Source organism: Pristis pectinata, chromosome 31, assembly GCF_009764475.1.
Source record: "Pristis pectinata isolate sPriPec2 chromosome 31, sPriPec2.1.pri, whole genome shotgun sequence".
In the NCBI taxonomy this organism is placed as follows: domain Eukaryota; kingdom Metazoa; phylum Chordata; class Chondrichthyes; order Rhinopristiformes; family Pristidae; genus Pristis; species Pristis pectinata.
Window position 1 is genome coordinate 18,674,811 of NC_067435.1, and position 107,323 is coordinate 18,782,133.

At 52.4% G+C, this 107,323-nt stretch overlaps 1 protein-coding gene and 1 long non-coding RNA gene across 2 annotated transcripts; one reads left to right on the forward strand and one right to left on the reverse strand.

Moving 5' to 3' along the window:
- Positions 1-2,495: 2,495 nt before the first annotated feature.
- Positions 2,496-9,275, reverse strand: LOC127585007 (uncharacterized). The gene is made up of 3 exons (XR_007958456.1): positions 9,211-9,275; positions 8,838-8,916; positions 2,496-2,610 (listed from the first exon to the last, which is right to left on the reverse strand). It is a non-coding gene; the product is annotated as an uncharacterized LOC127585007 (long non-coding RNA).
- Positions 9,276-13,237: 3,962 nt separating this feature from the next.
- Positions 13,238-79,034, forward strand: LOC127584882 (rho GTPase-activating protein SYDE1-like). The gene is made up of 9 exons (XM_052041850.1): positions 13,238-13,305; positions 17,660-18,264; positions 43,568-44,140; positions 49,849-50,658; positions 57,449-57,678; positions 58,776-58,902; positions 65,075-65,253; positions 69,325-69,556; positions 76,927-79,034. Exons 1-9 carry the CDS (start codon positions 13,238-13,240, stop codon positions 77,523-77,525), a joined length of 3,423 nt encoding a protein of 1,140 aa, XP_051897810.1. The 3' UTR covers positions 77,526-79,034.
- Positions 79,035-107,323: the final 28,289 nt, after the last annotated feature.

The following is a 107,323-nucleotide window of genomic DNA, read 5'->3' on the forward strand; positions in this document are numbered from 1 at the left end:
TTGTAGGGATTAACCACAGAGGTGTTCATGTAAACTTAGCATGAGGGAAAGTTTAGGGTAAATAATCAGGGACAGAATGAGCATCACTTGGACGTGTGGGTTGATCAGAGAAAGCCAGCGTGGTCTTGTCAGGGGCAAATAGTGTCTGACTGGACAGATATTTTTAATGAAGTAATGGAGGTCTATGAGGGAAATGCAATTGACATCAACACAGATGTCCAGAAGATACTTCATAATGGCCTTGTACTGAAGCCCATGAAATGAAAGGGCTGTAGGAACACTGGCTGCCTAACAGGAAAACTAGAGCAGTAGCGGAGGTTATTTATTGGGCTGGAGGGCAGCATGCAGCGGAATTACTCGGGCACTGGTACCAGGACCGCTTGAATATTTATTAATGACCTCGGCTTGGGTTCACAGGGCACATTTTCCAAACCAGGGACACCAGAGGCTGCAGATACTGGAGCCTGGAGCAACACACAATCTGCTGGAGGAACTCAGCGGGTCGAGCATCAGCTGTGGTGGGGGGAGAGGAATTGTCAACACTTTGAGTCAAAACCCTGCATCAGGACTGAGAGTGGAGGGGAGGGGTGTGTGGGGGGGGGGGCGGGGTAGGATGGCCGGTATAACGATGGAAGGGGCAGGGAAGAGACAGGAGCCTGAGGTGATTGGTGGACCAAGGATGACGGGCAGGTTGAGCTCGGTAGGGGAGGGGAGGGGAGGGGAGGAAGGGGAGGGGAGGGGAGGGGTGGAGTCGGGAGGCAGAGGCAGGTGGGTGATGGATGGAAGCGGAGAAAGAAAGGGAGAGGCAGATGGGACAAGGTGGGAGGAGAGGTGTCTCCACCTTCACCCTCCCCTCGCCACTGACCATCTCTCCGCCATCCTCGGTCCCGATGCAGGGTTTTGACCTGAAACGTCGACAATTCCTCTCCCCCCCCACAGCTGCTGCTCGACCCACTGAGTCCCTCCAGCAGATTGCGTGTTGCTACAGTTCCAAATTGGCAGGTGACGCAAAAGGTGGGGGTGTAGTGAACCATGCAGAGGAGAGTTACAAAGGGAGGAGTTACACACAGACTCGTGGGATGGGCAGATGAAGTCGAGCACTGAGAACTGGGAGATGTTACGTTCTAGCAGGAAGAATGAGAAGAGGTGATAAAACCTCAAGGCACAGTTCCAAAGCAGTGTCAGATCAGAGATCTGAGTGCAGTACTTGTAGGAAGTGCCAAGAATCTGAGGGTACAGGATCCTGGGCTCCATGTCATAGACCATAAGGGCAAGAAGGTCATGATGAGCTTTTACAGGCTGATCCACAACTGTGTCCGGGTCTGAACACCACCGTTCAGGAAACATGAAGGATCTGGAGAGAGTGCGGAAGAGATGTGCCAAGTGATTCCAGGAATGAGAGACTTTAGGTTCTCGGGATAGGGTGGAGAAGTTGGAGTTTGTGCCGGCAGAGATCGTGGGGGCAGATACGTTAGGGACATTTAAGAGACTCTTAGATAGGCACATGAATGATAGAGAAATGGAGGGCTATGTGGGATGGAAGGGTTAGATAGATATTAGAGCAGGATAAAATGTCGGCACAATATTTTCTTCTTAAATTTTTTAAAGATTTTATTTACAGCGTGGTAACAGGCCCTTCCGGCCCAACGAGTCTGCGCCGCCCATTTTAAACCCAAATTAACCCACCCGTACATCTTTGCAATATGGGAGGAAACCGGAGCACCCGGAGGAAACCTACACAGACACGGGAGAACGTACAAACTCCTTACGGACAGTGACGGGAATTGAACCCCGATCGCTGGCGATGTAATAGCGTCGCGCTAACCACTACACTACCGTGCCACTATTGTGGGCCGAAGGGTCTGTACTGTGCTGTACTGTTTTATGTTCTATGTTCTTTCCTTTCAAGCAGAGGTGGTTGCAAGGGGGACTGATATTGGTATTTAAACTGATAACGGGCATGGACTGGGAAGATAGAGAGGAGGGGTGGCCGTTGTGGGAGGGGTCAGGGACCCCGGGGCAAAGAATGAAGGTGGCTGGCAAAAGAAGCAAGCGTGACATGAGGAAAAATGATGTTTCCCAGCGAGTGTCCGGGGTCTGGAAATGGACTGCCGGGGGGAGTGAAGGAGGCAGCTTCCACTGTAGTGTTTGAAAGGGTGCTTGGATAAGTAACTGAAAGGAAGTGTTTGCAGGTTTATGGGAGAGGGTGGGCAAGTGGGACTGGCTGAGCTGTTTTCATGTAGAGTCAGTACTGATGAGCAAAGCGATCTCCTTCCGCACTGTGACCATTCTGTGATTATACAGCCAACCATTACACATCTGTTGACCGGAACAAATTCACACACCCAACCATTACACATCTGCTGACTGTAACCAATTATTACAGATTCCCTGGTCATAATACATTTACACACCCAATGATTATACAATCCCTTGCTCTATTACACCTTTCATAACCTTGGGGCTTCCCAAAACACTCTACAGCCAGTGAATTAATTTTAGATTGCAGTCACTATTGCCACTTTGGTAAGAGAAACAAAGGACCGCAGATGCTGGAATCTGGATGAAAAACACGATGATGCTGGAGGAACTCAGCAGGCCAGGCAGCATCTGTGGAGAAAAGCAGGCGGTCAACATTTCAGGTCAGGACCCTTCTTCAGGACCCAGTTTTTCATTTATCACTTTGGTAATGTGTGCGTCAAAGTCCCACAACAGAATCTTCCTCCTTGTTGAACTGTGATCATTGTTTTCGCAAAGGGCAGATGGGGTGGGTCAGTTAGAGGAGGCATTCCCGACATTACAGCACTCCCTCAGTACTGCCCAAAATGACCAGCAATGGTCAGGTGCTCAACCACTGCGACAGGACCCTGAGCCCAGAGCTAGAAGTGGGAGACACCAGAGACTGCAGACATTGGAATCTGGAGGAAAAAACAATCTGCTGGAGAAACTCAGTGGGTTGAGCAGCATCTGGGGGGGAAAAGAAATGTTGATGTTTCAGATTGAGACCCTGCATCAGGAGAGGGGAGATGGCCAGTATAAAGAGAGGGGGAGGAGGTGAGACAGAGGCCAGTAGGTCAATGGATGGACTGAGGAGGGGTGAAGGATGACGGACGAGTGGAGCCAGGTAGGGGAGGGGTGGTTGGGAGACAGAGGCAGATGGATGACAGGTAGGAGGGGTGAAGGCTGCTGGAGGGAGATAAGCAGGAACACAAGGGTCACCAGTGCTGGACTCTGATGAGTGAGGAAGGTGAGAATGGGGACCGTTAGGGGAGAGGGGAAGGGCAGACAGAACCAGAGGTAGATTGGGGAGGAGAGCAGCTGATGGATGAAGTGCATGAATAGTGGGTGGACGGAGCCAGGAGGGGGAAAGGGATGGGGGGGGGGTGCAGGAGAGGGGTTTGGGAAAGGGGGAAAAATTGGGAGAACCGGAGGAGGATCAGAGGAGAAGAGGGAAGGGTTACCTGAAATAGGTACTTTCAGTGTCCATACCATTGGGTTGTGGACTACCCAGGCAGAACATGGGAGTACAGTGGTGTCTAACAGAACCAATCCAGGTATCAGAGTGTGCGATGCAGGGGGGTGAATTTAAATCCCATCACACTCTTCAAAAATAAAATGTAATTTTAAGAAGTCTTGAAATCCTGAGGAATGTTGTGATCAGGACAAGTAACTTGATGTTGAAATAAAACAAAAACTGCAGATGCTGGAAATCTAAAGCAAACAGGGAAAATGCTGGAAATTCTCAGCAGGTCAGTCCACGTCCGTGGGGGGAGACACAGCGTTGATGTCTCAGGTCAGAGATCCTTCTCACCCGGCAGACATGCCTGACCTGCTGAGCGCTTCCAGCATTTTCTGCTTTTGTTTTAAATAACTTGAAGTTGTCGGATCATTATAAAACCTCAGCAGGTTTCCTGATGGAGTGATCATTGTTCAGATCGGATTGTCTGCGTTTTGTGGACAGAGTATCCCTGAGACAGGGTTTCCCTGAGATGGGTTATCTCTGAGAAACATCCCACGTCACTGCTTGGCTGAAGATACGACTCCTCCTCGACGGCAGGTTGGCTGGTGACAGACCCACTGCCACACAGCGGCAGAGACCCGGGCTCAGTTCTGACCTTGGGTGCTGTCAGTGTAGGGTTTGCACGTTCTCCCTGTGACCCCCAGGTGCTCTAGTTTCGTCCCGCATCCCAAAGGCATGCGGGCTGGGGGTTAATGGGCCGCTGTAAATTGACCCCCAGTGTGTGGGTGAGTGCTGGAATCTGGGGGGGGGGGGGGTTGATGAGAATGTGGGAAGAATAAAGTGGGGTTAGCGTTGAAATCACGTAAATGGGTGCTTGATGGTTGGTATGGACTCGATGAGCCGAAGGGTCTGTTTCCATGCTGTACTGCTCCATGACGTAGCCTTTTCCGTATCAGCCTTTCCTTTATTTCTGTTACACTGTGAGCCTTGGGAGGAGGCTGGGATGCCCTCAGCACTACCAGCTGAAGCTGATGGACTTGCCTCTGCTCCTCACTGTTGAAGCACAGCACCAATGAGAACGGGAATGTTCTCAGGGCGTCTTGCACCCTCTCACTGTTCAATTGTGTCCCAACATTCCTGACTGGGTGTGGTAGGACCATTGCACTGGACCATGTGTGTTTGTTGCTGGTCTGTTGCTTCACTGGCTGGGCACCTCATCTTTAGAGAGACAGGGGGCTGCTCCCAGCACGTCCTCCTGCACGGTCATTGAACCAGGGTTGTCCCCTTGGTTGAGGATGATGGTGGCCGGGCCACAAGGTTACAGATCCACTGCTGCCACACCACCTTCAGGAGGCTGCCACCTACAAACTGCATCATCGGGGGGTGTCGTTTTGAGAACCAGCTTGAGTTTATGCAGAAGAATTGAAGGAACCTCTGTTCAATGATTCCAAGCTGAAATAATAGCTCACCAGAATTGGTAGTACAGACCGGATCTCTTGGAAGCTCCTCCAAACAGCTCACTGTGGGTGCTGGCACTGAAGGTTAAATGACATGAAATTCCTGTGCTTTTAACCAAACACGAAATGTAACATCTCCTGTTTCCAAGAGGTTTAATTTATTTGTTGTAAAGCCCATCATGGGGATTTCTGCCTGGATTGAAAGGTTGTAAGTGTGAACCTCTCCTACAGCAATGTGTGTGGATAAGGAGGGGTGCAGAGTTAAAACCTGGAGGTCTCCATTGACAATGCAAATAACTCGAGAAAGCTGGTTGTAGCAATGGCAGCAATGAAAGAACGGGTGTACAGGGAACCCACTGCCCCTCCCCAGTCCGGCCAGGTGACAGCCCAGGTTGCCGGACCTTCACTGCCCACTGTGTGCCCAGCAATGCCCCAGCACACCACTGTGTTACTTCAAGACCACCACATTTGAAACTCAACTGGGGAGGGCTGTTGTACAGACCATCCTGACTTGGTCACGCTCACAGGACCTTACAGCCAACCTGCAAACTCCTCCATAACCATCTCTGGGTGTGTCCTGTTGCACCGACGGTACAGGCTCCCTGGGAGCTCACAACATTGACTCCAGACCCCAGGAGATCTCAGGGCATCAGGTACCGTCCTCCCTCAGCTGATGGGTTCGCGTTCCTCCCCATGGAAACACACTCAGAGACACAGCTCTGGTGGGGGATCTCCAAATTGACTGAACCCTGAGGGTAAGAGCTGTCAGACTGGGCCTGTGGTGGGTGGTGAGGGGTAAATCTACTCCATCATCACCATCCATCAGGTACCATCACTACCACCAGGTCCGGTAGTGTAGCAGTTAGCGTAACACTATTACAGCACCAGCGACCCGGGTTCAATTCCGGCCGCTGTCTGTAAAGAGTTTGTCCGTTCTCCCCGTCTCTGTGTGGGTTTCCTCCGGGTGCTCTGGTTTCCTCCCACATTCCAAAGACATACGGGTTAGGAAGTTGTAGGCATGCTATGTTGGTGACACTTGCGGGCTGCCCCCAGAACATTCTACACAAAAGATGCATTTCACTGTGTGTTTCGATGTACATGTGACTAATAAAGAAATCTCTCTCTCACTCTCTCCCATTGGCAGCACTGGAGGTAGTGAGCACCCACAGCCCTCGTGAAGGCAGAGATCAGCTTCATACCAAGGATTTCCTGTTTTTCAGAAGGAATTGTGACATCACTAGCAACATCAACATTTAACGTTCATTTCTAGCGGAGCCACGTTGATGAGTCTGGAGTCAAATAAAGGCAAAGTTAATGAGAACAGGCTACATCCCTTCTGTAAGACTGAGGGCCTGCACTCCAGAACTAGCTGTCGCTCTATCAGGCTGTTCCAGTGCAGTTACAACATTGGCATCTGACAGTGTAGAAAATTACCTGTGCAGCCTTGGTCCAAACAGGGCCAGAGCTGGAGTTGAGAGGTACGGTGAGAGAGAAACATTCGACTGAGTGTGGCGTCAAGGAATCCTGGTAAAACTGAAGTCAATGGTCACCCAAGGTCCAGTGGTGGAGCATAAAGAAAGGTGGCGGTGAGTGTCGGACGTCGATCATCCCAGCCCCAGGAGATCTGCTGTCAGAAATGGGTAGGGCCACTAATGGTTGCGCAATAGAGACACAAGAAATTCTGCAGATGCTGGAACCTGGAGCAATACACAAAGTGCTGGAGGAGCTCAGCAGGTCAGGCAGCATCCACGGAGGGAAATAAACAGTCGACATTTCGGGCCGAGACCCTTCGTCAGGACTGGAAAGGAAGAGGGCAGAAGACAGAATAAGGTGGTGGGGGGAGGGGAAGGAGCACACGCAGGCAGGGGAGAGGTGAGTCCAGGCGAGAGGGGGAAGGTAAGAAGAAAGGGGCGGGGAGGGGGAGAAGATGTAATAAGCTGCGAGGTGATAGGTAGAAGAGGCCGAGGGCTGAAGAAGGAGGAATCCAGTAGGATAGGGCAGTGGACCATGGAATAAAGGATGGGGGGTTTGGGGGGGGGGGGGGGGAGGAGACGAGATGGGCAGGTCATCAATGCGGGGGAAGGGAGCCACAGGAATAAGGGAAGACAGACGGCACAACGTTCAATTCCATTAGCAACTCCTCAGCACATGAAGCAGCCCATGTCTGCAGGCAGCAAGAACCGGACAGCATTCAGGATAGGCTGACAAATGCTGAGTAACATACCAGCTACTAAAGTGTCAGCCCGGGTCCACTGCAGCAACTCGATGGTACCAGCCACACAGACACTATGGCTACGCAGGAAGGCCAGAGGCTGAGAATCCTGCAGCAACTGACTCACCTCCTGACACCTCACGGCCTTTTCCGCGTGTCAGGAATAACGGAATACTCTCCACTCACCCAGACGAGGGCAAGGCCAACAAATATTAAGAAGCAGGGAGGGCCACTGTCTCACAGCGCCAGAGACCCAGGTTCAATCCCGACCTTAGGTCCTGTCTGTGTGGAGTATCCACACTCTCCCTGTGTCTGTGTGGGTTCCCCCCACTACAAAAAGACATTCGTGTTGGTAGGTTAACTGGCCACTGTAAATCTCCCCTAGTGCAGGTGAGGGGTAGAATCTGGGGGGCATGGATGAGAATGTGGGAGAAGAACAAATGGCATTAATGAAGGATTAGTGTAAACAGGTGGTTGGACTCGATGGGCTGAAGGGCCTGTATCTCTCTCTGACTCTGGGACAACACAGGCCACTTGAGGAGTGCCCCGTCCAGCACCGTAAGCACTCCCTCCCTCCACCACTGGGACACAGTGGCTGCAGTGTCCACCAACTACAAATGCACTGCAGTTACTCACCCAGTCTGCTCCAATGGCACCTCCCAAACCCACCACCACCAGCACCAGTGAGCACATGGGAACAGACCGGGTTTAAATCTGGGGACTCCCTCTCCAACAGCACTGTGGGAGTACCTTCACCAGGATTACTGCAGTGGGTCAAGAAGGCAGCTCACCACCACCCCCCTGCTCGAGGGGAATTGGGGATGGACAAATTAAGTGTGGAGTTGGGGAGCAGTGAGAACAGAGAATCAGCTACACCGGGAGCAACCGCACCACCTTCTGCTATTGTTTACGTGGGAAATAAGCTGCAGGAACACACGGCTTCACCAGTTATATTGATGCAAAAGTGTAACTGAACAAACACAGCATTAGGGAGTTACAGTTTCTGAGGCAGGAAATGTGAGACAGACGCACAACGTTCAATAATCTCCCTCAGTGAGGATCTGGAGAACGTGGCTCTGTCAAATCTCTGCCTCCTCACGTCACCGAAACTCTCCATAACATCGCCTATCCCATAAACCCCTTTATGGCCACCCCATAAACACTCTCCCTGTCACTCCTCGCCCCCGTCACTCCTCGCCCATGGGTAACTTTAGACTAGTCTCCCATGTGGTCAAAGGTTTTACTGAAGACCATGTAAACCACACCTACTGCACCACCTTTATTGACGCACTTAGTTACCTCTTCAAAAAGTTCATCAAATTAGTCAGACAGGATTTCCCTTATCACCACCATGCTGACCACCCTTGCTTCGTCCCTGACTCTCCAAGTCTAGATTAACCCCAACCCTCAGAAATTTTTTCCCAATAACTTCCCTACCACTGAGGTTAGACTCACTGGCCTGTAATTACCTGGGTGGAATGAACATAGAACATTACAGCACAGTACAGGCCCTTCAGCCCACGATGTTGTGCCAACATTTTATCCTGCTCTAATATCTATCCAACCCTTCCTTCCCACATAGCCCTCCATTTTTCTATCATTCATGTGGCTATCTAAGAGTCTCTTAAATGTCCCTAATGTATCTGCCCCCACAACCTCTGCCAGCAGTGCGCTCCACGCACCCACCACTCTGTGTAAAAAAATTTACCTTTGACATGCTACACTCTTACACATCCTTCACTCCTGAAGGAGCCACGTTTGCCGTCTTCCAGTCATCTGCACCTCACCTGTATCCAGTGAAGATTGAAAGATCTCTGTCAGGATTCCAGCTGTCTTCTCCCTTGCCTCCCATAGCAGCCGGGCGATTTATCCACCTTTAAGCCCACTGACACATTTAATACCTCCCCTTTCGAATGATAACATGTTTTAGAATTTCCCCGTCCTCCTCCCTGATTGTTTCGGCCTCAGCATCCTCCATACAGAATACAGATGAAAAGTATTGAAGACCTCACCCATGTCCTCCTGCTCCCCACAGATTGCCACTTTGGCCCCTATTGGGCCACACGCTCTCTCAGCCTTACCAGTTTCTCCTCCCCTTCTTCCTTTCAGATGTGGGGTTCTGGCTGCGTCCTTAAGTCTTCCAGTAAAAGCTGTTGGGAAACGGTAGCTCTTTAAATTACACTTCTGTCCTCTCCCCTCTTGTACTTGCCCCTTTTCTGTAATCACATGCTTGCTCCCATTGCCTCTTCCCTTTTGAACTCTTTTCAGCCCCCTGCTGCTCTTTCTCTGCTGTCAGTTAGTCCTTGCTCCCTGCAACTTCATCCCCTCAAGGGCAGGTCACCAGAGTTCTTTCATCTCCTCCTGTTCCCAATCTCATCTCCCTGAAACATTTTCAAAATCCATCCTTAATGTTTTTTTTACTAAAGGAGGAAAGACGTTTTACTTTGCTCTCTCTATCTGCTTGGGCCTCTCTTTAGTTCCTATTTCACTATTGCTTTGGAACTGGTGTCTCGAGGACAATGCTAATGTTCAGGTGAATCTAATATGTTTCACAGGCTCCCAACAACTACTTGGTGCAGCAGAGTGGTACAGTGCTCTCTGTGTGGAGTTTGCATGCTCTCCCCGTGAGTGCCCCAGTTACGTCTCAGGAGAGTTAATTGGCTACTGTGAATTAGCCCGGGTGTAGGTAACTGGCAAAAGGATCAAAGGAGAGTTGATGGGCATGTGAGAGAAAATGACCTCCAAGATTATGGAGAAATAAGAAGGGCAATGCGATTGATGGGACCCCTCCTGAGAACCAGCAGAGACCTAGTGGGCTGAATGGTCTTCTTCTGTGTCCTAATTAGTAAATTGGGTTATAAACAGCTGTTTCACTTTTGCAGCACAGTTTCTGGTGGGCTTCACAAAACTTACTTCAAGCACCCTTCAACCTCTGGCAACATCTCACTGCCTGCTCTCAGGGTCTGTGGAAGACTTGGCCCAGATTTCCTGAATGGAAGCTTTGCCCAGGCTGTGCTTTGCCCAGCTTTCCGCTGCCCTGGAGGTCCAGGTCAGGGCGAGGAGGGAAACACTTCTTGCAGGACCACCTGACAGCCCCGGACAGAGGTTGTTGAAAGGGTCAGTGGCTGAATTATTGCCCTCAAGACCCTACAATAGTGAACATAAGAAATAGGAGCAGGTGGAGACCATCTGGCCCGTCAAGCCTGCTCCGCCATTCAATAAGATCATGGCTGATCTGGCCGTGGACTCAGCTCCACCTACCTGCCTTTTCCCCATAACCCTTAATTCCCCTAATATGCAAATATCTATCTAACTGTGTCTTAAATATATTTATTGAGGTAGCCTCTACTGCTTCCCTGGGCAGAAAATTCCAGAGATTCACTAATCTCTGGAAAAAGCAGTTTCTCCTCATCTCTGTCCTACATCTACTTCCCCCGAATCTTGAGGCAATGTCCCCTAGTTCTAGTCTCACCTACCAGTGGAAACAACTTTCCTGCCTCTAACTTATCTATCCCTTTCATAATGTTACACATTCCAAAAAAATCCCCTCTCATTCTTCTGAATCCCAGCGAGTATCGTCCCAGGCGACTCAATCTCTCCTCATAGGAGAACCCCCTCATCTCCGGAACCCGATTTAGGAGGAGATTTAGTGACCTCACAAAGGAAGCAGACATCTTCATCTCCGTCAACAATTCACAGCATTCACTTCACTCCCTCCCAGAAGTCTTCCTCTCCCTGGCCATGTTGATCCTTCAACATATTGCAACAACTCCCTTCTCCAGGTGATTCACCTCTTTCCCTCCTCAGATCCCAGTGTTTGACAACTCCTCCAGCATTCATTACTCACTTTACATTCCAGGTCATAGAGTCACAGAGAGGCACAGCACGGAAACAGGCCCTTCGGCCCATCGAGTCCGCATTGACCATCAAACACCCATTTACACCAATCCATTTGTTATTCTCCCCACATTCCATCAACTCCCCCTCAGCTTCTACTCGTCACCCACACACTGAGGGCAATTTACAGTGGGCAATTAGCCCACTAAGCCGCATGTCTTTGGGATTTGGGGGACATTGGAACATCTAGAGAAAACCCATGCAGTCACAGGGAGAACGTGCAAACTCCACACAGACAGCACTTGAGGTCAGGATTGAACCTGGGTCTTTGGCGCTGCAAGGCAGTGGCTCTACGCTCAAGATTCTTCTCCATGTGTGGTCATCGTGGAGGGGGATATCCTGTTGCTAGAAGCTCCATCTCACTTCCAACCTTCCCCATGGGTTAGCTGGTGTGCCGGAGAAGTCCAGAACACACAGCACAAGTGGGCCCACAGAGTCAGACAGCATGGAAACAGGCCATTCAGCCCAACTCGGCCATCCAACCAGTGGGCACCCTCCATATTAATCCCATCATCCAGCACTTGGTCCATAGCCCTCTGTGCCTAAGCACTTCGAAGACTCATCAGGACATTTCCTTAATGCTGTCAGTGACCCAGCTTCCACCACACTCTCTGGCAGTGCATTCCAGGTACTTGCCCCTCTCTGGGTGAAAAAGGCCCCATCTGATCCCCTCTGAATCTCTTCCCCCTTACCCTAAATCTCTGTCATCTCGGATAAGGGGAAAGATTCCTGCAGTCGACCCTATCCATACCCCTCATTATTTTATATACCTCGATCGTGTCCCCTCTTAACCACCTGTGCACCAGGGAGAACAGACCCAGCTTCTCCAGTCTCTCCTCAGAACTGAACTGCTCCATCCCAGGCAACGTCCTGCTGAACCTCATCTCCCTCTCCAGTGCTATCACATCCTTCCTATACCTTGGTGACCAGAACTGCACACAGTGCTCCAGCTGAGGTCTGATCCATGTATAATAAAGTTGGAGCATAACCTCCCTCCTTCTATATTCAGTGCCCCCCAACTAATGAAGGCCAGTACCCCATGTGGCTTCCTGACCACGTCATCTGTGTCGCCATAGAACCATACAGCACAAAACAGGCCCTTCGGCCCACCATGTTGTGCCGTCCATCAAACCACCCTCACATTACCTAACCCCTTCCTCCCGCATATCCCCCCATCCCACACTCCTCCATATGCCTATCCAACAAGCTCTTGAACCTGCCCAATGTATCTGCCTCCACCACCACCCCAGGCAGTGCATTCCATGCACCAACCACTCTCTGGGTGAAAAACCTCCCCCTGACATCTCCCCTGAACCTCCCACCTGTAACCTTAAAGCCATGCCCTCTCGTCTTGAGCATTGGTGCCCTGGGAAGGAGGCGCTGTCTACTCTATCTATTCCTCTCAATATTTTATATACCTCTATCATGTCTCCTCTCATCCTCCTCCTTTCCAGTGAATAAAGCCCTAGCACCTTAAGCCTCTCCTCATATTCAATACTCTCTAATCCAGGCAGCATCCTGGTAAATCTCCTCTGCACCCTCTCCAATGCCTCCACATCCTTCCTATAATGAGGCGACCAGAACCAGAACAGGCCACCTTCAAGGATTTATGGGCTTGTGCCATACCCCTTTGGTCCATGCTTGAACCAAGGATGTGATGAGGTCTGGAGCCGAGAGATTCTGGTGAAGCCCAAACCGGGCATCGATGAGCAAGTTATTGGTGCTGCTTGATTGTAGTATTGACAACAGCTTCCGTCACTTGGTCACTAACTGAGATGTACACTCCAAGTAATCGAAGACCAGCCAAGGAGTTTGCAGATCATCGTTGACGGTGTAGCAGAATTCCTTTTTCTCTTGTGTGGTACCTCTTGCACGATTACTGTGCTCCACAGCCTACCCAAATGTATCGACATTTGAAAGCTGCAGCAGGTCTCAGTCAACGCTCACAGTCTCTGCAGGAGGCAATTACTTGCCGTCAGTCTTGGGCACGATTCTGGTTATTCATTCAGGGGATGTGGGCTTCGCAAGCCGAGCCAGCATTTACTTGCCAATGTCTAGCTGCCCTTCAGAAGGGAGCTGCCTTCTTGAACCACTACAGTCCTTGAGGTGTGGGTGGGGGGGGGGGGGGGTACCCACAATGCTGTTAGGGAGGGAGTTCCAGGATTTTGACCCAGTGGCAGTGAAGGAACAATGATATATTTCCAAGTCGGGATGGTGTGCGGCTTGGAGGTGATCTTGGAAGGGCAGCTGTCCCCCACGATGAGTCCCCCGATGTGTAGGTGCAGCACACAGCTCTAATGTGGGAACATTGTTGGTAGCCTGAGGTCTGTGCAGATCACAGGACAGCAAGAGCAACAACTTAGGAACAGAGCCAAGGTGCCCCAGAGCAGTGCAATGAGAACAATGAGTCACAAAGTCAAGGGGATCTTAGGACAAGCTTACTCAGACTGGTGTGAGAGAAATGAGGAAGGGTAAAGGGAGGGTGAGGTTTTCAGAGGGATGTCAGAGTTTGAGGCCGCCACTCACCGTCCCCAACAGGCCCAGCTGTTGAAGGGATTGCTCCTGCCCCTCACCTCAGCCCAAAATTAGTAAGATCCTTATGGGCCTTTCAGGTAGCACACACCACATCCTGACTCCCAAACACCGCCACCTCTCTGGCCTCAACTGCTCCCTGATCCTGTCAAATCCTGACTCCCATTCCCAAATTCCACACTTCCAAGTCTAACCTTGGCACTCACAGTCAATGTTCAGCCTTGTTCTCAGACCCCGACACTCCCCCTCGCCTACTCTCAGTCCACTCCCTAACGCTGCCCCGCCCCTTCAGACTGGCTCTCAGTCCCAGTGACTCCACCCAGGCTCTCAACTCTCCCATTCCGGGTTATGACCCTTCCCTCCATGACATCCATTGCCTAATGCTCTTTCCCACAATATTACCCCAATGTCCATTGACATTTCTAGATCCTGATCCCAATTTCCAGTCCCCATCCTGGTCCTCTTTCCCAGACACTCATCCACTCCCAGGTGTTGAAGGCCCATGTAGACCACAACAGCTGCCCTGCCATCATCCATACACTTTTTACCTCTTTGAAAAATTCAGTCGGATTGGTCAGACTAGATCACTCCTTAGTGCTGACTATTCCCAATTAATCCCTGCCTTTCAAAGCATAGATCAATCCCATTTACAGCATGGATACAGGCCCTTCAGCCCAACGTGTCCATGCCGACCACGGCGCCCACCCAGCTAGTCCCAATTTCCTGCGTTCAGCCCATATCCCTCTAAGCCACACCCCTCCATGTACCTATCCAAGTGCTTCTTAAATGATACTGTTGTACCTGCCTCACCCACTTCCTCTGGCAGCTCGTTCCATACGCTCACCACCCTCTGTGTGAAAAAGTTGCCCATCTCACCCTTAACCTATGCCCCCTAGTTTTGGACTCCCTTACCCTGGGGAAAGGACTGTTACCGTCCACCTTATCTATACCTCTCGTAATTTTAAACTTATAAAATCGCCCCTCATTCTCCTATGCTCCAAGGAATAAAGACCCAGCCTGGCCAACCTCTCCCTATAACTCAGGCCCTCTAGTCCTTGCAATATTCTTGTAAATCTTCTCTGCGCTCTTCCCAGTTTAACCACATCTTTCCCATAACTGTGTGACCAAACTGTCCGCGGTACTCCAAGTGCGGCCTCAACAACAACTTATACGACTGCAATATAACGTCCCAACTCCTATACTCAGTGCCCTGACTGATGAAGGCCAGTGTGCTAAATGCCTTTTTCACCACCCTGTCTACCTGTGACGCCGCTTTCAACAAACTATGCACTTGTACTCCTAGGTCCTTCTGTTCCATTACACTCCCTAGTGCCCCACCATTCATAGTACAAGTCCTACACTGGTTTGACTTTCCAAAATGCATCACCTCACAATTATCTGTATTGAAATCCATTTGCCACTCCTTGGCCTACTTCCCTCACTGATCAAGATCCCCCTGTAATCTACAATAACCTTCTTCACCATCAACAACACCTCCTAATTTTATGTCATCCACAAACTTACTGATCAAACCTTGTGCATTCACATCCAAATCATTTACATAAATAACAAACAACAAGGGTCCCAACACCAAATCCTGCAGCGCACCACTAGTCACCAGCCTCCATTCCGAGAAACCACCACACTCTGCTTCCCACCTCTGAGCCAATTTTGAATCCACCAAACTAGCTCTCCCTGGATTCCATGGGATCTAACCTTCCAGACCAGCCTATCATGTGGAACCTTGTTGAAGGCCTTGCTAAAGTCTAAATCGACAACATCCACTACCCTCCCTCATCTGAAAACATTTCTCAGAACGTTTCCCTCCCACTGATGTTAGAATGACTGGCCTGTAATTACTTGGCGGAACCCTGCTGCCCTCGTTGAATTAGGGCACCACGTTTACCGTTCTTCATTCACCTGACACGTGAACCATCGACAGCGGAGATTTAAAATTCTGTCAGTGCCCCACTACTCTCCTCCCTGCCTCCTGGGATACATCTCACCAGGCCCTGGGGACCTCTCCACTGTCAAGCCCACTCAGACGTCAAATACCTCCTTTTCACCGGTCCCTCTCCCCGAATTCTCCAGGTGCAGTGTCCTTCTCTGCACTGAGAAGCGGTAATTTCTGCCCTCCCCTGACTCCACGCACAGATCCCCCCTCTGGGTCCCCAGTGGGCCCCACTCCTTCCCTGGACCCCATCACTTTGTCTCTCTGTGAATCTTGCACTAGTGTTGTTAGGTTTATGTTGTTATTTATTTTGTAAGTTATACACAATTTAGATTAATTTAAAATTTACTTATGTTTGCCCTCGTCTTGTAATGTACTGTGCTGCTGCTGCTGCAAAAAGGTAGTTTTCATGGCATTTATACCGTGTGTGTGTGTGTGTGTGTGTGTGTGTGTTGTGTGTGTGTGTGTTGTGTGCGCGTGCCCATGACAATAATACACTTGAACTTGGACCTCTCCCTGGGTTTCCATACTACAGGCATCGCCTCTGTTCTCCCCACCTCACTCCCTACCTCCACTCCACCCTCCCCCCGCCACCACTCCACCCTCCCTCTACACTCCATCCTTCCTCCCTCCCTCCCCCTCCACTCCATCCTCCCTCCCTCCCCCTCCACTCCATCCTCCCTCCCCACTCCACTCCATCCTCCCCCCACTCCATCCTCCCTCCCCCCTCCACTCCATCCCTCCCCCCTCCACTCCATCCCTCCCTCCTCCACTCCATCCCTCCCCTTCCCTCCCCCCTCCACTCCATCCTCCCCCTCCCTCCCCCTCCACTCCATCCTCCCCCTCCCTCCCTCCCCCTCCAGTCCATCCTCCCTCCCTCCCCTCCAGTCCATCCTCCCCCCTCCCTCCCCCCTCCACTCCCTCCTCCCTCCCTCCCCCCTCCACTTCCCTCCCCCTCCCTCCCCCTCCCTCCCCCCTCCACTCCCCTCCCCCTCCCTCCCCCCTCCACTCCATCCTCCCCCCCCCCCTCCACTCCATCCTCCCTCCCTCCTCCCTCCACTCCATCCTCCCTCCCTCCTCCCTCCCCCTCCACTCCATCCTCCCCTCCCTCCTCCCTCCCCCCTCCACTCCATCCTCCCCCTCCCTCCCCCCTCCACTCCATCCTCCCCCTCCCTCCACTCCATCCTCCCCCTCCCTCCCCCTCCACTCCATCCTCCTCCCTCCCCCCTCCACTCCATCCTCCCCCTCCCCCCTCCACTCCATCCTCCCCCTCCCCCCTCCACTCCATCCTCCCTCCCTCCCCTCCCCTCCATCCTGCCTCCCTCCCCTCCATCCTCCCTCCCCTCCCTCCCCTCCATCCTCCCTCCCTCCCTCCCCTCCCTCCTCCCTCACCCCTCCCCTCCCTCCCTCCTCCCCTCCCTCCTCCCTCCCTCCTCCCTCCCCTCCCTCCTCCCTCCCCTCCCTCCCCCCATCCTCCCTCCCCTCCCTCCCCCCATCCTCCCTCCCCCCCTCCCCCCCATCCTCCCTCCCTCCCTCCCCCCCATCCTCCCTCCCCCCCATCCTCCCTCCCTCCCCCCCATCCTCCCTCCCTCCCTCCCCCCCCATCCTCCCTCCCTCCCTCCCCCCATCCTCCCTCCCTCCCTCCCTCCCCCCTCCCTCCCCCCTTCCTCCCTCCCTCCCCCCCCCTCCCCCCCTCCCCTCCATCCTCCCTCCCTCCCCTCCCTCCTCCCTCCCTCCCCTCCATCCTCCCTCCCTCCCTCCCTCCCCCCTCCCTCCCTCCATCCTCCCTCCCTCCCCTCCATCCTCCCTCCCCTCCCTCCCTCCCCTCCATCCTCCCTCCCTCCCCTCCATCCTCCCTCCCTCCCTCCCTCCCTCCCCTCCCTCCCTCCCTCCCCTCCATCCCTCCCTCCCCTCCATCCTCCCTCCCTCCCTCCCCTCCATCCTCCCTCCCTCCCCTCCATCCTCCCTCCCTCCCTCCCTCCCCTCCATCCTCCCTCCCTCCCTCCACTCCAGAACGGTTTTTCCACCTGCCTGACCAAGGGTCTCCGAGCCGATGACGTGGCCTCTGCTCCTCTCCCCACAGATGCTGCCCGACCCGTTGAATGTTTCCAGCACTTCTCCCAGATTCCGTCCCTCCTTCCCACACCCAGCTCCCAGCTCCTGACCCCACTTCCTTTCTCACACTGTCGCTGGCATTCTCGCCGGCTCTTCAATTCCCAGCCCTCCCCACGTTCCCATTCCCAGCGCCCGGAGATCCCATCCCAGAAAACTACACTTCCCAGCGGCGGGGGAGGCGGGCAGGAACCGTCCCTGAATCGCCGGCACCGCAGGAGAGGAAGGCTTCCCCCCTCCCGCCGCCGGATTGCGAGGCAGCCCGCGGAGACCGGGGAGGAGGTGCGGGACAGATGGTCCCGGGACAGTGCGGAGCGCGGAGCCCGCGGGGAGGCGCGGCGGGGAGCGGCTGGCCGGCGGCACCGGGGCTGGGAGTTTGGAGACGCTCCCTGGGGAGGCCAGGAATGTGCTGGCGCTGAAGGAGCGAGTGGATCGCTGCGGAGCTCCGGGACAGGGGGCCCGAGAGGCGGCCAGCCCACCGGGACCGCGACCGCGGAGCCCGGCAGCGAGAGCGCAGCGGAGAGACAGCCCGCCACCCGCAGGCGGTGTCCCACAGCCGACATGGCAGAACCGTTACTCCGCAAAACTTTCGCCAAACTTCGAGCCCGCAGAAGGAAAAGTCTGAAGGGTGGACGGAGTGAAGGTAGGGGAGGGAGAAGAGGGGAGGGGGATGAGGGAGGGGAGGGGAGGGGGATGAGGGAGGGGAGGGGAGAGGGAGTTAGGAGGGGATGAGGGAGGGGAGGGGAGAGGGAGTTAGGAGGGGGATGAGGGAGGGGAGGGGAGAGGGAGTTAGGAGGGGGATGAGGGAGGGGAGGGGAGAGGGAGTTAGGAGGGGGATGAGGGAGGGGAGGGGGAGAGGGAGTTAGGAGGGGGATGAGGGAGGGGGAGGGGAGGGGAGAGGGAGTTAGGAGGGGGATGAGGGAGGGGAGGGGAGAGGGAGTTAGGAGGGGGAGAGGAGGGAGGGGAGGGGAGGAGGGAGGGGAGGGGAGGAGGGGAGGGAGTTAGGAGGAGGAGGGAGGGGAGGAGGGATGGGGGATGAGGGAGGGGAGGGGAGGAGGGGATGGAGGAGGGGAGAGGGAGTTAGGAGGAGCAGGAGGAGAGGAGGGATGGGATGAGGGAGGGGGAGGAGAGGGGATGGGGAGGGGGGAGGGGGAGGGATGAGGGGAGGAGGGGGAGGGATGAGGGGGAGGAGGGGGGAGGGATGGAGGAGGGGGATGGGGAGGGTGGGAGGAGGGAGGGGGGATGGGGAGGGTGGGAGGAGGGAGGGGGGAGGAGGGATGGTGAGGGGGAGGATGAGGGAGGAGGGATGGGTGAGGGGGAGGGAGGAGGGGGATGAGGGGGAGGAGAGGAATGGATGGGGAGGGAGGGGGGAGGGGAGGGAGGGGAGGGGGGAGTGGAGAGGAGAGGAGGAGGGGGGAGGGAGGAGAGGGGGAGGGAGGAGAGGAGGAGGGGGGAGGGAGGGGAGGAGGAGGGGGGAGGGAGGGGAGGAGGAGGGGGGGAGGGGAGGAGGAGGGGGGGAGGGGAGAGGAGGAGGGGGGGAGGGAGGGGAGGAGGGGGGGAGGGAGGGAGGGGAGGAGGGGGGGAGGGAGGGAGGGGAGGAGGAGGGGGGAGGGGATGAGGGGGAGGGGGGGAGGAGGAGGGGGGAGGGGAGAGGAGGAGGGGGGGAGGAGGGGGGAGGGGAGAGGAGGGGGGAGGGAGGGAGGGGAGGAGGAGGGGAGGGAGGGGAGGAGGAGGAGGGGGGGAGGGAGGGGGGAGAGGAGGGGGGGAGGGAGGGGGGAGAGGAGGGGAGAGGAGGATGGAAGTGGTAGAGGGGAGGGAGGGCTTAGGAGGAGGAGAGTTAGGAGGGAGGAAAGGGGAGAGGTGGACGGAAGAGGGGGAAATGGTGGGAGGAGGGAGTGGAGGGAAGTGTAGAGGGTGGGAGGGGAGTGGAGGGGGGAGAGGGGGGACCAGGAGGATTCAGGCGCGAAGGCCGGGAGGTGGCAGCAGAGGAGGAGGGAAGGGTGGAGCAGGGAGAGGAGGAATGTTGGAAGAGAGGTAGGTGAGGGAGAGGTGAAGGGAGAAAGAAGAGGGTGAGGAGAGGAGGGGGAGGGAGAGGAGTTGGAGGGCCAGCAGGGGGAGGGAGGGAAAAAGGACGGGGAGGGTGCTTGGAGAGTTGGGCGAGGGAAAGGAGGGAGGGTGGGAGAGTGGAATAGAGGGGAGGGGGAAGGGAAGGGAGGAAGAGCTAGAGGAGGGGGGTGGAGGGGGCTGGAAGTGGAGGGGTTGGGAAGGGGGAGTAGGGATTAGGAGGACAGAGGAGATGAGGTGGAGGGTGAGAGGAGTTGGGGTGAGGGTGGATGAGGCGGGTAGTGGGGAGGGGATAGCCAGGACCAGGAGGGGGTGAGAGGAAGTGGAATGGGGGGGAGAGGAGAGGGAGTGTGTCTGGGGGAGGAGAGGGAGGGGAGAAGAGGAAGGAGGGCGGGAAGCATATTGGAGGGAGGAAGAGCGGAGTGGTGGGGGAGGGAGAGGACAGGATGAGGTGGAGGGAGAAGGGAGAGGAGGAGGGATCCTGAATGGAAGTGGGAAAAGACTGGGGAGGGATGGAGGTCGAGGGCTATGGGAGGGTGCTTGAGAAGGGCGGAGGGCTAGATTTAGGCAGGAAGGGAGAGGGTGGAGGATTGTGTGGGGGAGAGGGAGGAGGAGTGAGGGAGGTGGAGGGTGACGGGATAGGGGAGGAACAGTGGTAGGTTAGGGGTAGAGATGGCTGACAGGACAAGGGGTGTGAGGCAGGTGGAACAGTGGAGTCGGGCAGGACAATGAAGGAAGTGGGTGGTGATAGAAGGGGGGAAGGGAGCTGTGTCGAGGAGAATGGGTAAGGGGTACAGGACTGGTGGGGTATTGATGCAGCAGTTTGGGGAGGGAGGGCAGGACGGAAGGGGAAAGTTGGGGACAGGTGAGGTGGCCTGGGCTGTGGGGAGGGAGGGAAGGCTGTGGGTGGAAGGCGGAGAACGAAGCTGAAGGAAATGTTGGGGAGAAGCTGTGGAGGATGACCGAGCGTGGAGGTGGGAGGTACTGAGGTAGTGGGAGGTAGAGGTGAGGGGATTGGGTGGAGCAGCAGGTGATGGGGAGACTGAGTGCTGAGGGTTGGAGGAGAGCTGGGGATGGGGGAGGATGGGACAGGGCGGGGAAGGACAGAGAGAGAAGGGAAGGAGGTGAGTAGGGGGAGAGGTTGGCAGGAGGGATGGGCATATGGGGGAAAAGTGGGAGGGGGATTTTGGGGAGTTCTGACAGTGGGGTTGGGACTGTGTACCCTGGTGGGCTTGAGTGTGGGGGCCTTGTCAAGCCAGTGATACTCAACGGTGCTTGGAGGCATGAATTGAGTTGCAGTAGTGTCCAGTCCTGGAGGGCTTTGGACAAGATGGTCCATCGCTGCTGCCGCCTTGCCCTCAGTAGAAGCCACAGGGAGACCTGTGGTATCTGAAGAACCTTGGTGCAGCACAGCTGAGATTTGACCTCCGTAGGTGTGACCCTGCTGGAGAGGGTGTGGAGACTGCACCTGTTATCAGGCGTACTGTAGAAGCAAGTGCTCTCTCTTGAATGGCTTTAAGCAGGGCCCATCCAGGTGAGTGCTGCTTGTTCTGTCACGCTCCTGACAGGCCATGTAGAGCAGACTGGAAGTCACCACTTGCCTCAGTGTTTCGTCACCACAGTGTTGAGGTGGTTGGTCGGTTCAGCTTGGACAATGGTGAGGCCTGACGGTGAAGGGGAGTTGGGCATGTTGGCAGTATCACCATTTCCAGTCAGGTGTTGGTCGGTCTTGCTGCTTCTCCATATCATCTGTCTCGTTATCGGAACTAGAGTGTGAAGAAGTGTGATGCCCGCACTTGAGATATGGTGGAGGGAGGGTAATTTATGGAGCAGCTTTGGGACTGAGACACTTTCTCCTCTGTACATCATGGAGCTGAGATGACTGACTTTCACCTCCCAATTGTCTGATGTTGGACAGTGGCAAGTTCCTCGGTGCTGACGAGGGCGGTCACCCTGTCCTCTCCCCACCCCTGGTCCAATAATTTAGCTGTAGTCAAGACGGTGCTGAACACTTGAGCCAATTGGTCCTGCAGGAAGCCAAGCATCCCCATGTTTACTGGGGAGCCCTGGTGCTCCAACAGGGAGAGGCTGATGGGGAAAATAACCCGTTCAGGTGCCATGGTTACCATATGTGAGTGGGGGAAACAGAGGGTGAAGGCTGCACTGAGATGTGGGGTGATGTTGAGTGACAGCTGGTGTCAAACCTGGGAGCCTGTTACATCCCTGGAATTCTGCAATCATCAGTAATGCATCATAGTGTAAGGAGGAGCCAACTGGGGGCAGTCAGGCTGACAACAGCCTTCCTTATGTTAAAAGCCCCTTGTAGACTAAACTTGAGCCTCATATCCCAAGGGCTTGTGTTTAAAAACATTCCTGCTGCCTCCACGCCTCCTTCCAAAGACTCGTGCACATTACATGACAGCAAGAGTATTTAAGGGTGTACGGTGCGGAGCGGGGACTGGACATGACAAACTTTGAAGGGAATTTCAACGGGTGGGAAGGATTTCAAAATAGCATATTTCCTTATTTCTCCCAGGCTGGGGGAAGGGAGGAAGTGGACAATTCCCAAGAAATTTTCCATTGGAATTAAACTTTTAAAAAGGTACAAGGGAATAACTTGCTACTGCTCCAGAGAAAGTGGTGTTTACATGCTTAAAGTGGCGACTGTTGATAATTCATTTCAATGAAATGAAACAAGTCGGTGAGTGTGGGGACCTCAGGAATGCGTTCCAGTTCCAATCTGGAACACCGCACTGTCGACAGTAAAATCAATAAAGGATAAAGCAGGCTTGCAGGGATGACTGGTGTCATGTGATTTTACTTTAGCAGAAGTAGTATTTCGATTTGCCATGTCAAGCTGGTGGATTTGTGTCTTAACAACATCCCCTTTAAGGCCCCATCCTGTCCGCCACTTCAGAGATATTCAGGAATAGTTTTGAATCTGCAGTGACTTGTGTCACGGAGTGTTGCACCACAGATTGAATTCAGAGAGTCCTTAGAATTGTCAACTCTGCAGGAATTAAAGATTCCTACAGTGAGTGACCCACTAGAAAAAAAATTAGAAATATTTTAGAACACGGAACAGTCCAGCACGGGACAGGTCATTCGGCCCACGATGTTGTGCCGATCTTGATGCCAATTTATACTAAATGTCGTCCTCCTGTGTATCATCCACATCCCTCCATTCCCTTCATATTCATGTGTCTATCTAAAAACCTCTTAAACTCCACCAAACTCTCTGCTTCCACTACTACCCCTGGTAACCCAATCCAGGCACCTATCACCCTCTGCATAAAAAAAAGATTGTCCCTCACATCGCTTTATACCCCCAACCTTAAAAGCATTTCCTCTGGTGTTTGACATTTCTACCCTGGGGAACAAATTCTGACTGTCTACCCTATCTATGCTTCTCATAATTTTAAAAACCTGTATCAGGTCTCCCCTCAGCCTCCGATGCTCTAGGGAGAACAACCCAAGTTTGTCCAACCTCTCCTTGTAGCTCATACCCTCTAATCCAGGCAGCATCCTGGTGAACTTCTTCTGCACCCTCTCCACAGTCTCCACATCCTTCCTCTAATGGAGTGACCAGAACTGCACACAAACAATTTTCTTTACTGACTTTAATTGATGGGCTCCAACAACTTGGAGATGGGAGTAAGAAGGAACAAAGGAGTCTTAAATTGACCGTCAGTTAATTGAGGTTAACTTGCTGGGTGTTGGCGGGGAGGTGGCAGGTGAGGGTGGCCCTGGGTGATCAATGGGGGAATGTGGGAATGGGTGCTGGGGTAGGAGAGGACCTATGGGAAGACACCAGCCCTGCTGTGACTGTCACCGCCTGTATGGGTTCTGCGCACACAGTGGTTATTGGCAGAACAGTGTGTGAGATGTTAACTATAACAGAGACTGCAGGGAGGGCTACAGAGTTGGAATCTGATCTTTCAAACGTGGGCTGTCACTGGAGAGAGCATTTTGAGTTGAGTAATGTTCATGTTATTGGGGATCCAAGGTGATCTAGTAATGCGTAGCAAACCAACTTGGGCTAAACTGCTACCCATGCCCTTGCTGTGAGCTTACCAGTGTTCTCTCGCTCCAAAGCTTGCTGGCATGCATCTGTGCCCTGTCCACCAAGCCTTGATTTTAAATTCTCATCCATGGCTACATCTTCCCCAACTTCCAAACCTATGACCCCAAATCCATCTGCCTGAACCCCTCTCTCCTCCTGTGAGATGCTCTGTAAATCCTACCCCTTTGACTGAGGCCACCTGTCCTAATATCTTGTACTCCAGTGAGGTGGTGATCCTGTGATGTTACACGCTGTACGGGAATATGTTTCTAGAATACAATTTTTTCCTAGCTTGTTGGTACGAGCTAACACTGAGGCTGATTAACCTCTGTCCACAATGGGCACAGCTGCTTGTGTGTGAGGGAGGTGGGGAGTTTGAAGTCCCACTCATCAGTATCTCTGCCTTTGGACTTGTAACCTGTTCTCTTGGGTCCATCGCATTTTATTCCACTGCCAGTTGTGTGAATGGAGCAGGAGTCAGTCGACCAGTAATGTTCAGCCTTTGGACCCATTGCTGAAACAGCTCCTGTAGGGTTATGAGGTGTGATGGTCTCGCCCAGAGGTGACTGCCGTGATTGTTTACAGCACACGCCATCTTGTGCGCTCAGGCTTCACGGATGTTTGGGGATGTGGCCTTTGAGGTGCAACCATGAACAGAATGCAGGAAGGTAACACGAGCCCACCTCGATGTGACTGGGGTAGCATGGAAGTGGAGGGTGGCGTGGTTACATTTATATCGGAGCTACAAAGCAGAAACTGACAACTAAACCAAACTGGGTCCTTCCATCCTCCGTCCACCCCGCTCCACCTAACTCCACCACCACATCCTCCTTGTCCTTCTTTTAAATGCAATTCCCCCGTCCCCCGTTCTCACCCCTCTCCCAAGCTCCCTACTAGACGTCAATGACTATAAGCACCAGCTCTAGACTCTATCACCTCATTTCTGCTCTATTAAACCACTGCCCTCTGCCACTCCCAAAATTACTATAGAGAATGTGGCAGCTAGCCTATCAAGATTTTCATCAATTTATCACTTCACCCCTTAGCCATTCTTTTCTCCAGGAGAAGATTCCCTATTTAGACTTTCCTTCTAAGCATTTCCCTCAGTTCTGGAGTCGCCCTTTGGAGTCCTTTTGTACATTGTACAAACACCTCTCTCTCCTTCACATAACTGGGAGCCCAGAACCGTGAACAATTTTTAAGCAAGATTTGAATCAAGTTTAACATAGTTACTTTGTTTTTCATTGGTCCACCAGAAATGGAATTATCTGGTGTAAATCTACTTAAATTAACATGAGTTATGGCTAAGTTATAGCAGAAAATAGCTCCAGCTGGCAGTTCACATTCACTGGGGTTGAAGGGTTTGGACCAGGGCACGTAGGGCAACTCACCCCCCACTTTAAAGTCATCCATCCTGCATACATTTATGATAGAAGTTTCCTATGTAAACGTCACGCTATAATGTCGGCTTCTACTGGTGGGAGAAGGGTCATTACAGAGTGACAACTCACGTAATTATTATACTTTCATTATAGATCTGGATAATAGTTACTGTTGTTACAAGTGAGAAAGCTGACCAAATTAATATTTATAAAATCCAGTTTATTTACCATATCTTCCATTTCAAATATCCCAATCTATTCAGATTTGAATCCATTAGGAATCATTTTAGTTTTATTTTTGATTGCTCTTGCATTAAAAGCCTTGCTACTGAAATATTGGGCGGTGTCCAGAATTTTTTTCCTGTATTAAAGATCGCATCCTGCCAATAGAGTAATTAACCATGTGAAGCTTCTCATTAGCTCAGCTGTAGTACATCAGTTCCTTTACCAGTGTTATCACTCAAAGCAGTTGCTCGATCCAGGGACACTAGCTGCTCACTGACCTCGTGTCCAGTCTGTTGCGCCAGGTGTCAGAACAGCTCGAGGTTTAGCACTAGTTCCGTTAACCGTGACCATTTTAAAGGCTGATACAGAGCCAAGTCCCTCATGGTTCTGGAAGAGGTCATTGCGAGGTCAAGGAAGAACTGATGATGAGGAGTTAGATGTCCTGTTGATGAGGTGGGAACCATACAATGTAAGATGCTAAATGTAGAAGGAGGCCATTCAGCCCTTTGTTGCTGTGCTCCCCTTGAGGGAGCTCTCCAGTTAGTCCCTGCTCTTTTTCCACAGTGCTGCAAATTCTATCGCACCCCCAATTTCCTTTTCAAGATGAGAATTGGACTGGGACGTGTCCCCAGGTCCGAAGGTGCTGGGATTGGACTGGGATGTGTCCCCGGGTCCGGAGGTGCTGGGATGTGTCCCCAGGTCCGAAGGTGCTGGGATTGGACTGGGATGTGTCCCTGGGTCTGGAGCTGCTGGGGTTTCCTTTGGCTATACTTTGAGTAGGGACAGCATTGGAGCAGTTGAAGCCTGAGGTGAAGGTGGTGGCATCAGTAGAGAGTGTGGGAGTGTGTGGACGGTACCGGAAGGGAGGAGGAGAAAGTTCTGACAGGCACCTCCCAGCTCAAACAGGGAGCATCCATCTGGGCTTTTGTTGAAATCTGTGGATTGTGACCAAGTCCATGAGCTTTTGGCTTGTGGAATCAGATACAACTTATGACACACAAGGAGACCATTTGTTCCATTGTGTCTGCTTTAGTTGGAAGATGCCCACCCACCCTAATCCCACCTCCCAGCATTGGGTGGGCTCGCCCTGAAGGTCACAGCTCCTCAAGGAAACACCCAGGTACTGTTGAGGGTTCTGCCTCTCCCACACTCCAAGGCCGTGAGTTCCAGACCCCACCACTCTCTGGGTAAGAAAATATTTCCTCACCTCTAATCCTTCCTCCAATTACTTGAAATCTCTGTCCCCTGGATTTTGACCCCTTCTACGAAGGGAAATAGATACTTCCCTCTTTTATCTAAGATCCTCATCATTTTATGTCCAATTAAATCTCCTCTCAGACTCCTCTTTTTGAAAGATAATGTGCCCAGCCTACCTGTCCTTTTCTGGCAACACCCTGGTGAATCTCATCTGCACCCTCTCCGGTCCAATCACTTATTTCCTGTAACTTGGTGACCAGGACTATACACAGTCCCCAAGCAGTCTAGCTAGTGCTGTATGATGTTCAGGCAGAAGCTCTTTTCTGTTATACACTGTGTCTTAGTTAATAAAGGAAAACATCCTGACAAAGGTTTTTGACCTGAGGTGTTAATTCTACTGGTGCTGCCTGACCTGCTGGGTGTTTCCAGCATTTTCTGGTTTTTATTTTGGATTTCCAGCAATTGCAGTTTTTCAGTTGTTCGTCAATCTGTTCTGGTACCATTACAGATTTTTGGATACACACCCTAAGGTCCCCCTGTTCTTCTAACCACTGCAACTGCCTGCTTGCAGTATCTTCCACTTACTGGGTTCAGAGTATCACCTCCAGGGCCACAGAGGAAGTACAGGAATGCTGGACGTCAGGAATGCTGAGTCCTGGTTGTGGGAGGGAGTTTTCAGAGAGATATTGAGGCTTGTTTCTTGGGAAGGACCGGCAACTGGCCCAGCTTGAGTTCAGTGACAATGAGTAGCTTGGGAATGGGTGGTGTGGATTCCTGACTGAGACGTAACTCTCACAACGTGGTTGCTTCTATCTGCCTTTCTGTCTCTATTATTTATTTTATTTATACATCACGGTAACAGGCCTTTCCGGCCCAACGAGCCTGCACCGCCCAATTACACCCATATTAACCTACTAACCCGTCCCCCTTTGGAATGTGGGAGGAAACTGGAGCACCCGGAGGAAACCCAAGCAGACACGGGGAGAACGTACAAACTCCTTACAGACAGCGGCAGGAATTGAACCCGGATCGTTGGCGCTGTAATAGTGTTTACGCTAACTGCTACGCTACCATGCCGCCCTCCCCCACCCCACATCCTTCCCTTTGCCTTGTTCCCCCCACCCCTTGCTCTGCCCATCTACCCTCCTGCCTGTCTCAGTAACCCCACACTCCCAAATCTCATCTCTTCTGTCACCCTGCCCATCTTCCCCTGGTCACCTCCTTGGTCTGTCTCTGTGTGCCTGGCAGCTGGTTGGGCTCAGGGTTGAGGACCCTTGGTCAGGACTGGTGGGAAGAGAGACCAAGCTAACGTTTCAGGTTGAAAGCCCTTCATCAGAACTTCGCCCTTCACCTGCATGTGTCAGATGGTCCCAGTACCCCACAGCTGCCACACTGAGAGAAGTGTAGGTCAGCTAGGGTTCCGGGGTGAGATTGGTTGTGATGCCTGTATAGCGCAATGTGTGTAGAACATTGCCCTCTGCTCCTCTGTCACAAAGCCCTTTAAGGTCACATGACACAGAACATCGAACAGTACAGTACAGGAACAGGCCCTTTGGCCCACAATGTCTGTGCTGAACATGGTGCCAAATTAAACAAACTCTCTTCTGCCTCCATGTGATCCATATCCCTCCATTCCCTGCACATGCATGGGTCTGTCTAAAAACCTCTTAAACCTCACCATTGGATCTGCTTCCACCACTTCCCCTGGCAGCGTGTTCCAGGCACCCACCACTCTCTGTGTAAAATAAAAACTTGCACCACACCTCTCCTTTAATCTTGCCCCCCTCCACCTTAAATGCATCTCCTCTGGTGTTTGACATTTCTACCCTGGGAAAAGAACTCTGACTTGTCTGCCCTATCTGTGCCCCTCATCATTTTATAAACTATCAACGTTCTAAGATTCATTCGCTTGGCTGATTCTGACCTTTTGGCACCCTCCATTGATTTCTCCGCCTAACCTTGGAGCTCCCTCCCGAGACTGTTGTTCCTTAAAAGATGCTCCTCAAAACTTGCACCTTTGATTGAGCTGTTCCCACCTGCCCTTTCCTCTACCTTGTGACTTAGTGTCAAACTTTGTTTGCTTATCAATGTCGAAAAATGCTTTTTGGAATTGGTTTATTATTGTCACGTGTACCGAGGTCCAGCGAAAAGCTTGTCTTGCATATCGTCCATACAAATCAATTCATTGCACAGTGCATTGAGGTAGTACAGGGTAAAACAATAACAGAATGTAGAATAAAGTGTAACAGCTACAGAGGAAGTACAGTGCAGGCAGACAATAAAGTGCAAGGTCATAACAAGGTAGATTGTGAGGTCAAGAGTCCATCTTATTGTACTAGGGGACTGTTCAATAGTCTTATGACAGTTGGATAGAAGCTGTCCTTGAGCCTGGTGGTACGTGCTTTCAGGCTTTTGTATCTTCTGCCCGATGGGAGGGGGGGAGAAGAGAGAATGTCAGGGCTGGGTGGGGTCTCTGATTATGCTGGCTGCTTTACCAAGGCTGCGAGAAGTGTAGATGAAGTCCACGGAGGGGAGGCTGGTTTCTGTGATGTGCTGAGCTGTGTCCACAACTCTTTGCAGTTTCTTGCGGTCACGGGCAATTTTTAAAAGTCAAAGGTGCTACACAAATTCAAGTTGCTGTTGCTGTAGAGGGCGGAAGTTGTGGGGGGGGGGGGGGAAGAGGGAAAAGTGAATAATGTATCTTTCCGGGAGAGGGTGGGGGTATGAAGAATCCGAGACCAAAGCCTGGTTAACGCTGAGGTCAATCTCGGGGCGGGGGGGGGGGGGGGGGGGTGTGAGACCTGTGATCCACGAATGGTAGAAAATTGCTCCTGACAGACATTGATTTGGTTTTGGTGGAGTTGAAGTGAAAAGGAAATCTGTATTTGGCCTTGACTCTTGTAGTTGTACAATGCGACTTCCTGACTGAAGGCAACTCGATGCAACTTCATCCTCTGTTGGGTTATATAATACGTACCGTATCTACATAAGGACATTAGAATCAGGAGCAGGAGTCAGCAGCCCTGGCCCCTCGAACCCATTCCTCCATCCATCAAGAACCGCTGTTCTTCCACACCTCAATGCCGTTTCCCAGCACGATCCTCACATTCCATGATTCCCTTAATGTCCAGAAAGTGGTGGATTTGTGTTTGTGCATTGTGAAGGGCACAACGATAGAGCCCTTCAAGGGGAGAGAATTGCAGTGATTCACTACTCTCTGAATGAAGGAAACTTCTCCTCATCTCAGTCCGAAACGGCCCACCCCTCATTCAGGGACAGTGGTGCGCTTGGTCCGCTGGGACAATCAAAGCTGTTGATAAGATAGGATATTAGTCACATGTACGTCGAAACACACAGTGTTTTTGCGTAGTGTTTTGGGAGCAGCCACACTTTTGGCACCAACAAAGCATGCCCACAACTTCCTAACCTGTACGTCTTTTTGGAATGTGGGAGGAAACCGGAGCACCCAGAGGAAAGCACGCAGACACGGGGAGAACGTACAAACTCCTTACAGACAGCGGCTGGATTTGAACCCCGGTTGCTGGCGCTGTAAAGCATTACGCTAACCGCTAAGGCTGCACCAGTTTAAGGATTGTAAACATGACGAACCACCGCCCTGTATTGCACCAATATTTAGTGTGGAAGTTACTGGAGATGGGTGAGAGACTGAGAAAAGCCTTTGGCTTCGATAGTGCTCTGCCCTGGGACCAGGTCTGTGGCGGACCTGTGTGTCAGCATCTTGCAGGTTGGTGTAGAATGGAAATGAATCAAAGTTTTTTTTCAGGTCAGGTCAAGTCAGAAAAAAAACCATGTACTACATTTGGTGTTGCGCTGTGCATTTCTCTTTGAGCTGTGGAGAGGTGACAATCCTGTCCACTGTGTCTCTGGATGGATGGAATCCACACTGGCATTCGTGGAGGAGGTTGGGGGGGTTGGGGAAGAGGCCATTGTGGAGTCTTCCCAGTGGTGGACAGGGCGATCCCTCTGTAGTTACAGCAGTCGGATTTGCTTCCTTCCTTGAAGATCGTAACAATTTCAACGTTATGCAGCATCCTCGGTGCCCACTGTGGGAATGAGGCTGTGAACTTGTGTCTGGTTCCTCTCCTCCAAGGTTTGGAACTTCAGCTGGGGTGTTACCTGTTCCAGGGCCTTATTGTTCCTCGCTCGATATCTGCCTTTCCAATGTCTTGCTGCTACAGGGTGATCCAAGGCCGCAGTGACTCCTGCCCTCCTGGGACGTGGGCAACCTACACCCAGTTCAACTACTGAGAGAAATCACCGTTGTTGTCTCCACAAAAACCCTCCAAATCAGCAGGGTTAGTGAGTCAACACCAGCTTCTGCTCCCATCCCAACAGCCCCAACATTGAGGGTGCAATTACGCTCGGTCAACTCTGCTGGGCAGCTCATGTCACTTCGCAAGTCTGAGAACATCAGGCATTCTATCTGGAGGACTGACGGCTGCAAGAGGTTTTCAGGCAGCACTTGAGGCATGTTCTCAAAGCCTCCATAGAACAATACAGCACAATACAGGCCCTTCGGGCCCCCATGTTGTGCCAACCTTTAAACCATGCCTAAGACTATCTAACCCCTTCCTCCCACATATCCCCCTATTTTAAATTACTCCATATGCTTATCAAACAATCTCTTAAACTTGACCACATATCTGCCTCCACCACCACCCCAGGCAGCGCATTCCATGCACCAACCACTCTCTGGTGAAAAACCTCCCTCTGATATCTCCCTTGAACTTCCCACCCATTACTTTAAGCCATGCCCTCTTGTATTGAGCATGGTGCCCTGGGAAAGAGGCGCTGGCTGTCCCACTCTATCTATTCCTCTTAATATTTTGTACACCTCTATCATGTCTCCCCTCATCCTCCTCTCCAAAGAGTAAAGCCCTAGCTCCCTCCTGAGGAAAATTGTAACATCCTTGTCATCTTGTGGGAATTCCTGGCTTATCCCTGCTCGAAATGTAGAAGGAGCATCCAGCGATGAGGACCTGGAGTCCTCACACTGGGGGCACAAGGAAGCCCAGCGTGATTGTGGGACCTCACAATCTATCCACTCGCTCACCCCGTCAGTCCCCTCCTGGCAGAGTCGGTGGGACTCACGTCGGCCTCATCAGCCACCGCGGAACTCAGAGACTTGGAGTGGAAGCAAGTCACCCTCCATCCCAGGGAGCTGAAGAAGGAGTTGTTCGGTATGGGATGCTCCAGAGTCCATCCACCTCTGGAGAAAGTCACGGTTAGAAGTACAGTCCCCAAACCTCCAGCTCTGTTTCTGTATTGTAGAGTATGCTGGCTGTTGGTCAGAATCACTAGCTTGCTCTCCAGTGTCTTGAGGTACCAACACGCAAGATGCTGGAGGAACTCAGCAGATCAGGCAGCATCTATGGAGGGCAGTCGCTGTTTTGGGTCGAGACCCTTCATCTAGACTGAAAGATGTGAGGGGAGATGGCCAGTACAAAGGGGTGGGGCAAGAGCTGGCGGGTGATGGGTGGATCCAGGTGACGGGGGGTGATATGGGAGATGGGGCAGGGGAGAGTGGAGACTGTTACAGAGGCTGAGAGGTGGAGGCAAACAATCGGTACCGACGTACATTACAGCGAGGGATTCCAAAATAGTGGGACTCAATCCCGGTCCCTTGCTCCGGGAAATGCCCAAGGATGCCAGAGTCACAACGTCGCTTGAGGAGGAGTGAGATCTCCGTTCCTGTCTGGGACCTTCATTGATCCTGCTGGTTGCTTGTGTCTCGTTGGGGAAGGTTCCCTTTCACACTCCACCCCTACCCCCTGGGAAGCTGGAAGCGCCTCCAACGCGGCTTGTAATGTGAGCTGAGAGCAGACAGAATCCAGGACACCCGGAGACGAGGTCGGCTGTGGCTTTGCCGAGGAGAGAGCAGTCCAGGTGCCCGCAGTTTTGTTGGGCTGAAAGGGTGTGTACAGTCCTGCCCCAAGATGGAGCTGAGAGCTTCGGGTCAGTGTGTGACTGACACTGGCAGCTTTCGCAGAGCTTGCTGTCAGCCAGGCTTACCCAGGGTCTGGACCCTGTACTGGAGTGAAGAGGAACCACCCGTGACCCCCTGTCTCAGATCAGGGACACCAAGCACACAGGCCCCAAGCAGCAGTGGCCTCGCTGAACTGGGCTTCGGCAACCAGGCCGGGCTCCCCTTTCTGTTTCGGATGAAAGGAATCATTTAATTGCTTCCAGCCTGTGATCTGGATTGCATTAATTGCCGCTGCTGTGTTTTACATTAACACCACGGTATATGAACTCCAGTGCACTAGTTAACGGAGTAGTTATGGACTTCCCCAATGGCCCAGTGAGGAACAGCAGTGCTTGCACTGAGTCGCAGAGCCCAGGACACCACAGGTTCATCCTGTGCACACTGGTCGGCCCGTGGAGGTGCTGGGGGCAGTGGAAGTCAGCCGGGGCTCCCGCTACTGAATGCCTGATGTGGCGATAACTTGTTACCGCTAGTACTCAGGGAAGGTATTAGAGAAGCAGCACAGTGATGCCCCCCAAAGTTGAATATCCTGCTTCTGTTGAGCCTGGGTAACAAAGTGCCAGCGGTATTGGGGGTACGATGCTTCCAGCAGCTGAATATCTTTCACACTGAGCCCGAAGATGTTCCTCAGTATTGGCATGTTGCCCTAGAGTCACGGTGGTCAGTGACTCCCAGACCTCACTGCCAGTAAAGTCTCAGATAATGGGTGTGTGTGTGGCCTGCCGGCGTCCAGCTGTGGCCTGCCAGAGGTTGGGTGTGTGCAGAAGCTGATTTAGTGTTTGCGCCTCACCTGACCAGAGGTACTGGCTCTACAAGCAGTTATCCAGGGCCCAAGGCCCTAAGAAGGAAGCTGCTTCCCAAGAGAGGTGCAGAGTCACAGAAAGCTGGGCCTTTTGTGTGGAGACAGGGACTCGGTGGGATGGATTCGGGTACAAATAAAGTAACTATTTTTAGCTAACAATACAAGGTGGGAGCTGCCCTGAACACAGCTGTTGGCTTGGATGGACGTTTTCTTCCCAAACTGCTGTATCACAGGCTCCCCACGTCCTGGCCGGAGTGACTGATAGCAATGGAGAGCTTTGATTACTTAGCAGGTATCATTAAAGAGTGGGCCAGGGTGCTGGTGGACGAAAGGGCCAGAGGTGCCCTGAGAAGTGGCCTTTGAAATTATGGAGGAGGCTTGGGGGGACCGGGAACTTACCCAGTTAATGTGGTAAGGGATTTGGGAAAAATTGTGTATCCTGAGAACAGTAGAGGAAGTTCACAGAGGTGAAGCGCAGGGTGCAGTCAGGAGAAGCACCCGATTGTAGATGGTGACGTGGACAGTGAGGTGAAGCAGAGCCGGTGTGGAGAGCCAACACTGGGCTGGGCTTGTGCTGTAACATGTTGTCTGATCACTGGGAGAATGGGAGGTGATTCTTGTCTTCCCAGCCGACAGAATTGGCGTTGCCCTTGAGGAACAGACCCAGGGAAGGCAGCATCAAACAGCAGTGTCGGTGACATGGGAGTTACTGTGAGGAGATTGTTGGATTGACTGGTGATAGAAATGGACTAAAAATCATGCGGTGCCTTTTAATGTCCTCAAACCATCTAACCATGCCTTACAGACATAAACTACCTTCAAAGTGAATGAAAATCAAAAATCTAAAACTGGAATTTGACAGAAAAGCAGAAAATACTGGGAATGCTGACCTTGAAACATTAACATTGTTGCTCTCTGCACAGACCACTGCCTGACCTGCTGAATATCTCCAGCTTTTGCTTTTGTTGCCTCAGAGTATCATCACTTTTGTAATGTTAAGTGGAGGCGGTGTGGGTTGAACAGTTGCCCACTTGTCCTGTAGTGTGTCTCTGCTCCAGGGAGACCCTCGGTGGGGGGGAGGGGGGAAGTAGCAGATGGTTGGAGCGATGGCTGTACCCTGGCTGACCGCAGGTGTATCACAGCTTGCACACCTTCATGTGGCAGAGGTAGGTTGGAGCCAAACTTCTGAGAGCAGCTACATTTGAGAAGGATTTTCCACAGTCACTCTCGATATACAACATCAAAGGCCTTTGTAAGGTCTATGTATGGTGGTCGATGCTGTTCCCTGCCTTTCTCTTGGAGTTGTTGTGTGATGAACGTCCTGTCCACCGTGCTCTGGTTAGATGGAATCCACACTGTAACTCGGGGCCACTGGCAGCAGGCAGCTGAGGAGAACTCTAGTGATGACTTGCCCTGTGTGGACAGCAAGAAGACCCTCTAGACTTACTGCAGTCAGGTCATCTCCATTCTGGAAGACTGCGACGGCCCTAAGCACGTCCTCCCCCTAGATGTGAGGCCGAGTTTGTATCTGAAGTTCCTCCCTGCCGAGCAGGACACTGTCAACTCCCATGACCATTTTCTTCAGCTCCCACCGTCCCCTCGACTCATCCCACGCTTGACTCTCCTTGTCCCTTCTCCCGCTAACAATCCCCCCTCCCTCAGCCCCCCTCCTACCCTCTCTCTCATGCTGTATCACACAGCCCCTCCTCGGCACCTGTCCGTCCTCCTTCCCTCATCCCTCTGGCCCTCTGTTCTACCCCAACCCTTCTTGGCCCAGCAGTGTGCTACTGATCATATCCAATTTATTGAAGGGGGGGGGGGGGGGGGGAACAAGCATTGGCCAGGGATGGCCCAGGTTTGCTTTGAAACGGGGCCACTCATCCGAACCTGGGAATGTGGGCTGTGCAGCACTTCGAGAGCAGGTCCCCTTGGCGTGGTGCTGGAGTGAGACGTGGGTGGGCAGATTGTGGCACAGCTGATGTGGTCAGAGTGAGTGGGACCTTTCGAAGGGGATTAGCTGGCTGGGTTTAACGGCCTTCCCTGTGCCCTGGGTGGTGGTGTCAGTCCTGATTGCACTCGGTCACTCTCCATATATGGTCAGCCACTTCTGTAATCGGCTAATCTACAAGTCGAAAGTATCCTTGACATGCTACGTTTCAGCATCTGAGTTATAATTGGAACTGTTGAAGACATTATGCACAGGAAGTTCTTGTTGATACTTCACTGCGAATTCCTGATAAGTGACTAAGATGCTGTGGGAATAGTTTCTTCAATTAACTGAAGCCGATGGAAATATTATGCAGTGTGGCGCACTAGCAGTGCAGGGCTCTGCCAGAGAATGAGAGCAGGCACACAGGCCAGGTGGATGCAGCCAGGGAGCACACCACACAGAGTTACATCTCCGAGTGGAGGAGGACTCTGGGGAGGGAGCAGTTTCAGAGCACTCGGGGTCGGGAAGGCTTGTGCCAGAACGGCAGAGTGTGAGGAACCTTTAGTGGCAGGAGGAGGCGGCGCTGGGAAGACTGAGACTGGGACACTTTCCGCTGGAGTGGGGGGGTGGGGGGTGGGGGGGGGAATGCAAGGTTAAACTGAGGGCTTTAAAAGTCTGTTTTCTGACCTGTGCCGGGACCTGGTCCACTCACACCTCAAACTTTAACACATCTGCATGGCTTCACCCCACTCTGTATCCAGCACAACAACCCTCCACATCTCCACACTCCCCCTGTTCCAGCCTCACCTCGTATTTCTTCGTCCCATCCAAGTGATGTTCCCCACATCCCTCGCCCCTCTTCATTCCCTTCACCTCCCTCCCCTCCTTCCTTCCCCATTCCCCTCCACTTCCCTCCCCTCCTCTTGTCCCTCACTCCCCTCCCCCCCCCCCCCCAGCTCCAGAGGGCTTCTCCACTCAGACGACCTCCGCCATCAGCCACTCTGCCTCATGTACTCCTTAAGGCCACCAGTGAATTCCTTTGAAAGCCCTCAATTCATCTGCCTCAATCCCGAGCTGACCTCTGCTGCAGCCTTATCTTACCATCAGGCATTTTAACTTTTCTGAGGAGATTTCCCTGATTATTGACAAATTACCAGCAATTTGTCTTGTGGACTGGTGTCCTTGGGGACCAATTAGTGTCACGGGATCAGAGTGGGGTGGGGGGGGGGGGGTGAAGTTGTGCCCATGAAAGGGCAGTGTTGTAGCTCTGTCCCATCCCACACCACAGCCAGAATGTCTCACTGCAGCCTACTCGCTCCCACACTGTCAACCCTCCAGTAAAAAAAAAGTGCAGTTCACAGGCATGGCTTCATTCTGCAGGAGCGTTAGAGGGTCAGGGCCTGTGGGCCTGTGTGCTGTGCTCTGCTGATGTTAACCTGAACCTGCCTCCCACATAACAGGCTGCTTATTTCTAGCGATCTAATTTTAAGCCTGAACTCGCGCTTCCAGTTGTGATTAAACTTCCGCTGCTGTGTTTTAAACCTGGCAGGCATTCTGAAACCGGCCTTGTTCTCCTGGGTCAGACGTGTGAATGGAGCCTTCAGTTCCAGGCAAGGGGCTGGTGCTCTCACCACAGACCCTCCTTTGTGCTGCAGACGGGCAAATCCCGGGGAAAACAGGGAGCCAAGTTTGATGAAACTGCTGGAGGCAAGGGGCCTGTTGTTGTGTGGCAGGCTGCAGCTGGTTTACCCACAGGCTCCCAGCGCCACCGACCACCTCTCGGGGGAAGAGGCGCCCGTTTACAGATGTGAACGATGGTGACAGCTGGACCACCGTCCCCACCCCCCCTTCCCCTCCCCATTCACCGTCTCCTCACCAAACCTGCCAATCTTAGTCCTGTAATGACACAGGAGGAGGCCATCCAGCCCCAGGTACATGCCAGCTCCAGGGGAGCAACCCCATTAATCCCATTCTCTCTCTCTCTCCTTATTTCCCTGTACCTCTGCAAGTTATTCTCTTTCCCGCCATGTCCATCAACTCCCCTTTGATACTTTTGCCACTTATCTACACACGAGGGGTAATTTGCAGTAACCAATTAACCCAGCAACCCGTGCGCCTTTGTGATGGGGGAGGAGACCCACCTGGTTGCTGGAAGATCGTGCAAACTCCACTCAGACAGCACCAGAGGATAAAGATATCTTTATTAGTCACATGTACATCGAAACACACAGTGAAATGCATAGCGTGTTCTGGGGGCAGCCCGCAAGTGTCGCCATGCTTCCAGCGCTAACATAGCATGCCCACCACTTCCTAACCCGTACGTCTTTGGAATGTGGGAGGAAACCGGAGCAGCTGGAATAAACTCATGCAGACGTGGGGAGAACGTACAAACTCCTTACAGACAGCGGCTGGAATTGAACCCAGGTCATTAACACTGTAATAGCATTACGCTAACCGCTACACCACGAGCCAGGGTCCCTGGAGCTGTGGGACACTTCTGTATGGGGCGGGGCTTCCTGTCCTCTGGTTTCCAGGGACAAGGTGGGGCAAGGCACACCTGGAACTGCTCTGGGATTTTTGAGATTGATTTACGGCCCAAGCCAAACTTTTTGGGGGGGGGGGCCACAGGCACCATCCCAGCAGAGGATAGGATGAAACTGCTCCCCACCGCCCCTGCCTTGCTGATCTCAGTGAACCGGAAGGGAAGCCGCTAACTAGTGACATTACCAAGGATGGGGCGCTGTGTGTGTGGGTGTGGGGGTTGTAGGGATCGAGTTCAGGGGCACTTTGGGGATGTGGTCACAGGTAGAAAGCTTGGTGGTGGGGGGGACTTTGATTCGACGAGCGGGTGCTGAATATTTGTCAGAAGGAGCCGGACAAACTTCTTGACGCAGAAGGCGAGTGGGGGTGGGGGGGTGGTGGTGTTAAGCCAGAATGTGATACTGAGGTAGGCGATGCACCGTGATCATTTGAATGGTAGACCAGGCTCGATGGGCCGAGTGGCCTCTGCTGCTATGATTGAGGAGATGAGTAGAACACTGACCTGCCCAGAGGGGTAGGCCGCGTGGCTGGGTGCTGTGCTGGGGCTGCACTCTGCGTTGGATCGTGGCTCGAGCTGATCTCCACACTTGGGAAGATCACACTGGTCTTAATGAGAGCTGTGCGCATTTACTCCCTCTTCCCCTTCCCCCCACCTTCCCTCCTCTCTCACCCCTCCCCGCCCCCCTCGCCATGCCTGCTCCACCATTCGATAGGATCTTGTCCAATCTTCTACTTCAGCACCACTTTCCTACACTAACTCCAGATTCCTTGATTCCCGCAATATGCAGAAATCTATCGATCTCTCTGGAATATACTCAGCAACTGAGAATTCCAAAGGTTCGCCAACCCTGCCCTGGTCCTCCAGCCCTGTCTCCAACACTGTCACTTGGCCTGTTAGTTGGTGTTGGTGTTTAAAGCTGCCACATACAATCACCGTGCCTCGTTCTCCTCCTAACCCTGCTGCAGCCTGTGAAATCTACCCAATCCTCTGAGAATGCCAGCAAGTCTAACCAGTGATGTTTCCGAGGCAGTGTTGCTAGTGGATACAGCGCCGTGTTTATCCTGCTCCCAGACTGCTTTGATTAAAAAATTGGCAGGCGACTGCTTCGTAAGTCGATCTTTTCCTTTCCCTCTCCCACGAGGTATGTGAAGCAGGCTGCCCAGTTGGCGTAGTTCCGACAGTCCCAGGTTCTGCTCTGTGGGAGAGTGCAGGTGAGAACGTGAAAGGCCCTCGTGGGGTAGAACACAGGCCTATGTCTGCTGGTGTCACCTCGTTCCTTGTACTCCAGCAGCACCCCACACCTCTCGCACACTCACCTGCGTGCACGCAAACTCTTGCGCACTCTCACTCACCGGCTTGTGTGTCAGCTGTCTCTCACTCATTCACGTGTGATGCTCTTGCACACTCGCCCCTTACGTGCTCTCTCACACTCACTTGTGCCATACTTTCTCTTGCACACTCATACTTGCACTTCACAGGGTCTCTCACACAAACTTCACAACCTGACACATACCCTCCTTCTCTCCCCACGTCCTCCAGCTCACACGACCCTTGCACACTTCCTTCCTTTCGTTCTGTTGAGCTGGTTTCATTGAGACCAGCCTCAGACACACCTCGCATGCGGTTACTGCAGCAGTCAGTAGTTTGAGGATCAGTTTAACCCCACATCTTGAGGTTGGGTGTTTTGTTTTATTTGCTTTCCTGGGTGTTAGGAAAGAGGTGACAGTCCTTGCGAGGATGCGGAGATAGAGCAGAGAACAGTACAGCACAGGAACAGGCCCTTTGGCCCACCATGTCTGTGTTGACCATGACATTTGTCTGGACAAGATCCATGTCCTTCTATACCCTGTCTGTTCATGTGTCTTGACTAACAAACTGCTGGGGGAGCTCAGCTGGTCAGGCAGCACCTGTGGAGGGAAATGGACAGTCAAAGTTTTGTCTAAATGCCTCCTAAATGTTGCTATTGTATTTGTTTCTACCATCACCCATGGCAGCATGCTCCAGGCACCCACCACTCTCTGTGACAAGAAAAACTTGCTTCCTATATCTCCTTTAAACTTTCCCCCTCTCACCTTAAAGCTATGTCCTCTAGTATTTGACATTTCCACTCTGGGGGGAAAAAACTCTGACAGTCTACGCTACTCTACGCCACTCATAATTTTACATTAGGCCTCCTTCTCAACCTCCAACGCTCCAGCGAAAGCAGTCCAGGTTTGTCCACTCTCTCCTTGTAGTTAATACTCTCTAATCCAGGCAGCATCCTGGTGAACTTATTCTGCACCCTCTCCATAGTTCTCCACATCCTTCCTGTAGTGTGGCAACCAGAACTGCACACTGTTACTCCAGATGTGGTCTAACCAGAGTTTTATACAGCTGCAACGAGACTTCCTGACAACACCCTGACCGATGAAGGCAAGTATGCCGTACGCCTTCTTCACTACCCTCTCCACCGGTGGTACCACTTTCATGGAGCTATGGACTCGCACCCCAAGATGCCTCCAGACATCAGTGCTCCCAAGTATGCTGCCATTTACCATATCTTTTCCTCTTGTATCTGACCTCCCAAAGTGCAGCACCTCACACTTGTCTGGACAAACTCCATCTGCCATTTCTCTGCCCATATCTGAGCTATATCTGCTGTATTCTTTGACAACCTATCCACAACTTTTGTGATCTGGAGCCTCAAGAAATTCTGCAGATGCTGGATTTACAGAACGGATGCAGAAGTGAAGTAATTTTGTTTTAATGTGTTCATTTTTTTGCATCTGGGCCAGCATTTTTTTTACCCATCCCTAATTACCCTGCAGCAGGTTGTGGTGAGCCATTGCAGTCCTTGTGGTGACAGTACCTCCTCCTTGCCCCTTCCCCACCCAGTGTTGGTGAGCAGTGAGTTCCAGGATTTAACCCACGGATGGTGAAGGAACAGCAATAAATTTCCAAGTCAAGATGTTGCCCGACTTGAAAGGGGAACCTGCAAGTGGTGGCGTACCCCTGTGCCTAAGTGCCCTTGTCCTTCTTGTCTTGTTTGGGTGGGTAACTGACGTGCACTGTAGATTTCCTTATTAACCGATCACTTGGGTCCAGGTGACTTGCACTCCGGTTCTCCACAGTGCATTGGTGACAGATGGGGTATTGATCAAGCGGGCTGCTTTGTCCTGGGTGCTGTTGAAATTGTTGGTGCTGCACACATCTAGGCAAGTGGAAAATGTTCTGCGACCCTCTGGACTTGTGCGTTGCAAACAGTGGTAGGTGTCGGGAGGTGAGTCACTTGCCTCGAGGTACCCAACCTCTGACCTCTGCTTGTAGTCGTGGTATTTATTTGGCCAGACTGGTGACCCCAGGTGGCAATGCTGTTAAATGTCAACAGTAGGTCTCCTGTTGGAGATGGTCATTGCCTGGCACTTTAGTGGGTGAATGTGACTTGGCAGTAATCAGGCCATGTCTGAATGTTGTCCCCTTGGGCTGCCTCATTTGTTGGGGAGTTGCAAATGGAACTGAACATTTTACAATCATCAGTGATCGTCCCACTTCTGACCCTATGACAGAAGGAGGGTCAATGATGGAGAGATGGTTGGGCCATGGACACTGTCCTGAGGAAGTCCTGCAGTGATGTCCTGCGGCTGGGGTAATTGACCTCAAACAACCACTGGAGTGTTTTCTCTTTGCCCATTGACCAGTTATGCCAGGGCTCCCTGATGCCACACTCGGTCAAATGCTGCCTTAATGTCAAGGGCAGTCACTTGCACCTCGCCTCTGGACTTCACCTCCATGGACCGAGGCGGTGTTCTCATTACATTACAAAGTCTGGAGCCAAGTCGTCCTGGCAAAGCCTAAACTCTGCATCAGAGAGCAGGTTAACAGTCAGAAAGTGCCACTTCCCTGAACTGTCAATGACACCCCCCTTCACCTTGTTAATGAGGCTTGGTGGACTGAGCAAGAATTAGCCAGAATGGATACATCCTGCCTTCTGTGAACAGGACCTATCTGGGCAACTTTCCACTGTGTTGGGTGGATGCCAGTGTTGTAACTGTACCAGGACAGTCAGCTGGGGACGTGTCTGGGATGTCGTCCACCGGAGTGCATTTACTCACAAAATTAATTAGGTTGTTTTCCTCGAAGCAAAAGAGGTTGAGGAGAGCTTTGATGGAGGTAAACGAGATTACAACAGGTTGAGGTAAGGTGAGCAGAGAAAATCAGCTCCCTTTAGCTGATGGTACAAGGATGGGGAGGGGAAGAGGTTTAAGGTTTTGGGCAAAACATTCAAGGGGAACACGAGGAAGAAATTTTGCACACTGTGTGTGGTAATGACCAGACATTTGCTGCCTTCAAGGGCAGTGGAAGTGGAGATGATTAATTATTTCAGGAAATAATTGATTGCTGTATCAATGGCAAGTATGCTCGATGGGTTGACTGGCACTTATTGTCCTGGGAAGGTTGTGGAGGCCATCACCTTGTACGCCTGCAGCTTGTGAGGTCCACACTTGTCCACCTAGAACCGCTCCTCTTGTTTAAGGTGCTTCCTTCCTTTGAACTCTGAGCACACGGATACATGTTGGGGAGTTGACTTCCTAAAACCACTTGAATGTGTGAAAGGAAGATTCGCATCTGCCAGAGTCTCACTTGTCGCAACCAACCAAAGCACCTCAGGGGCCATGGATACCTCTGAAAGGTGGTAGCCCAGCTGTACAGCAAGATCCCACAAGCAGCAGTACGATGATAGAATGTTGTGCTACAGGGACTTTGAACATGGGATAGATTTGGTCAGGTATTGGAGAGAAATATCTTGATCTTGGTTCAGTGGGATCCGTTGTGTCCACCTAAGAAGATTGGTGAGGCCTGGGTTCACTATCCCCACTGAAAGACCACAGCATCAACAGGAATCCCCTCCAGCGGTGGTCGAGACCAGCATTGTCCATTACTTGCCCCACCAGCTCATGGGGCTCCCATTGGCCATAGTGTGGCTCCTGAGGGAGCTGGGAGCAGGAGCCAGTGTGCTCGGAGAGGGAGGGGGTGTAAGGGCAGACAGTATGGGGTCAGAGAGCAAGGGGAATGGTGGTGGGGTGGGTGGGGGTGAAAACTACCTGAAAGGGTTCAGGAACACAAGAGGGCTGCGGGACGTAGGGTGAGAGGGGTGGGGGCAGTGGTGTGTGTGACAGAGACAGAGAGAGGGAGTACATAGTTAACATGGTTCTGGGTGCTGGTTGGACATGGAGAGGCTAACTGGTGCAGGGTGTCCATGTACCTCTGCAGTGGAGCCTGAACCAATGATGATCTGACTTGGGGAAGAGTGAGACTTGTCACTGAGGCTGCAGTTTATAGTTTCAGAGGATGTAGTGCAGCATTGACTGAGGAGTTTTTAAAAAAATACTTTGTGCCTGTGTCTGTTTAATAATCAGAATTTCCATAACGTTTTGGCTTGACTGGTGAGCGTAGTAAGATGCCTCATTGGATAATTATACTGACTTAGGAACTTTGTTGGTTCTGTAATGTCCCTGCCCTGGGAGTGTGTGATGGGACAATGTAGAGGGAGCTTCACTCTGTGTCTGACCCTAGGAGTGTCTGATGGGACAGTGTAGAGGGAGCTTCACTCTGTGTTTGACTCTAGGAGTGTGTGACGGGATGGTGCGGGAAGCTAAGGGACTACCGTGATGGGTGAATGTTCCTCTGTCCTTTCACTGAAGTTCTCCAAATATTCCAGCAGGCCCCCGATGAACTTTGTTTTGTCCCCCCGTAGACTCGGAGATCCCAGAGACAGCGGCAGTGGCCACAAATGGAGACGGTGTCCAGGCTGCCAAGTGTGCAATCGGCGAAGCACGGAGCGACAGGATCAGTGGTGTTGGCTCCTGCAGGAGCCCTGGTGTGCCTGTACCTTCCTGCGGCGCAGACGGTGGAACGGACTCCACCAACCGGGCCACATGTACGTCCGGCCTGGCACAGAGTTCCGGCCCAGAGCAGGACATCCACCCCGCGAGGAAGACCAGGAACACGGCGGAGGAAGGAGAGATTTGGTACAACCCCATCCCAGAGGACGAGGACATTGTGCCGGTGGCACGCAGGCCTGGGACCAGCAAGGCGCAGTGGTACGTGGAGGTGCCCTGTCCGAAGGAGGCTGAGACTGCTGGTGGTGCGAGGAAGCCCAGCTGTGTGGGGACGTCAGGTGGCACCGAGACAATGCTGGAGCCACGGGCAGTGAGATGTCCTGCTGAGTCCTCGCCTCCGAAACACCGCGCACCTTCAGTGACGGCCACCGGAGTGTCATGGAGCTGCAGTCAACAAGGGAGCAGTGCACAAAAGCCCAGGCACTCAGGTGAGCAATAAATCCCGGGTGTCGGGGAGTAACCAGACAGAGCAGTGACCCGCTGCCTGTAGGCACTAGTGGAGCACAGTTTCCTCTTGGTCCTTGGCCATGTGCCTTACAGACACGGCTGGCGATTATTGGTCATGGGATGAGGTACCACTGAGTCTTTGTCCTGAACTGCTTCGTTCGTCCCTTCCCCAATAGGTCGCTGCTGAAGTGAAACACTGGAGATGCTAGAGGTCTCAAATCACAGCAGGAAATGCAGGAAACACTCAGCAGGTCAGGCAGCATCTGTGGAGAGAGGAACAGAGTTGATGCTTCAGGTCAGTGGCCTCTGAGGTGTCATTGACCTGGGCCATTGAATGTGTGTGTTTGGCTCTCCCTCGCTCTCGTCCCGCCCCCCCCACCCTCTCGTCCCGCCCCCCCCACCCTCTCGTCCCGCCCCCCCCCACCCTCTCGTCCCCCCACCCTGTCTCTCGTCCCCCCCTCGTCCTCCCCCCCCGCACTCTCGTCCTCCCCCCCGCACTCTCGTCCTCCCACCCCGCACTCTCGTCCTCCCACCCCGCTCTCTCGTCCTCCCACCCCGCTCTCTCGTCCTCCCACCCCGCTCTCTCGTCCTCCCACCCCGCTCTCTCGTCCTCCCACCCCGCTCTCTCGTCCTCCCACCCCGCTCTCTCGTCCTCCCACCCCGCTCTCTCGTCCTCCCCCCCCCCCCTCTCTCTCTCTCTCTCTCTCTCATGCTGGTGGGTCTGCTGAGCGTTTCCAGCATTTTGTGTCTTTAATTCCCACCTCGGGGGTTGGTGAAGGTCAGCCAGGCAGGGTTGACTGGAACGGGGGTTGCACCAAGGACCCTCTGGCTGGGATATACAGAGTCTGACGACTTTGTGCTCACATTTACCAATCACACCTGAACATTTCCAGGATTTTTTCAAGTCTGAATTCAAACTCTCAGGTTCCCATTGGATTGTTGCCCAGTTCCCTTTGGAAAGGGGAGAGGGAGGGGCAGGGAGTGTTTCTGGGGGGATTGTTGGGAGCACTGTGGTGGAGGGGTTTCAGGAGCAGGCTGAGGCAGCCGTGTGACCTGGCACCATTCACGTAGTGGCCAGTGTCAGGATTGGGCGGCTGGGGTTGGTGTCAGTCAGGCAGGATGGGTGGGTGGGACTCAAGGGGGAAAGTTATCCTGAAGTAAAGGAGTGAGAGAATGGGGAGGGGAGCCAGAGGGTATAAACAGTCAGTGCAGGCGTGAAGCAGGTGAGTAACAGATCAATCACCATGACAGAGTACTGTGTCCAGTTCTGGTCGCCTCATTATAGGAAGGATGTGGAGGCGTTGGAGAGGGTGCAGAGGAGATTTACCAGGATGCTGCCTGGATTAGAGAGTATGGATTAAGAGGAGAGACTAAAGGGGCTAGGGCTGTTCTCATTGGAGAGGAGGAGGATGAGGGGAGACATGATACAGGATATTGAGAGGAATTGATAGAGTGGGCAGCCAGCGCCTCTTTCCCAGGGCGCCAATGCTCAAAACAAGAGGACGTGGCTTTAAGGTAATGGGTGGAAAGTTCGAGGGAGATGTCAGAGGGAGGTTTTTCACCCAGCGAGTGGTTGGTGCATGGAATGCGCTGCCTGGTGTGGTGGTGGAGGCTGATACGTTGGACAAGTTCAAGAGATTGTTAGATAAGCATATGGAGGAATTTAAGTTAGAGGGATATGTGAGAGGAAGGGGTTAAGATAGTCTTAGGTGTGGTTTGAAGGGCAGCAGAACATGGTGGGCCAAAGGTTCTACATCGAGACCAAGGATGAAAGGAATTATTTAAGAAGCTCTTTCAAAGTGGCTGTGCTTTTATCCACCTTCCCCTCATGCAGCCACTGTTGAATTTCACCTGACCCCTCACCTAGGGAGCACTTTAGGATATTTACCTCTACCAGCGCCACCTCAATTCCAGTTGGTATTTGCGTTTAATCCAGAGAGTCTTTCTCTCTCTGTTTCCGTTGCCCTCATCCCTCAGCCCTCCACTCTCACTCGCTCAGTGTGTGTGTGTGTGTCACTCTGCCTCTTGCTATTTGAAAGCTACATTTCTGGAGCAGTATTTTAATGTGACTGTTGGGCTGGGTGTAGGTTTCTTGCTCTTCCAAAACCTCCTCCAAACTTGATGTATTTTTAGGAAGGTTGGAGTAGAAGCAAGTCATCATTACAAGGGGTTCAGCGGTTAGATCACCAGACTAGTGATCCAGAGGCCAGAGCACCATCCCACAACTCATCAGTAACCACAGGAACTATCGGATTGTCAGGAAAATCCATCTGGTTCACTCGCATCCTTCTCAAGTTCCCTTATGACAGGGAGGAGGCCATTTAGCCCATTAAGTCTATGCCGGCTCTCCTAGCAATCCCATCAATTCCTTTCCCTACTTATTTCCCTGAAACTTGTTCTCCCACATTCAGATCAATTTCCCCCAATTCTCCCACCAGCCACGCACACTAGGGGTAATTTAATGAATTCACCTACCAATCCACATATCTTTAGGATGTGTGAGGAACCGGAGCATCCAAGGCATAGTGGCATTCTCATAGGGAGAACTGCAAACTCCACACAGACAGCACTGGAAGAACTGGCTCCTTAAGTCCCCTCATATTGACTGTTAAAATGACCTCACAAACCACTCAGTGGAAGGTGACTCCCCACCACCTTTCCAGTTGGGGATGGTTTATAAATAGTGTAACACACAGATCCTGAAAAATAAATTAAAGTGTCCTAGAGTCGTGGAGCCGTACAACACAGAAACAGGCCCTTCGACCCACTTTTGTCCTGTTTACCCGTAGCCATATATGCCTTGATGAATCACATATTTATCCAGATGGTTCTTAAATCTTAAGAGAGTCTCTGCCTCCACCACCCCCTCAGACAGTGTGTTCCAGATTCCAACCACGCTTTGGGTGAAGAGCTCCCCGCCCCCCCCCCCCCAATACCTGCTTTAACCCCCTACCTCTCACCTTGCATGTTATCTCCTCCTGTTTTTGACACCGTCACCATAGGAAAAGATTCTTGCTCTCTGCCCTGTCAGGGTAGGTATTGGACCCCGATCAATTCTGGGTGAAGCAGGGGTCTGAGCAGGCCTTCTCTCTGCCACAGAACTATTGTTCCTCTTGGAGAAGTCTCACGTGGCCCACTGCAGCTTTGAAGGTCGTGCCTCTGTATCTGCAGTAACTTTGTACCCCATCTGACTCTATAACCCTGTGAGATTACTTCTCTACCCACTTGTGTAAGAAGCCACACTGATAATGTACATTGGCAGCTTGTTCTCCCCCATCCTCTCCTCCTCCTCCATCTCCTAATGGCCTGTCCTCAGCAGTGACAGGTTCAGCCAGTAGTTCTTTGGTAAACCTCCAGTCCATTCTCCCGGGTGGGTGCAGACTCTCCACTGCCATGTCAGTGACCAGTCCGGACTGGCAGGAGATCTTTCAGTCAGCCTGAGCACGGTGTCCCACCTTGCTTTGTATCCCTTCCTATTCTCATCAAAGAAAAATTGCCCTCCCTTGGCATTGAAAGAACCCTGCCTGTCCCTGGAAAACCCCACGGGGGGGGGGGGGGGGGGCGGCACTGAGGGAGCGTCACACTACCCAGTTGCTGTCTTCCTGATGAGATGTTTGGAATCTGGTTCTGCCTCCCCAACAGGTGGATAGAGTATTTGAGTGGTGGGGAGTTCTCCTGATGTCACGGTGAACACCTGTACCTCACTAAGAGATTATCTCAAATAAAAGCAGCGAATGCTGGAGACACAGGGAGGGTCTTGAATATGCAGCAGAGTTAATGTTTCAGGACAATAAGACTTCATCAGGACACCCACGTCATTGAGCCACTCCCCTCTGGAACAAGAACAAGTGTTGAAGCATCTTCGACCTGAAACATTCCCTCCCTTTCTTCCCACGGATGCTTCCTGACCTGCCGAGTGTTTCAACCATTCTCTGCGTTTATTTCCGATTTCTAGCATCTGCCGTCGTTTGCTTTCCACGATCACACCGCTGACCGTGGGATCTTGCTGTTCCCTTGTAGGCGGTTGTGTTTCCCCCGTTCCACAAATAACTGTGGGTGTTCCGCTGGCTGTCCTGTGCACTGGGCCCCATGGGGGGCGGGAGGTGGGGTGGGGTGGGGAGGGGAGGGGAGGGCAGGACTCTGCAAGATGGAGAGCAAGCGTGGGTGCTGCCTACGTGTTTGGCTGTGGTGACCCGGTGTCGGAGAGTGGGTTCCATGGATAGGCGGCGTCAGTGGGACGGGGCCCTGCTGTCCGGCAGGGTGGGACCGGCCTTGCATGTTCTCAGGAAGGGTGGGGTTTGATTTCCCTGTCCCCTAACCCGGCGCTGTAACACCTTCGTGGCCCGTTGGATTATCGATTAGATGCGGCACCGGGCACGGGCAGGAGGATCGGAGCTTAGCTGAGGAGATGGGTGGGATGGGAGGTTGGGGGGAGGCCGGGGGAAGAGGTCCAGGAACAGATCTGGGGGAAAACACGTTACTGCTGGAGGAACTCAGCAGGCCAGGCAATATCCGTGGATAAAAGCAGGAGGTCAACGTTTTGGGTCAGGACCCTTTTTCAGGAATGAAGATAGGAAAAGGGGAAGCCCAATATATAGGAGGGAAAAGCAGAGCAGTGATAGATGGACAGAAGAGGGGAGGTGGGGTGGGCACAGGGTGGTGATAGGTAGATGCAGGTAAGAGATAGTGATGGGGAGGTAAGAGGAGCAGATCCACCAGTGGACGGGTCAAAGGTAAGTAGAGAGAAAAAAGGGATAGAAAAAAGAGAGGCTAAGAATGGGAAGAAAAGAAGAGGGGTGGGTAGGGGTTACTTAAAGTGAGAGAATTCAATGTTCATGGCTGCAAGGTTCCAAGACAGAAAATGAGGCGCTGTTCCTCCAGTTTGCACTTGGAATTCTCGGGCAACGGAAGAGGCCGAGCACTGACATATCTGTGATAGTGTGGGAGGGGGAGCTGAAGTGCCTGGCAACGGGGAAATGCAGATCGCGGTTACGGACGGAGCGCAGCTGTTCTGCGAAACAGTCACCTAGTCTGCGTTTGGTCTCACCAATGTAGAGGAGGCCACACTGAATGCAGTCGATGATATTAAGGGAGGTGCAGGTGAATCTCTGTCTTGCCTGAAAGGACTGTTTGGGTCCCTGGATGGAGGTGGTGTCGGGGCAGGTGTTGCACCTATAGTGGGGGCAGTGGAAAGTTCCCTGGGGTGGGAGCGGGATGGGTGTGGGGGAAGAGTAAACTAAGGGGATGGTGCAGTCCCTGGGCTTTGAGGGGTGAGGTGTTGCGGTTGGGTTGTGGGAGATCCTGAGCTCGGTCCCTCAGCAGCCCAGGGTGGTTGTCAGCGGCAACTATTGACCCCAGGAGCCGAGGGGCAGTGGTCCGAGCTGGGGGAGCTTAGGACTGGAGGTGTCACCAGAGGAGGATTTTGGGGTGAGGTGGGGTTACCAACCCCCCCCCCTTCCCCTTTGGGTGTATGGCTGGTGGGGAGGTTGGGTGGGGGCAGGGGAGGGGGCTGGGTGAGGGAGGTTTCTAGTGAGGGAATGGGATGGGTGAGGGCAGTTTGGGGGGGGTTTGGAAATTGGGGGTGGGAGGGGGCCGGGCAGACAGGGACTTCTTGCTGAATATGTGGCTTTCCTCGCCCCCCTCTTCCCCTCCTCACCTCTCCTCCCTTTTCCCACCTCCCCTCCCATAGACGGTGCAGCAGACGCCCAGATGGAGAGCAGCCAGGGGCCGGCCCCCAGCCCCCGACCGGCCAAGAAGAGCGCGGCAGCCCACCGCTCGCTGTCCGACCGCGTCAAGTCCCCCGGCACGGTCCGCAAGCTGTCCATGAGGATGAGGAAGCTGCCCGAGCTGAGGCGCAAGCTGAGCCTGAGGGGGACGTCCCGGTCCGGCCGGCAGGAGCGTGAGGGCGGTGGGGAGAGTGGGCGGGCGTGTGCCCCCCCGGCCCCTCCCTCCTCCGGTCCCGCGCTGCCTGCCTCCGACCGCAACGTCATCTGCCGCTACCACCTGGACACCAGTGTCAGTGCCCGCGGCAATTGCCCAAGGCCCAAGAAGCAGCGCGGCCCCCGCTCGCTGACCAAGCTGGGCTACCTCAGCGATGGCGACTCACCGGAGCTGGTCGCCAAGGCCGAGAAGCCCAGCACCCGCTGGCACCCGGGTCTGGACACAGGCTCCTTCCGTCCCTACGGTGGGGGCGAGCACCCCCGCTGCCTGCAGTACCTCTCCGGCCTCATCAACATCCGGCTCTTCGGAATCGAGGGTGTGAGGCTGCCCCGGCCGGGACTCAGGGACATCTTCTGTACCATCCAGGTGGACTCGGTCAGCAAGGCCCGCACGGCCCTGCTCACCTGCCAAGACCCCTTCCTCAGCCTGGATCACACGTTCAACATCGAGCTCGAGCACTCCCAGCAGCTCAAGCTGCTGGTCTTCACTTGGGACCCCAGCTCCTGCCGCAACCGCATCTGTTGCCACGGCACTGCCCTGCTCCCTCCACTCTTCAAAGGTAAGGGGTGGGGGAGGTGGTCCCACACACCCAGGTTCGTCCCCACCCCTCCTCCGCGCCCTCCCTCTCTCCTTCGCTTGTTGACCCTCGTGTGTGGTCCCGGTCGCTATGCTGAAGGAAGGGTGTGAATGCACTGGGGAGGGTGCAGAGGAGATTCACCTGGAGGTTGCCTGGGGTGTGGAGTGTTTTGGTTGTGAGGAGAGACTGGGTCTGAGGCTGAGGGGCTCCTGCCAGGGTTCTACAAAGTTATAACAAGGAGCTTCTTCCGCACAGCGGAGGTGTCTGGAACCAGACAGCGTGGGTTTAAGGCGAAGAGCAGGAGGTTTAGACGGGATTTGAGGGGAACATTTTCAGCCAGAGGTTAGTTGGGTTCTGGATCACACTGCCTGACGGGCTGGACGAGACAGAGCAACATTTAAAAAGTTTCTGAACGAGCACTTGGATCAGCAAGGCATCGAAGGACTGGTAGATGGGGTAATTGCTGATGGGTCAGTATAGATGTGGTCAGCTGAAGGAGCAACACACAATCTGCTGGAGGAACTCAGTGGGTCGAGCAGCGTCTGTGGAGGGAGGGAACTGTCAATGTTTTGGGTCAAAACCTGCATCAGGATTCGGGGCCTGTTTCTGTGCAGTTTGACTCTGCAACCTCACCCTTCCCGAAGCCCAGGGGTGTGGGCAGAGACAAACCTTCTCACAAAGGGCAGGGGAAATTTAAAGATCACCCCCACCCAAAAATATCCTCCTTGGGGCCAGGGAGTGAATAGTGTCAATGAGAACCCAGTTATGGTGCTTCTCAGTGACAGTCTGAGTGGTAGGAGCGGCTTGAGGGGCTGAATGGCCTCTTCTTTTCCCACATGAAAACCCCACGCTGAGTGCTGATTGGTTAATCAGCCACAGAGACCCCAGCACAGGCCAGTCCATCCACAGCCAGGGCTGGAGCAGGACCCCTGACATGTCCCCCGTGTCCGAGGAAACTGCAGTCTCACTCCACACCGACTGATGGTGGGGCAACATTTCAGTGTCATGCAGAGGGGGCATCTAACCATTGGCCCATCTGGGGAACCTCTTTACCTGCCCCACCCTGGGGTTTGGAGAGAAAAGGAGATCCCCTTCTCCTGTCCTGTTCTGCAGCCCGATCCTTCCCACAAAGGGTTAACCCGTGGCTCAGCTGTGTTTCAGCCAAGGGGGGAGCCTGAGAAACGCATCAGTGGCCGGAGTGTGGGGAGGGTCGAGTGTCCACAGGAGGCCATCTGTGTGTGTGTGTGTGTGTGTGTGTGTGTGTGTGTGTGTGTGTGTGTGTGTGTGTGTGTGTACTGCTCAACCCTGCTCTCAATCTCCTCGGGACAGTGGTGGGACGTGCCGTGGGTCGGGACCAGCTGGGAGGAGGGAGTTGCTCTAAAGGAGAAGTGGGAGCCTGCCCACAGCTCAGAGAGGCGCTGCTGCTCGGTCGAGCTCGGACCAGGACACTGCCGATCGCACTCCGAGGGACTGCGGGCTGGAGCTTCCTGCAGGAAGTGCTCTGATTGCCGAGTCCTGTTTACTACTTTCAGGGTAAAGCATCAGGAGGGAGCTTCCGGCCCGACGCTTGCAGTGTACCGTGCCTGACCCAGCTGCAGTCATTGTCCCCTCCCACGGGGAAAACCCCTGGACACTGAGGGGTTAACTCCCAGGTGACTGAGGGATTAGCTCCCAGAGGGGTAGTGACCACTGGGTATAGAAACACAGTCCCACAGGGTGAGAGGACAGAGCCACAGTATTGAAGGGCAACCACCTCTTCCACCCAGTGAGAATAAGGAAGGCTAAACTTCAGAGGGGTACAATCAGGATGTAGGGCTTCAGGTGTCCTGGGGGCCTGACAGGTGGGTCAGGAACTAAATGACCCCTAGACTGAGTCATAGGCTCCACTCCCCGTATGGTTAGTGTTAAGAGGTGAGGTGTCTAGTGACTAACAAATGGCTAATGCCCAGAAAGGCTAATTCCCGGATGGAGAAGGGTAATTGTGAGGGAGATAATCCCCAGGGAATATTGAGAGTAGTTCCTGGGGAAAAATGAGGGCAGATCCCTTGGGTAGTATTGAGTATACCCCAGTCCCTGGGGCATTGAGAAAGGTGAGGCACTGTGTGTGTATCACAGCCCTAATGCGGTGCTTTTAGGGGCACTGTCTATAAGGTTGTCTCACTGGCCGTCTGTGATACCAGGGGACTGGCAGAGCAATCCACAGTGTGTCTATTGCTCACCACAAGCCAGTGCCTGCTGAGAGGCTCAGACTGAAGCCTAACCAAACAAAGCTGAAACACACTCTGAGCCCTGACATTAATGGTGCTGCCTTCACATCGCTGCCTTGTGTGCTGTAGTTCCTGTGGGTGTCCTGGCACGGTTTCCATACCAATGAACCCGTTGTCTGGGGACAAATCCTCCGTGGACACTCAGCGCAACATTATTCTTGTAATACCGAGGAGTTTGTTGCAGCTAATTCCTGGGATCTTTGTGCCATGTTTCGCCACGTTCTCCGTGGCAGGACACACGTTGCAGCCCTTCAGCAGGTCTGTGTTTCCTTTGTTCCCTGGAATCCATGTGTAGCGGAGGAGATGAAGGCATCTTTGGCCGTTCCTCAAGCTGCTGGAACCTTCAGCACTTGGCCTCCTCCGGCCAGCCATCCATCATCCAGCAACATCTGGCTCAGCCAGCTGTGCCGCTGGAGCAGCTAACTGTCCCAACTCTGCCTGTCCCGTCCGCACCCAGTGAGGGCAGGCTGGGCCTGCTGCTGGGGCAAGGGGAGGAGGCATCTCTGGCCCGTGACTGGGGGCTGCAGCTGACATGGATGTCGGACAGGTCCGCCCCACCGCACTGGCACCCGGTTCTGTTGTGAGCACCAGATTCAACATAAATAGAAAGAGAGAGCATAATTGGAAGCAGGCTGTGGGATGAGGAACTTCAGCAGAGCACATTCTGTGCTCGCACCCTGACCACATGTCCCAGAAAAATAAACCCACCCACAGATCTCTGCAGCCTGCTTCAGAAGGGTGACGTTTGGAGGTTGGTTCAGGGCGGACTGGAATACTGCTCCGTCGAGTGTGAGGAGGCAGGCATCAGACCAGAGCCACTCTTGCTGCTCCTTCGCCCACCCAACCCCCTCCAGGGTTTGGTTTTTGAAAATAACTTTACTAAAACTTTGCAGCCAAAGATGTGTTACAGGTGGGTGGCCTCGGGTGAACCGGTGGGAAATCTGGGCATCAACGTAGCCTCAGGAGAGAGGCCGGCGGTGTCACGGGTTCGGGCACGCCCCATGGAAGGTCCGCTGCCTCCGGCAGGGGGTGGCCACCTTGGCCAGGCCCAGGAGCAGACTGGTGGGGAGGGTCCCGAGCAGCCCAGCCCAGCCCACCCCCTACACCAAGAACACAGGACTCCAGAACTGGAGGAACAGCCCAGTGGGGAGGGAGCTTTTGATCCAGGGTCGGGTGTAAGGGTCACCCAGAGGAGAATGGATTAATGAAGGCAAGCACGGGGCGAATTGTGTTTGACCAATTCCGAGTCACAGCAACAGGCCCTTTGGTCCACCACGACAATGCTGACCTTTTTGCCCATCTACACTAATCCTTATGACCCCTTACCTATTTAAGTGTCTGTCTAAATGCATCTTAAATGCAGTGACTGTATCTGATTCCACCCCCTCCTCTGGCAGTGAGTTCAAGCCATCAACCAAAAAAAAACTTACCCCTCAGATCCCGTTTAAAACTCCTTCTTCTCACCTTAAACCTTTGCCCTCTTGTTTTTGATACCCCTGCCATGGGAAAAAGATTATCTCCCATATCTATGCTTCTCATAATTGTACACACCTCTATCAGGTTACCCCTCAGCCTCCTTCACTCCAGGGAAAACAAGCCCAGCCTGTCCAATCTCTCCTCATAACTAATGTCCTCCAATCCAGGCAACATCCCGGTGAATCTCCTCTGGACTCTGTCCAGTCCAATCACAGTCGCACAGTGTGGTGACCAGATCAGCACACAATACTCCCAACTGTGGCCTAACCAGTGTTTTGTGAAGTTGCAACATAACATCCCAACTTTAGTATTCTTTGCCTCGACCTATGAAGGCAGGCATGCCAATTGCTGCCTTCACCACCCTATCGACCCGTGTTGCCACTTTCAGGGAGCTATGGACTTGGTCTCTGTGTTCATCAACATTCCTTAGTCCCGACCATTTACTGTACATGTCCAACCCCATTTAACTTCCCAAAACTCATCAGCTCTCACTTGTCAGGATTAAATTCCATCTGCCAACACTCCATCCAACTTTCCGTCTGATCTGTATCCTGCTGTAACCTTAGACAACCTTTCTCACTATTCGTAACACCACCAGCTTTCATGTCATCTGCAAACTTACTAATCACACTTCCGACATTCACATCCAAGTTGTTGATATGTATCACAAACAGCAAGAGTCCCAGCACCAATCCCTGTGGTACACCACTGGTCACAGATTTTCAATCAGAAAAGCATCCTTCTATCACTGCCTCCTATCACCAAGCCAATGTTTGATCCATTTAGCCAGCTCTCCTTGGATCCCATTTGATAACAGATAGAGTTGATCTGAAGGTAATGCAGTTAATGCAGTGCACATGGACTTCTTGAAGGTTTATCAGCAAAGATTGAGCATGTGGCATAAAGGGAACACAGAGCATGGGTGTGAAGTTAGTTAAGTAACACTTGGCAGTCCCTCGTGGTGAACAGTTGCTCTTCAGACTGGAGGAAGGTGAATAGTGGTGGTCTGCAGGGATTAATACTCAGGCCATTGCTTTTTTATTAGATCCGTATTAATGACCTGGATTTGCAGTTGCGAGCCACGGTTTCTAAACTTGCATATAACACAGAGTCTGGTGGTATTGTGAACTGCAGAGGGGACAGTGATAGATCACACCAGGGTATAAACAGGCTAGTGGAATGGGCAGACGTGTGGCGGATGAAGTTTAATGTGGAGGAACGTGAGGCGACGTATTTTTGTGGGAAGAATGAGGAGAAACAATGTTGAATAAAATGATACCGTCGGAAAACCGTGCAGGAGCAGAGGGGTCTGGGTAAGTGTGGAACAGCATGGAAACAGGCCCTTCGGCCCACTAAATCCGTGCTGAACATCACCTATTCTACTCCACTCATCCCACTCCATGCTCCCACATTCCCCTCACCACCCCCCCCCCCCCCCCCCCCCCCCCGACATTCTGCCATGTTCCTACACACTAGGGGTAATTTGCAGTGGCCAATTAATCTACCAACCCACACGTCTTTGAGATTTCGGAGGGAACTGGAGCACTCGGAGCAATCCCGGGGTGGGGGTTACAGAGAATACACACACACACACACACACACACACACACACACACACACACACACACACACACACACACACACACTCACACACACACACACACACACACACACACACACACACACACACACGGATTGAACCCTGATGCCTAGACCTGTGAAGCAGTAGCTCTACTCAGTCACTGTGCAGCATTAGAATATAAAAGCAGGGAAGTTTTATAAAGCACTGCTCAGGCCACAAGTGGAGTATTGTGTTCAGTTCTGGTCGCCACGTTAAAAGAAAGGATGTGAAGGCATGAAACAGGGTCCAGAAGAGACTTTGGTGAATGATTCAGGGAATGTTACATGATAGAATGGAGAGGTTGGGACTGTTTTCATTTGAAAGGAGAAGGGTGAGGGAGATCTGACGGATGTATATAAATGATCGGAAGTCGCAGGTTTAAAGTAAGTGGCAAGGGAATTAAGAGAGTCAAGGGGAAGAACTGTTCTTATGTAGCACGTGGTTGGAATCTGGAAAGCACTGTGTGTAGATGTGGTGGAGCAGGTTCCATTGTCGTCTTCATGAGGGAACTGGAGAAATACATGGTGAGGAGATGGCCAGGTGTAGAACTAGTGAGCTGCTCTGGTAGAGAGCCAGTATAGATAAGATGGGTTGAATGACCTCCTATACTGTACCATTCTGCGATTCACACATTCTGTACATATATAGAACGAGACTCATTGCCCTGAGGCTGACAAAACCTCAGCATGAAATGGGATCTCGACCTAGTTCCTATCCTCAGGATGAAAACTTGCATGGTTCATTGGTCACTGGTGTGGTCTTTCCCAGGCAACTGTCACATGCACGGTAATGCCGCAGGCAAGGGGAGGGGATTGGAGTGGGAAGTGGGTGAGCGGAGGGGGTGTTGGAACACTCTGGAGGGAGCTCCAGCTCCTGGCAGTGAGTAACCCAGGTAAGAGAGGTAAGGAAGTGTCTCTGTGCAGGATAGTAGGTGGAAGAGGGCTGAACAGTCTCTTTCTACTCAGGAGATTCGGAGACACTGAGCTCCCCGGAGCATATAGACTCAGTGTGGATCAGCATGCCTGCACTGTAGGACGTGGGCTTCCCATTGACCAGTCCAGCATTTATTGCCTATCCCTTATTGCCCTTGATCCGAGCAGCTATGCAGGACGTTTCTGAGTTAACCACATCACTGTGGGTCTGGAGACACACACAGACCAGACGGGGTGAAGGTTCCCTCCCTAAAGGACGCCCGTGAACCATCTGGGTTTTCCAACAGTCGTCTAGTTTCATGGTCACCATTTGTAGACGTTTTACTTCCAGAATTTGCTCACTGGCCTGGCTGGGGTGGGATTTGAACCTGTGACTAGATTATTAATCCTGATCAGTAACCACATCAGTCGCAGTCTCCTGCAGGCCGACCAGCACTGGTCACACATCTCTGACGAGCACGTTTGTTCCCTGGAAGGAGCCCGCACACACCAACTTGCCATGCAGTTGGAACCTCGTGGAGTCCTGTACCTGAAGGTGTCTCTGGTGGAGGTGTGGGAGGTGCCGGCGTGCTGCGCTGACGAACATCGGGAGCCCAGGGTCTTCAAGGTGGAACTGAGCGAGCTGGTGGGGCGGGAGCATTCCGGAGTCAATGTGCCACTGCTTATACAGAAGTGTGTGTCTGAGATCGAGAAACGAGGCCTAAAGGTGAGGCTGGGTAACGTGGGTGTGATGGATGGAGGGGGGAGGGAGCTGGCTCTCAGCGTGTGTGTGTGACGGGGGGGAAGGAGGGAGTGGGCTCTCAGGGTGTGTGTGAGACGGATGGAGGGGGGAGGGAGTGGGCTCTCGGGGTGTGTGTGTGGGATGGATGGAGGGGCAGGGGGGGAGCTGGCTCTGGAAGGCTCGGGAGGGAGGGGCAAGGTTGGACAGACGATATCTGCGTACTGATTGTGTGAAAGGTCAGAGCAGTGAGGAGATGGAGCTGGGGGGGTGGGATTTTCGAGGTGGGGAGTTGGGACCATGAGATGGCGGAGCAGTGCCTGGGTGGGGGGATGCAGGAGTGAGCAGTGAGGGGTGGGGTTGGGAATGTGGGCAAAGTGTGGGGAGAGCAGTGGTGTGGAAGGGGGCAGTGGTGTGGGACAGTGGCGTGGAGGGGGGGCAGTGGCGTGGAGAGGGGGCAGTGGCGTGGGCGACTCTGGTGTGGGTGAGGGCAGTGTGTGCAGGGTAGGAGAGGGTGTAATGGTGGGGGGGAGGTCACCCTCAGCTGAAGTAGGTGGGTCCCCAGGGCCCGAGACCTCCGAGCTGCACTGGTGATTGGACGATTCTGCTGCCTGCAGCCCCCTCTGTTGGCAGGTCCCTGCATAACATTCCCACCCGCGGGAAAGTCCTGGAGTAGGTCACGAAAACAAACAGTTCCTTGGGTAAACATTGCAAACAACTGTGAGGAAATCTGTGTCAGGATGCAGGAATCCCTGGGGATTTTACATCCTCTGCCCTGAGTTCTGTTTATTCGGGGGTTTACTTGATTATGGCCTTGATCCCGCAGGAGGAGCGGGGACTGGGCAAGGTGATGCTTTGGCCATGGGCGGTTCTGGAGCTGGCCATTGGCCTGACTTGATTCAACCCCCTGGGCCATCCAACCCCCGTTCCCTAATTCCCTCCTGGGTTAGCAGTCCCACCCTTGGGCCAGGGCTGGGGCCATTTCTGGGTTTTGGATGCCCCGATGTGTTTTGGGGTTCGATGCCCCTGGAATAATCTCTGTGTTCTTTGTGTGTGATGTCTGTCCGATTGAATGGATGTTCCAGGCCGTGGGTTTGTATCGCCTCTGTGGATCGGCCGCCGTTAAGAAAGAGCTGCGGGATTCCTTCGAACGGGACAGTGCTTCCGTGGACCTGTCCGAGGAAATCTATCCCGACATCAACGTTATCACAGGTGAGGTGAAGGTGTCCTCTGACCCTGACCTTGCACCATCGGGGCTGCCTGAGAGCCCTTGATCTCCAACCACTAATGCAGTAGGTAACCACTTCCTTCACAGCTGCCTCTCCCTATGTTGTCGCTGATGATTGGCTGCGGTGTGCATAATGTCTGCACAAGTCATCATACTGAGAGGGAGCCATTCAGCCCATCGTTCCTGTGCCAGCTCGCTGGACTAGCTGCCCACCCTTTTGTTCCATACCTAAGGGATGTCTATCAGTTGTATTCTGCCCTCTTCTGAAATTTCCTGTTGAATCTTCTTCCACTGTTCCCGACTGTAATAGCTGCTGCATCTTAAAATTCTCCTGATGTTCTTAAGACCTGCCCCGTAACTAAGACCTGCCGGTGGAAGCAAAGGGGGAAGGATGAAACTGGCAAACAGCAAATTCAGGGCAGAGTCAGGAGGAATCAGACAGAAACCTCTCGCAGTAGACCTCCAGGTGCAGTGTGTCAGGGCCACTGTTAAATTCTCGGGATCTGGGTGTTGCCAGCAAGACCAGCATCTATTTCCTACCCCTTACTGGCCTTGAGACAGTGGGACTGCGCCAGGTCAAACCTCTGCAGTCCTGTCGGTGATGGGATTCCCTTGGCTACATTGCAGGGACAGGTAATATGGGGGTGGAGGAGGGGTGACTGTTAACCCTCAGATTGGTTGAATACATCATCTTCTGGGTAGGTGACATCTCCCCCCTTCTGTAGGGTGAGGGCTTCCACAGCTCTGGTCTCTCTGTGAGTACAAAGACAGACATACTGTGTCTCACTGTCTCCCTCTCTCACTCAGCCCTTGCTTATCAGATACCTACCTTTGCCTCAAAATTCTCACACTCCGCTTCCACCACCGTCTGACGGAGAGACTTCTAAAGACTCATCACCCTCTGAAGGTAAAGTTCTGCTTCATGTCTGTCTTAGGTGGCCAACTCCTGGCATTAAACAGTGACCCCTGGTTCTAGATTCTCCCACAAGAGGATCTAGAACCTCTTCACATCCAAAGTTGAGAAGACACGTTGCAGCGGTATAAAATTGGTTAGGCCACACATTGTATGCAGTTCTGGTCAGTACATTACGGGAAGGCTGTGGAGACTTTGGAGAGGGTGCCGAAATGGTTCACCAGAATGCTGCCTGGATTAGAGAGTATTAGCTCAAAGGAGGGAGTGGACAAACTCTGGCAGTTTGGAGGCTGAGGGGTGACCTGATAGAAGTATAAAATTGAGAGACGTAGATAAGGTAGATTGTCAGCGTCTTTTCCCCAGGGTGAAACTGTCAAACACTAGAGGGCACATGTTTAAGGTGAGAGGGGAAAAGTTTAAAGGAGATTTACTTGGCAAGTATTTTTACACAGAGATTGACAGGTGTCTGGAACGTGTTGCCAGGGGAGGTGGGGGAAGCAGGTATAATAGCAACATTTCAGAGGTATTTCAACAGGCAGGGAATGGAGGGATATAGACCATGTGCAGGCAGATGGGATGAATTAGATTGGCAACATGGCCGGCACAGACAGGATGGGCCGAAGGGCCTGTTCCTATGCTGTACTGTTCTATGTTCTATCCACCATATTGAGACCCCGCAAGATCTTTAATCACGTTCCCTCTCTCTTCCAAGATCCAACGGGTAGAAGCTTGTCCAACCTTTCCTCGTATGTCAGCCCAAGCATCAGCATTCCAATTATCCGTGCAGTAACCATCTCTGAATGCTTCCAAAGTTTGAAATAAAGAGACCATTACTATATGCAGTGCCCCGACAGTAGTCTCACCAATGTCCTGTAGAAATGAAGCATAACCTCCCTGCTTTTGTATTCAACAAATTATAACATTCTGTCAGCTTTTGGAGTCACCTGCAGAAGCTGCAGACTAGCCCTCTGTAACACCCAGATCCTCTCCATCTCCAGCTCTGCAGTCTCTCATGATCTAGACTATGTGCTTTCTTACTTTACTGCTAAAACAGACAATTTCACATCTTCCCACATTATACTCCAGCCCCTTGCCCGCCCACCTAACCTATCTATATCCATTTGTGCCCTCTGTAGATCCCCTTCACAACTTGCATTCCTATTTATCTTTGTATCATCAGCAATTCTCGCAGCTGTGAGAGTCCATCACCGGTCCCTGTGGCACACCACCCGTCACATCCAGCCACTTCATGCCCACTTTCTGCTTCCTGTCAGCCAGCCAATCTCTGTCCTCACCAGTGTGTCACCGCCTACATCAATGAGCTTTTATGTTCCGCAATATTGTGGCGCCTTATCAATTGACTTCAGGAAATCAAAGTACCAGACTTCCACTGGTCCCCTTTATCCACAGCGTGTGGCCCTGCTTCAGTTAACTCCAATAAATTGGTCAAACATGATTTCCTTCATGCAAGACCATGTTGACTTTGCCTGATTTGTGTTTGCTTTGATTTTTTTTTGAAGTGTGCTACTTATCACGTTCTTAACAATAACTTGTAACATTTTCCCTCCGCTGATGTTACTAATGGTCTACTTTCTACCTTCCCTTTGGAAGAAATGAGTTGTACAAAGATGCAAACACTCAGCAGGTCAGGCAGCGTCTGTGGAAAGAGAATTGGAAATGTTAACTCTCTCTCTCACTCTCTCACTCTCTCACTCTCGCTCTCTCGCTCTCTCCGGATGTGTTTGCAGCATTTTTGTGTTTTCATTTCATCCATGGTAAAAGATGTTTTGGATTGTGCATTGAGAAAGAGTTAATTCATAATCTGGCCTTTAGGGAGCCACATGATAGAATTTTATTTAAGGAGAGGTGGAATAAAGAGCTCATTTTTGGGTTGTCAGGCTGTGACCAGTGGGGTCCCACAGGGACCAGTGCACAGGGCCCCAGCTATTCACGCTGGACGGGTGGGGTTGTGAGGAGGATGCAGACAAAGCTTCAGCAGCTACAGGCGGGCTGTGTGAAGAGGTGAGGATGTGGCAACTGTGAGGTCACAGACACACACACGCACTCGCACTCCTGCACGCACTCACTCGCTCCAGCACACGAACGCACGCACTCACACTCCTGCACACACCCATGCACACGGACGCACGCACTCGCATTCGTGAACACACACACAGACACACGCCCACGGCAGAGGTCACATGTTGCCTCTTTCCTGACCTCGGGTAATGTCCAGGCAAGGTTAGTGAGCACCAGGATCAGTGTGACACAGTGATAGGGGAGAAGCCAGGCTTGTGTTTCAATGGCTCTCGCCCAGAATCATGTCCATCTGGAGAGATGGAACACAGATTCAGTGCAGGACAGATTCTTGCAAGGACGCGATCCCTTTTTCTCAATTTCTCCACCTCCGCTGCATCTGCTCCCATGATGAGGCTTTCCACCCCAGGACATCCGAGATGTCCAACTTCTTTTCCAACCGGGGCTCTCCCCCCCCCCCCCCCCCCCTGCCTGTGGTCAAGAGAGCTCACACCTGCATCTCTGCCATTTCCCGCACCTCTGCTCTCATCCCTAACCCTCCCAGACCCAACAGGGATAGGGCCCCCCATGTCCTCACATTTCCTCCCACCAGCCTACGTATCCAACACACCATTCTCCGCCACTTCCGCCATCTCCAACGGGACCCCACCACCAAGCATATCTTCCCCTCCCCACCTGTTTCTGACTTTCGCAGGGACTGTACTCTCCGTGACTCCCTTGTTCACTCCTCCTCCCCCCCCCCCACCCATCCCGCTCCCACCCCGGGAACTTTCCACTGCCCCCCATAGATGCAACACCTGCCCCTACACCACCTCCATCCAGGGACCCAAACAGTCCTTTCAGGTGAGACAGAGATTCACCTGCACCTCCCTTAATATCATCTACTACATTCTGTGCTCCAGGTGTGGCCTCCTCTACATTGGTGGGACCAAACGCAGGCTAGATGACCATTTGGAAGAACACCTGCGCTCTGTCCGTAACCGCAATTTGCACTTCAACTCCCCCTCCCACTCCATCACAGATATGTCGGTCCTCGGCCTCCTCCACTGCCAGGAGAATTCCAAGCGCAAACTGGAGGAACAACACCTCATTTTCCATCTTGAGAACCTTGCAGCTTAACAGCATGAATATTGAATTCTCCCACTTTAAGTAATCCCCACACTCCACCCCCCCACACACACCTACCCCAACCATGCCTCTTCTTTCCTTCCCCTTGCTAGCCTCTCTCTCTTTTTTCTACCCCCCCCCCCTTTTACCTCCTTACCTTTGACCCATCCCCCGGTGGATCTGCTCTCCCCTGCTCCCCCACACCTGCCTGTCACTACTTCTTACCTGCATCTACCTATCACCACCTTGTGCCCACCCCGCCTCCCCTCTTTTGTTCACCTATCACTGCTCTGCTTTTCCCTCCTATATACTGGGTGTTCCATTTTCCCATCTTCAGTCCTGAAGAAGGGTCCTGACCAAAAACGTTGCCTGCCTGCCTTTCTCCACGGATGCTGCCTGGCCTGCTGAGTTCCTCCAGCATCATCGTGTCTCTAATCTAGATTCCAGCATCTGCAATCCTTTGTTTCTCCAGGACTGAGCAGACTGACCATTGACTCTCATGAGAGACTGAACTGAATCCCAGTCCAGTCTTCAGATGGTGGGGAAGGAAACCACGGCAGTCTAACACAGGAAGGGTCAGTGAAATATCCTGGCTGATGTAGATCCTTCACCCAACACATCAGTACTTGGGGGATCTCACCCTGCTCCAGTACAGAAGTGACTACCCTTAAAGAATTACTGGAGTGTCTTGAGGTTTGAGAGGGGCTGCAGAAGTGTGGGATTCCCTTTGACAGCAGCAGCCAAGGCTGACTGGATGGGAGGTAGGTGGGTTGCTGGTGGTGGTGTGGGTCTTCCTGCTTGCAGTTAGCTGTTGTCACCTCCCACTGGTGAGTTGGGTTTGCCGTAGGGAGGGAGGTTAGCCTACACCCGTCCCTCTCTGGCATCGGCTCGTGGTGAAACCAGCTGCCTTTGGAATTCCAGCGCTTGGGCCAAGTTCTTCTGCAAAGCTCTCCAATTCTCCTGGTTTTCTTTGGAGAGGGTGACCTGTGGTTACTCTGCTCCATTCAGCTGCGCCAGGGACGAGGGAGAGCATTTCACCTCGAGAACAATCCGGCAGGATATTCAGCTGGAAATGGCTTTCCTCTGAAATTAAAATCCACCACAACAATAGCCAGAAAACAACTTCCTTCCTGGTCTAGAAAAGCCTCCAAGATATCGAATTAAAACTCTTACCTGCACGTTTTACTTAGGATCAAACGTGGGAGCAGGGCCAGACCAGTGTTCGACCACACACTGACGCAGCCACTCAGAGGGGTAACTTCAATATTTATTTAACTGTATCTGGAGCAGACTTCAACAAGCAGTAGTTTGCCCACTCCCCACATTGCATATATTGATCATTCCTGGTGACCACCACAAACCCCGGTCTCATTATTTCCCCCTCTCCTGTTTCCTTCTCCTCTTCCCCCACCCATTTCACCACCCAAGTTCCCTGCCCTTCTCACTCCTGGTTCCCCTCTCCCTGACAAAGGGTCTCGGCCTGAAACGTAAACTGTTCGTTTCCCTCCACGGATGCTGCCCGACCCGCTGAGTTCCTCCAGCGGTTTGTGTGAGTGTGTGTTGCTCCAGATTTCCAGCATCTGCAGTCTCGCGTCTCCTCTCTCCCCTCACTTGTTTCTCCATGCTAACCCCAGCCTCCTTGTGTAGCTGGGGAGTTCTTTATTTATTATTTCATTCCCCAGGATCTGCCCATCCCTATTTACCCTCAGGAAGGTGGTAGCAATGGAGTGACTTGCTCAGCCATTTCAGAGAGGGTCACGCACAGCCCAGACCAGAAGGGGACACAGAGTTCCTGCCCCCAGGGCATTAGTGAATCAGACGAGCTTTTGCGATGGTCTGTCAGTTGTAGTGGATGTTTGTGTGGACCAGTTGTTTGGGTAGTGAATGTGTCCGAGGACTGTGTGTTACAAATTCAGATGATTCATCAAATTCCCCACCTGCTGGGACGAGATTTGAACTCGGATCCCCGGTTTTAAGGCCAGACCTCTGGGTTATCAAGGCCGCCTCCATGGTGCCTGGAAGGAGGGAGGGTTGGACCGTCTCTGCGCCGGCCCCAGTGTGCTGCCATCGCTGACTGTCTCCCTCTGCCCCATCCACAGGCATCCTCAAGGACTACCTCCGGGAGCTCCCATCTCCCCTCATCACAAAGACCCTCTACGATGTAGTGCTGGAGACCACGGCCACCTGGCCCCTGAAGATGTCCAACGGCGTGCCCGACGCCAGTCTCTGCTCCGTCAACACAGTGGCCCTGCTCAACTGCCTCCCTCAGGCCGAGAAGGTAACACAACCGCGGCCCTGCAGTGTCAGGAATCCTGGCATTCCCATTAGCTGCTTGTAGAGTTCCCAATAAAGCAGACCAGCTGGATGAGCGAGAGAGACATGCGTACGTATGTCTGTATGTGTGCGTGTGTGTCTGTACGTGTATATGTGTTCCTGTACATGTCTGTGTGTGTGTGTGTGTGCCTGTATGTGTACGCGTGTGCCTGTGTGTGTCTGTATGTGCATGAGTCTGTATGTGTACGTTTGTGCCTGTATGTATGTGTACGTGTGCCTTTTATATGTCTGTATGTATGCGTACGTGTGTGCCTGTATGTGTACATGTGTGTCTGTATGTGTGTGCATGTGTGCACAGCAGAGCAAAGTAAGGCTTCACGGAACCAACTTCAGGAAGTTTACTGAGGCCAGAGGTGACCATGAATGACCTCCTTGTACGGTGAGTGATCTCCCTACCTCCCACTGGAGCTGAGATCTGTCAGCGGTTGTTGCTCATCCCCCAACTGAGGCCAGCGGGAGATGCCACCCTGTGTGTGATAGACCTTCTGCTGTCAGGCCTGAGCTGGCGACTTCCCAGTTTGTGCCCACGGCCTTGTCTGCACTCGTGGTTTGATGTGGCTCACACTATCGCTTTTGATTCGACATGGCATTGTGTACATCTTCCTTCCTCTATCATCTGCCGTCCCCCTCTCTCTACCCCCTGCCCACCACCTCCCCCTCCCCCTCTCCCTGCCCATGGTGACGAGACGAGTCCTTGCTTGGTGACCCTGCAGGCTGGAAGTGGGGCGGGGCCAGGTTTTACCTCACTGTTGGTTCCCTTTGATGGGATGTGCACAGTTCCTTGTGTAATGTGCATGTGAAGTTGGCCTGCACTGTGCCCACAGCTGACTCTCTGCTACACATCTTTTACATGGAGTATTCAGCAGTGAAAGAAGGCCATTTGGCCCAACTACTTGGTATTAGTATTGGTTTATTATTGTCACTTGTACCAAGGTACAGTGAAAAGCTTGTCTTGCAAACCAATCATACAGGTCAATTCATTACACAGTGCAGTTACATTGAGTGAGTACAGTGCATTGATGTAGTACAGGTAAAAACAATAACAGTACAGAGTAAAGTGTCACAGCTACAGAGAAAGTGCAGTGCAATAAGGTGCAAGGTCACAACAAGGTAGATCATGAGGTCATAGTCCATCTCATTGTATAAGGGAACCATTCAGTAGTCTTATCACAGTGGGGTAGAAGCTGTCCTTAAGTCTGGCGGTACGTGCCCTCAGGCTCCTGTATCTTCTACCCCATGGAAGAGGAGAGAAGAGAGAATGTCCCAGGTGGGTAGGGTCTTTGATTATGCTGGCTGCTACACCAAGACAACGAGAGGTAAAAGACAGAGTCCAAGGAGGGGAGGCTGGTGTCTGTGATGTGTCCACAACTCTCTGCAGTTTCTTGTGGTCCTGGGCAGAGCAGTTGCCATACCAAGCTGTGATGCATCCAGATAGGATGCTTTCTGTGGTGCATCGGTAAAAGGTGGTGAAAGTCAAAGGGGACATACCGAATTTCTTTAGCCTCCTGAGGAAGTAGAGGTGTGCTCCAGCCTCCTCCCCTCCTTCTCCATTTAAATTCAGCAGCAGTGCTGTTAGTAGTGCCACTGCCTCACAGCCCCAGTGACCGAGGTTTGATACTGACCTTGGTGCTGTCTGTGTGGGGTTCGCCCGTTCTCCCTGTGACCATGATGATCCAATTTCCTCCCCCATCCCAAAGACATGTGGGTTGGCAGGTTAATTGGCCGCTGTAAATTGCCCCTAGTGTGCAAGTGAAGGGTAGAATCAGAGGAATTGCTGGGAATGTGGGAAGAGTACATTACGGGGGAAAATTGGTGGGGGAATGAGATTGTTCTGTGAGCTAGCATAGACTCGATGTGCTGAAAGGCCTCCTCGGTTGTAAGGGAACGTGAAAACTGGCAGGAAATAACAGGCCTGTGAAAGGTGTGGGCTGGGGCCTGGTTTCACTCACCACACCGTGGGCTTCTGAGGCCAGATGTGCACCAGCCTCAGGGACAGGCTGAGGAAGTGTGCACAAGTTCCTCTATCATTTGGCCATGGAACAGTGGACAACAAAGTGACCCAGAAGATCACTCTCCAGAGCCCCGGGCAGCAGCATCTGAACTGGCTGCGCAAGGCGGTACTGAGGGAGTGCCACACTGTCTGAAACACCATCTTTTGGATGAAATGCAAGACCAAATCCCTGTCCCCACAACCCTCAGTGTCAAGAGGGCGTCACTGAACAAGGTCAGAGCCAGGAGGCAGCCTGGCGTTCTACCTGGGACCTGGCCCTCAAACGACATCAGTGAGAAAACCAGCCGCTTTGGTTGTCGTCATGTTGCATTTTGTGGGATCTTGCTGTGTATCATTTGGCAGTCATTTTCCTTGCATTTCCACTTCAAAGGTTTTCAGTGACTATGAAGGGCTTTGGGCTGAGCGGAGCCTGTGTAAAATGGACATAAGCGAGAGTTTGCCACAATGTAGCAAAGGTTTATACAAATTTTTATGTACAATATTCCAGTTTGCTAACGATGTGGTAGGGTGTGGATTTCTATTTTTCCAGCTGCAGGGTTTTGGTGCCTTTCGGCTCTGCCATTGGTTGGGGAACTGTGACACAGATTCTCGGGCAACCTTACTCATTCCCTTCCTCTCGTTCTCCCACTGCTACTGGTTGTTCCCAATATTTCCCGACGGTCCGGTTCTCCCTGATCTCTCCTGTGCCCCAGCGATGCATTTTGAATTGTTGCAATCGTGGTTGAGGGATATAATTTTAACAAGAGGAGACCTCCCTGGTGCTTCTGAGAAATAGCACGATGGCACACTTCATGCCCGCTTGGCAGGACGTCACCATCTCCGATGATGCAGAACTCTCTCTGATCCCCCATCCCGTTCAAAGCCTGGTTTAACTCTCCCACAAGCAGAATAGTTTTCACATGAATGGAGAGCAGTGGGTATTGTGGGACTGCCAACCAGGCCACCGCACACAACAACCCTTCATTTTCCAGCAATGCTTTGATTTGAATTGGGAGGGAATCTGGAAATGCAGTCAGCGATGATGTTATTTTCCAGGCTGCAAGCAATCGGCCTCAAAGAGGAAAGTTGCTGAAGATCAGGGAGAGAACTTGGAGTGCAGGTCCTTTTCATCCAGCTGGGGATCGGCGTCTGAGCCAGTTATACACTCCAGACACTTGGACACATAGTCAGGGAGCGCATCGCTGTCCAAGTTTCTGTCTTCCTGACGAGACGTTAAACTCCTATTGTGCTCATTCTAAGAGCTGACCCGGAGTTAAAATTCTATCCCTAAAACAGATTATCTGGTTGCTGTTTGTTGGATCCTGCTGTGCACAAAATGGCTGCTGCTTTCCCCTCCACTGTGGCTGCATCCCGCTGGGCATGGAGTGTTTGTCAACGTCTGCAGTCGGGGAAGCTGCTGCTGTGTAAATGCCAGAACCTTCCTTTCACAGAATCCCCACTGCAGTAATCCTTCAGATGTGACAGAGCAGGGTGGCCCAGGGGCACAACGGGTAGCGCTGCTGCCTCACAACTCCAGAGACCGGGGTTCCATCCTGACCTCTGGTGCTGTCTGTGTGGAGTTGTCACGTTCTCCCTGTGACTCTGTTGACGTCACCCCACCATCTCCCTCCCTCCCTCCCTCTCTCTCCCTCCCCATCTTCCTCCCTCCCCAGTCTCTCTCTCTCTCTCTCTCTCTCTCTCTCTCTCTCTCTCTCTCTCTCTCTCTCTCTCTCTCTCTCTCTCTCTCCCCCTCCCTCCCTCCCTCCCTCCCTCTCTCTCCCTCTCCCTCTCCCTCTCTCTCTCTCTTCCCCCCCCCCCCCCTCCCTCCATGTCTCTCCATCCCCCTGACCCCACCATCTCCCCTCCAGGTGTTGGGGACCGTGTAGAGGAGCGCCCGTTTTCCTGGAGACTGGGGAGGGAAGCGTGTCCAGCCGCTCACTGCTCCTCTGTGTAACGTGTGCGCTCTCCTCCCCCCGGCCACGCTGACCCTCCTCTCTGTGTAACGTGTGCGCTCTCCTCCCCCAGGCCACGCTGACCCTGCTCCTCGACCACCTGAGCCTGGTGGCCTCACTCCAGGAGTCCAACAAGATGACGTGCCAGAACCTGGCGGTCTGCTTTGGGCCAGTTCTCCTGGGCCAGAAGCAGGAGACCTCCCAGCAAGGCTCTTGCACCTTCTCCCACTCCAAGGAACTCGCCAATGCTCTGGACTTCAAGAGGCACATCGAGGTTTTGCACTACCTGCTGCAGCTGTGGCCCAGTGAGTATGTGGTCAGCTTCTCCGGGGAGGGTAGCTGCTGACTGTAGACACTTATCGACACCACGCAGGCCCTCGGCATCAGGGGCCCTGTAGGGAAAATGGCCTGACTCCCTCGCCCACCGAGTGACTCCCTGTCCATTCCCCCTTCTCCTAGGTTGGGAACAGGAGTGAGAGAAGGCAGCTTTAATCCCTTGAGACCATGTTGCATGTTGTATAACTGTTCATCGGGTAACTCGGGCCTCTGGAATTGGTCTTATTGGCAACGTGTTTGGAAGGAGAATGGACCAGGATTCCTGCCCCCTGAAGTCCCCCAGTGAGCCCTGTGACAGGGAGGGCTAACTGCAGCTGTTGATGTCATCAAGGGTCAGACAGGAACAGTGGCGGTGCAGGGGGGTTTCTCATTAATAATTCCCCGTGTGGGGCTTTCACTGGCAGGGCCCCACTGAGCTCCCATTTCTCATTGCCCTGTGTAAGCGGGCAGAGAAGGGCCAGCCACGTTGGTGTGGGACTGGAGGTGTGTGAAGGGAGCAGGGGAGAAGGACCAAGTTGGCTTCCTGTGGGCACTGGAGACCTGGCCTTAATTTTCTGACTCTTTTGGGGCGACATTAACTGATACCAGCAATTTTATTTTCAAATATCTGAGGCCATTCAAATTCTGAATTTGTGCTGGTGGGTTGTACTCACGCACTCTGGGTCACTAGTTCAATGGGTGAGGGGCATTGATTCCTGATTGGGGGTGGGAGAAAGGGCATAGGTCTGAGGGGAGTGGGTGGTGCTGTGGCAGATGAGGTATGGGTTCAGAACGTTCATTAGTCCACCGATGCACTAGCCAGATGTACCCCTAATGCCTGGTTTTAGTCAACACCCCCAACCCTCCTGTCTCCACCTTGTCAGTCAGCGTGTACAGGGACTCGAGCTGGATCACAGGAAGGTGATTGGGAGCTTGATACCTCATGGTTTGTTCTGTTGGGTCTTAAAATGACTGGAAGTAGGAATTGTTGACAGAAAAGGATTGATGCCCGGGAGGGCAGAGTGAGTGAAATGCCCCTCGGAGACTAAGAGCTGCAGAGCAGGTACTGAGGGACCTCCTGGTGAATCTCGACCCAAGGTTTGGTCCTTGGATTAAAGGGTCAGCAAGTTAGGGGTGAGATGGGGAGAAACTCCTTCTGAGGTTCGTGAATCTTTGGAATTACCTGTCTCAGACAGCAGTGGTGCGGAGCCCAGGGCGTTGAAGGACACTAGAGGGATCAGATGGATATTTGGCAAGTGAGAGTGGATGTTAGTGCAGCTCCAAGCTCCATCTATCCTCCTCCCGCCTGCCCCCCCCCCCACCCCCCGCCCCCCCCAGCATCGGTTATCTTCTGCCAGTGTGGATTTGCAGAATATTAGATCAGAGAACAGTACAGCACAGGACAGGTCCTTTGGCCCCATGATGTTGTGCTGAACTAATTAAACTAGTAATTAAATGCATAAGTAAATTAATCCCCTTTGCCTACACAAGGTCAATATTCCTCTATTTTCCGCACATTCACGTGCCTTAAATAGAATCCCTTAGTGCTTTAGACGAATGAACACAGGAGCAAAACCCCACCATTCATCCGCCACCAGCTCACGGGATCAGTGGGGCTGTCGAATAATCATAGCATTCGGTCTCTCTTAATTAGTCTGACACGAGGCCAGAATCCCCATGCACTCGGTCAGGGTCGAGTGGAACCCATTGGGGACCCCAACAGGTTCTGGGCCAAGGAAGGTAAAGATGAAGAGCTGCCCCTCTGCGTTAGGGAGGGTCGGGCCTCATAGAACATTACAGCACAGTACAGGCCCTTCGGCCCACAATGTTGTGCCGACATTTTATCCTGCTCTAAGATCTACCTAACCCTTCCCTCCCACATAGCCCTCCGTTTCTCTATCATTCATGTGTCTATCGAAGAGTCTCTTAAATGTATCTGCTCCCACAACCTCTGCAGGCAGTGCGTTCCACGCACCCGCCACACTCTGTTTAAAAAAAAACTTACCCGACATCCCCCTTATACCTTCCTCCAATCACCTTAAAATTATGTCCCCTCGTGTTAACCATTGTCGCACTGGGAAAAAGTCTTTGACTGTCCACTCGATCTATACCTCTTGTCATCTTGTACACCTCTATCAGGTCACCTCTCATCCTCCTCTCCAAAGAAAAAAGCCCTAGCTCACTCAACCTATCCTCATAAGACATGCTCTCCAATCCAGGCAATATCCTGGTAAATCTCCTCTGCACCCACTGGGGCATTGTTGCACCGTTCCAACTGAAGCGTTCAGCCAACATATCTGTTTGTAAACGTCCTCCGTGACTTGGTCTGAATTTGTTGCAGGAGGCGATTTGATTGGTTTGGGAAACAGAGGGTGCTCCTCGGTTGCTGAGGAGAAGTCCAACTATGTCAGTGACCACTTGGTCGGTGAGAGGGCACAGGAAGGGCGAGGCTGTCTGCAGTGGAGTGGTAGGGGAAGAGAGAGGTACAGAAAATGCCAGAAATATACAACGGCTCAGGCGGCATCTGTGGAGAAACCTTCTCGATATGAAACCTTAACGCTGTGCTTGCCTCCACGGATGCTGCCCAATCTGCTGAGTACCTCTGCTTTTATTTCAGATTTCCAGCATCTGCAGTGTTTTGCTTTGAGAGGAGGATGAGGTTGGGAGACAAACTGCAGAGGGTCGGGTCAGCAGGTCCGACTGATGGAGAAGTGTGTTCCAGATGCAGTTAGTGGTGCTGCCAGGTCAGGTACAGGGAACTTCCCTCAGTGCCTGACCCACACTCGTCATCCCTTTTTTTTTAAGTGATATTTTTTCTGAGGGCAGGGGATATTGTTTTGATATTTTCTTGAAAGTAACAGAGCAAAGCAAAGCTCCATGATGAGCTCTGGCCCCTGAGGAGCAGATAAAGTTGGCTGGAAATCCCCTTAGCCTTGCCCCTGCTCCCTTGGTGCTCCCAGCCTCACCGCCCCTTTCACCCCATTCCTCTATGTCACACAAACTCTTTTAGGGTCAAACGGCTTTACTTGTTAGTCAGAAGATCAACTGGAGAGAGCAGTGGACTGACAGTAGATCAGTTCCTCCATAGGCAGTTGTAACGACGTCACGGCAGCCGGAGCCTCAGTCCGAGGGAAGGTTAGTGGCTGTACTGCTGTGTGGAGGCCAGGAGAATCATTGAAACAAGGACAGCGTCCTCAGCCCCTCACTGGGATAGTGGAGAGCTGGGTCCCCAAACCCACAGCCTGTTGCAATCCTAGGAATGGTCCTGAGTGGGGATTCAGTGGTTGCAGTAGGACAGGCCCAACTCAATCCACTCATTGTGGAGCATCGTAGGTATATAGAGCCACACAGGATGGAAACGTGCCTTCAGTATGTGTCGGCTGTCACGTACCTATCTTTATTAATCCCATTTTCCACATTTAGCCTTTTGTGCCTTGGTGATTCAAGTGCTCATCTCAATGGCACTCGAATTTTGAGAGAGTACCAACCTCAGGCAGTGCACTCCTGATGTTACCCACCCTCTGGGTGATCTCCTGCCCCTCAGGTCATAGACACTTCTGCTAAGGGGCAATGTTTCTCACGATGCCCTTCATAATCTTGTCTTCCTCAAGTCAGGTCCCCGTCAGCTCTCAATCCCAGCCTATCCAGCCTCTCCTCATAATGTTCCATCCCAGGAAACTTACTCGTGACCCCCCTCTGCACCCCCTCCAGTGCGATCGATAGTGTGGTGACCGGAAATGCACGCAGTTCTCCAGCTGTGGACTGACCAACGTGTTATAAAGTCATACCACAACCTCGCTGCTCCTCTGCTCTCTGCCCCAGCTGGTGAAGGCCGGTGCCCACAGGCTTGCTTATCTACCGGTGCTGCTGCCTTCAGGGGTCCTTGGACACGTGCACACTGTCCCTCTCTACTTCCCACAGCTGTACCGTTCATTGTGTATGTCCAAGCCTCATTGGTCCTCCTAACCTGGAGCTTGGACTGATCACGGCAGAGGATTAGAGGGGGTGAGGCTGGGGTGTGCGGAGGGTCAGAGGGTGGGAGAGGATGAGGCAGGGATGTGCGGAGGGTCAGAGGGTGGGAGGGGTGAGGGAGGGCTGTGTGGAGGGTGGGAGGGGATGCAGTGGTGTGTGGAGGGTCAAAGGGTAGGAGGGGGTGGAGGGGTGTGCGGAGGGTCAAAGGGAGGGAGGGGTGTGCGGAGGGGATGAGGCAGGAGTATGCGGAGGGTCAGGGTGGGAGGGGGTGAGGCAGGGATGTGCGGAGGGTGGGAGGGGGTGAGACGGGTGTGCGGAGGGTGGGAGGGGGTGAGGCAGGGATGTGCGGAGAGTGGGGAGGGGGTGAGACGGGTGTGCGGAGGGTGGGCGGGGTGAGGCAGGGATGTGCGGAGGGTGGGCGGGGTGAGGCAGGGGTGTGCGGAGGGTGGGAGGGGGTGAGACGGGTGTGCGGAGGATCGGAGAGTGGGGAGGGTGAGGCAGGGATGTGCGGGGGGTGTGGTGAGGCAGGGGTGTGTGGCGGGTCAGAGGGTTGAGTGTGGGCAGATGAGGGTAAAGCAGAAGATCAGGACAGGGTGTGGCAGCTAATGGACGGTGACTGTGGGACGGTGCAGAGGAGCCGTACTGTACACCCAACCTGTGCTGTCCCTGCCTTGATGCCCCACTGCACAGGTAAAGTATCAAAGATCATCGTTAACCATTCCCCGCAGTGTCTGCCAATCCCCATGCATTCCCGTGAAGAGCTGCATATTTATTCCCTCCTCTGGGTGCTGGAGGTCGTTGGGAGCAGTGGGGCCGGTGATGTGTGAGAGAGACACGGGGCATGTGATTGGCCAGAAGCCAGCCTCTGTGCTGCCCCTCGATGTGACCGGGTCCTTGTCCATTCGAGGACCAGCAACAACAATGGGGTTGTCATAGTCGGGGGTTTTAACTTTCCTAACACGGACTGGGACTGCCGTACTGTTTCACGGTTTAAATGGGGTGGGATTTGTTAAGAGTTCAGGAAAGTTTCCTTGGGCAAAATATAGAGGGCCCAACTAGGGAGAGGGCAAAACTCGACCTACTCTTGGGGAAATGGGCAGGGCAAGTGACTGAGGTGTCAGTGGGGGAGCCCTCTGGGACCGGTGACCGTACTTCTATTAGTTTTAAAATTGTTATGGAAAGAGACAGATCTGCTCCACAGGTTCAAGTTCTAAACTGAGGCAACACCAACAGTATGAGACAGGAGCTTGCAAAGGTCGATCGGAGTAGGTTGTTTGCGGGCAAAGGGACCACAGGCAAGTGGGAGGTTTTTAAAGGTGAGACCGTGAGAGCTCAAGGTCTGCATGTTCCTGTTAGAGTGAAGGGCGAGGCTGGTAGGGGTAGTGAACCCTGGATGATGAGGGAGATTGAGGTCCTGGCCAGGAAAAGGAGGAGGCGTCGGTCGGGTACAGGCAGCTGGAGTCAAGCGAGTTGCTGGAGGAGGATAAGGGATGCAGGAGTGTACTCAAGGAGGAAGTAAGGAGAGCAAAAAAGGAGGCATGAGATGGCTTTGGCAGAGGAGATGAAGGAAAATGCAAAGAGATGTTATACGTATATTAAGGGAAAAAGAGTAACTGGAGAGAGAATAGGGTCCCTCAAAGACCAAAGTGGACACCTTTGTGTGGTGCCACAGGAGATGGGTGAAGTCCTTAATGAATATTTCTCCTCTATTTTTACCATTGAGAAAGACGTGAAGACTTCGGAACTAGGAAAAGTAAATGGGAGATCTTTGGGATAGTCCACATTACAGTAGAGGACGTGCTGGATTTATGAAAGTAGACAAATCTCCAGGGCCTGACCAGGTTGATCCAAGACCACTGTAGGAGACTCGAGAAGAAACTGCAGCAGCCCTGGCTGAGATATTCGCATCATTGTTTAGCTATAGGTGAGGTGCCGATAGACTGGAGTGTAGCGAATATTGTCCTTTTACTTAAGAATGTTGGCAAAGAAAAACCTGCGAACTATAGGCCAGTGAGTTACTGGAGAGGATCCTGAGGGATAAGATATACGTACATCTGGAAAGACAGGGATTGACTAGGGGTAGACAGCATGGCATTGTGCATGGAAGGTCATGTCTTACGAACTTGATCGAGTTTTTTGATGAGATACCAAGAAGGTTGATGAGGGCACGGTGGTAGACATGGTTTAAATGGACTTCAGTAAGGCCCTTGATAAGGTTCCACATGGTAGGCTGCTCTGGAAGGTTAGATTGCATGGAATCCAGGGAGAGCTGGCTAATTGGATAAACATTTGGCTTGATGATAGAAAGCAGAGGGTGTTGGTACAAGATTGTTTCTCAGACTGGAGGCCTGTGACTAGTGGTGTGCCTCAGGGGTCGGTGCTAGCTCCATTGTTTGTCATCTATATCAATGACTTAGATAAGAATGTACAAGGCATGGTTAGTAAGTTTGAAGATGACACTAAAATAGGTGGTATATTGGACAATGAAGAAGTTATCAAAAATTACAATGGGATCTTGATCAACTGAGTAAACGGGCCAAGGAATGGCAAATGGAGTTTAATCTGTATAAGTGCGAGGTGTTGCATTTTGGAAAGTCAAATCCAGGTAGGACTTTCACAGTGAATGGCAGGGCCTTGGGGAGTGTTGTAGAACAGGAGGACCTCTGAGTACATCGTTCACTGAAAGTGGAGTCACAGGTAGACAGGCTGGTGAGGAGGCTTTTGGCACGCTGGCCTTCAAAAGTCAGGGCATTGAGTATAAAAGTTGGGAGGTCATGGTGCGGTTGTACAGGACGCTGGTGAGGCTGCACTTGGATTATTGTGTTCAGTTTTGGTCTCCCTGCTATTCGAAAGATGTCATTAAACTGGAAAGAGTGCAAGGATTTACAAGGATGCTGCCAGGACTTGAGGGACTGAGTTATAGGGAGAAGCTGGGCAGGCTAGGACTTTATTCCTTAGAGAATAGGAGACTGAGAGGTGATCTTATAGAGGCGTAGGAAGTCATGAGGGGCATAGATTGGGAGAATGCACTCAGTCTTTTCCCCAGGGCTGGGGTATCAAGAACTAGAGGGCATAGGTTGAAGGTGAGAGGGGAAAGATTTAAGAAGAACATGAGGGGCAACTTTTTTTTTACACAAAAGGTGGTATCCATGTGGAATGAGCTGCCAGAGGAAGTGGTTGAGGCAGGTACAATAACTTCTGAAAGACAGTTGAACAGCTACATGGATTGGAAAGGTTTGGAAGGTTATGGGCCAAACGCTGGCAAATGGGACTAGCTCGGATGGGGCATCTTGGTCGGCGTGGATCATTTGGGCCAAAGGGCCTGTTTCCGTGCTGATTGACTCTGTCTGTGACCATTTCCACACCCCTCGCTCCCTCTCGCTCTCAGGTGACCGAATCAAAGAGAAACGAGACATGTCGATGGAACAGCCAAATTTGGCCAACCGCCTGCGTCCCAGACCACAGATCCCCGCAGTGAGCCCAGCGGCCGAGGAGGTTGTGTGCCGGAACCGCGTGGGGCGATCCGCCAGCTCATCCCGTTACCGACATGCCGGTGACTGGAGCAGCTGTGGCCGAAACTACCTGCGTCCAGGGAACGACCAGAAGGTGGATGATCGCGGCCAATTCACCAAGCTGGGCACCAACGTCCTGGGCTCGCCGGCATCTACCGACACACAAGATAGCAGCTCACGCCTCACGGACACGAAGGATGGTGGTTCGCGCCAAACGGACACTCAAGATGGCGGCTCACGCCTCATGGACAAGCAAGATGGGGGTTCGAATCCCACCAGCGGACGTAATTATGACTTGTACCCAGTCAATGGACAAGGTGACAGTCTGTTCCCTGACAACAGTCAAGGTAGCAGCCTGTTTAGCGATGGCGGAGAGCTGGACTTTGAGTCCAGTCTCGGCGGAAGGACGAAGGAATTTGACAGCTTGATTGCTGACATTGAGCGGGAACTTGCGAAGAAAATCATCTTCCTCTGAGGAAGAAGGGCAGGGTGCCCAGAGGTCAGACTCGGTCGTTGGCGTGGGCTGGCCTGCCCCGTGCCGACTTTCCTGCGCCAGTTTGCAACAGCATGGTTACCTAGCAGCACAAACGTCACCCCCGGTCACAAAGTTCACACGTGAAGTCTCCCGAACTCCCAACTCACCCCCCACCCCGCCTGTTCCAGAACCTTCCCATCCCCTGGTTACCAGGGTTGGGGCTGGGAATCTCCCAGGCACTTGGCCCGGCTGCTCCCACTGGGGAATACGGGGGGTCCAGGGATGGTTTGTGTGTCCTCCAGGTACATCCCTCCTCCCGCCAACCCTCCTCTCCCACCCCCAACCCTCCTCTCCCTCCCTCACTACCTCCCCCTCCCTTCCTCCCTACCACCCCCTCACTACCTCTCCATCACTAGCACCCCCTCCCCTACTACCTACACGTATCTCACTCCCCCTTCACCCCCCATCTTTTCCTCACCACCTCCATCCAGCCCCTCCCTGCCATTCTCTCCCCTCCCCCCTCTACATCCTCCCGGGCCACCGGCAGGTGACCAGATGGAAGTCCCCCCCACCTCCGCCCCATTCACTCGCAGAGGGTCGGCTGCCAGATGTTCCCACAGCTGCAGGAGGGGGAGCTGGGGAGATGCCGAGACCCCTGGTCTGGCCGTCCCTGTCGGTCAGTGGGCCGGGGGAGCCAGGGGCAGCAGAGGCCCTGGGCCAGAGGGTGGATCACCGCATCGGGCAACTGTGCGGCCTGTCTCCCCCTGCCTGTCCGCCACATCCTCCCCTCCGTATCTCTCCCTGTTCTCTCTCTCTGTGTCTCCCTCTCCCTCTGTCTACCTCTGTCTGTGTGTACGTGTGTGTGTCCCTCTCTCTCCCTCTCTCCCTCCCTCCCTCTCTCCCTCCCCCGGGCTGTACCTGTTGCTGGGTTGGGGACTCCAGGGATCCGTACCTGCGAGGGACAGAGCGCAGGCAGATGAGACCCCCTGCCTGGCAGGGTGTGGGGTCGGGCTCAGTGGTTTGGGGACTGCTCCCAGTGACACCGCTGTGCTGTGTGTGCAATCATCACGCTTTGTTTTAGTGGATCGATAATCGCTGAATAGATGCTGAAAATCCTGCAGGTTCTAAACACTCAGCTAGTTCTCAGACTATTCCACGAGTCAGTATTAAAGACATCGGTCTCCGGGCTGTGTCTCGCCAGGGGAATTGCAATTCACACGCGTGATATAAAATAGCTTGAGATGGTGACTTTTATATATATTATATATAAAATACTTTATTTAAGTTTCACATTTATTTTTGTAGATGGACGATTTTGGAGAGTTCTGAATGTATATTTGGGGATTTGCCCTGAGCTATGGAGGAACAATTGATGTGCTGTATTTATGCAGTGTTGTCCCGGGGCTGTGAGAACACAGGACTGCAATGCTGTGCTCTCCTTGGAATTATTTATCCCAATCTGACAACGGGCTCTGGTACTTTGTTTAATAAACTGTAACGTTTTATGCCGAAGGTGTGCTGATCCCCAACTTTGCTCGTGTTTGTGTTGAGGGAGAGTTATAGAGTCACACAGCACGGAAACAGGCCCTTTGGCCCAACTGGTCCATGCCGACCAAGATGCCCCATTCAAGCGGGTCCCATTTGGCCCATAACCTTTCCCGTCCACGTTCCTGTCTGTGTAATAAAAAGTTAACCTCAAGTTCCTATTGAATCTTTTCTCTCTCACCTTAAACCTACTCCCTGCAGTTTTTGATTCCCCAACCCTGGGAAAAAGACTCAGTGCATTCACCCTATCTATGCCCCTCTTGATTTTATACACCTCTATAAGATTACCCCTCAGTCTCCTACACTCTGAGGAATAAAGTCCTATCCTGGCCAACCTTTCCCTGTAACTCAGTCCCTCAAATCCTGGCAGCATCCTTGTAAATCGTTTCTGCACTCTTTCCAGTTTAATGACATCTTTCCCACAGCATGGTGACCAAAACTGAACACAATACTCCCATTGCGACCTCACCAGCGTCCTGTACAACTGCACTATGACCTCCCAACTTCTATGCTCAGTGCCCTGACTGACGAGGGCCAGCACCACCCTGTCTACCTGTGACTCCACTTCTCTGAGAGAGAGAGTGTGTGTGTGTGTGTGTGTTCAGGGTCCTGGGGAGGACTGAGCTGCCAGGGGTGTGGGGTAGTCAAAGTTAGCCCCATCCCGAGTACTTTGGCTGGGTCTGTGTAGCTGCGGTTACCTGGGTGGGGAGTATGGGGACAGGTGGGGGGGGGCATGGTGTGTGGTGTGAGGACATTGTGCCCGGCCATGGTGGGTCGTCCCTGCCCGCCGCTCTCTGGGCTGAAGTAGGAGCCGTTCCTCCACCACAGATGCTGCACCGCTCAGCAGACAATCCCCGCCGGGGAGCCCAGGACCGGGGCACACTCCCACTCTGGGGGGCACGGCCACTGTGGTGGGTCCCTGGGATCCTGTACCCCAGGGAGGAGGGAACTCACTCCTGTGATATGCAGAGACATTTGCTCGCCATCCAGATGCAGGGACGTTCTCCCCCCGGCACAAGAGCCCAGCAACTAATGGCTGGGTTTATGTCCATTGACAGGAGGGAGATGAGGAAAAGGTAGAATCGTTGTCCCAGGGTGCAAATTACAAATACTAGAGGCCAAAGCTTTAAGGTGAGAGGGGGAAAGCCTAAAGATGAGCAGGGCAAGTGTTCTTTTGCACAGACCGGTGGGTGCCAGGAACATGCTGCCAGGGGTGGTGGTGGAGGCAGATACGATGGAGACGTTCAAGAGGCTTTCAGATCAGTGCCTGGATCTGCAGGGAATGGAGTGATGCGGATCATGTAGGAGCAGAAGGGATTAATTTGGCACCATGGTCCGCATGGAAATTGGGGGCTGAAGGGCCTGTTCCTGTGCTGTAGTATGTTGTGTGAAAAGATGACCACTCAAGGAGTGCTGGGGATCTGGAGGCCACGGTGTGGAAGGCTGTTGAAGGCAGAACCCCCCACGCCCCCCGGATCTACACCGGAAGTGCTGGGAAGGGGGGCTGACAGGTAACTCGGCCGTTCCCTGAGGTGGTTTCCCCTGCATGGGGAGGGGAGGAGGGTACAGTTCCCACACACAGCAGCCGTGCTGATCAGCAGTGGGTACGCTGGAGCATCCGGTCTCTGGGACGTGAAGCTGGATCCCGTCGAGGGGATTCCGGGGGGTGGTGGGGAAGAATGCAGGGTAGGGGGGGCAGCTTGGCATGGGGAAAGGTGCAGGGGGCTGTCTGACTGATGGGCAAGGTCCTGCACACAGAGGGATGGTATGCCAGTGGTTAAACTGGAGATCTGGATCACGGACACTGCTCCTGTCCATGTGTCAAAGGGATTTAAATTCAAGTTATTAAGTAAACAGAAATGTAATATAAAAAAACAGGAAGGCTCAGTAATGGGTAACCATGAAACCACTAGCCTGTGAGTGTGTGTGTGTGTGTGTGTGTGTGCACGATTGTGCATGCATATTTATCTGTGCTTTTGTGTTCATGTCTGCATGCATGTGGCTGTGTGTGTCTATATGTGTGACTGTGTGTGTGTGTGTACGTGCACACACATGGTACACTGTGGTGCCTTTAAGGGCCGAATTCCACTGCTGGCCTTTCCCGATCTGCTCCGTGTGTGACTTCAGACCCACCAATGTTGTTGACTCTTAACCAGCTCCCACTTCAGGGGCAATTAGGGATGGTAACTCGATGTCAGCACTGCCAGTGCCACCCGTGTTCCGTAAATGTTCAAATTATAAGAAAAATCGGGAACAATTCTCCGGGAAAGCTGAGTGGAGAGGGATGTTGGGGACCAAGTGCCAGCGGAGTCAGCTGGTCAAACCTCTGGGAACGTGTCTCACCACGGTCTCCGGCTCGAACCCTGGTGCTAGCCCAGGCGGAGTGGACTGTGAGACGCAGATGTTTCTGAGGCTATACAGGGTGGTCCCCACAGGACTGCAACAGTTGAAAGTTTGATTGAGTGCTGAAAGCAATGGTCATGAGGTCAGAGCACTCTGCAGTGGCCGCTGACTCTCGGACCCCAGGCAGCTCGGCAGGGTTTGTCTCTCAGGACCTGACAGAACGCTCTATGTGTCTGATCCAGTGCCTTGTCCCGTTACAGCCGTGCCCATATTTGGTAAACTCTCTTGGGAAGCTGGGATAGATCCAAGGCCATTAATCATTATCCAGCTCAGCCTAGGTTTGTGGGGCTAGGTGGAGCTGATCGAACATTAACCAGGCTTCACCCATCTGTACGGGATCCCGGCTTCAGAAAGATGAATGTGAGAGCTGGCCATCACGTTCCTTGCACTCTGCGGTAACCGAAGGAATTACCCGCCTCTCTTTCTCATGAAGTCGCAAAGGTTTTTGCAGGTTTCCCCCACGTAAGTGGTGGTAGTGGGTGGGGAGTGGGCCTGTTACAAAGAGCCTGTTACACACATCCAGCTCCTGGCCCACTGTTTGCCTTTGACGTTCTCAGTAGTTGTGCGGAAATAAACTGACAGCTGGGCACAGTTTCATGGGCATCACTAACCCCCACAGCCTTCCTCCCTCCGCTATCTTGTCCCCCCCCCCATTCCCCCCCCACTCCCTCTCCCTCTGTCTCTCCCCCCCCCCACCCCCCATCTCCCACAAGTAACTACACGCAAAGCTGAACAGTTTGTCTACACACCTCACCCATCCACAGGGCTCCCTTCTGAGTGAGCGGAGCAGGGAGTTGGGCCTGTGTCCATCACCCCCACCAAGCCCGGGTCACACTGAGGGTAGTGACACCAATTCCACGCATTGGCTGGATGTGTGTGTGTGCATATACATGCACCTGTGTGTGTCTGTGTATGCTTGTGTGTGCATGCATCTGCCTGCCTGTATTTATGTGGAAGTTTGTGTATTTTATTTTCTTTATTCAGCTAAAGGGGCTCGAATGAAACAGCAGCTGTCCGCTACCAACCCCCCCCCCCCCCCCCCCCCCCCCCGCCCAATGCTGCTCGACCCACTGAGTTCCTCCAGAGGTTTTTGGTCCAAATTCTGGCATCTGCAGTCTCTTGTGTTTTCTCTTTGTGTCTGCGTGTGTGTGTCTGTGTCTGTGTTTGTGTTTGTGCAGGTGTGTGTGCGCGCACCTGTGTTTGTGCAGGTACGTGCGAACGCGCCTGGGTTTGTGCAGGTACACGCGTACACACCTGTGAATACCCCTCCAGCAGATTGTTTGTTGTCAGATGCAATAATCTCTTCATAAAATTCAGACCCTGTCCAATCACATCAGTTTTCCAACTGTTCTATTGCTGCGTCTTTAGTTGTAGATTCTCACGCTTTTCCCACCGCACACCTCCCCATCTGAGGCAGTCCCTGGGAATGGGGCGACCTGCTTCCACTCCTATTCTGTGGGTCTGAGGTGGTTCTGAGGCCGATCTGGGAGCCACAGACTCTGTGACAGATGGGGGCTGGAGGGGGTGGGTAGTCTGTGAGGTGGTGACCTCCTTCCCGCAGTTGCACAGGACCTCTGTGTGCTCCCGATGGACAATGTGAGGTCCTCAATTCCTCCACTTTGAGCAGTGATGGGCCTGTTCTATGTTCCCAAGGAGGCTTTGAGAGCATCCTTGAACCTCTTTCCATGATGGTGGTCCTGAATAAACTGTTTGGGGTCTGAGCTGAGCTGTGAACAATGTGTCCTGCCCACGGTGCTGACTGGGTGTGAGGGACTTCGCCTGGGGGAGGATTGGTATTGGTTTATTATTGTCACTTGTAAGGTAAGGTAAGATAAGATATCTTTATTAGTCACATGTACATTGAAACACACAGTGAAATACATCTTTTGCATAGTGATTTGGGGGGCAGCCCGCAAGTGTCGCCACGCTTCTGGCGCCAACATAGCACGCCCACAACTTCCTAACCTGTACCGAGGTACAGTGAAAAGCTTGTCTTACAAACCGATCGTACAGGTCAATTCATTACACAGTGCAGTTACATTGAGTTAGTACAGAGTGCAATGATGTAGTACAGGTAAAAACAATAACAGTACAGAGTAAAGTGTCACAGCTACAGAGAAAGTGCAGTGCAATAAGGTGCAAGGTCACAACAGGGTAGATCGTGAGATCATAGTCCATCTATTGTATAAGGGAACCATTCAATAGTCTTATCACAGTGGGGTAGAAGCTGTCCTTAAGTCTGGTGGTACGTGCCCTCAGGCTCCTGTATCATCTACCCGATGGAAGAGGAGAGAAGAGGAATGTCCCAGGTGGGTGGGGTCTTTGATTATACTGGCTGCTTCATCAAGACAGCGAGAGGTTTAGACAGAGTCCAAGGAGGGGAGGCTGGTGTCCGTGATGCACTGGGCTGTGTCCACAACTTTCTGCAGTTTCTTGTGGTTCTGGGCAGAGCAGTTGCCGTACCAAACGGTGATGCATTCAGATAGGATGCTTTTTATGGTGCATCGGTAAAAGTTGGTGAGAGTCAAAGGGGACAAACCAAATTTCTTTAGCCTCTTGAGGAAGTAGAGGCGCTGGTGAGCTTTCTTGGCTGTGGCATCTACGTGATTTGACCAGGACAGGCTGTTGGCGATGCTGCTGCTGGGAGGATGCTGCTGGTTCACATCCTGCGGAAGGGGGGGGGGGGGAGGTTGGACGAGCTTGCAGAAACCATATCTCCCCAGTGCAGTCCCGGTGTCAGAAACACGGAGAGAGGTCACTGCTGCCCGTACACCAGGAGTCTTGTGTTGGGCGTGAGGTCTTGCCCCTCAAACACTCTTTCCCCCGACAGCAGGGGCAGGTGTACTGAAGGCAATGGTGAACTTCATCATCGATGTCTGCCTTTGCATATCATGGGATCCACCTTCTATCACACACACAGGTGTAAGGCGTGTCCGGGTGTAGGCGGTGTCCGGGTGTAGGCATGTACAGGTGTGGGGCGCGTCCAGGTGTAGGACATGGGCGGGTGTAGGCAGTGTACGGGTGCAGGACGTGTCCAGGTGTAGGACATGTGCGGGTGCAGGTGGTGTATGGGTGTAGGACATGTCCAGATGTAGGTGCGTACAGGTGTGGGGCATGTCCAGGTGTAGGCGTGTACAGGTGTGGGGTGTGTACAGGTGTACGCTGTCCTGTCCCTGTTTAGCACTTCTGCTTCCTTTCTCTACAGCAGGTTGGATCGATACTTTCCTGACTGTGTTGGGGCCCACGGAGAAGTGGCTGGTTCTGGCTTGTGGACCCTGAGATACTGTGTTATGTGACTGTGTGTGGCCTGCGTGTACCATGTGCTGTGTGACTGCGTGTGCCCCGCAGCTGGCGGTTCCTTTACCTGTGAACCCCTGAGCGTTCCCTCCGGTTGTGGGATGGAACAGGCGCCACTCTGTGCAGCTGGGAGGCTGGGGACTGGTCATACAGCTCAGTTATGGACTTCACTGGGACCGGGAGGTGTGGACTGTCCCGGGGCTGCAGCCAGCTGTGGCCAGTAGATGTTGGGACGGGACCCCAGCCCGGTCCCACCCTGAGCCAGGACAGGAGGAGAGCAGACCCCTGGGGTCAGTTGGGCATCGAGGTCCAGGGCAGAGTTTCACAGGGGGGGACAGTGTGGGGTGGTGGGGGGGCAGTGTGGGGTGGCAGGGAGAGTGTTGGGTGGTGGGGGTGAGCTTTTCCTACCCCCCCCCCCCCCACAGACCCTGACCTCCACCTCAACCACAACCACGTTTCGCCCTTCTCCTGAACAGCACCTGTCGTCCCGTTGAGGCCGCCACCAGTGTCCGGAGCAGAGCCTGTCCTCCCTCATTCCCATCGGGATATCGGGAACGTCCCCATGACACCACTGCCACCCACATCATCATCCATTTCCCAGCCCCACCTCACAGGGCAGTGGGACTGTCCAGGGCTCCCTGGTGCAGAGGGACGTGTCCATTTCAGGGGATGGAAAGTTAACCTTCTGTATCCGTGTCACCAGCAGGGCCCAGAGTTTGGTGAGGGAGGGTCCGCTCCCTGAACACTGGGACCCAGAGGCCCCACAGACAGAGGTCTCTGCGACGGTGACCGTTGAGCAGCTATGGGGAGGTCAGTTCCTCTGAGACGAGTGTTACTTGTGGGGCAGATCAAACCCTAGCCACAAGGTAGCTCCCTCTGCCGTCTGCATGGATCCAGGCTCCCCTGCCCAGGGGAAACCTTGTCCTCGGTGTCATCCCCTCCACCAACCTCAACACTCCCTCCCTGCACCTCCAGAACCCCAGGCTACCAGATAGCACCTCCAACCTACGTCAAAGCCAAGTTTATTCTCATCTGCACAGCAGCATGGCATTAGAGATACAACGTTCACAAGAAAAACATAACTTAAGCATAAATTATACAAGAAAGAACACAATTAGAACAAAAATAAGAAGTCCATTGTATTTCAAAGTGGTGATGGTGTTGCTGTACTGAGGTAGTGATTAGGGATGTGCTCTTCCACTGAGAAGTTCGAGGGCAGCAGGACTTGGGGACGCCCATGGGTCCCGCTCAAAGTCAGGCACCATTCTAACGTGGTAAGATTGCATCATTGCCGGGTCTAAATCCCGGAACCCTCACCCCAGACACCGTGGGGGCTCCGTCACCAGAAGGACTGCAGTGCGGCAACAAGTTGACTCAGCCCCACCTTCTTAGAGGCAGTTTGGGGTGGTCACATCACCGGCATCCTGTGAGGGAACTAAAGGGCAATCGGGACACACACTCCAGGTTGGGCAGCATCTGTGGAGAGAGAAACCTCTCGGGTCAAAGACCATTCACCAGAACGAGGGAGGAAACGAGTTAGTTTTACATTGTAGGTTGGAGGAACCCAGCAGGTCGAGCAGTGTCTAGGGGTTGTGAGTGGGAAGGGGGAAGGATAGTCTTTGGATCAAGACCATGCATCAGGACTGAGAGTGTAAATCCGTAGGTCGCTGATTTGACTTTGGCTCGAAGGGGTCACTCTTGTTTTTGGGCAGGCACGGTAGTGTTGCAGTTAGCGTGACGCTATTACAGCGCCAGCGACCCGAGTTCAATTCTGGCCGCTGTCTGTAAGGAGTTTGTACGTTCTCCCCGTGTCTGCGTGGGTTTCCTCCGGGTGCTCCGGTTTCCTCCCACATTCCAAAGGCATACGGGTTAGGAAGTTGTGGGCGTGCTGCGTTGGCGCTGGAAGCGTGGCGACACTTACGGGCTGCCCTGGAACACTCTATGCAAAAAGATGCATTTCACTGTGTGTTTCGATGTACATGTGACTAATAAAGAAATCTTATCTTGAAGGGGAGATGGGGGGTGTAAAGCGGTGAGAGGGAGGGGTGAGGCAGGAGCTGGCAGGTGATAGGTGGAACCAGGCAAGGAGGGGGATGATCGGCAGATGGAGCCAGGTGGGGGAGGGGAGGTGAAGGTGGAGACAGGCTGGGAGGTGATTGGTGGAGACAAGGCTTCAGATAGTGGAATCTGAATGTAGTGAAAGGGATGGGATGTAAGGTAGGGATTGGGGGGGGGGGGGGAGAGTGAAACTGGGGCACGGCGTGGGGTGCAGAATGAGGCAGGAAGGGGCACAGGGAATGCGGGTTACCTGAAGTTGGAAAACTCAATGTTCAAACCATTGGGTTGCGGACTGTCCCAGTGGAACACGAGGTGTCGTTCCTTCAGTTTGCGTTTGGCCTCATCCTGGCGGTGGAGAAGGCCGAGGACTGACAGGTCGGTGTGGGAATGGGAAGGGGAGCTGAAGTGGCAGCGACTGGGAGCTCAGGATGACCACTGTGGATGGAGAATAGACGCTGCACAAAATGGTCATCCAGTCTGCGCTTGGTCTCCCCAGTGTAGACGAGGCCACATCGGGAGCACTGAGTGCAGCTGACGACGTTGGAGGAGGTGCAGGTGAATCTCTGCCTCACCTGGAAGGGCCATTTGGGCCCCTGGATGCCGGCGGTAAAAGTACAAAAATCAGAAGTGGTAGATTCCACCTTCAAGCTCCAATCTCTGTGGGTAATCGCAGTAGTGAGCACTGTGGTGATGTGGTCAGTAAATGCAGGTTTGTTGCTGGGAAAATACAAGATTCCGTACTGTGGATTGAGACACGAATTCTGGTGGGTACAACTTCACCTTTCACCCTGAGTCTATCATCAGCTCGTTCAACCCTGAATTGAACCATTTTTATGTCTAATTTGTACACAAAAAAATTGATCAAATTTCTAATGTAGGACTTTTATTTCAATAAAATAATTTCAGCCACTCCTCCTGTGTGTTTTTATTTTTGGAGCTGTTTTTCTGTTCAAACCTTACTTTGCCTGCAGACATTCAAGGACAGTGACTTCCCTTCAACCATTCGGTTGTTGAACTAACTGGCACATCCCGAATCACTGCAGTAGAGCAACACCGTGACCACTTTGATCACTTTGCACTAAAATTGACTCTTTTTTTTGTTCTAATTGTGTTTTTTCTCGCCGCTGCAAGTAAGTTTTTCATTGCACCTGTGCATACGTGTACTTGTGCATGCGACAATAAACTCCACTTTCGACTTTTTGACTTTGAGCTGAGAATTGAGCCTATTGACTCTGCTCAGTCCTGCTTTCCCACCACTGGACACAAGCTGGCGCCAGTGTGATGATAACCTGCTCCAAGGCTGGTTTTTGCGGCAGTGCCATCAGCCACCAAGAGGCGCATTAGAGCTTCACATCCCCTTCACTGCTCTGAGACCACAATGAATGTTGGCGAAGATACGAAGCAACACTTGGGGAAAGGTTTGTACCAGCTGTTGGTCACGGCACAAATACAATTAGAGGGGTTAAACACACAGTTCTTCCCGCCACATATCCAGAACTGTGGTGTGTTGGAGCATTCGGTGAGATTCCCACCAGGAAGTTTCACAGCTTCAGTCTCCAGATGAATGACTGGATGTTTCTGTTGATGAAGAAATCCTCGCGGAGCTCTGTGAACAGCACCTTTCTCTTCCCTGGGAGTCGGAGCAGGAGGCGCAGGGTCGGGAATGTGTCCAACAGCCCTGTCCATCCTCCTCTTCTCAGGCAGTCCCTCAGGACAGGGGAGGTACGGGACATTGGTGAGGCCGCATATGGAATATTGTGTTTAGTTATGGTCACTCTGCTGTAGGAAAGATGCGGTTAAGCTGGAAAGAGCGCAGAGGAGATTTATGATGTTGCCGGGACTCGAGGGGCTGAGTTATGGAGAGAGGTTGAGTGGTTTGGGACTGTTTTCATTGGAGTGTAGCAGAATGAGGGGTGATCTTATAGAGGTGTATAAAATCACGAGGGGCATAGACAGGGTGAATGGGCACAGGCTTTTTCCCAGGGTTGGGGAATCAAGAACTAGAGGGCACAGGTTTAAGGCGAGAGGGGAAAGATTTAATAGGAACCTGAGGGGCAACTTATTCACCCAGAAGGTGGTCAGTATGTGGAACGAGCTGCCAAAGGAAGTGGTTGAGGCAGGTACATTAACAACATTTAAAAGGCACTTGGACAGGTCCATGGATAGGAAGGTTTAGAGGGATATGGGCCAAATGTGTGCAGAAGGGACTAGCTTAGATGGGAATCTTGGCTGGCGTGGACTAGTTGGGCTGAAGGGCCTGTTTCCATGCTGTGAGACTATGACTCTGTGACTCGCTTCCATTGCAGTCCGTGTGTTCTGAAGTGTCTGAGGAAGCCGATCCGCGATCTGTTCTGGGTGTTCATACAACATGGCCTCCTCCCGCGGAGCCGGTTAAGTGTAATTAAATTCCCAGCGATGTTGACTTGGGAAGTGTCTCCCGTCGGAGGGTGTCGGGGATTTTGTGGGGAGATGGTTGGTGGTAGATCTCCACTTGGATCACTGGAACTGTTTCTGGGGAAGGTGGGACGTGTACAAACAGGACGGGCTGCGTCTGAACTGGACGGGGACCGAGATCTTTGCAGGGAGGTTTGCTTGTGCTATAAGGGCACAGTTTAAACTGAATGGGTGAGGAATGGGGCACAGGGCAGGAGCACAGCAGATGGGGAGATGGAGGCAAATGGAGAGTATAGACCAAGTGAGTCCAGGAGGGAGAGTGGATGGACTACTGATGGGACAGATATGTTAAAGTACATTTATTTTAGTACGAGAAACCTGATGGGTAAGACTGAGAGCATTGCTGGGAATACAATATTGTTGCAATCACAGACATGTGATTGAAAGAACGGCAGGACTGACAGCTCAATTCTCCAGGGTATGGAAGTTACGGGGGTGGTGGGTGGGAAGGTAAGAGGAGAGGGGCCATTGTATTATTGATTAAGGAGAACACCATTGCAGGAGTGAGGGAGGATGTCTTGGAAGGTGCTTCCAATGAGGCCACACGGGTAGAACTTAAAAATAAGAAAGGAGTGATCACTTTGCTGGGTTACACTACAGGCCCCCCAGCTGTCAGCAGGAGATGGAGGAGAGATGTGCAGAGACACCACAGAGAGCTGTAAAGCAATAGTGGTTTTTAACTTCCTCCGTGTTGACTGGGGATTTCCTTCTTCAAGGGGCGTAGATGGGGAGGAATTTGTACATTGCGTCCAGGAGGGTTTGGTGAGCCAATTTGTAGATGGTCCTTCTGTAGAAAGAGCTGTACTGGACCCTGTGCTGGGAAATGAAGCAGGACAAATGGTGGCAGTGTGAGTGGGGAAGAGTTTTGGAACAGAGATCATAATTCTGTCGTCTCGAGGTAGTTCTGGCAAAGGACAATGATGATCGGCAAATTAGGTTAAATTAGCGGAGTGCCGATTTCAGGAGCATAAGGCAGGACCTGACAACAGTAGGCTGGGGGAGCTGTTTGTGGGTAAATTAACATCCAACGTGGAAGTCTTTTAAAAGCAAGATAGTGAGTTTGGGGTTAACAAATCTCCATGACGGTGAAAGGGAAGAAGGGGAAGATGCGGGAACCCTGGATGACAAGGGATGCTGAGAAGCCGATGAAGGAAATCTGGGAAGCATATGTCCAGTAGAGGCAACTCAGTCCAGTGAGGAATGGATAGAGTGCAGGAGAGTGCTTCAGAAGGAAAATAGGAGGGTGATAAAGGGTCAGGAAATCCCATTGGCGGACACAGTTAAGGTGGATCCAGGGGAATTCTATGAGTATATTAATAGAAAGAGAGTGACCAAGGCAGGGTAGGCCCCCGTAGGGGCCAGAGGGGCGATTCGTGTGTGGAGCCAGGGGACGTGGGCAATATTCGAACTGAATACTTCTCTTCTGCATTCACCCAGGAGAAGGACATGGTAGAGGGAGAGTTCAGAGTGAGGGAGCGTGTTAGCATAGGGAAGGGGGAGGTGCTGGATGTTTTGGGACACATAGTGGATAACTCCCTGGGGTCTGATGCGGTGTATCCGAGGGAGCTGTGGGAGGCAGGGGAGGAGATCGCTGGGCCCCTATGGAGATTTTTACATCTTCATTAGCCACATGTAAAGCACTGGATGACTGGAGGATGGCAAAAGTTGTTGCTTTATTCAAGAAGGGCAGCAGGGGTATGCCAGGTAACCACAGGCCAGTGAGTCTTACATTAGTGGCAGCACAACTATTGGAAAAAAATTCGAAAGACTAGGATTTATTTCAATTGGAAAAGAGGGGATTGACTCGGGATGGGAAAGAGTCACTGACCCAAAACTTTGACTGTTTCCCGTTGCACAGAATGGTGCTGGACTGGCTGAGTTCTTCCAGCAATTCAGATTCCAGCACCTACAGTTTTATTTTTCTCAGGGACAGTCAATGTAGCTCTGCTGGTGGGAAATCCTGCCTCACAAATGTGAACGAATCTTTTGAGGAGGCAGTGCAGTTGACATTAGCTGCATGGACTTTAGTAAAGCCTGAGATAAAGTCCCGCATGGGAGGCTGGTCCAGAAGGTTAGAACGCTCGGCATCCAAGGCAGGTCTGCCTCAATGACTACCATCCGGTAATGCTTATATCCACTGTAATGAAGTGCTCAGTCCACCAATCACCTCACGCTTCTGTCTCACCACTGCCCATCTTTATACTGGCCATCTCCCCTCTCCATTCTCAGTCCTGATGCAGGGTTAACGTAGAACATAGAACATGGCACTGTATAGGCCCTTCGGCCCACGATATGCCAACATCTTATCCTGCTCTAAGATCTATCTAACCCTTCCCTCCCACATAGTCCCCCATTTCTCTATCATTCATGTGTCTATCTAAGAGTCTCTTAAACGTCCCTAATGTATCTGCCCCCACACTGCCGGCAGTGCGTTCCATGCACCCACCACTCTCTGTGTAAAAAACTTACCCCTGACATCCCCCTTATATCTTCCTTCAATCACTTTAAAATTATGTCCCCTCATGTTAGCCATTGTCGCCCTGGGAAAAAGTCTCTGATTGTCCACTCGATCTATGCCTCTTATCACCTTGTACACCTCTATCAAGTCTCCTCTCATCCTCCTTCTCTCCAAAGAGAAAAGCCCTAGCTCACTCAACCTATCCTCATAAGACATAAGACATTACTCAGCATCCTGGTAAATCTCCTCTGCACCCTCTCTAAAGCTTCCACATCCTTCCTATAATGAGGCGACCAGAACTGAACACAATACTCCAAGTGTGGTCTGACCAGAGTTCTATAAAGCTGCAACATCACCTCGCGGCTCTTGAACTCAATACCCCGACTAACGAAGGCCAACACAACATATGCATTCTTAACAACCCTATCAACCTGCATGGACATCTTGAGGGATCTATGGACGTAGACACCAAGATCCCTCTGTTCCTCCACACTGCTAAGAGTCCTGCCATTAACCTTGTATTCTGCCTTCAAATTCGATCTCCCGAAGTGTATCACTTCACACTTTTCTGGGTTGAACTCCATCTGCCACTTCTCAACCCAGCTCTGCATTCTATCAATATCCTGTTGTAATCTACAGCAACCTTCTACACTATCCACAACACCACCAACCTTTGTATCATCAGCAAACTTACTAACACACCCTTCCACATCTTCATCTAAGTCATTTATAAAAATCACAAAGAGCAGGGGTCCCAGAACAGATCCCTGCGGAACACCACTGGTCACCGACCTCCAGGCAGAATACGCTCCATCTACCACCACCCTCTGTCTTCTATGGGTGAGCCAATTCTGAATCCACACAGCCAACTTTCTGAATGAGCCTTCCATGAGGAACCTTATCAAACGCCTTACTAAAATCCATCTACACCACATCCACTGCTCTACCTTCATCAATGCGCTTTGTCACATCCTCAAAGAATTCAATCAGGCTCATGTGGCATGACCTGTCCCTCAAAAAGCCATGCTGACTGTCCCTAATCATCCTGTGCTTCTCCAAATGCCCATAAATCCTCTTTCTAAGAATCTTCTCCAGTAATTTGCCCACCACTGAAGTAAGACTCACTGGTCTGTAATTCCCAGGGTTATCTCCACTCCCTTTCTTAAGCAAAGGAACAACATTTGTCAGCCTCCAATCATCTGGCACTACTCCTGTGGCCAGTGAGGACGCAAAGATCACCGCCAAAGGCACAGCAATCTCTTCCCTCGCTTCCCGTAATAACCTTGGATATATCCCATCCGGCCCCGGTGACTTATCTATCCTAATGTTTTTCAAAAGTTCCAGCACATCCTCTTTCCTCACGTCGGCATGCCCGAGTGTATCAGTCTGTTGTACGCCATCCTCACAAATGTCAAGGTCTCTGTCTCTGGTGAATACTGATGCAAAGTATTCATTAAGGATCTCCCCTACCTCTTCCGACTCTAGGCACATATTTCCTCTTTTATCCCTGATCGGTCCTACCCTCACTCTAGTCATCCTCCTATTTTTCACATACGTGTAAAATGCCTTGGGGCTTTCTTTGATCCTACTCGCCAAGGACTTCTCATGCCCACTTCTCGCTCTCCTAAGTCCATTCTTAAGCTCCCTCCTGGCTACCTTGTAACTCTCCAGAGCCCTGTCTGATCCATGCTTTCTAAATCTCAGGTAAGCTTCTTTCTTCCTCTTGACAAGATATTCTACATCTCGTGTCAACCACGGTTCCTTCACTCTACCATCCTTACCCTGCCTCAGTGGGACAAACCTATCCAGAACCCCATGCAAGTGTTCCTTAAACAACCTCCACATTTCCACTGTGCACTTCCCCAAGAACATCTGTTCCCAATTTACGCTCCCAAGTTCCTGCCTAATAGCATCATAATTCTCCCTCCCCCAGCTAAATACTTTCCCATATCGTCTGCTCCTATCCCTCTCCAAGGCGATGGTAAAGGTCAAGGAGTTATGGTCACTGTCTCCAAAATGCTCTCTCACCGAGAGATCTGAAACCTGATCAGGCTCATTGCCTAGTACCAGGTCCAGTAATAGCCTCTCCTCTAGTCAGCCTGTCCACATACTGTGTCAGGAATCCTTCCTGTACACACCAAACAAACTCCGTCGCATCTATCCCCTTTACACTAAGGAGGTGTCAATCAATATTAGGGAAGTTGAAATCACCCATGACAACAACCCCGTTATTTTTGCACCTTTCCAAAATCTGCCTCCTGATCTGCTCCTCAGTATCTCTGCTGCTATTGGGGTGTCTGTAGAATACTCCCAATAGAGTGATCGCTCCCTTCCTGTTTCTGACCTCCACCCACACTGACTCAGTGGACAATCCCTCCAGGACATCCTCCCTTTCTACAGCTGTGACACTGTCCCTGATCAGCAAAACCACTCCCCCACCTCTTTTACCTCCGTCCCTGTCCCTTTTGAAACATCTAAACCCTGGAACATCCAGCAGCCATTCCTGCCCTTGTGACAGCCAAGTCTCTGTAATGGCCACCATGTCATAGTTCCATATACTTACCCATGCTCTTAAGTTCATCAGCCTTGTTCCTGACACACTTCAGCCCAACCAACTGACTGCAATTTTACCCTTTCAACTGCCTATCCTTCCTCACAGTCTTTCTACACTCTGCATCCACTTGTACACTGAATGCACCAACCTCTGACCTATCACTCCGGTTCCCATCCCCCTGCTAAACTAGTTTAACCCCTCCCCAACAGTTCTAGCAAACCTGCCCACAAGAATATTGGTCCCCCTGCAGTTCAGGTGTAACCTGTCCCTTTTGTACAGGTCATACCTTCCCTAGAAGAGATCCCAATGATCAACAAATCTGAAACCCTGCCCACTGCACCAACTCCTCAGCCACACATTCATCTGCCAAATCATCCTATTCTTACCCTCACTGGCGCGTGGCACAGGCAGCAGTCCAGAGATTACTAACTACCCTTGAGGTCCTACTGTTCAGCTTCCTACCTAACTCCCTGTATTCTCCCTTCAGGACCTCATCTCTTTTCCTACCTATGTCATTGGTACCAATATGTACCACAACAACTGGTTGTTCACCCACTCCTTCAGAATGCTCTGGACCCGATCCGAGACATCCCTGACCCTGGCACCAGGGAGGCAACATACCATCCGGGAGTCTCTTTCATGTCCACAGAATCTTCTGTCTGCCCCCCTTACTATGGAATCCGCTATCACTACCACTCTCCTCTTCTCCCCACTTCCCTTCTGCACCACACGACCAGGCTCAGTGCCAGAGACCCGGTCACTGTGGCTTTCTCCTGGTAGGTCATCACCACCACCCCCAACATTATCCAAAGTGGTATACCTGTTATTGAGGGGAACGGCCACAGGGGTACCTCCCCGTAGCTATTATCTATGAACTCCTTGTTCTCCTGTAGGAGCCGAAGGTCATCCAGCTGCAGCTCCAGCTCCCTAACACAGTCTGTGAGGAGCTGCAGCTGGATGCACCTCTTGCAGATGTAGTTATCAGGGAGACTGGAGGTCTCCCAGAACTCCCACATCTCACAAGCTGAACACACCACTGACCCTGGAGCCATTCTCACTACTCTGTCCTGGCACTAAAGGGAACACCAAAGCAAAGAAAGAAGGGAACTTACCAGAGACCTACCTTTGCCTCTTCTCACTGAAGCCTCTTGAGCCAAAGCCTCAGCTCCCCACTCTAACACTAGCCACTGACACAATGGCCACTCCCAAAATGGCTGCTCTGCTTATACCTGCCTTCCCTTTATTTGCTGCTGTTAATAAGCCAATCAACTGGCAACAGTTTTGACCTGAAACATCGACAATTCCTTTCCTCCCACTGGTGCTGTTCGACCTGTTGGGTTCCTCCAGCAGATTGTTTGTTGCAACAGGAACACGTCAGGCTGTTGTTCATCGACTGCAGCTCGACGTTCAACACAATCATCCCATCCAAACTCATCAAGTTTCAAGTACTTCCCTCTGCAACTGGATCCTTAACTTCCTCACTGGCAGATCTCAATCAGTGAGGATTGATAACAACGTCTCCTCCTCGCTGACCATCAACACAAGTGCAATTCAAGGCTGCCTGCTTAGCCCCCTGCTCTACTCCCCATAGACACATTACAGCGTGGCTAAGCACAGCTCCAATGCCATATACAAATTCACTGATGCCACCACTGTAGTTGGACGAATCACAGGTGGTGATGAGTCAGGAGCGAGATAGGACACCCAGCTGAGTGGTTCCCCAACAACAACCTCTCGCTCAATGTCAGTAAAACTAAGGAACTGATCATTGACTTCAGGAAGAGGAAGGAGGGTGAACATGCACTGGTCTATATTGGGGGATCGGCGGTGGAGAGGGTCAGCAGCTTTAAATTCCTGTGTGTTAACATACCAGATGACCTGTCCTGGGCCCAACACATCGATACAATCACAAGGAAAGCACACCAGCATTTCCACTTTCTTAGAAAGTTATGGAGGTTCAGCCTGTCACCCAACGCTCTAACAAACTTCTAAAGATGTACTGTTGAAAATATCCTGACTGGTTGCATCACAGTACAGGACAGCAATTCAAGTGCGCAGGAACGTAAGAAGCTGCAGACAGTAGTGGATTCAGCCCAACACGTCACGGGCACATCCCTCCTCACCATCGGGAGTATTGACAGGAGGGGCTGCCTCAAGAAGGCAACATCCATCATCAAAGATCCCCACCATCCGGGCCATGCCATCTTCTCGCAGCTACCATCGGGCAGGAGGTACAGAAGCCTGAAGTCTCACACCACTAGGTTTAAGAACAGCTACTTCTCTTCAACCATTTGGTTCTTGAACCAACCAGCACAACCCTAATCACTACCTCAGTATAGCAGCACTATGGCCATTTTGACTACTTTGTACTATAATGGACTTTTTGTGTTCTTCATTGTGTGATTTTGTGTAATTTTTGTTTAATTTATATTTTTCATGCAAACGTGTCTCTAATGCTCTGTGCCCGTGATGCTGCTGCAGGTAAGTTTTTCATTGCACCTGTGCACACATGGACTTGTGCATGTGACAATAAACTCGCCTTTGACTTTGACTTTGAGGAGAACAATCTTCATCAGCTTCGGTCACTGTCAGTGCTCTCAGGGTTACACAGTCCTGCCAGTCACTGGTGAGAGAGCAGGGAGGTGGAAATCCATATATTGGCTCTGAGATATTTAAACCTTTCCCCTGTGCGTGGTTAGTTTACTTGGAGCTGGCATTTCCCTGGGAGGCAACACTACGGTGCGAGCTGACCTAGCTGGTCAGCCTCAGACTGATGATACTGCAGTGGGTATGTCAACGCCAAATACTCTCCACCCACGTCACCAATCGATACCCAGCTGAGGAATGGGCATCGATGTGGCACCACTCTCCATCAGGGGTCCACTGTCACGGCCTGTCTCTCCCAGGTGATGACCAGTTGAAGAGGACACCAGCAACATTATTTCCCAATAACTTCTGCTGCACAGTAGCTTGGTCTATTTATCTTTCTGCTGGGAGAAGGAGTCTAACAGTTCTGGTGTCTTTGGTATTTAAGATTATTTCAGTGAAGTTGTACTCACTCTGAGAAGAAGCATCCCGTTCTGAGGCAGAGCAGTAAAATGCCCCAGTTCCCTGCTCACTATTCCACACATCAAGAACCTCACCACACTGGGGACACTTTATACTAACTTAATTTAATCAACATATTGTATGTGTGTAATCCTAACCACCCTGACGCCTGCCAGTGAATGCAATTACGCTGGAAATCTGTTAATGTGACAGAGTGTCTGCCCCCAACCTCCCCCTCACCCGGGGGGTCCTGCAATGAGTTCCTGCGCTTGGTGGGCGAGGTGCTGACAGCCCATTCAGTTACAAGGCCACAGTCTGGGATGGCTGGTGGGGTAGGGGTGGGGGCTGCAGGCAATGGCAGTGGTGGGACAGGAGGATGTTCACTCTGTGAGGGAGGACCTCAGTGTCACACTGCCCAACACCCGGGACCATCCAGCAATGATGCATTGATCTCTGTGACCCAGGCGACACGTCCAACACCACTGCATCCTAGGTGTCCCACTGCCCAACCTCTGCACTGTTCTCCCAGGAATATCTCCCTGTTCCCAGCGAACATCTCCTGCTTGTCAGAAACATCCCCCTGTTCCCAGTGAACACCCCCCTGTTCCCGGTGAACATCTCCCTGTTCCTGGTGAACATCTCCTGCTCCTGGGAAACATCTCTCTGTTCCCAGTGAACATCTCCCTGCTCCTGGGAAACACCTCCCTGTTCCCAGTGAACATCTCCCTGCTCCTGGGGAACACCTCCTTGTTCCCAGGGGAATATCTCCCTGCTCCCAGTCACAGGGGGAGGAGCCCACGTTACCCAACCTGAGACTACACCGATGATCAGAGACCTCCTGTGGGCTCCTGTACCAGAAGCATAGGCCCTGACCCAACATCACTGTTGAACTAGATCAGGAGTCCTTTCCCCCACGGATGCTGCTCGACCTGCTGAGTTCCTCATCATTGTAAATCCCCGGTGCACCAGGTAGCCTGCGCTGTCCACACTCAGTCAAGCCCGGCAGGAAGCAGGAGGGAGACACAAGAGATTCTGCAGATGTTGGAATCTGGAGCAATACACAAAAAGTGCTGGAGGAACTCAGCAGGTCAGGCAGCTTCCACGGAGGGAGATAAACAGTCAATGTTTCAGGCTGAGAAACATAGACATAGAAACATAGAAAAACTACAACACAATTCAGGCCCTTCGGCCCACAAAGGTGTGCCGAACATGTTCCTGCACTAGAAATTACTAGGCTTACCCATAGCCCTCTATATTTTATTCAGCTTCATGTACCCATCTAACAACCTCTTGAAAGACCCTACCGTATCCGCCTCCACCACCATTTCCGGCAGCCCCTTCCATGCCCTCACCACTCTCTAAGTAAAAAACTTACCCCTGACATCTCCTCTATATCTGCTCCCCAGCACCTTAAACCTATGTCCTCTTATGGCCACCATTTCAGCCCTGGGGAAAAGCCTCTGACTATCTACCCGACCAATACCTCTCATCATCTTATACACCTCTATCAGGTCCCCCCTCATCCTCCGTCTCTCCAAGGAGAACTAACACAAACTGCCTCTCTCAACCCTGCTTCTCCCTTCTAAAGCCCAGCCCTCGCAACATGTTTGAGTCAATTTCGCTGCTCCCCTGCCTGTCCCCACCAACAACAGTGAGGACACACTCCACTGTCACCTCAAGGCTATTGAACCCATCTCTGTTGAGGTACAACCCCTCTCACTAGGACGGGTCCCACCTCCATCTGGACATTGCCCCAGGAATCCAAAGACCGAACCTCCACTCAGAATATGACCCTTCATCAGGACTGGGAAGGAAGAGGGCAGAAGCCAGAATAAGAATGTGGGGGGAGGGGGAGGAGCGCACGCAGGCAGGAGGCAGGTGAGTTCAGCTAATAGGTGAGTCCAGGTGAGAGGGGGGAAGGTAGGTGGGTGAGGGAGGGGGGAAAAATGTAATAAGCTGAGAGGTGATACGTAGAAGAGGAAAAGGGCTGAAGAAGGAGGGATCCGGTAGGAGAGGGCAGTGGACCATGGAATAAAGGGGGAGGGGAGGAGAGGAGGTGGGCAGGTCATCAAGGCAGGGGAAGGGAGCCATGGGAATAAGGGAAGACCAAGGAGTGGGGGAGGGGGGAAGAAGGGTGGGGGGGGTTACCAGAAGTTGAGAAATCAATGTTGAGGCCATCAGGTTGCAGACTCTCAAGGCAGAATATGAGGTGTTGTTCCTCCAACCTGCATCAGGCCTCAACGTGGCAGTAGAGGAGGCCGTGAACAGACATGTCAGTATGGGAGTGGGATATGGAATTCAGGTGGGAGGCCACCGGGAGGTCCTTGTTGCTGCGGCTGAATAGGAAGGGTTCCCCGCCATTGTTGGGGATGGATCATTGGTTCTGGCCGTGACTCACGCTCTGGACTTTCTCTGATGAGTTTGGGTTCTGCTGACCCTTCCCACACGGATGACATTCTCAAAGGGTCTCTTCTTCCAGTAGGGGCAGCTGACAGGGAGCTCAGGGAAACACCCCGGCGGGACAAGCTGAGAGAGGAGGCACCGAACAGGGAGCCTCGTCCAGCGGGGGTCAACAGAGAGCCCTCCTCCACCCGCTCTCACCAAAGATTGACGTCCGAGGGGAATTGCCTGTTGGGAAGGTTGCCCCTGAATGTGGCCAGCAGCCCTGCCATAGGGAGGTGCCCCGGGTGCGGCTGGCAGAGGGCAGGGATGGAATCACAAACACTGGCATCCAGAGAGGGAGGGGCAGTGGGCTGGGTGGAGCCGCATGCCCTGGGCCAGCTTGGCAGACTGACAGTCTCTGTGGATGCCCCAATACACCGGCAGCCCCTTCTGCAGGTACCCAGCCCTTGCCCAGGGCAGCTTCTCCCTCGGACCTGCCTTCCTTCAGACGGTGAACCAGGCTCCACCAGCCCTCTCTGGAGGACACACGACACCCCATTGCTGGAAGAAGGGCAGGAGAGTTTCCCCATCCTTGGCAAAGGTCAGCCCCAGTCAATGCTTGTAACAATGGGGGGGGGAGTCCACACAGTTCAGGCACCTGAGTACCAAGTGCAAGGCTGAGGGTGGGAAGAAGTGGGGGGGGGGGGTCGGTCTTTGGATTCCTGGGACAATGTCCAGATGGAGGTGGGACCCATCCTAGTGAGAGGGGTTGTACCTCAACAGAGATGGGTTCAATAGCCTTGAGGTGACAGTGGAGTGTGTCCTCACTGTTGTTGGTGGGGGCAGGCAGAGGAGCAGCGAAATTGACTCAAACATGTTGCGAGGGCTGGGCTTTAGAAGGGAGAAGCAGGGTTGAGAGAGGCAGTTTGTGTTAGAATTAGCAACGAGACAGCAAAGGGCAGGATCCCCACAAGGGGGAATGCAAGAACATTCAGACTAGTTTTCATGTAGATCTGTAGGGGGACAAGGGGGACAGGCGCAAATATCAAGATGGGCTTATGATGGTGTGATGCTAATGTACATTAGGTATCTTTATTAGTCACATGTACATCAAAACACAGTGAAATATGTCTTTTGCGTAGGGTGTCCTGGGGGCAGCCTGCAGAATTGGCTCAAAAGAGGGCAAGTTTGTGTAAGTATTCCTGAACAATCCTCGTCTTCTTAGATAGTTCATCCAGATCAAGGATGAAGTGTTTCTAATCAATAGAAGCTGGAGTCATAGAGTCGTGGGTACATATATAATTGGCTGGGTGGCAGGAAGCAGGGGGTGATGGTGGAAGGTTCTTTCTCGGACTGGAGACCCGTGACTAGCGGTGTTCCCCAGGGCTCAGTGCTGGCCCCATTGTCGTTTGTCATTTATATAAACAATTTGGATGAGAATGAACCAGGCATGTTTTGTAAGTTTGCAGAGGACACTAAGTTACAGCTGATCCATCTCGATCAGCTATGTAAGTGGGCCAGGGAATGGAGTTCAATCCGGATGAGTGGAAAGTCAAACTGGAAAGAGTGCAAAGCAGATTTACGGGAATATTGCAGACTTGAGGGACTGAGTTATAGGGAGAGGTTGGGTGGGCTAGGATTTTATTCCTTGGAACATAGGAGACTGAGGGGTGACCTTATAGAGATGTGTAACATAATGAGGGTCATAGATAGGGTGAATGCACTCAGTCTTTTTCCCAGGGAAAAGGAATCAAAAACCAGAGGGCATAGCTTTAAGGTGAGAGGGGAAAGATTTAAAAGGGACCTGAGGGGTAACTTCTTCATACAGAGGGTGGAACTTGTATGTGTGTGGAAAGATCTGCCAGAGGAAGTGGTTGAGGCAGGTACAATAACAACATTTAAAAGACACTTGGACAGGTTCATGGATAGGAAAGGTTCAGAAGAATATGGGCCAAACACAGGCAAATGGGGCTGGCTAAGATGGGCATCTTGGTCAGCATGGACTAGTTGGGCCAAAGGGCCGCTTTGCTGCTGTATAACTCAATGATTCCACTTTCACCGCCCTGTCTACGCGTGATCCCACTCTCAGGGAACTATGAACTTGTACTCTTTGTTCCGTCTATGGCACGTTCCACTGGTGTACAGACGGGACTGACGTGTCCATATTGGCAAGCGTGGGCTCCAAGCTCTGCACCAAGCCCTGTGCCATTGGTTCTGGACTTCCTTCTGCTCCTTGATGTTTGTCTGCAGGTTTTCACTGTGTTTCTGCCAGCTTCACTCTGCAGCCTGATCCATTAACTGTCTCACCTCAGCAACAGGACTCGAGCTGACCTCACTCCCCACTGAGTGACACCTAAAGTCACTCAGCACAGAAACAGGCCCTTCGGTGCACTCTCCATACTGACCATAAGACTCCATACCTTTCCCATTTACTAGCACTCGGCTCGCAAGCCACCACCCCTGGTGATTCAAATGCACGTCAAGATGCTTCTTAACTATGTGAGAGTCTCTGCCTCCACCACCCCCTCCAACAGTGCCCTCCACACTCCTGAGCTACCTTCTGCTTCTGAGCCCTAATTCAGGCCAGCCTCCCAATCCAGGCAGCACCATACATCACAGGCGCTCTCCCAGCATCAGAATCTGATGCCGGACAACACTGCAGTGGTGCAGACGGTTTGGGTTTGCTTATTTCAGGAGGAATATCCTTGCCTTGGAGGCAGTGCAATGCAGATTCCTGGGGCACCTGTATGTTTGAATCTCATTTTAGGGTCAGGTCTGGCAATGTTCATAAGTATTTGGATCATTTCCAGATAGTTCCCAGGAACTGGTTGGAAGGGATTTCTGCTTATTTACCGTTGGCTGTTGGACAGCCGGACTGTCAGCCAAGGGTAAAGGGACCGATGGAAGTGCTGGTGAGGCAGAGGTGGGCAATGCCCTTGGGGTGGAAACTTAGTGTGTGTGTGTGTGTGCGTGTGTGTGTGTGTGTGTGTGTGTGTGTATCTGGGTGTGAATGGGTAAGTGTGAGTATGTGTGTGTGTCTGAGTGTGAATGGGTGTGTGTGTGTGTGTGTGTGTCTGTGTGCGTGTGCGTCAGGTTGAGACACTTGAGGAAAAGAACTTTGAAAGTGTTATCCTCATCTTGTTCTCTTTATTCTGTGTTCCTGAGGGACTGCATTAATTCATAACACTGGAAGTTATGCTATAGTAAAAAAAAATTCAGGTTTTGAACATTCATCTCTGAACTCCTCCAGGAAGTTTACTTTATGTAGAAACATCGAAAATTGGAGCAGGAGAGGCCATTCAGCCCTTCGAGCCTGCTGCACCATTCAACATACTTGTGGCTGACCATCCAACTTCTGCCCCTGTTCCTGCTCTCTCCCTACATCTCATCATCCCTTTAGTCCTAAGGAAAGTCTCTAACTCCTTCGTGAATATATTTAATGATTTGACTTCAACTGCTTTCTGTGGTGGAGAAGTCTGCCGGTTCACGCCTCTCTGGGAGAAGAAACCTCTCCTCATCTCAATCCTGAATGGCTTACCCCTTATACCTGGACTCTACCCCTGCTCCTGGACTCCCCAACCATTGGGAACATTCTTCCTGTCCAGACCCATTAGAATAGGATCTGCTCCAATTCTTCTAAACTCCAGTGACTCTAAACCTCGTTAACCCGACCAGTCTTCATACCTCGCTCCTGCCAACCCAGTGCTCAGTCTGAACTCCCCCCATAGCCAGAACATCCTTCCTCAGATAAGGAGACCAAAACTGCACGCAATACTCAAGCTGCGGTCTCACCAAGGTCTGGTACAATTGCAACAAGACCCCTCTGCCCCTGTACTGGCATCCTCTCACTGTGAAGGCCAGCATACCATTTGCCATCTTAATCACGCACTGTACCTGATGGCTTACCTTCAGTGACTGGTGTGTAAGGACTCCCAGGTCTCATTTCACCTCCCCCTTTCCCAATCTATTGCCATTCACATAATAATCTGCCTTCCTGTTACGGCCACCGAAGTGGACCACCACGCATTTAGCAACATTAAACTGCAGCCACTGTGTACCTGCCCAATGCCCCTGTCCCAATCAAGCCGGGGCTTCTCTATGTCCTCCTCGAGGCTCACCCTCCCACCCAGCTTTGTGTCTACAAACTTGGAGGGATTACATCTCGTTCCCTCTTCTAAATCATTAGTACACGTCGTGCATAGCACCGAGCCTTGTGATATCCCAGGAATCAGCGCCTGCCCTGGGAAGAGGACCTGTTCATTCCTAGTCTGTGTCACCCATCAGACAACCCTATAAGCACCTCACTCCCAAACACACAGGCTGTACTTTTCATGCTAACTTCTTGTACAGGATCATGCGGAAAGCTTCCCGAAAGTCCAGATATACAGGTTCTCCCTCGTGTATTCTCCTCCAAAAATCCCAGTCAGTTTGTCGGGTACATTTTCCCTGTTGTAAATACACAGCCTTCTCACATCTTTTACAATGGACTCGGACATTGCCCCACCCCTGAGTTCAGGCTGACCCATTTATTCTCTCTCTACCTATTTTCTTATATAGTGGGGCTACATTAGCCACCCTCTGATCCACTGGAACTGTTCCAGACCACTGGAAAATGATCACCAGTGTACCCACTATTTCCAGGACCATTTCCTCTGGTACCCCAGGGTGCAGACTGTTGGTCCTGGGGGGTTATCTGTTGAAAATCCCCTCAGCTCCCCTCACACATTTCCCCTACTAACACTGATTTCCTTCATTTCTTCCTTCTCACTAGACCGTAGGTTCTGGGAGATTACTTGCATCCTGCTCTGTGTATTTTGGTGTTGGTATTGGTACTGGTTTATTATTGTCACTTGTACCGAGGTAAAGCGAAAAACTTGCCTTGCATATCGATCGTACAGGTCAATTCATTACACAGTGCAGTTACATTGAGTTAGTACAGAGTGCATTGATGTAGTACAGGTAAAAATAACAGTGCAGAGTAAAGTGTCACAGCTACAGAAAAAGTGCAGTGCAATAAGGTGCAAGGTCGCAACAAGGTAGATTGTGAGGTCAAGAGTCCATCTCATCATATAAGGGAACCATTCAATAGCCTTATCACAGTGGGATAGAAGTTGTCCTTGAGCCTGGTGGTACGTGCCCTCAGGCTCCTGTATCTTCTGCCTGATGGGAGAGGAGAGAAGAGAGAATGACCCGGGTGGGTGGGGTCTTTGATTATGCTGGCTGCTTCACCAAAGGCAGTGAGAGGTAAAGACAGAGTCCAAGAAGGGGAGGCTGAATTTCTGTGACGCGCTGGGCTGTGTCCACAACTCTCTGCAGTTTCTTGCGGTCTTGGGCAGAACAGTTGCTGTGCCATCATTACATACTTGTCATTATATTCTGCCAAGTATACTCTGAGTAACCCCACTCCCCACTTCCTTCCACACTCGGTCTCTCCCCACTGACCGCCTCTTGGTCTTCCACCAGTTTGGTGATTGATTTGTCTCACCATGTCTGCCACCTCGATTTTGAGACACAAGAAACTGCAGCCGCCGGAACCTGCAGCAACAAACAATCTCTGATGCAGGGTTTCGACCTGAAATGCCGACAGTTCCTTTCCTCTGATGCTGCTCGACCCACTGAGTTCCTCCAGCAGATCGTTTGCTGATCTCGAATTTGAGATTCGCTGTCCTTTGAATGTTTCCATCTTCCATCAGTTTGAGGTTGAACTCCATCTGTCTGTGTATTACACTCCACACCCACCTAGTTCATAAATAGACAGGAAAATGACCCTATTGATGAAAATAATCACATTGATTTCAAATCAGTCTTTGTGACCAGTGAAATACAAGACACGTCGCTCTCAACTAATTAATGACTCATCGTAGAGTCATCGTACAGCACGGATACAGGCCCTTTGGCCCATTGGGTCCATGTTGACCATCAACCGTCCATTATTCCTACATCTCTCTGCTCCCCTCCTGGCACTTGCTCCCAAAAGCACTTTTTGAATAGTCCTTACAGGTTTACGCGTGTGTGTGTGTGTGTGTGTGTGTGTGTGTGTGTGTGTGTGTGTGTGTGTGTGTGTGTGTGTGTGTGTGTGTGAGAGAGAGAGAGCCTGTGTTTATGAATATTATACTACTGTAGCGGCTGCTACCGTGATGTGAAAGTAAGACACTAGTCGATGAGCTGCAGAACAAAACTGATTTATTTTCCCGCCTTGCGGTGGCCTTTTAAGAGGAACGGTTCCCGCCCACTGAAAACGGAAATGACGTATGCGCTACATCATCAAACTTCTCCTGCACGCAGGTTCTCCCTGTCGCTCGGGGAAGACGAAAGCCCAGCGCCATCTTTGGTCTCGCCACTCCGACGACGCGCGACCTGACCGCCGGGCTGGTTCGCTTGTTCAGACGGTGAGTTGCTAAACAACCCCTCTCCCCAGAACCAGCGATACGGTCCCCAAGGTTCGCGGGCTGTGTTAGCCATTGCTTAGGAAGTCGGCCCCTGCGTCGCAGTGTTGGGACCTCAACCGGTTGTTGTAGATCTAAATGGGCCGGTTTGAGGTGGTCCGTTGTGAAAACCTCTTCCTTGCCCCCAGTGTCCAAAATAAAGGTGGACCCATTATTCCTGATGACCCGGAATGGCCCCTCGTATGGTCATTGCAACGGTGCCCGGGGTGTGCCCCTGTGAACGAAAATGAACTTACAGTCTCGTAGTTCCTTGGGCTCACAGGATGGGGCTTGACCATGCTGCGAAGTGGGAATCGGTGCCAAGCTGCCGAGCCTCTCGCGCAGTCTTTCCAGGACTGCCGTGGGTTGTTCCTCTTGACCCCGAAGGGCGGGTATGAAATCCCCTGGGATGACTAGGGGCGCACCGTACCCAAGTTCAGCTGACAAAGCGTGGAGATCTTCCTTGTGGGCAGTGCGTATGCCGACCAGGACCCAAGGCAGTTTGTCGACCCAGTTAGGACCTTTCAGGTGGGCCATCAGGGCTGATTTCAGATGGCAGTGGAAGTGTTCCACCAACCCTTTTGATTGAGGGTGGTAGGCCATGGTTGTGTGCAGCTGCGTCCCTAGCATGTTTGCTAATGCAGACCAGAGGCTGGAGGTAAACTGGGTGCCCCGTCTGAAGTGTTGTGGGCCGGAACACAAAAACGCGAGATCCAAGTTGTGAGAAGTGCCCGGGCGCAGGAATCAGTCGTGATGTTGGATAGAGGGGTTGCCTCTGGCCACCTTGTGAATTGGTCCACGATGGTAAGGAGGTACCGGGCTCCTCTTGAAACTGGCAGAGGACCAACGAGGTTGACGTGGATGTGGTCGAACCTTCTACGGGTAGGCTTGAACTGCTGTGGCGGGACCTTGGTGTGTCGTTGGATTTTTGATGTCTGGCAGTGCGGACAAGTCCTGGCCCACTCACTGACCTGTTTGCACAGGCCATGCCAGATGAACTTGCTGGCGACCAGTCGGACAGTTGATCTGGATGGACAGGTGCGCCAACTCGTGCAGCGAGTCAAAAACGCGTTTCTGCCAGGCAGCAGGAACTATAGGGCGGGGCTGACCTGTTGTGATGTCGTAAAGGAGGGTCTGCTGACCTGGACCAACTAAGAAATCTTAGAACTGCAGG

Bases quoted from the DNA above. Each gene is read 5' to 3' on its own strand.
- LOC127584882 (XM_052041850.1), top strand. From the start codon at position 13,238: ATGGTGTGCGGCTTGGAGGTGATCTTGGAAGGGCAGCTGTCCCCCACG. The intron at 44,141-49,848 runs GTGAGCAATAAA...CCCCTCCCATAG, and splicing joins ACAAAAGCCCAGGCACTCAG to ACGGTGCAGCAGACGCCCAG. The intron at 50,659-57,448 runs GTAAGGGGTGGG...GTTCCCTGGAAG, and splicing joins GCTCCCTCCACTCTTCAAAG to GAGCCCGCACACACCAACTT.